Here is a 144,179-nt window from a genome sequence, read left to right as displayed (position 1 = left end):
GCTCCTGATGCACCTAGTCTTAACAATAAGACACTAATTGCCTCAAAGCAAGAGTACGCTAGACCGACGAATATCACGTAGGTGGACTATCACTCAACTGGTGCCAAGCTGAAAGGTCCGGACTTCATCAGCACCGTGTTCGTGTCCAGATATGCCTGGTTAAAGTATGGACATGTGTTGAGCTGTCCACCGCTGTCCTGCAAGCTACATCTCTGAACTGTGAAACTTCAGTTATTTTTAGTTGATTCTCATTCCTTCCCATAGGTTGGACTCTTGTTGGTTGTTTTTCTTTTTAATAAAATTTGGGAGGAATGTTGTGTCCTGCTGGACACAGTCTAGTGTTTCTGCCAGCCACTGCCCCGAGGGTTGGCCCCTACACACACCTCCTCACCCGTCCAACACAGGTGTCACCAGTCAGGTGACCCCGCAAATAAAAGAGCCCGAGTGCACGTGCTCATGGCTAGCTGTTAGTACCACATTACTGTGTCATCTTTTACACAGCATGTGGGCCTATGGCCCAGAACTTAACAGTGCTGACTGCAGGTTGGGGCGCAGTATATTATGGTTTTAAAAGCACCTGCTTCTGCGTTCTTTCCCACCAGAAATTTTCAACCAACAATAAAAATTTCAAAACAGCTCTGGTGATTAATGGTTTTTCCTGGAGAGACAGAAAGGGGTTGGCGTTTTGTCTCGTGGACATTTTTATACATCCTGGGATAGTGCAGAGGGGTAATCTCCCTACTGCAGAGAGCTTGTACCATGTGGATCACAAAGTGCATATAATGTAAATAGGTCAGTAGGTTACTGCTTTTGCACCGGGGGCCACCAGCGCTAAAGCCTGCCCTGCTTGAACCTCTTCAAGGTCAAGGCGCTATTATAGAGATAGCACTGCTCGAGTCACTAAAACAACTCAACATTTTTTGACTTTTTATAATGAGTGAGTCTCACTAGCTGAGTCTCTCTCATGGTAGATTCAGGGTAATTTGACTGAGCATATTAACTGCTAGTGTCTGCCTTTTAGAATAATGCTGCTGCACATCTAGGGTAAGGGGTACTCGGCTGGTTACACATGAACGAGTGGGTCAACTTGAGGAATTGGAAGCAATAACTAACGGCTCATGATGGGAGTTCTCCAACTTAAGTTTCCTTATTTATCTTTGTCTCATCACATTTGGTATTGTTTATGTTGCTGTTATCCTTTTCTTCCGGTCGATCTGCTTTTTTTTAGGGAACTTCTTCAAGGCGCATCTGGTGTAGTAACAGATCTTCTCTGCCTTTTCTCTTTGCTGTATACGTAGCCTTCCTGTCCAGAGCCATCGGAAAAGAAAAATGAGTCCTGTATTTTGTGAAGTAGAAGTAATCTATTCTCTCTTATCTAACTTCTCTGTCTAGCTCTTTTTTCTTTCTCTTGTTTCCTTCACCTTTTCTCTTCTTCTGGGATGGGGGCTCCACTGCGGAGTTCCTTATTGAGGAAGGAAAAATATAGTGATCCTTCTTCCCTCCCGTATACCATGCAAGACGATGAAGCTACAGCTTTGACTTTGCTAAAAGAAGACAGACTCATAGGTAGGTCAGACCCAAACAAATCAACTCCACTTAAAAAAGAAACACTTTACTAGCTGCTGCTAGTAACATAACCTATAACACACTGCCTCGGCTTGCACACGTTGGGTGCTGCTGCTAGTTACATAATCTGTAACACACTGCCTCAGCTCGCACAAGCTGGGTGTTACACACACTGCCTCTGCTCGCACACGCCGGGTGCTGATGCTAGCAACATAATCTGTAACACACTGCCTCAGCTCGCACACGCCAGGTGCTGCTGCTAGTAACATAATCTGTAACACACTGCCTCGGCTCGCTCACGGTGGGTGCTGCTGCTAGTAACAAAATCTGTAACACACTGCCTCGTCTCGCACACGACGGGTGCTGCTGCTAGTAACATAACCTATAACATACTGCCTCGTCTCGCAGATACTGGGTGCTTCTGCTAGTAGCATAATCTGTAACACACTTCCTCAGCTCACACAAGCTGGATGTTGCACACACTGCCTCAGCTCACACACGCTGGGTGCTGCTGCTAGTAACATAATCTGTAACACACTGCCTCAGCTCGCACATGCGGGGGTGCTGCTGCTTGTAACATAATCTGTAACACACTGCCTCAGCTTGCACAAGCTGGGTGTTGCACACACTGCCTCTGCTCACACACGCCGGGTGCTGATGCTAGTAACATAATCTGTAACACACTGCCTCAGCTCGCACACGCCAGGTGCTGCTGCTAGTAACATAATCTGTAACACACTGCCTCGGCTCGCACATGCCGGGTGCTGCTGCTAGTAACAAAATCTGTAACACACTGCCTCGTCTCGCACATGCCGGGTGCTGCTGCTAGTAATATAACCTATAACATACTGCCTCGTCTCGCAGACACTGGGTGCTTCTGCTAGTAACATAATCTGTAACACACTTCCTCAGCTCACACAAGCTGTATGTTGCACACACTGCCTCTGCTCGCACACACCGGGTGCTGCTGCTAGTAACATAATCTCTAACAAACTGCCTCAGCTCACACACGCTGGGTGCTGCTGCTTGTAACATAATCTGTAACACACTGCCTCAGCTCGCACATGCAGGGGTGCTGCTGCTTGTAACATAATCTGTAACACACTGCCTCAGTTTGCACAAGCTGGGTGTTGCACACACTGCCTCTGCTCACACACGCCGGGTGCTGCTCCTAGTAACATAATCTGTAACACACTGCCTCAGCTCACACAAGCTGGATGTTGCACACACTGCCTCGTCTCGCACATGCCGGGTGCTGCTGCTAGTAACATAACCTATAACATACTGCCTCGTCTCGCACACACCCGGTGCTGCTGCTAGTAACATAATCTGTAACACACTGCCTCAGTTCGCACATGCGGGGTGCTGCTACTAGTAACATAATCTGTAACACACTGCCTCAACTCACACAAGCAGGATGTTGCACACACTGCCTCTGCTCGCACACACCGGGTGCTGCTGCTAGTAATATAATCTGTAACAAACTGCCTCAGCTCACACACGCTGGGTGCTGCTGCTAGTAACATAATCTGTAGCACACTGCCTCAGCTCGCACATGCGGGGTGCTGCTGCTTGTAACATAATCTGTAACACACTGCCTCAGCTTGCACAAGCTGGGTGTTGCACACACTGCCTCTGCTCACACACGCCGGGTGATGCTCCTAGTAACATAATCTGTAACACACTGCCTCAGCTCACACAAGCTGGATGTTGCACACACTGCCTCGTCTCGCACATGCCGGGTGCTGCTGCTAGTAACATAACCTATAACATACTGCCTCATCTCGCACACACCGGGTGCTGCTGCTAGTAACATAATCTGTAACACACTGCCTCAGCTCGCACATGCGGGGTTCTGCTGCTAGTAACATAATCTGTAACACACTGCCTCAACTCCCACAAGCAGGATGTTGCACACACTGCCTCTGCTCGCACACACCGGGTGCTGCTGCTAGTAACATAACCTGTAACAAACTGCCTCGGCTCACACAAGCTGGGTGCTGCTGCTAGTAACATAATCTGTAACACACTGCCTCAGCTCGCACATGCGGGGTGCTGCTGCTAGTATCATAATCTGAAACACACTGCCTCAGCTCGCACACGCCGGGTGCTGCTGCTAGTAACATAATCTGTAACACACTTCCTCAGCTCACACAAGCTGGATGTTGCACACACTGCCTCAGCTCGCACATGCGGGGTGCTGCTGCTAATAACATAAACTGTAACACACTGCCTATGTCGCACATGCGGGGTGCTGCTGCTAGTAACATAATCTGTAACATACTTCCTTGTCTCGCACACACTGGGTGCTGCTGCTAGTAACATAATCTGTAACACACTTCCTCAGCTCACACAAGCTGGATGTTGCACACACTGCCTCAGCTCGCACATGCGGGGTGCTGCTGCTAATAACATAAACTGTAACACACTGCCTATGTCGCACATGCGGGGTGCTGCTGCTAGTAACATAATCTGTAACACACAGCCTCAGCTCGCACACGCTGGGTGCTGCTGCTAGTAACATAATCTATAACATACTGCCTCGTCTCGCACACACTGGGTGCTGCTGCTAGTAACATAATCTGTAACACACTGCCTCAGCTCACACAAGCTGGATGTTGCACACACTGCCTCAGCTCGCACATGCGGGGTGCTGCTCCTAGTAACATAATCTGTAACACACTGCCTCAACTCACACAAGCAGGATGTTGCACACACTGCCTCTGCTCGCACACACCGGGTGCTGCTGCTAGTAACATAATCTGTAACAAACTGCCTCAGCTCACACACGCTGGGTGCTGCTGCTAGTAACATTATCTATAACACACTGCCTCAGCTCGCACATGCGGGGTGCTGCTGCTAGTAACGTAATCTGTAACACACTGCCTCAGCTTGCACAAGCTGGGTGTTGCACACACTGCCTCAGCTCGCACATGCGGGGTGCTGCTGCTAGTAACATAATCTGTAACACACTGCGTCAGCTTGCACAAGCTGGGTGTTGCACACACTGCCTCTGCTCACACTCGCCGGGTGCTGCTCCTAGTATCATAATCTGTAACACACTGCCTCAGCTTGCACAAGCTGGGTGTTGCACACACTGCCTCTGCTCACACACACCGGGTGCTGCTCCTAGTAACATAATCTGTAACACACTGCCTCAGCTCGCACAAGCTGGGTGTTACACACACTGCCTCTGCTCGCACACGCCGGGTGCTGCTGCTAGTAACATAATCTGTAACACACTGCCTCGGCTCGCACACGCCAGGTGCTGCTGCTAGTAACATAATCTGTAACACACTGCCTCGGCTCGCACACACCGGGTGCTGCTGCTAGTAACAAAATCTGTAACACACTGCCTCATCTCGCACACGCCGGGTGCTGCTGCTAGTAACATAACCTATAACATACTGCCTCGTCTCGCACACACTTGGTGCTGCTGCTAGTAACATAATCTGTAACACACTTCCTCAGCTCACACAATCTGGATGTTGCACACACTGCCTCTGCTAACACACACTGGGTGCTGCTGCTAGTAACATAATCTGTAACAAACTGCCTCAGCTCACACACGCTGGGTGCTGCTGCTAGTAACATAATCTGTAAAACACTGCCTCAGCTCGCACATGCGGGGTGCTGCTGCTTGTAACATAATCTGTAACAAACTGCCTCAGCTCACACACGCTGGGTGCTGCTGCTAGTAACATAATCTGTAACACACTGCCTCAGCTCGCACATGCGGGGGTGCTGCTGCTTGTAACATAATCTGTAACACACTGCCTCAGCTTGCACAAGCTGGGTGTTGCACACACTGCCTCTGCTCACACACGCCGGGTGCTGCTCCTAGTAACATAATCTGTAACACACTGCCTCAGCTCACACAAGCTGGATGTTGCACACACTGCCTCGTCTCGCACATGCTGGGTGCTGCTGCTAGTAACATAACCTATAACATACTGCCTCGTCTCGCACACACCGGGTGCTGCTGCTAGTAACATAATCTGTGACACACTGCCTCAGCTCGCACATGCGGGGTGCTGCTGCTAGTAACATAATCTGTAACACACTGCCTCAACTCACACAAGCAGGATGTTGCACACACTGCCTCTGCTCGCACACACCGGGTGCTGCTGCTTGTAACATAATCTGTAACAAACTGCCTCTGCTCACACACGCTGGGTGCTGCTGCTAGTAACATAATCTAAAACACACTGCCTCAGCTCGCACATGCAGGGTGCTGCTGCTTGTAAAATAATCTGTAACACACTGCCTCAGCTTGCACAAGCTGGGTGTTGCACACACTGCCTCTGCTCACACACGCCGGGTGCTGCTCCTAGTAACATAATCTGTAACGCACTGCCTCAGTTCACACAAGCGGGATGTTGCACACACTGCCTCAGCCCGCACATGCGGAGTGCTGCTGCTAGTAACATAATCTGTAACACACTGCCTCAACTCACACAAGCTGGATGTTGTACACACTGCCTCTGCTCGCACACACCAGGTGCTGCTGCTAGTAACATAATCTGTAACAAACTGCCTCGGCTCACCCACGCTGGGTGCTGCTGCTAGTAACATAATCTGTAACACACTGCCTCAGCTCGCACATGCGGGGTGCTGCTGCTAGTAACATAATCTGTAACACACTGCCTCAGCTCGCACACGCCGGGTGCTGCTGCTAGTAACATAATCTATAACATACTTCCTCGTCTCGCACACACTGGGTGCTGCTGCTAGTAACATAATCTGTAACACACTTCCTCAGCTCACACAAGCTGGATGTTGCACACACTGCCTCAGCTCGCACATGCAGGGTGCTGCTGCTAGTAACATAAACTGTAACACACTGCCTATGTCGCACATGCGGGGTGCTGCTGCTAGTAACATAATCTGTAACACACTGCCTCAGCTCGCACAAGCCGGGTGCTGCTGCTAGTAAAATAATCTATAACATACTGCCTCGTCTTGCACACACTGGGTGCTGCTGCTAGTAACATAATCTGTAACACACTGCCTCAGCTCACACAAGCTGGATGTTGCACACACTGCCTCAGCTCGCACATGCGGGGTGCTGCTGCTAGTAACATAATCTGTAACACACTGCCTCAACTCACACAAGCAGGATGTTGCACACACTGCCTCTGCTCGCACACACCGGGTGCTGCTGCTAGTAACATAATCTGTAACAAACTGCCTCAGCTCACACATGCTGGGTGCTGCTGCTAGTAACATAATCTGTAACACACTGCCTCAGCTCGCACATGCGGGGTGCTGCTGCTAGTAACATAACCTGTAACACACTGCCTCAGCTTGCACAAGCTGGGTGTTGCACACACTGTCTCAGCTCGCACATGCGGGGTGCTGCTGCTAGTAACATAATCTGTAACAGACTGCCTCAGCTTGCACAAGCTGGGTGTTGCACACACTGCCTCTGCTCACACACGCCGGGTGCTGCTCCTAGTAACATAATCTGTAACACAGCGCCTCAGCTTGCACAAGCTGGGTGTTGCACACACTGCCTCTGCTCACACACGCCGGGTGCTGCTCCTAGTAACATAATCTGTAACACACTGCCTCGGCTCGCACACGCCAGGTGCTGCTGCTAGTAACATAATCTGAAACACACTGCCTCGGCTCTCACACGCCGGGTGCTGCTGCTAGTAACAAAATCTGTAACACACTGCCTCGTCTCGCACACGCCGGGTGCTGCTGCTAGTAACATAACCTATAACATACTGCCTCGTCTCGCACACACTGGGTGCTGCTGCTAGTAACATAATCTGTAACACACTTCCACAGCTCACACAAGCTGGATGTTGCACACACTGCCTCTGCTCGCACACACCGGGTGCTGCTGCTAGTAACATAATCTGTAACAAGCTGCCTCAGCTCACACCCACCGGGTGCTGCTGCTAGTAACATAACCTGTAACAAACTGCCTCAGCTCACACACGCTGGGTGCTGCTGCTAGTAACATAATCTGTAACACACTGCCTCAGCTCGCACATGCGGGGTGCTGCTGCTAGTATCATAATCTGAAACACACTGCCTCAGCTCGCACACGCCGGGTGCTGCTGCTAGTAACATAATCTATAACATACTTCCTTGTCTCGCACACACTGGGTGCTGCTGCTAGTAACATAATCTGTAACACACTGCCTCAGCTCGCACATGCGGGGGTGCTGCTGCTAGTAACATAATCTGTAACACACTGCCTCAACTCACACAAGCTGGATGTTGTACACACTGCCTCTGCTCGCACACACCGGGTGCTGCTGCTAGTAACATAATCTGTAACAAACTGCCTCGGCTCACCCACGCTGGGTGCTGCTGCTAGTAACATAATCTGTAACACACTGCCTCAGCTCGCACATGCGGGGTGCTGCTGCTAGTAACATAATCTGTAACACACTGCCTCAGCTCGCACATGCGGGGTGCTGCTACTAATAACATAAACTGTAACACACTGCCTATGTCGCACATGCGGGGTGCTGCTGCTAGTAACATAATCTGTAACACACTGCCTCAGCTCGCACACGCTGGGTGCTGCTGCTAGTAACATAATCTATAACATACTGCCTCGTCTCGCACACACTGGGTGCTGCTGCTAGTAACATAATCTGTAACACACTGCCTCAGCTCACACAAGCTGGATGTTGCACACACTGCCTCAGCTCGCACATGCGGGGTGCTGCTCCTAGTAACATAATCTGTAACACACTGCCTCAACTCACACAAGCAGGATGTTGCACACACTGCCTCTGCTCGCACACACCGGGTGCTGCTGCTAGTAACATAATCTGTAACAAACTGCCTCAGCTCACACACGCTGGGTGCTGCTGCTAGTAACATTATCTGTAACACACTGCCTCGGCTCGCACATGCGGGGTGCTGCTGCTAGTAACGTAATCTGTAACATACTGCCTCAGCTTGCACAAGCTGGGTGTTGCACACACTGCCTCAGCTCGCACATGCGGGTGCTGCTGCTAGTAACATAATCTGTAACACACTGAGTCAGCTTGCACAAGCTGGGTGTTGCACACACTGCCTCTGCTCACACTCGCCGGGTGCTGCTCCTAGTAACATAATCTGTAACACACTGCCTCAGCTTGCACAAGCTGGGTGTTGCACACACTGCCTCTGCTCACACACGCCGGGTGCTGCTCCTAGTAACATAATCTGTAACACACTGCCTCAGCTCGCACAAGCTGGGTGTTACACACACTGCCTCTGCTCGCACACGCCGGGTGCTGCTGCTAGTAACATAATCTGTAACACACTGCCTCGGCTCGCACACGCCAGGTGCTGCTGCTAGTAACATAATCTGTAACACACTGCCTCGGCTCGCACACACCGGGTGCTGCTGCTAGTAACAAAATCTGTAACACACTGCCTCGTCTCGCACATGCCGGTTGCTGCTGCTAGTAACATAACCTATAACATACTGCCTCGTCTCGCACACACTGGGTGCTGCTGCTAGTAACATAATCTGTAACACACTTCCTCAGCTCACACAAGCTGGATGTTGCACACACTGCCTCTGCTCACACACACCGGGTGCTGCTGCTAGTAACATAATCTGTAACAAACTGCCTCAGCTCACACACGCTGGGTGCTGCTGCTAGTAACATAATCTGTAAAACACTGCCTCAGCTCGCACATGTGGGGTGCTGCTGCTTGTAACATAATCTGTAACAAACTGCCTCAGCTCACACACGCTGGGTGCTGCTGCTAGTAACATAATCTGTAACACACTGCCTCAGCTCGCACATGCGGGGGTGCTGCTGCTTGTAACATAATCTGTAACACACTGCCTCAGCTTGCACAAACTGGGTGTTGCACACACTGCCTCTGCTCACACACGCCGGGTGCTGCTCCTAGTAACATCATCTGTAACACACTGCCTCAGCTCACACAAGCTGGATGTTGCACACACTGCCTCGTCTCGCACATGCTGGGTGCTGCTGCTAGTAACATAACCTATAACATACTGCCTCGTCTCGCACACACCGGGTGCTGCTGCTAGTAACATAATCTGTGACACACTGCCTCAGCTCGCACATGCGGGGTGCTGCTGCTAGTAACATAATCTGTAACACACTGCCTCAACTCACACAAGCAGGATGCTGCACACACTGCCTCTGCTCGCACACACCGGGTGCTGCTGCTAGTAACATAATCTGTAACAAACTGCCTCTGCTCACACACGCTGGGTGCTGCTGCTAGTAACATAATCTAAAACACACTGCCTCAGCTCGCACATGCAGGGTGCTGCTGCTTGTAACATAATCTGTAACACACTGCCTCAGCTTGCACAAGCTGGGTGTTGCACACACTGCCTCTGCTCACACACGCCGGGTGCTGCTGCTAGTAACATAATCTGTAACACACTGCCTCAGTTCACACAAGCGGGATGTTGCACACACTGCCTCAGCCCGCACATGCGGGGTGCTGCTGCTAGTAACATAATCTGTAACACACTGCCTCAACTCACACAAGCTGGATGTTGTACACACTGCCTCTGCTCGCACACACCGGGTGCTGCTGCTAGTAACATAATCTGTAACAAACTGCCTCGGCTCACCCACGCTGGGTGCTGCTGCTAGTAACATAATCTGTAACACACTGCCTCAGCTCACACATGCGGGGTGCTGCTGCTAGTAACATAATCTGTAACACACTGCCTCAGCTCGCACACGCCGGGTGCTGCTGCTAGTAACATAATCTATAACATACTTCCTCGTCTCGCACACACTGGGTGCTGCTGCTAGTAACATAATCTGTAACACATTTCCTCAGCTCACACAAGCTGGATGTTGCACACACTGCCTCAGCTCGCACATGCGGGGTGCTGCTGCTAGTAACATAAACTGTAACACACTGCCTATGTCGCACATGCGGGGTGCTGCTGCTAGTAACATAATCTGTAACACACTGCCTCAGCTCGCACACGCCGGGTGCTGCTGCTAGTACCATAATCTGTAACACACTGCCTCGGCTCGCACACGCCAGGTGCTGCTGCTAGTAACATAATCTGTAACTCACTGCCTCGGCTCTCACACGCCGGGTGCTGCTGCTAGTGACAAAATCTGTAACACACTGCCTCGTCTCGCACACGCCGGGTGCTGCTTCTAGTAACATAACCTATAACATACTGCCTCGTCTCGCACACACTGGGTGCTGCTGCTAGTAACATAATCTGTAACACACTTCCTCAGCTCACACAAGCGGGATGTTGCACACACTGCCTCTGCTCGCACACACCGGGTGCTGCTGCTAGTAACATAATCTGAAACAAGCTGCCTCAGCTCACACACGCTGGGTGCTGCTGCTAGTAACATAATCTGTAAAACACTGCCTCAGCTCGCACATGCGGGGTGCTGCTGCTTGTAACATAATCTGTAACACACTGCCTCAGCTTGCACAAACTGGGTGTTGCACACACTGCCTCTGCTCACACACGCCGAGTGCTGCTCCTAGTAACATAATTTGTAACACACTGCCTCAGCTCACACAAGCAGGATGTGGCACACACTGCCTCTGCTCGCACACACCGGGTGCTGCTGCTAGTAACATAATCTGTAACAAACTGCCTCGGCTCACACACGCTGGGTGCTGCTGCTAGTAACATAATCTGTAACACACTGCCTCAGCGCGCACATGCGGGGTGCTGCTGCTTGTAACATAATCTGTAACACACTGCCTCAGCTTGCACAAGCTGGGTGTTGCACACACTGCCTCTGCTCACACATGCCGGGTGCTGCTCCTAGTAACATAATCTGTAACACACTGACTCAGTTCACACAAGCTGGATGTTGCACACACTGCCTCAGCTCACACATGCGGGGTGCTGCTGCTAGTAACATAATCTGTAACACACTGCCTCAGCTTGCACAAGCTTGGTGTTGCACACACTGCCTCTGCTCACACACGCCGGGTGCGGCTCCTAGTAACATAATCTGTAACACATTGCCTCAGCTCGCACAAGCTGGGTGTTACACACACTGCCTCTGCTCGCACACGCCGGGTGCTGCTGCTAGTAACATAATCTGTAACACACTGCCTCGGCTCGCACACGCCAGGTGCTGCTGCTAGTAACATAATCTGTAACACACTGCCTCTGCTCGCACACGCCGGGTGCTGCTGCTAGTAACAAAATCTGTAACACACTGCCTCGTCTCGCACACGCCGGGTGCTGCTGCTAGTAACATAACCTATAACATACTGCCTCGTTTCGCACACACTGGGTACTGCTGCTAGTAACATAATCTGTAACACACTTCCTCAGCTCACACAAGCTGGATGTTGCACACACTGCCTCTGCTCGCACACACCGGGTGCTGCTGCTAGTAACATAATCTGTAACAAACTACCTCGGCTCACACACGCTGGGTGCTGCTGCTAGTAACATAATCTGTAACACACTGCCTCAGCTCGTACATGCGGGGTGCTGCTGCTAGTAACATAATCTGTAACACACTGCCTCAGCTCGCACACGCCGGGTGCTGCTGCTAGTAACATAATCTATAACATACTGCCTCGTCTCGCACACACTGGGTGCTGCTGCTAGTAACATAATCTGTAACACACTTCCCCAGCTCACACAAGCTGGATGTTGCACACACTGCCTCAGCTCGCACATGCGGGGTGCTGCTGCTAGTAACATAATCTGTAACACACTGCCTCAGCTTGCACATGCGGGGTGCTGCTGCTAGTAACATAATCTGTAACACACTGCCTCAGCTCGCACACGCCGGGTGCTGCTGCTAGTAACATAATCTATAACATACTGCCTCGTCTCGCACACACTGGGTGCTGCTGCTAGTAACATAATCTGTAACACACTGCCTTAGCTCACACAAGCTGGATGTTGCACACACTGCCTCAGCTCGCACATGCGGGGTGCTGCTGCTAGTAACATAATCTGTAACAAACTGCCTCAGCTCACACACGCTGGGTGCTGCTGCTAGTAAGATAATCTGTAACACACTGCCTCAGCTCGCACATGCGGGATGCTGCTGCTAGTAACATAATCTGTAACACTCTGCCTCAGCTTGCACAAGCTGGGTGTTGCACACACTGCCTCTGCTCACACACGCCGGGTGCTGCTCCTAGTAACATAATCTGTAACACACTGCCTCAGCTTGCACAAGCTGGGTGTTGCACACACTGCCTCAGCTCGCACACGCCTGGTGCTGCTGCTACCATCTAGGCATAGGGAGCATCCTCATCTCAGATGGCGGGAAACGCATCATGCACCAGTGAGCCCCAGCAGTTTGAGGATGCCCACCGTTTTTGTGCACCTTAATACGCAGCAAGCTCTCGGCCATTACTCAGGGACATTCCATAAAACAGCAATATATTAAAAACATTCATTTCGTATCAAAACCATGACTCCCCTTCATAAAAAACACAATGTGCACTGCAGGAGATGAATCGACACGCACAGGAAAGGTTTGAGCCATGAGGTGATATTAAGTCCACAGTGAAACATATGCGAAGATAAAGTGACGAGCGCCAGGGATAATGTGGACTTTACTACTCTGTTGCGATATGGTCTATTAGTTAACCAGGCTCCATGAAATCACAGCATGCAAACCTTTTGACATGGATAACATATTTATATTAATATTAAAGCACAATTCTTAATTAAATGGAGTTGAAGTGGGAGCTTGTTGTTGACCTTGTAATAATATATAATGCATTCTGTGGTTTTCAACACATTAAATAACCCACCACAGGAAAGTTCAGGCATGTCTTGCATGTCTCGTCCCCTCTCCTTCTGCTCACCCTCCCTTTCTTTCAGCCCATACGTTCGTGCCCCCAGCCCTCTACACCCAGCGCTTTAAATGGGCCGGTACTGTCTGGTACGGAGTACCAGCACTTCTATTTTTCCATTTCAAGCACTGTATGCACCCCTTTTTATCCCTCCTCCCCCTGCTCGCTTTGTGTTTATTGGGCAGCAGGAATGCCAGGTTTGCTCAGCTCTCGTGTCCCAAGGGGGCTTCACTTTTACAGTCGCATTCACAAACTGCACAGGACTCGTTTGGTTTGGCGTAGCACAGTGAAAGCATTCCAAAACCTGAAATGGGATCTCCAGGTTTAAGGTCGACAGTTCAAGACGGTATGTGACATCTTTCACCAAAAACAATCAGAAGAATTATATTTAAAATGCGAATAAATTAAATGCTATAAATTTCTGATCAATGGATTGATTCAATACCAGCCCTACTGGCACTGTACAACGTAAGAGTTATCCAAAATTCTAATCTAAGACACAGATGCCTTAAGGGCCAATTTAGGACTTTGTAAATATTATGCAAATTTTGTCCCTCGCTATGCCTTCCTAGTACAACCTTTGCACTCTCTGTTAAAAAAAGGATCTAAGTTTGAGTGGTCCCCACAAATCATTCAAGCCTTTTGTTTAATTGTTAGCCAGTAAGGTCTTATTTAAGTGGTGTTTTTAGGGGAGCTCTGTGAGTAAATTCAAATTATTTCCAGATGAAAGGTTGGATTTCTCATACACAAGCTTTGCAGACCACGATTTCCTTTCCTAGTGCTGGGCGTTGAGATGCTACAATAATATAGAGAGACTGCTATGTTCAAGCTCCTGGCAACTCTGATTTATAGGAGTTGTTTGACTAAACGGATCTGCCCTGGGTAGCTGCTTTTCGTGCTCACAAACATTTAAGGGTTTGTTTGGTGCATACAAGGGTGCCTTGTTCTTTTGCCAGGTAAACCTATTTATCCTGCTGTTTAGTGTTCTTGTTCAATGTGTATTCTCTTGAGCTAATTTTGTTTTTAAAATCCCAATGTCTATTATTTTACCTATGTATTTGACAATTGTTATCCTATTCATTTTCTATAGTAATTGACTTTAGAAATGCCTTTGTTTTAACTGTAGAAGATACCGGAGGAACTTGTATTTCTAGCCTTACCCCAAAAACCGTAGACGGATAAAAGAAATGCGTTCAACAATACAAGGACGGGATAACTTGGTAAAGTCCTCGAAAACCTGGGGGCAGTTCTTAGTGGCAACCGGAAGGAACATACAATCAATCAATCAGGACACTTGTAAAGCACACTACATACCCGTGAGGGTCTCAAGGCGTGGAGGGGGTGCTGCTACTGATCGAAGAGCCAGGTCTTGAGGAGTCTTCGGAAGGCCAGTAGGTCTTGGGTCTGCCGTAGGTGGGTGGGGAGGGTGTTCCAGGTCTTGGTGGTGAGGTGGGAGAAGGCTCTGCCGCTGGAATTGTTCTTCGAATGCGGGAGACTGTGTCGAGTGCGAAGCCGGTGGAGCAGAGCTTGCGGGTGGGGGTGTAGAAGCTGAGTCGTCTGTTGAGGTAAACTGGGCCGGTGTTGTGGAGAGCTTTGTGTGCATGGATGAGGAGCTTGAAGGTTATCCTCTTGTTGATGAAGAGCCAGTGCAGGTCTCTCAGGTGGGGTTTGATGGGCTGCGGCGGGGGATGTCAAGTATCAGACGTGACGAGGCGTCCTGAATGCGTTGCAGTCGTCTCAGGAGCTTGGCTGCAATTTCTGCGTAGAGGGCGTTTCCGTAGTCCAGCCTACTGCTGACGAAGGCCTGGGTGACTGTTCTTCTAGTTTCAGTGGGGATCCACTTGAAGATCCTGGGGAGCATTCGGTGGGTGTTGAAGCAGGATGAGGAGATGCGTTGACCTGCTTAGTCATCGAGACGGTGGAGTCAGGGATGACCACTAGGTGGCGTGCGTGGTCGGTGGGTGTTGGGGCTGTTCCTAGTGTTGGCGGCCACCAGAAGTCATCCCAAGTTGAAGGGGTGGAGGCTACGATGAGGTCCTCTGTCTTGCCCGAGTTCAGCTTCAGTCGACCTTTCCTCATCCATTCGGCGACGGCCTTCATTCCTTCATGGAGGTTGGTTTCGGCAGTGTGAGGGTCTTTGGTGAGGGAGAGAATAAGCAGGGTGTCATCGGCATAGGAGATGATTTTGAGGTTGTGCTGTCAGGTGACGTGGGCAAGGGGTACCGTGTAGATGTTGAACAGCGTTGGGCTGAGGGATGTGCCCTGGGGTACGCCCCAGATGATCTCGGTGGCATCAGAGCGGAAGGGGGGGAGGCGGACGCTCTGTGTTCTGCCTGAAAGGAAGGAGGTGGTCCAGTCCGGAGCCTTCTCTTGGATCCCGGCGTCGTGTAGGCGTGTTCGTAGTGTGCAGTGGCAGACCATTTCGAAGGCGGCTGACAGGTCCAGGAGGATGAGGGCCGCTGTTTCTCCGTTGTCTAGCAGGGTCCTGATGTCGTCACTAGCGGCATTGAGGACGGTTTTGGTGCTATGGTTGCTGCGGAACCCGGACTGGGACGGGTCCAGCAGGCTGTTCTCCTCAAGGTAGCGGGTCAGTTGTTTGTTGACGGTTATCTCGATGACCTTCGCCGGGAACGGGAGCAGGGAGATGGGCCGGAAGTTCTTGAGGTCCTTGGAGTCCACCTTGGGCTTCTTGAGTAAGGCGTTGATCTCAGCGTGCTTCCAGCTTTCCGGGAAGGTTGCTGTCTCGAAGGAGATGTTGATTACTTTCTGGAGATGGGGTGCGATGGCTGTGCTGGCTTTGTTGAAGATGTGGTGTGGGCATGGGTCTAACGGTGATCCGGAGTGGGTGGTGTTCATGATCTTGCTGGGGTCCTAGTCGTTGATTCAGGTCCAGGAGAGCAGGCGGTTGGTGTGGGTGGTGGTCATGTTGGCGGATGTCTCAGTGGTAGGCGGGGCGGTCGTAACGTTGAAGCTGTCGTGGATGTCGGTGATCTTTGGTGGAAGAAGGTGGCCAGCGAGTGGCACAGGTCTTGCGAAGGTGGGATGTTGTTGGTGTTGGAGCTAGGGTTGGAGAGTTCCTTCACAATATTGAAAAACACTTTGCTGTTGTGTGCGTTGTTGTCTAGGTGGTCTTTGAAGGAGGCTCTCTTGGCGGCTATGTTGAGGTGATGGTGTCTGCGGGTGGCGTTCTTGTGGGCTGCGTAGCTGTCTGGTGTTCGTCCGCAGAGCTAGTTCTTCTCCTGTTTTCGGCATGTTCGTTTGGAGGCCTGGAGGTCTTCGGTGAACCAGGTGGCTTTCTTGCTGGTGTGGCTGTTGGAGGTTTTTTTTGAGCAGGGCGCGGGTGTTGGCGCAGTCATCGATCTACTGTCTTAGGTTGCGGGTGGCGGTGGCAGGGTCGGTGGGGTCGGCGGGTGGCCTTTGGGCGAGGGTGGTGGTTAGCTGGTCTTCGGTGACTTTGCCTCAGCTGCGACGAGGCATCTGTTGATGAGGTGGTGCTGCGTGGTGGGCTTCCTGAAGTGTGAAATGGATGCAGTGATGGTCGGTCCAGTGTGATTCGGTGGTGTGGTTGAAGGAGATGTGAGGGTTTGTAGAGAAGATGGTGTCAGGCGTGTGGCCAGCGGCGTGGGTGGGTGTTGTCATGAGCTGTCTGAGTCCGAGGTTGTCGATCAGGGTGGTGGAGTTAGTGTTGTTGTTGTTCTCGAGGTGGAAGTTCAGGTCCCTGAGGAGGATGTAGTCCGTGGAGACGAGGGCGTGTGTGCTGATAAAGTCGGCGATGGAGTCGCTGAACTGTGGACGGGGTCCAGAGGGTCTGTAGATGAGGGTTCCTCTGAGGGTGGTGTTGGGGTCGGTGTGGATTTGGAAGTGCAGGTGTTCGACAATGCTGAGGGTGTCATCGGTGTTGATCGAGACTCTGGGAGTGTTCCTGTGGACGATGGCGATGCCTACTTCTACTCCGTTGGTGCGGTCCCTGCGGGTGATCTTGTAGCCTTTAGGGATGGCTATGGCGATGTCGGGTGTTGAGGAGGAGTTCAGCCAGGTCTCCATCAGGAAGGCGATGTCTGTGGAGGTTGAGTCGAGGAGGTCCCAGAGTTCAACGGCGTGTTTGCGGGCGGAGTGGGTGTTGAGGAGGATGCATCTGAAGTTGTTGGGCTCTTTCCTGGGCGGAGGTTAGGCGGGGCGGATGCTGGTGAAGCTGCAGTTCCGGCAGGTGAAGGGTCCTTGGGTGCGCTTTGGGGGGGCCTGGTAGCAGGTGTGTTCTTGTCCGGAGTTGAGTGTGTGGAGGGTGCTGGCATCATAGCGGAGTAGGGAATTTTTGCATTCGTGGGGGCCAGGGATTCTGGTGCTGGGGGTGGTCCATGCGCGATTGGTTTAGGTGCGCCTTCGATGCACCAACGTGTACCTGCTGCGCGTGGCCGCGCAGCGGCCGCCATATATGGGGAGGAGGGAGGGAGAAGCAGCTGGGAGGCGGGAGTCGGGAGGAAGGGGCAGCGAATGGGCGGTCAGGGGGGCGGGGCCGCTGTGGATGCAGCGGCGGGGACGGGAGCAGTGGACGGCACGGGGGCAATGGCAAAGAATCACGGGGCACAGAAAGAAAAGAAACAAAGCACAGATGAGGAGGAACACAAAAATTGGGCACAGATCAGGGGGCATGCAATGAAAACAACGGGGCACAGATCAGGGGTCACGCAATGAAAACAATGGGCCACAGATCAAGAGGCACACAAAAAACGGGGCACAGATCAGGGGGCATGCATTGAAAACAACAGCGCACAGATCAATATTTCAAACTCACTGTTTGCCCCTCAAACTCACTTTCTCTATCTCATGCCCAGTCCCTTTAAACCCCATGCACGTCCCTCCACCCAAAACTCTGCCTGTCTCTCTCTACTAACGTTTTTCATCTTCCTCAACCCCAAACTCTGCCTGTCTGTTTCTTAAACTCTCTCTCCCCTGCCTTTCCTTCCAGCCAAAGCTCTGTCCCTCTCTTTCTTCTAGTTTCTCCGCTCCCTCACTCCTAGCTCTGTTTATCTTTTTAAACTGACTCCTTGCCTCCAAACTTTCTGTTGTTCTCTATCTATGCCATGCCATTGCCCCTCCCCCCCCACGTTTGTCCTTCTCCACAACTCTCTCCTCTCCCTCTGTCTCACTGCCCCAAACACTATCCTTAAAGTCTACCCAAACTGTGCTAGCTTTTTGTTAAACACAGCTGGTCTCACCATTTCATGCCCCTACTCTAACTGTGCTGAATCGCTAAATACGTATAAGTTTCCAAAGGGTGGACCGATTTCATTGCAAAAGCTTGTTCTGGTTTCTTTTCCCGCCTCCACCAACTCCTCCCCCCTTTTCTTTCCTTTGTCCTTCCTCTCTGTTTTCTCCAGCCTCTGTCACCTGTAAACAGAAAAGTCCTTCCTTTGTTTCTCTCTTTTCCACTGTCAGGCAAATCTATGCCGGATTTCACTCAGAACTGCACCGAGTTCTTCTATTATGATCTGTGTGCTTTGCAGCTAAATTTACATTCTTTGCAATTGCCCATTAATTCTTTATATGAAACCTTGAATGACGAGAATACTTCAGCAGTTGCCATTGAATTTAATTTACTAGAAAGAGTGATAGCTCCAGTCAGAGAGCACCAAAGTCTGTATCAGACTACTCCGCTCGCGGTCCTAGCCGTTGGTGGGCTTTATGAGCTGTAATTTAGGAGAGGGTTGCACGCCGACAGATATGGTTGCAGTAGGGAGGGTTCCAATTGGAGCTGATCCATAATTTACACATTAATTGGCTGTTGAACAAAGTACTACACCTTCATGGTCCAGACGGTTTCCCGAGAGATCTAAATCGACCCCGTCCAATCTTGGTCCTGGAGAGATGAGGTGGCTGAAGGAGAACAACATGAGTATCAATAGGGATTGCAAGGGAAATGTGAAAATGAAGTTGTTGTGGAGCAGGGCGTGCAGGGAGATGTAGTTGGTGCATTGGGGCAGAACACGGTGGACACATTTTGAAAGAAATGTTTATGTGGCTTTGATTGCTGGATTTGTTGGAGCAATAATTATTGAATTTCTGATGATATTCTTGGACCTTTGAAAGACATGAATGTCTGGTTGTTACAGAAGTGTGCAGTTCCTTGGAAAGAAATGAACATCCAGTGAAGAGTCACTTAGAATAACGTCAGGTCAGTGGAATATGCTCCAACACCAGAAAGTGCCCTCACACAACCGAGAGGTGTCATGCTTCATGATCTGGGCATGCTTCTTATCAGGCCGCACTGCTATGCGAAGGGGCTCTTTGCCAGAGATCTTTTATATTATCCCGTTGGATGAAGTGAGGGTATGTGGGGTGTTAAGGCTGTGTACTGTGGTGTGGTAAAAGTGACTTAAAATAGGTGTAATGATTCTTGGTTTGAATAAACTTTATTAGTGGGGCTCACTACCCGAATTAAAACTCATAGTGGTGCTCGATTTGGATCCAATGTCCTCAGGAGCAGTCCTGATCAATTTTTGGAAAATGTGAGGTCAACATGTTTCTTGCCTGTCATAGCCCATAAAGAGTGTGTTGGCCATTCATCAGGACCAGAAGAAAGTAACCTACACTACTGTGTACCTGATTTGTTCAAGTATTTTGTAATCAGTCACAACATGTAAGCAAATTAAGATTCTACCTTGTTGTTCGAACTGTCCCGTTTTGTGTCAATGCGGGTCTAAAAGAACCTAAACAGATTGAACCGCTCATTTGCGACTCGTCGGCAGTGTTGTGTGCGCCTTTGCACCTACCCCGGCTCTGTGTTCCATGACAGTGTCTGGGTTTTTGCACATATGGTTTAGAGGTAAAGAGATGTACCTCGAGTTAGAACATTGAACGGTTGAAATTGTCTGCTAAGTGAGGTGGACTGTGAGGTGCTATCAGTTACACCAAGACAGAGGTATAATTTTCTTGAGCAAGTTTCCTAATTGATCTCAGTAGCATTTTGTTTCTTTTCCTTAGTGCACGGGGAGTGGACGTGCGGAGTATAGTGATTCTCGCGGGTCGAGTACTCACTGTTGTTTGAAAGCAGGTAGCATTCCTACTGTTAAATAAGCTTTTGTTTAGTCCAAGCAGGCAAATGGTGAAAAGTTTTTAAAGTGGTTCAGGAGTGGTCTGGTGGTATTGGATCGTAGAGTTTTCAAGGTGCCATGCAGTAATTTGCTGTCAGACACTGCCACAGTGCTGTGATAGGGTGACCTTTGAAAGAGAGGCACTGGTATTAGCGGACAGATAGGGAGTTTGACAGTGCGGAATAAGTGAAAGATTGAAACAGGGAGTTTCTGAGGCCCTGCAAAAATGGTGAATCCCTTGTCAAAGAAGGAGAAGGACTTAAATAAGGTGGAGAGGTTTCCTCCCAAAGGTAATCCACCTAGATAGATGGCAGCAAAGAAATGGTTACAAACGTGCATGTGGTCTAGCCAATGGCGCGAATATACGTTTAAAGATGGGAAACTTCGATTTGCATTGAATGAGATACTCCACATCCCTCGAATAGAGAATCTGAGGATAAGAATGTACACAGAAAGCGAGGAGGAAAACAGCTTCATAGACAAGCTACTTAGCACAAGACCACTGTCATTTAATGTGGCAGCTGTTGCACCGAGCACAACCTCCCCAGTAACGACCGAGACAGGAGAAGTTGCAGAGTCGCCTAGTGAAGTCTCCACACCCCCAAGTTAGGCAGAAGCCACCATCCCATCCTTTGTTCAGACCCCAAACCTATATTAGCAGGCACCCTGCCTTTGTCAATTGCTACAATCATTTCAGCAGCTGAGGCACATGTTGGTACCTTCCGGAATCAACGTATCGCAAGAACACCTCAGTACTCCACGCCGAGGCCTGGAAGGATGGCAAAAATACCCCTTCAAGAAGGATGTGTAGAGAGTGGTGGGACAGGAGGTCCGACAACTAGTAGAGGTGTGCACATTAACTCTTCAAGTGTAGAGCAAATACCACAACAAATCAACCTTGCACAGCTGAAAACAGAATATAGGCAAAATATTCAGCAAAATGAGGGGATGGATCACCTAGGACATTACAGGGAGAAAGATTTGCTCTACTTGAGCAAGGAGGCAGCAAGAGTGACAAAAGAGGTGCATGCCAGGATGGAAAAGGTGGTGGATGAATGTGGAATGATGTAACCCAGCATAAGAAGTTGTGAAAGAATGCTAGGATGGAAATGGGTGAGGAGATAAGAAAGCAAAAATTTACAGTATTGAGGACACACTTGAGGAAATTGATTGAAAAAATGTGGAAATGGAGAGGTACTGAAAAGTTTAGAGAGCTGTGGTCCAATAAATAGAAGGTCAAAGTGATGCAAAAGAGAGAGGGATCAAGGGAAGGTGAGGAAGAAGCAGTTTGAGGAGAGGTAAAGGAGTACCCATTGCAGTAAGTACAAGAGGAGCATACATACCTGTTCCATGGTCGCGATCAGACCTTTTCCATTTTACCATCACTCTTCCAAAGCTCTGAGTGAGAAGATCTTTATAAATGGTACACCCATTGGAACAGCCCATGACCATCCCCAAAGTCTTGGGGAAGCCTTGGATGTGTTAATCAAAGTTGTAGTCCCAAAGGACCTGCAGGTAGAGTGTAAAGGACCAGTCCATTGGCCAACACAAGAATCGCCCATCATTAAAACTAGGGGTGGAAAAAATTGCATTTTGATAGCGCGAACAAGCCAAAAATTCCGCAAAGTTGCCGATCGCGGAATTCTTGACAATTTTGCGTTCTCCGCAAAACATGAAATTACCCAGATTTCGCAAATTCCGCGAGCGGAAAGGAATTTCCTGCCCAGGCCTAATTAAAACCAAATACAATGAGGTCATAAAACATCTAAAGACAAAGGTTCCACAAAGGGAGATGGATTATCTCAAGATTTTCAGAACCTCCCACGAGTCAAGTGCATGTTTGCTTTGAGAGACTGATGCCATCGTATAGAGAGTACAGCAGGATGAACAATCTACCAGGAGATTAAACAGGAGGATTTCTTGCATCCTTTGTAAATGGACTGAGGACAGAGATTATCATTCAAATCATCCAAGGTGTCCTTTATTGGCTCATCAAACCAGTTAATGAGATCTTTCAGTATCTGAAATTTGCTGGAGGCAAACTGGAAGGGGCTGAAGGAGAAGCATTAGTCGTTTGGCACAGAATGGAGGGGCTAAGGGCCTTAATGACCCAAGTTAAACACCAGTTTTGGAATGGAGCCTCCATGAACTTCAGTGCGAATGATCCTGGGTAGGGGAGAGGTCAGGGTAATATGTTAGGAGCCAGTATAAAGAAAGTCACTCAATGTCACATTTGTAACAGGGTGGGGCATTGGAAGCTGGAGTGCAGTTACAATCCAGACCAAATCATGACTGGTTCCCAATGTGTGAGTCCAACAGGCTAGAGAGGGCTTCCAGCAATTTATATACACCCCCATGGCTTGCCTGAAGGTTCCTAAATTAAATATGTTGTCATGGAGAATATGTTGAGATATCTAGAATGGGCATCCTGTGAAAGGGAGCGTTAGAAGGGGGTCTCAGAGGTGGATGGGACTTTTCCTGTACTGAACTGAACTTGAAGGAAATAAACTATTTTTGCTTCATCACATGTGTGAAAACCATATGTGTAAGGACCGTATTGGCGGCAAACTGAAACAACCTGCATTGTTAGCAATAACTCATCTTTAAGGATATTATATACACTCAAGGGAACCGTCTAAACATCCAAGTACACTGCTTGCAAGATTCAAGAGAAGTGTGCTTCTATGAGCTATGTTGGCTGACTTTGCTGATTTTTATCGACACATCACTGAAGGTACTGCATGCAATTTAATTTAAAAGTACTCAAATCACAGGTGGTTACATTTCCTATTCAGGAACGCTTCAGGGAGTGCTTTGGAACCTTCACACATGTCTTTGCAAGCGCCCGCTGTGATCTCACTGGTCAGCGCACTCTCAAGGAGAGCTTCTGAGTGCCAACATCAAATGAGGAAGTGAAACTGCATGCGGGTTTCCATAGCAACATGTAATTGGCAACATTTAGCAGTGAAGCAAGGAGCAACAGAGTACAGTAGAGCAAGTCGTTTTAGCCACGTGTACCTGGCAAAGTTAAGAGACGCAGAGTGGAGGCATGAGCGAGCCATCTTGGAAACGTGTTCCTTGTGTACTGATGACTAGCAGCTCTTTTAGAGTGGGTCAACTGTGACACACTCACCAGAGATTTACGGTGATACACTCATCATATTGTTGTGGTTTTTCAAGTACTGAACAAAGGAGCGTACACAAGTGTTCCATTGAAGTCTTCAGAGTAAACTCCTTCATTTTGAGTGTGTCCACTGTGATACACTCACCAGCTCATATATTCATATTTATATATTTAACAGGTACTCAGGCTTTGCATCTAGCACTGGAGGGATTTTGGGCAGTTATCGGATATTATATTGAATATCGGTGTTACCAGTTATATTAATAATTTGAGTTATTATTTTAGTGTCTTCTGTTTGTAGTTGATGAGTTAAAAAAAAGCTGTTGGAATTTCTTTTTTAAGTGGATACTTAATAAAATATCAATATTTAATATAAAATATTCATATTAAGATATGAATCCTCCGTCATTCTTTCTTACTACCCCACGTGAACCAAGGATCCAATGTGTAAAGTGCCAAAAGGTGTTTTCACATTATGTCAGGGTGTGTGAGACCACACTGAGTACAGAGAGGAAAACTGCTGTACTGTCAAATTGTCTTGGTCCTGAAGGACAAGAAGTTTTTGAACATCTGCCTAACCTAACAAATATTAAAACAGAAGATCTAAAGGAGTTTGATGTGTGTCTGAAGAAATCGGATAAGCATTATCTACCTAAAGTTAGTACAATATTAGAACAGTACTATTTTGGCAGAAGGGAATCAGTTGAACATGTTATTACTGATCTATGTAAACTGGGATCATCATGTAAATTTGAAGGTCCTGTTGTTGAGCGCATCCGTGCAAGAATTTAACATTGAACCGGTCAGTACTGTACTATGGCAGAAGGACCCTAAATTAGATCAGGTTTTATTGATTGCAAACAATAATTAGTATTCGTTAGCATGTGTGGTGGGGATTGCGCCACATGAATGAAACTTTTTTTGACTTTTCGGTAGCGCAATGCCCTGCACAATATTTACAAAGTGGCATTAAGGCATTTTTTGTGGCTTAACGGCGCTCTGTAAATATGGTACCCTTTCACACAGATATCTGCATGAAAGGGCCGTGCTATGGGTGGTACTGTGGGCGTTCCACCACAACACCCATTGCTTTTTGATCCTGCTCCAGAAATACAAGGAGGTGTAAATCTTAAGCAGCCCCAAAAACTAATGCTGTGCAATAGCAGGCACTAGAATGGCGTAACAAGGAGAAATACTTTTTTTCTCCTTGTTTTTTCTTTTTTATGCATGCTGCATTCTGCAGAATACAAAGAAAGAGCAAAATGAAATATTTGATTGTTAATGTGCAGGACTGTGTCCCTTCCTGCACTTCAATTATTTCCTGCAATGCAGGCAACCTTGCACTATGGTGCAAGGATGTCTGCATTGGGATTGGCGTTGTAGCGGTAACACACCCTGCAGGATTGGTGTCAGTACAACGCGATGTATTACAACGCGTTCCGTTACAATGCGATTTTTACATCGCAAATACCATTACAATGCATGCCATTACAACGCATGGCATTACATAGCAGATACTTTTACAACGCATGGCATTACATCGTAAGTATAGGTAAGTATATCTTTTTTTAAAAAAATGTAATAAAGTTAATTAAATTAATTTAAAATAATAAAAATAATATAACATTTTTAAAACAGTAATTAATTTAATTATAGTAATTTAATTAATATTAAAATTGATATTAATTTAATATATTTAAAATAATATAATTAATGATATATAAAAAATTTATAAATAGAAAAAAATATAATGTAATTAATTACAATAAATATAATTATAATTTAATTAAGTTATAAATAATACATAATATAATTATATTAAATAAAATTAAAAGAATTAAATTAATTAAACATTTTTAAATAATATAATTTAATTATAATCGTTTAATAAAACAATTAAATTAATAATTGTAAATATAGTTATTATTTTAATTAAATTAAATAAAATTAATTTAATTAATTTAATTTATATAAAGTCGTAATACCCCTGTACCCCAAAAAACAAACCCAGCCCTAAAACCAAAAAACACCCCTGTACCCCAAAACCCAAACCCTGCCCTAAAACCTAAAAACACCCCTGTACCCCAAAACCCAAACCCTGCCCTAAAACCTAAAAACACCCCTGTACCCCAAAACCCAAACCCAGCCCTAAAACCAAAAAACACCCCTGTACCCCAAAACCCAAACCCTGCCCTAAAACCTAAAAACACCCCTGTACCCCAAAACCCAAACCCTGCCCTAAAACCTAAAAACACCCCTGTACCCCAAAACCCAAACCCTGCCCTAAAACCTAAAAACACCCCTGTACCCCAAAACCCAAACACTGTCCTAAAACCTAAAAACACCCCTGTACCCCAAAACCCAAACACTGCCCTAAAACCTAAAAACACCCCTGTACCCCAAAACCCAAACACTGCCCTAAAACCTAAAAACACCCCTGTACCCCAAAACCCAAACACTGCCCTAAAACCTAAAAACACCCCTGTACCCCAAAACCCAAACACTGCCCTAAAACCTAAAAACACCCCTGTACCCCAAAACCCAAACACTGCCCTAAAACCTAAAAACACCCCTGTACCCCAAAACCCAAACACTGCCCTAAAACCTAAAAACACCCCTGAACCCCAAAACCCAAACCCTGCCCTAAAACCTAAAAACACCCCTGTACCCCAAAACCCAAACACTGCCCTAAAACCTAAAAACACCCCTGTACCCCAAAACCCAAACCCTGCCCTAAAACCTAAAAACACCCCTGTACCCCAAAACCCAAACACTGCCCTAAAACCTAAAAATACCCAAACACCCCAAAACATATACATCAGTACCCCAAAACATATACTCCTATACTCATACTTATTTTAAAAAATACTTAAATTAATAAATTTAATTTATAATATTTAAAAACGAAATAAATATTTTTAAATAATTAATAATAATTAAATCAATTATAAAATATTAAATAAAATTTAAAAAAAATTAAATACTTACCAATACTTACGATGTAATGGTATGCGTTGTAATAGCATCTGCTATGTAATGCCATGCGTTGTAATGGCATGCATTGTAATGGTTTTTGCGATGTAATAGCTGCGTTGTAACAGCATTACGTTGTAAAAGATGCGTTGTAGCGGTAACACACCCTGCATTGGCGTGAGGCAGCAATTTTTAGCAGCAGGGATAGGGAAAACACAAAGGTGGGCCATATTGTAAATATTGTGCATCCCTGAGTTTTGCAAATGGCCTAGCATGGGGCTGCAAAATTTGACACAGCTCCACGCACCATCATTTTCTTGTAAATATACCTCAAAGTGCACGTAAAAACAAACTCATGCACTCAGGTACAAAAAAGTATAGTAAGAACAAAGGTGTTGATAAACAAAAGAAAAAACTCAAAGGGAATTGTTTTTATTGTTGTGCACAGGGACATTGGGTTAATGACCAAACCTGTCCACCATGGGCAGTCACCTGCAGGGTGTGTGGAAAGCTAGGACATTTTTGCAATAGTCTAGGTCTCAAGCTAATTTGAAGAACGTGAAAGAAGTGAATGTGGAGGATGAATCTAAACATAATGAATTGTTTTGTGGAGAAATAATTGTGCAAGTAGGACATCAGAACAAGAATAGACCCATTGATTTGAACAATATTAATGGTTCTGCAGTAGGATTGTGGTTCGACTCAGGAGCCAGGATCTCATTGATTCCAAAGACGTTCTATATAGAGAAGCTGGTAAATAAAGTGAAAGTGTTCAAGCCTGATGGTATTCAACTAGCATATGGAGGGCAATAAATCAAACTGATGGATACTTTATAGGGGAAATGGAATACAAAGGGAGGTTAGCAGAAGGAAAACTTTACATTTCAACTGTAGACAGCATCATCAGTTGGTTTCATCAGAAGGATTTAAGGTGATGTTGGATCCTAATACTGATCAGCCAATTGTTTTGAAGAAAATTGAGTTGCACAGCATAGATTCAGCAAGTTCTGCAAAGGACAGTGTGGATACAGATTTGGGAAAGTGTGTAAGTGATAATGATGTCCTGTGTTATGCATTTTGGATTTTATGAAGTATTTACAGAGAAATTGGGTTGTTTGACAAATTATTCACATTAAATTGTATTGAAAAATAATATCACTTATCGGGTGAGTAAAATAAGGGAAGTCCCACTAGCCATAAGATACCTAATGGCAAATCGAATTCACAATCTCAAAAAAGAGGGAATAATAGAGACAGTGGAATCAAATGAGAGGGTAGCTCCTATGGTTCTAGCATGGAACTCATCAGGAGAGGTGAGATTATGCATTGATTTATGGAGATTAACTAAGGTGGTAGTCATCAATAGACACCCACTTTCCAATATAACAGAAATGTTGATACAACTTAAAGGCGCAGTAATTATCTTCCCTGGATTTATGATCTGTCTATCACCAGATTAGGCTGGATGAAGACTTCGTGAATTTGACTTCATTTATCATGCCTTTTGTTCTGTATAGGTTTACAAGAATGCCCTTTGGCCTGCAAATATTAAAATGTATCACAATGATGTGCTTATTTTTGGATGGGCAAAAGAAGAACATGATTAGTGTTTGAGAAAAGTTTTAGAAAGATTTAGAGAGAGGGGTCTTACTTAAAAGGAAGAAAAACATTCAGAATGTACCAATTCCTGAAAACAAGGAGGAATTGATAACCATTTTGGGAATGGAAGAGTATTATAATAAATTCATTTCAGTTTTGCTAGTCATACAAACTATTTAGGTGGGTTCTTAAAAAAGGAGTAAAATATTTGTGGGCAACAGAGTGTACCAGTGAATTTGTAGACAAACAATGCATTATTAGTAGCTCAACCTTTGCAAAATGTTGACCCATCAGAGAGTTCAGTCTTGTTAACAGATGCCAGTTCAAAAGTATTAGGTGTGGCGATGAAATAAGGAAAAGATGACAAAGAAAGAACTGTCATGTTTATCACAAGGCGGTTAGTAGGACCAAAAAATGGGTACTCTGTAATAGAAAAAAAGGATAGATGCAATATCCATCAAAGTTTGTAGGTGAATCACCGCACTACAAGATTTCGATTTCAAATTTGAGTATATTCCTGAAGTTACAAAAACAGAGTGGCAGACTGTCTGTATTGTTTGGACATGGAAGCTCAGGAGGAAGAGAAAGAAAAGGAAGAATGGGCTCTTGATAATTTCAATGTATGTGAGGTCCAAGAGGGAACTATTAGTGAAGAAGAGTGGAAGGTATTTGTTAAAGATGAGGTGGTTCTACAAGAAGTTATGGATATAATTGAGAATGGGCAAAAGTAAAATATAAGGTAAAAATGCAAGATGTGTGAATTAATGGAATATGAGATATGAATTGTCTGTTCAGCAGGATCTGTTGAGGAGAGGTACAAGGCTCATTCCTTTGATGTGTGTTGGAGAATGTTTGGGAGAACTGGTTCATAAGGGTCATCAAGGCATAAGCAAGACCAAACATTTTTGGTGGCCTGGTCTTGATATTCAGAGAGAAAGATTTGTGAATGCCCAGAAGATATGTCAGGTGACAAAATATATAAAACAAGAGTACAACATATGGTGGTGAGGAATTATCCAGAGGAAGCCTGATAGGAAGTTTTGGTAGAAATATTGGGGCCAGTGTAAAGGGGAACTGGTCAGACTTATGTGATGATATTAATTGATAGATATTCAAGATGGTCAGAAATGTGTTTTTCACATGAAATATAAACAAGTAATGTGTTGAATTTCTTAATAGCAAGGTAAGGATTTTTGGGATGTATTCTTACAAACAATGGGGTGCACCTGGTCTCCAATTGAATAGAAGAATTTCTAAACAATAAAGGGAATACAATATAGGAAATGATCACTTCCCCATCCTGAATCAAATAGTATTGTAGAAATATTTAACAGGATGTTAAAGGAATCTATTCAAATGGCTATGATTCATACGAAGGATTGGAAGAAAGGGATTCAGGAAAGGGTGGAGGTGCATTGTTTGACATGACATTCAGTCACAGGGAAGGTACCTTTTGAGTTATTCAGAGGTAGAAAGCTGAATACCCTGATGTGTCCATCATGGATGAATAAAAAAGAAGTAGGTGTTAGAGTGGAACATGATGAGGGGATAAAGAAACAAAAAGAGAGAATGGAAAGAAGGAAAGAGATTTTTTATTTTATAACATCTGGGGGGTTCAACTTCAGTAACAGTGAGTGGTCCTGGGAGAGTAAAGAAACCTAATGCTAGTAGTAAAGTCTAGTATTCAAATCCCCTTAGAGTGGTCAAATTGTTCTGAAATGTAGTAAAATTGGAGGAAACCAACTATGGAATGTAAGTTGAATAAGGGTATTTCAATGTGGTGTGGTAGATGAGAGGAATATCCGAAAGGATATGGAAAAGAGAGAAATGAACTAGGAGAAGAAGTGTAGGAAAAGTGGAAGGATGACACTGAAACCTCGTTTCATGAGAGATTATGTATAATGTGCAATTATAACATTTACAATGCTTTTTGTTTTTTTATGAAGTGAAGATGTGTGGTATAGCTGTAAGTATAACTTTAAGATGGCAGAATATTATAGGATTCTATATGTTGGCTTGGAGACCTTATTAAGGGATCTAGAATGTGCATCCTGTGAAAGGGAGAGCTAGAAGGTGGTCTCAGAGGTGGATGAGACTTTTTCCTGTACTCGATTGAACCTGAAGGAAATAAACTATTTTTACTTCCTCACATATGTGTGAAGATTAGGCTTGGGAAGAAATCACAGTTGGGCGGAATTCCCTTCTGAGTACGGCATAGACTTCCATCAGTATACCTAAAAGTACCCATGCTTTCTTTCACCCAAATCCCACATGCTATTTGTCCCCTCAGTCTATCTTAAACAGACTATTTTTCTCTCTGTATGCCACTGGAGAACTTCTTTTCCATGGCCCCAGAAAGAATCCTACTGGAGTCTATAGCAGTATGGGTGGATGCTACTCACGGAGTGATGGTCCTGTTAGGCAGCGACTCCAGGACATGGCTGAGTTCCTTCCAAACTACTGTAGATCCCCTTTCCTCCGGCCACATTGGGATCTCCAGGGGTCTTGCCAGTGCCCTTCCAGCACTCCTGTCTGCAGCCCTGGGGCCGGAGTGAGCCCACCCCATGACGGAGAAATAACAACAGACAGCCCAGGCTGCGGGGGGACAGGGGCAATCCCATGGCACAATGGACAATTCAGGTCTCCACCTATCCAGAATTTCAATGCTCAGTCGGTTATGTGAGACTGCGATCCCTTGGTACTCCTCTGCCGACGTCCCTTCTCCTGTAATTAATGGAAATTAAAACCAAAACTTTGGCACCAAAATGCTTCCTTCTTAAAAGTTTAGAATGTGTGAGTAACTTGCACATTGATTCCTGTTCAATCTGTAATGAACTGCGGTGGGACAATAGATAAAAAAACACTACAAATACTTCCTTCCAGAGGGTTTACAATGTTGCATTTTAGATCCGAAAGGAGCCCAGGCAGAAACCACACCACTAGTGTGTTAAATGTGGGGGTGGAATGTATGGGATCTGGGAGTTGTAGTCAGACAGGGTCATGGGAGTTGTAGTCCTTCGGGGTCATGGGAGTTGTAGTCCTTCAGGGTCATGGGAGTTGTAGTCATTCAGGGTCATGGGAGTTGTAGTCCTTCAGGGTCATGGGAGTTGTAGTCATTCAGGGTCATGGGAGTTGTAGTCATTCAGGGTCATGGGAGTTGTAGTCATTCAGGGTCATGGGAGTTGTAGTCCTTCAGGGTCATGGGAGTTGTAGTCATTCAGGGTCATGGGAGTTGTAGTCCTTCAGGGTCATGGGAGTTGTAGTCATTCAGGGTCATGGGAGTTGTAGTCATTCAGGGTCATGGGAGTTGTAGTCATTCAGGGTCATGGGAGTTGTAGTCCTTCAGGTTCATGGGAGTTGTAGTCCTTCAGGGTCATGGGAGTTGTAGTCCTTCAGGGTCATGGGAGTTGTAGTCATGAATCCTTGGTTGACCAGCTCTGTATAATGGCTGCCTATCCTAAGGTAATGTTCTCTATCCCAGTTTCTAACAAACATGAATTAATACTTATGTCAAGAGGGAGTCAGAAGGCTTGTATTAGGAGGACTGTTGTCTGCCAACAGATTTTGTTTGTGTTGCCCTGCTAGCCGGAAGTAGTTTGGGAAACTTTCTTTCAGTTTTGTTGTTGCGACTTGTTGCTGCTCTTGCTCGCAGCATCTTTTTGTATTCCTGACTCATGTTGTCTGTTGTCAATGCTTAGCTGGTGATTTCCTGCTCAGATACCGCAGGAGCCAAAACTATTCTGGTTTTGAGAACATAGGCTTGTTTCAAATGTTTTTAACATATTATTGCATTTGTCACAAAAACGAAAAACCTACAAAGAGACGGTGTTTTGCACTCAATTGATGATCAGAGTTGAGCAGGGTGGAGTGATATCCTGGGGTATCAGCTGAGTGTTGTAATCTGACAGTGGGTTTGCCGAGTGAGTTATCGTCATAGTTTGCTCTTAAAGTGTGCATTAGAAATAGGGGTGGGCATCAGGTGCCGGTAAACTTTGCGAAGGCAGCGGCGGATTCGTAGTTTTTTGCCAACCACCTTTTCCACACACCGCAGATGCTTTAGCAGTGATAAATAAAGAATTTTTAGCAATGAGAGCCATAATAATGCAAAATTGCCTTGTGTTGGATTTACTCCTAACAAAGGAACAGCGGAGTTTGAAGAGCCAGTCACGCTCGGGAACGCTGCTCTTACATACTGTGCGTAGAGAAACAGCTTAAAGGCTATACTACTAAAATTATGAACATCAAACATGAACTAACTGAGCTGGAAAAGGCAGGTGCCTGGACAGGGTTAGGATCTTTATTCGGATACACTGGGAAGGGTTTTGCTAAGATAAGGTAATGGCTTGGTAATCTTAATGGAGACATTCTGAAATTGCTTTTAAGCCTTCTTTATGTTATATTTATTGGCAATGCATGTGTAATTATTTCCATAAAGTCTTCCAAAGGAATTTCATCACAGGATGGTAAGGATTGTAGGTATAAGAAGATGTCAACAATAAGAGGAAAAAAAGAAAGAGGCTGGAAGTAAAGGTTGAAGAAATGCAGAGTGAACTCTAGCACACCACAAAGGATCTGAGAGAATCCAAAAAGAAGAACTCAAACTGAATGAATGACGTCTTATCATAAAAGAATTTAGTGATGATTTAGAAATCATCAGAGGGGGTATGGTAGGAGGTTTTTTTTCTTCTTTCATATTAAAAGCATGATAAATTGAATGTACCCTAACTTACAGTGTCCCTCTTCTTGCACCGACGTCACAATATATCATGTGATGTATACTGCTTTTTCGTGTTCTAAATAAAGTATTGTCCACGCTATTAAAGACAGAGTATTCCCAGAGTCACTGAACCAAACCAAAGACATTTGAACTGTCCCAGGATATTGCTATACAATGTATCAATTGAGTTGCTCCAGTAAACTGCGAGAAAAACTAAAATCCAATGTATTACTACAGTGAGAGAATCTTCAAATGTATTCTGTAGTAAAATGTTTCTTCTTGCTCCTTTTCTATAGGCGCTTATCCTGAGAACCATGTATTTGTGTTGATTGTATCAATGTCTTTCTATGAAGTCCTGTAAAAGCGCATGTAGATCTCTGAATTCAGGGGATCCTGTGTCGCTACCTGTAGAAGGTGAACCTATGCCGGATTTCACTTAGAACTGTACTGAGTTCTATTGTACCTTTGACTTGTGTGCTTTGCTGATAAATTTACTGATAGCATGTTTTATGTAATTGGCTATTAATTTTTTATATAAAGATTTGAACGGCAATCCTTGTCCTTCATTCTTATCAAGAATACTTCAGCATTCACCATTGAATTTCATCCAATAAAAACAGCGCCAGCTCCAGTCAGTGAGCATCAAAGTCCAGCCATTGGTGTGCCTCATGAACTGGCATATAGGATAGGTTTGCGAGCCAACATGGTTAAGAGATCATAACCAGGTCCATGAGTATGAAGGGATCACCTGCAAGCATCTGAATAAAAACAGCGACCTTACCCGCATCTGCTTCATGAAGTCGCTGTGGACAGTGTGTTGGGTCACAGTCTTGAGTCCTTGTCATGATATATTCATTTTATGATGTCAGCTAGCCCAGAAGCCAGACAATCATTTCACCTGATCAGGAGCCTAATACGTCATGGGATTTTCAGAAAATCTATTGGTGAGCAATGAGTTACGTGATCCCATTTCCAGTGATGTCATCATTATGCTAATTAGTGACTTTGAAAACTGAAAAATCCAATCTCTTTTATCACATAAAACTAAATATTATGCGCTAGCTCTCTGTTCCCTGTAAACAGGCAGGATTCCTGCAGGCTGCTGTCAGCACTGTGTGGCTCAAGCCGCTTGCCCATTAAGGACCCCAGATGATTGATAACAGCCCCTCAACATTGTCCAATGTACAGTCTAAGAAAACTTAGTGTGTGTTCAGCTGGATTCTTATTTTCTTGTTCACTTATTGTAAGACCTCTGGCTTGCAAATGAGGGCGAAGATCAACAGCGGACTCCAGTGGCTGACCTCTTAGCTACGTCCCATTGTTGACAATGCTGAAGTCACAATTTGGTGTGCACAAACTGCTCCTGCACCTGCTGTTGAATGATGCCAACTGCCAAGCAGATATATAGAGATTGTGAACAAATGGAGTGGTGCACAACCCCAATTAACGGTTCCAGCAACAACTAACGGTCTTTTTTCTTTTTTTGGAAAATGTTCTTTATTGGGTAATCCAACAATGAGGTGCAATAGGCCTCGGCCAACGTGTTTCGTTCAAAAAGATTGAACTTCGTCAGGGCTGAAAAGAGGTGTAACATAGTATAGATATACATATATAAACACACAGGCACAAGACCAAACTCCATGACAATATTAAAACCACACAGTTCTTAAAAGAGGTGCATTAAAAACCACATGAAACAGAAACCAAAAAGGAAGTGCGCACCACATGTGGGGTCAGCGCTTATACAAAAAAATGACACACAACCACTTAATCACTAACATAAAGCACACACAAAATGACAAAGACCAGTATATGTAAATGCTACACACATGATAATACAACTGCGTGTGAAAGCAAGCAAGTTTTGAGTACGGTCACCCAAGCTAACAGTTCCAGCATGCCAAACAATGAGTGAGTGACAGCTAATGTGTGAGGTAATTATAGGAAATATTGGGACACCGCGTGTGTAGCGCAGCTAGAGTCCATGAGGAATATAGTAGGGCAGGAGTTTGGTGAGTATCTGCAAATGGGGTCTCCTGTGTGTATTGAGGTTAACGGACTTGAGTAGATGCCAGGGGTAGCAGGGAAGGGGCAACCAGTAAAGTCCGTGTGCATGCAGCCTCTAGATGCAATCGAAATCCAGAGTTGTAGCAAACGAGGTCTCGAAAGGCAAGCGGTGTTGCTAGGCGTGACACGGGTGGGCGGAGCAAGCGGTTATAGTAAGCCTTGGTGTAGGGCGTCTACACGTAGAGGACGCATCCAGCGCCCAAAAACTACATGGGGCAGAAGGGAGGGGTGGAATCATGTGCGTGTGGTGCAGTTAATGAGCTAAAAGAAGCCAGGGGTGGCGGAGATGCGACACAATTGTGATGGCCGTGTGCATGGGGCGTCTGTCTGCAAAACTTGTGGCCTGGGTTGGTTAAAACTAAGTTTAAACAAGTATTTGCAATGCGATAGGTCTTGCATTGTTAAAGTTCGAGCTATTAGCATTGCTAAATAATGCAACATCAATAGCTCAAACTTTAATAATGTTTTGAAGCTATGATGATTCTTAATGACCTGGCACTGCTCCATATTAATAAAAAAAACAGTCTGCAGAAGCTTAACCAAGGATGTTTAATCTCTTGATAAGATTTCAGAACTTTTAGTTACAGATACTGTACCGAGGTCAAACCTCCTGCCGCTTTGGAAGCACCTTTTTCGGATGGTTAAAAACTTACAAACTGTAGTCTCAACTTTGCTTCATTCGGCTCCAAAATAGCAACTCTATATTAAACTGTTGGGATTTCAGCTTTGACTGCGTATTGTTACTCAGGGTTTATAAATATATGAAGCCCCTACCTTCACTGTTACAAAGGTACTCTGCTGCATCCTAGGGGGAATTCCTGTCATATTCTGGTTCAACTAAATGCCTGTGAAACAAGAATTGTGGCACTCTTATAATAGGCGGCTGGTACAAATCCCAATTGCAAACTTGTTCCTCTGGTGAAATGCAGCGGGCCTATTGCCCACAATAATATTGATTTCAGTGAACCTGAGAGTTTGAATTTTATTTAAGTTACGCTTCTTCGCAGACCATGATTTCTCAAGAGAACTAAATAGGCGTACACCAGCATTGGCCCCTTCTTGAGGTTATCTCATTTCATAATGTACCGCACAAGCAAGAGACGGGACCCATAATACACCCCTGAGCAACTTCTTTCTTGTTTTAAGTTTTTGAATAGCCCTTTTTTAGATTTCTATACTCTCAACTAATTCAATACACAAAAGTAAATCATTTGAGAGAACCTGTCCCACAACCACCAACTCCACTCTTCCTCAATCAAGTCATCTGATCAACTTGTAAGGTGCCAACACATTTTATGAAAGAAAAACTAACATTTTCCAAACCACATTTCAAAAAATTCAAATTCTGTGTGAAGGATTGGGATAACATTTCCTATCGCCCAAGCGTCAAGGTGCAACTGGACTCTTGCAGAATAGATCATAACATGGACATTTGTGTCATGCAAGAGACACACCTGTTTACAAAAGACAGGGGGCAAAGGAGCGATGGGTCTTTCTAAGTGTTTTCCCCAGCAGTAGTGGCATTACACAAGAGCAACAAGCATTGGCAAAGCCAAAAGGTTGCGCAATCCGAGTGCTATATATGTCTTTTAGAGACAGTGCATGCGTTGTCTACAGTCGAGACCTAATAATAAGGTATAGTTCATTGCTTACTGATACTTACTAATATATTGGTGTCAACTCCCCATTTAAATGCTCAGAGGGTCTGTGAAAAGAGACGGGTTACAGCCCTGCATTGAAATGAATGAAGCCGGATAGGTATGAGTAACATGTCTGTTAGAAGGAGGAAGGCAGCTCCCAATTGAAAGTAACTAAGCAGGACTGGTCTGTAAGGGGGTGGTGGGACAGAGGAGGACAGCTTACCTTTGAAATGTAAGGAAGGACTGGTCTGTAAATGGGGGTCTGTAGAAGGGGCAGATTCATTTTGAAATACACTGGGTAGGACTGGTCTGTAAGAAAAAGGGGTCTGTAAGAGAGGTGTGGGCAGGACAGGTTCTAATGAGAAACAATGCAACAATGCACTGAAACTGCACCTCCGAGGCTGTGAGCACCCCCAGTCCCTGCCGCTGCATGAGCCCTGCCCCATTCTTGCACACACATGTGTTTGCCTGCTCCTCACGTATACACACTTTGACCCTCTTTCACCAGGTCTCCATAAGCACAGATGGGCAGAGACACCGGTTTGATTTATTTTCATAACAATAGGCAGCTATGGAACAGATTCTTTGTGTTATTTCACGCGAGGCAGAAGGTGCAGCCCCTCAGCTTGCGCTCCTTCACTCCTTTGGGAGGGTGAGTGCCCTTTCGGACGGGGGGAGGGGAGAGACATTGGTTAAATATACTTTATCAAAGGCTTCATGAGCGGCAATGATGCCCAAATGCTAATGCACTACCCTCTATCCTGGTTCCAAAAACGGATTCTCTAAGCTAAGGTGCACCCCAGACACTAGATCTGCACAAGGGAATATAAAACGATATCACAACTCTGAAATCACAAACACACACATCAAAGTGAGGAAATTGTAGTGGGGGGGCGGAGACAGGTGGTCAGTAAAGGGATGTCACACTCTGCGGGTCCTTGCGCCTTTCTATGGTCCCCATGACCAGACTGCGGGAGGCACCTGCTGTGCCCTACCGCTATCCTATGCTGGAAAGCAGCTTGGGCAGGAGGGTGCGGACACAGAGAGCATCCCAAGCCTTGCGAGGCGGGACAGCCCGACCTGCAGGGAGAGAAGACGGGAGAACCGACCCACACCGGAGAGGGGAGCAGCAGTGCTGCATGGGCTGCAGGGGAGGGAAGAGCCTGACAAGCCTAAGGAAATGGAGCGAGTGGCAGTACCAGGGAAGTCTGCGAGAGGAGAGGGAGGAGAGCGAGCAGCAGCAGCCAGAGAGGCAAGGGGGAGGAAGATCAGAGCAGCAGCAGGACACAGGAGTACCGAGGGAGCCGAGAGCAAGAGGGAGGGGATGAGCAGCAGCACCAGCTGGGCCGGGCCGAGGCTGGCCGAGGCAGCCGCACTGTGGAAGAGGTTTGCAAAGAAACTAAAGTAAGAACAGTAGGGGAGGCGGCTTCGGAAGCCTGCAATACGGAGGAAGGAGATACAGGAGAACGGGATATGACAGAAGAAAAAATGAGAATAAGGTGCCGCAGGCCCTGTAAAATGCAGCAGTATGGTGTGTTTCTACCTGTAGGTACAGTGGAATTCTTAGAACCAGCCTCGCGCCTGATGGAAAGCCCTAGACAGCTGCGCAGTGAAAGCGATCGCTATTGTAAAGAAAAAATTCACGCCGCCAGTGGTGCACGCGCGCCACAGCAAAACATGTGCTTTCAAATATCGCGCCCGTGTCTGGGCACGATAATTGAAACCACATGGCCTTTGGTGCGCGTAATAGACACCAATAGGCCATGGGCGGAGCAATGTGTCCGCCTTTGGCCTATTGCGTGCTGTCTTGGTACAAAACATGCACACAAAGGCCAATAGCAGGACACAAAAGGAAAAGCACATGCACAAGCGTGTGAGATTCCTATGGCAGTCTCTGAAACCCCATTTTTACCCTACTAAATGTCTCGCGCTGCACGGGCAGTGCTGCGCACTGCAACGCTAGGCGTGAGACCTAAAAAGACAAGTGGGACTGTTGGGAGTGTGGAAGATAGGCAGCGCAGGAGGATAATCAAGCAATGGATTACGGCATCTAAAAATGAAGAACGCCTCCTATGCCCGAAAAATACCTGGGCGCAAGAAAGAGGTCGCAGGTCAGCTATGGATGTGGCAGGTCGGCGTGGGTCTAGCTACAGTAAGCATAGAGTATCAAGCGTATGTCTCCATCTCAGGTTAGACATCGGGTAAAAGAGAGCCTGAATAAACGTTGTAAGTAAAAGCAGAAGGGATCCAGCAGGGTAAAGTCATGAAACCCTGTGGTACATACTGTGTGTGTATATCAAAAGCTTTCGTTGAATTCCGAAGTAGAAGTGGTCTCTTTGTAGGGCTGGACCATGTCCGGATAGCGGGGAGGTCACATATATGATGGTGACTCCAAGGAAAGTAAGAGCCTTCTTGATAAGGACCCAAATGATGTGTGTGCCAATAGGAAAGAACAAGATGCATATGGGTAATGCTTTAACAGGCATTCTCCAGACAGCAACCTGAAAGTGTTCTTGCAAGCGGAAAGGTAATTCAAGAAAAGGGTGCGATCCTGGATGGATAAAGTGGAAGTTGCCGGAAACATACAGGGAGTAATTTAAAACACACGCGTCCACACTTTGTGGAGCACTTCACTAGGGGTTTTCGTACACAGGCCGTGGGCTTAAGCTTCATACTTTCCACTGGTCGGACTGTTTGCACATTACGTATTTACTGTCATGCTGTACTATTGTGGTTCTTATTACTTTATCCCATACCCTTGCACGGAGGCACACGCCCCTCAGGGTCTGTGACAGCCAGCCGTGGACCTCCTTTCCACACCCACCACCACCCATTATATTCAGTATTTCAATATTTTGTATCAAGTGGCTTCCAAATTATATTATGTTATGGACAGTCATGTTAAATGTCCCTTTCCATATAGGTGACCAGAGGATAACACAATGGAGATAGGAAATCAAAGCCTGGTGACTGAATTTATTCTTTCTGGATTTTCTATTTCACCTCAGCTGAGAGTTATGCTATTTCCAGTTTTTCTCATAATTTACCTCATCACATTACTTGCAAACAGTCTCATCATTGCAGTTGTTCAAACAAATCCCCAGCTTCACTCTGCCATGTACTTTTTCCTTTGCAACTTATCATTTTTGGATCTTTGCTTTTTGACAACAGATATCCCAATATGCCTGAAGGGCTTCCTCTTGGAAAAGAACACCATCACATACTCTGGATGTGTCGCCCAAATGTACCTCGGATTCTCTCTTGGAGTGACCCAGTGCTTCCTTCTGGCAGTCATGGCTTTGGATCGCTATTTTGCCATCTGCAACCCCCTGAATTATCAACGCCTGATGAGTAGAGTCACCTGCATCAAAATATGCATCACTACTTGGACCAGTGGGTTCCTCATCTCTGTGGTGCATGTGTCCTTCACGATAACTGTACCCTTCTGTGGACACAATGAGGTCAACCATGTGGTCTGCGAAGTGGCTGCTGTCTTACGTTTGGCATGCATCGATACCCGCCTAATCGAGGCTGTGATCTCAGGGGTTGGGGTAGTGGTTCTCTTGGTTCCTCTGTCCTTAATCATCTTCACGTATCTTCACATCATTGCCACCATCCTGCGAATGCCGACAGCATCTGGCAGACAGGCCTTCTCCACCTGCGGCTCCCACCTGATGGTGGTTACCCTCTTCTACGGCACAACCATTGTCATGTACATGAGCCCCCGGTCAATGATCTCAGCGGACAGTGAAAAGGTCATCTCTGTCTTCTACGGCTTAGTGACTCCGGCGCTCAACCCACTCATATACACTCTACGCAACAGGGAAGTGAAAGAGGCTGTGAAGAAACTTTGCAGCAGAAACAAGGACTGGCAAAGATGCAAGGATGGAGTACTAAAAGAGAACCATAAAGTGTGAACTGTTAGAGAAGACCTCACAGGTGGCGGGATGTCCATGTGACCATATCCTTTATCGGTTAATGCTTCAAAAATATTTTGAAACTTATAATTTCCAACTTCCTGTTCCTGCGAATACCATTTTTACTGATGCCCGCACTGAGGGCCCTTGAGATGTTGTTGTCTACAACGGACATGTGGCTATACATATAATAATTCACAACTGAAAGAGATGGTCTTCCTAGGCATGTTCCGTCACTGAATGTGCTACGTTTTGTTAAATAAACCTGTTTTCCTTCTAAAGATGTCTCCTTTGGGAGGGTTTGTGATGTCATTTAAACATACATAACTTTGGAGACAATCCTACAAGTATTTGATGATCTTCAAACAAATTTAGACATTGACATCATAATGCACGGAAATCCTCATCCTTCTCCAGCCTTCCTGGAGGTAAACCAGCCCTCGCTCCATTAGGACTATCTTCATAGGCTGAAACAATAATTAGGGGGGGCTTAGAGACAACCAGACAATTCGCATATTACTAGACCAAATTATATTCCCAAAACAAAAGCTCTCATTGCAGAGGGTGATGGAGGCAGAGAAAGACCGCTTGGAGGATGATCTGACTTACAAAGAGTTACTGAAGGCTCTGACAAGCCATAGTCTGGCAAAACGCCGGTACCCAATGGACGTTTGTCAGAAGTTTTTAATATCTATGTCTCCAAGACCATAACCTTACTTGGGGACGTGATAAGCGCTTAGAGACCTTCCGGTATTAAGCGCTCTACAAATCAAAATTAACAATAACAATAAAGAAATCATTGGAGATCAGCCAATCCCACTGGATCTGTGCGTGACCAAGATAGTGGTCATTCACAAGAAGGTTTACCCCAGACCTCTGCTCTTTCTGCGGCTCAATCTCCATCCTAAATGTTGAAGTCTTGAAGGCCCTAGAAAACCTACTTGCGAAAATAGTCATTTTTTCATTAAACCAACCAACCCAGTCCGGGATTCTGCCGGGGAGAGCTGCTTGACACAATATAGGAAGCCTCCTCAATGCACTAGCATTGGCAGATAGGTCGGGCGGAGCAGCTCTGACCCTGCTCACCGGTTTCAGGAAAGCTTTTGACTCAGTGGGATAGAACTACTTGTTCACCTTACTACAGAGGATTATATTTGGTCCTATATTAATTGATTATATAAGGATTCTAAATGCAGATATATTGGTTAGAGTGAGGGTGGGGCGAAAACATTTCCAAAACAAACAGGCACCTGGCAAGGGTGCCCATTGACACCATTGGTCTTTGCTGTCGCATTCATACCATTGGAGGAATGGTTGAGAGTAGATACTCAAGTGCAGGGGTTTTAATGCCTTTAGGGGGTGTCGAATAGAGCAATTCTGTACGCTGACAATGTTCTAGTGCTCTTATCTAACCTGTAGTGGTTCTACCAATGAGCCCAATAGCTTGTCTGGGTATTTGGAGTACCTCTGGACTAAATTCAAATAATGCAAAGTCATCAATTTATGCAGTGAGTACTCTCCCTCAGGGTTTGGAGCGAAAGCAGGGGGTGCGGATAAGCACAGCTGTATTCAGTTAACAAGGTGTCTATAGTACAAGATATTAACCCGGCTTTGGATAAGAGAATTCAGCCAGTATTCAACAAATCAATTGGGAATATAAAGTTAGGAACAGCACTTCTTCTGTCGTTCTTTGGCAGGTTAGCGAATTTTAAAACAAAGGCTCTTCCGCACCTACGTTAGCAAATTACGAATTTCCTTTTCCAAATACTGTGGTCCTTCTCTGGTTGAATCAATTCCATTTACTTATTCTAAGAGTAGGCAATTCAATTCAATTCATAGGCTTTATTCGGTACATATGAAAACAAAGACCATAAAAGCACATAATATTATACACACTTGGGAAAAAGGGAGAACAATATACATGAGATAGGTATAAACTGTACTCATAATATTAAAATATTAAACTTTGTCTTGGATGAATTGATTTGTATAAAAAAGTAGCAGTAAAAAAGCAGACGTCCAAATTATCCATGCTAAAAAGCAGTTTCATAGAATCATTAATAGTACAAACTCCGTATTTTATCAAGATAGGTTTTAAGTAGACAATCCGCGAATCCATATAAAAGTTACATATCAAAAGAAAGTGCATGGTGCTCTGAACAGATTTTCCATCACAAGGGCAAGGGCCTGTTGGATGCATTTTAAGAGATGGAAAAGCCACTAACTTATGTACAAGCCCAAACCTCAGCCTGGTAAGAACATATCTGTGCGAGGGTCTAGTCACACAACTTAAATATGATTGGAACCCCTCGCTTCCACCAAATTTATTGTAAAACGTAGAAGTTGCTAATTTACCAGTGCTGATCGCCCTTCTATCGGCCATATAAGACATAAACACACTTTTCATTTCCTGTTTAGATATGTTTGCACGGGAATAAATGTCAGCCACAACATTAATTTTATATACTTCTTGGGAACGGTCGAAAATATATTTTAGCCAGGGGATCTTTAGGTGATTATCCATAGAGATACAATCATTGATAACATCTCTATTCAGGGCTGTTTCGTCTTTCAGCCAGATTGAACGCCAAAGCATCAATGGTCTCGGAGCTATCAGATCTGACACATAATTGATGCCTAATTCTCTATGTGTTAAATCATTAGAGGCGGAGGTCGGTAGACACAGAAGTATTTTCAGGAAAATATTTTCCTCTATCTGTAAACAATTGTGAAAACAGTATCCCCAAACCCCGGCCCCATATAGGGCGATAGACACACAGCGTGATTGATATATCTCTAATGCGTCTATCCCCCATCTTGCCTGCAAACCTAAAGATCCCATGGGCACTTTTTGCCATTTTGGCCTTCACGTTAGTGGTTTCATTTACCCAGGAGCTGTTTTTAGCGAAGGTAATCCCTAAATAGCAAAAATTGTCGATATGGGATACCTTATGTCCATCGATATAAAAGGAGTTAGATCTTCTGCTACCAGCCCCACATGTCATGGTGTAAGTTTTAGTTTTATTTATAAGAAGTTTCCTATCTTTGATAAAAGTTGTAAACCTATCTATTAGCCGCTGAAGGCCGATGGGTGTCCTTGACATTAACACAGCATCATCCGCATATAACAATACCGGTATGTTGAGGCCTTTTACCTTTGGGACATTAGCACTAATTGTTTTTAAAATTGCGTCTACTTCATTTATAAAAAGTGTAAAAAGGAGTGGGGCCAATACACAGCCTTGTCTTATCCCACTCCTAACTTTAAATTTACGGGTACACTCTCCTTTTTTACCATATCTGACATTTGTTTGAAGATTTTCGTACAGCCTAGCTAGGAAGAAGGTAATACCCTCAGTAGCCCCCATTTCTAGCAGCTTCGCCCAGAGGATAGAGTGATCCACCAGGTCGAAGGCGCTACCTAAATCTGCAAAACAGATATACGTAGACCCCTCTTTGGCCTGGGTGTATTTCCCAATAAGCAAATTTAAATTTAGGCATTGGTCCACGGTTCAGAGGCCTTTCCTAAAGCCATACTGGGTACTGGCCATAATACCTTTCTCCGCTGCCCAACCTTTAAGCCTTAATAATAAAACCCTGCTCATAATTTTTACAGATGAATCTAAAAGGGAAATCGGGCAGTAGTTTTTAACATCCCCCCTGTCCCCTTTCTTGTAAATTGGGATAATAATGCATTCCCCCCATGTTGACGGGGCTCCATTACATACCGCAGCATTGAAGACATTAGTTAGCACGGGGCCCCACATCGCAGGGACTGTTTTATAAACGTCCATGGGGACCCCGTCTGGCCCCTGGGCCTTCCCCCCTTCCACCTCAGCAATAGTGAAATCTAATGGCACTTTCGTCCAAGGACTGTAGTTAACACGTTGCGGTTTATCTGATTTAAATATGGTTGAAAAATGGACAACCCATGCCTCACTGGTAACATTAGAGGTAAGTACTGGGGCCATATCATCTCTAAGAAAAGGGGAATTCACTGTTGCCCAAAATAAGGAACTATTTGAGGTTTCAGCCGCTAAAGACAATTTTTCCCGGCCTCCTGCTGAAGTTCTGTCTTTCTACGTTTTAAGGCCACCTTGTAGCCCTGTCTAAGTTTAGACACCAGAATCTTATCTCTCGGCCTGGCTGCCAGGGCCAATTTTAGTTCTTTAAGCAGTAGGGTGCATGCATGGTCAAACCATCCCCTTTTGTGGGCAGAATTCCCTGTGCTGGTTTTAGTAAATATAATGTCGATAGCCTTGTTAATTAGCAAAAAGTCCCTTAGAGTCTCCGCTGGATTGTTAACAACATTTAAAATAGCGTTAATTTCATCTGAGCATCCTTTTACAATGGATTTTAATACCTCCTCCGATCTTTCCCCATTCCATCTTATTCGCACTCCATTGGGTCTATGAGGTTCAGCGGGTGAGGTTCAGCGGGTGCGGCAGCGGGTGAGGTTCAGCGGGTGTGGCAGCGGGTGAGGTTCAGCGGGTGTGGCAGCGGGTGAAGTTCAGCGGGTGTAGCAGCGGGTGAGGTTCAGCGGGTGCGGCAGCAGCGGGTGAGGTTCAGCGGGTGTAGCAGCGGGTGAGGTTCAGCGGGTGTAGCAGCGGGTGAGGTTCAGCTGGTGTGGCAGCGGGTGAGGTTCAGCGGGTGTAGCAGCGGGTGAGGTTCAGCGGGTGCGGCAGCAGCGGGTGAGGTTCAGCGGGTGTAGCAGCGGGTGAGGTTCAGCGGGTGCGGCAGGAGCGGGTGAGGTTCAGCGGGTGCGGCAGCGGGTGAGGTTCAGCGGGTGCGGCAGCGGGTGAGGTTCAGCGGGTGCGGCAGCGGGTGAGGTTCAGCGGGTGTGGCAGCGGGTGAGGTTCAGCGGGTGTGGCAGCGGGTGAGGTTCAGCGGGTGTGGCAGCGGGTGAGGTTCAGCGGGTGTGGCAGCGGGTGAGGTTCAGCGGGTGCGGCAGCGGGTGAGGTTCAGCGGGTGTGGCAGCGGGTGAGGTTCAGCGGGTGCGGCAGCGGGTGAGGTTCAGCGGGTGCGGCAGCGGGTGAGGTTCAGCGGGTGCGGCAGCGGGTGAGGTTCAGCGGGTGCGGCAAGATGTTAAGTAGCTGCGAGGCTAACGAGCCTCAGGTGAGCCTCAGGTGATCCGGGCGCTGTGTCACACACCCCCAGTGTGATGGGACTTGTAGTCCTAGAATCCCTGCAATCGGGAGGTGCGCGGAGCAAGGTGGCGTTCTCCCCCAGCAAGGTCTCCTCTCCGGGAGACAGGCAGCCTCAACTGGATGGTACAGCAGCACACTCCGCAGTTAGCCCCCACAGCGCAGCGGCATTTCACTCACTTTGCAGGTGAACACATGAACTAACAGTGAAGGTCAGTCCTGACAATGAATGGTAAACCTCATAAAAAGAATATAGAAAGCTGACAAGTCCGCATACCAGCCAGTGAATCTTGTTTCATCAGAGTAATACCCTTCAGCAGTCTGGAGCATGCCAGAGGTAAATGTGAATCCTTTCAATCTGCCCTCATTCAGGTAAGTGAGGAAAACTAAGCACCTCAAACTACAACCTGCTGCTGATACAGTCTTCTATCTCAACTTTCTTTCAAAACATACCGACATTGGAACTCATCCTCGCTCATTGTGCCGATCAGGTCCATACTAATCTCTGCCCCTTCTTTTTTTGAAAGATCTTTTTTCCCTTTTCTCTTATATGTACAGTAACAAACTGTACCTTACATGATACATTATATGGATAAGGACAATAAGGAGAGCGTTGAATACAAAATACATCATAACATAAGGTGTAGTTTGGGAACGTCGAACAAACAGATGGCGGAGCCTATGTAGACATTGGCAAGACATCGGAAAGTTCTGCGTTGACACTAGGATGCATGTGTGGCCAGGGCCATCACCGGAAATGCAATGGTGACATTGAGAAAAACATAAAGATACCGAAGGATAGAACATCAATCAGAGAGCACATATGCATGCTATTCATAACCAATATCAAATCAGCCGACCCCCTCGGGACCATCCCATTCTCTGGTTGTGACTGGTGGTCGGCGTTTTCCCTGGTAATGTAGGCCCTGTATGGACCCCAAATGTCTACCGGTCTGGACGCACTAGGGATCTGAGCAGAGTATTCTTCACAATTAATGCTGCAAAAAGCCATACTACTGAGCTATGACTTCAACGTTGGGGGTCACCTACCGCCCCACAGCAAAGCCACTTCTCTCTTGGCTAACAGGAAGCCCAAGGCAGTTAGTTTTCTAACAGCATGAGGGAAGTTGGCGGCATAGCCCAGCAAAGCAATTTCGGGAGTAGAAACAAGGTGCATGCCTAAAATGTCTCCTAGGGCCCTTTGTTTCCGAGACCAGTAATCATGGAGATTGAGGCAAGTCCAAGAGAGGTGAGCAAAGTCGGCAAAGGGAGCTTTACATTTTGGACAGTGGTGGGGACGACTAGGGTCAATTCTGTGTGAGCGTGCTGGAGTATGGTATAGCCTGCGGAGGAACTTAAAATGAAGGCGTTTATGCCTACTATTTAGGGAAACCTCTTTGGTAGCTCTTCAGCATTGCTCCCATTGGTCGTCTGTGATAGGTTTGCCCAGATCCTCTTCCCATGCAGTAAGCACTCTGGAGTCAGAAACGGGAATTGAGTCACTGCACAATTTGTATAATTCAGAGACTATATGTGCCCCAGTGGGGTGTTGGATAAGGAGCGTCAGTGGGGGAGCTTGGTCCGGAGCCAGTGGGAAGGTAGCAAACAAGGCACGGAGCATGGATCGTAATCGAGTCAAGATAAAGAGCGCTCTGAAAATCAGGGATCTTCTGAAAGGGAAAAGGCGTGGCCCTCAGGGAAGAGGTCGCCGAATGTGAAATTTCTCCAGTGTGTGCTTGACCACCAGTTCCCCTGTGATCGGGAACCGAGAGGGATTGGGCAATGGCCGGGCCGGGGAATACAGCTGGGTGAGATCCAGTAGTCTGCGCAATCTGTCCCAGACCCAACAGGTGGTCACAAGGGTCGTGTGGGAAACAGTAGGGAGGAGAGTGGAAAGGAGTCTAGGAGACCCCAATTCAGCCTCTGGTTTCAAATACAGGATGCGCGCGTCCGGATGGAACCAGGAGTGTGCCTTAGAACATTGTGCGAGTAGGAAATATAGGCAAAAATCAGGGACCCCGAAGCCTCCTCTTTCATAGGGAAGAGTCGGCACCCACCTGTTTTCCCGCGGAGTCTTAGCTCCCCACACCAGGCGCAATAATAAAGAACGCAACTGTGAGAAAAAGGTTTTGGTGAGCGGGACCGGAATATTGTTAAAAAGGTATAAAAACCGTGGGAGGACAATCATTTTAATTATGGCAATACGCCCTACCATGGATAATGGAAGACGTATCCATCTCTTTATCTGGGTCTCCAATAAACTGATTGCACTGCCATAGTTCAGTCTGATCATGGTGGCGGTATCGAGATGAATATGAACACCCAAGTACTTAACCGCATCCTGGCACCACTCTAGGGGGAGGGAGCAATACCAAGCAGACGTGCTAGAGGTGAGCGGAAAAATATCTGACTTATGCCAGCTGATGTTGAGACCAGAAAATTTGCCAAAACTAGTTATTTCTGAGATAAGAGGCTCAAGATTGAGTTGGGGCATCCTGATATATAAAATCGTATCATTAGCATACAGTGAAATTAGGAGAGGGCCATTGCGGAATTGCAACCCATGGTGTAGGTGTTTTTCTTGAAAATGACGGACCAGAAGATCCATTGCCAGAATAAAAAGCAATGAGGACAGAGGGCATCCCTGGCGTGTTCCCCGAGACAAGTTAAAAGGATAGGTGATGGTGCCATTCAGGCGCTGTCTAGCGGTAGGCTCAGTATACAATAGAGCCACTGTAGAGACGAAACATTCCGGCATACCCATGCATCTCATGATGGACAATAGAGGGCCACCCAAGGGAATCAAATGCCTTCTCCGCATCGAGAAGGATAGCGGTGGCCGCGGTGGAAGGGTCAATTCTATGTAAAATCGTTAACAGAGTCCTCAAATTTAAAGAAGTTGACTGATGCAGCGCAACGCCTGACTGTGCTGGGGAGATGATAGCCTCCATCAATAATGACAGGTGGATAGCGATGACCTTAGCCAGAATCTTATAATCAAGGTCTAACAAAGATAAAGGTCTGTAAGGGCTGCATAATTTGGAGTCTCTGCCCGGCTTAGGAAGCAGAATAATGACTGCTTCTCGAAATGTAGGAGGCAAGCGGCCCACCTCCAGCGCCTCGGCATAAACCTCCACTAATCATGGGACTAAGACCTTCTTGTAGGCTTTATAGAACTCGGCGGAAAAGCCGTCTAGTCCGGGTGCCGACGACCCCCTCAACGCATCCATAGCCTCGACTATGCTATCGTGAGTAATGGAGAAAGCCAGAAAATCCTGCATGTGCTTTTCTAGATAGACCATAGCAATCTTGGCAAGGTAAACACCTTGATCCTGCAAATCTCCCAACAATTTGGACGTGTATAAAGTTTTGTAATAGGAAAAGAAGGTATCGCAAATTTCCGGAGTGGTATGGAGCAAATCGCCCAGTGGGCCGATGATTTTGGTAATGTACAATGCGCTACAAGGGGGGGCGGACCATTTGAGCCAATAACCTACCGGGTCTTTCACCCTCGCTGTATCGACGCCCAACGGATTGCCTATTGAGGAATCGCAACTCTCTGTCCACCGCATCTCTAAAGTCCATCATTAGTGACGGACGCCTAGCTTCATTCGCACTGGAGGGCGAGAGCAACAGTTCCTTATCTAAATCAGCGATGTCTTTCTCAACACGGGACTATGTGGACCGTATATCCTTCAACTCACCTGCGTGCTTGGCAATACAGATACCGCGGATATAGGCCTTGAACCCTTCCCACAGAACCCCCCCCCCCCCCAAGTATCCATCGACCCAGTGTTAAGTTTGAAATAGTCATCAATCGCCTGCCGGATTTCCTTCTTAAAAACTGGATCCAGTAACGTCTTCCCGGGAAACCGCCACTGCCTCTAATAGCCACCTGGTCTGGGGACATTGAGTTTAAGAACAATGGGAGAGTGGTCTGAAATTGTACGTGGAAGTGTGAGTAGCCCGTCCACCCACCGGGCGACCCCAGGAGAAAGGAGCCAGTAATCTATTCTGGTCCGGGTGTCGTGAAACCCTGAATAGTGGGTAAAGTCAGGGAGGTGTGGATGTACTTTATTCTCAATGTCGATTAAGGAGAAGTGAGTACATAGATCAAGAAGAACCGTGCGTGATCGGGGTTTAACATCAGGAGAAGAGGATGTACTGTCTCTAGTAGGGTTTAATAGCAAATTAAAGTCGTCCCCAATTATCAACAGCCCCGGGTCGAATGTGAGGAGACGCACCTGTAAGTCATGGAAGAAAGCCGGGGATTCCACATTACAGCTGTAGACCCCGACAAGTGTGGTTTTATGTCCAATAAGGGTTCCTGTGACAACCAGAGTTCGACCCTCCACGTCAGTCATGGACTTGGACAGTGCGAATGGGACGTGTTTATGTATAAATATGTAAGGAAGGAGGGACTTCATAGCCCCTAAACCAAATGCACAGCTTTGTGCCGCTGTTTAGCGTGCACATTTAATTCAAAATCTTTTGTCCTTTTAGTTATCCAACTTTCAACCATATTTTTACTCATATTTTCCAAATATAGTTTCAATCCAATTTATCAAAAGGTTCAACAATCGGGATGTGGTGCCAATTTTCAGCTTTCTTGCATTCAGACAGTGCCAATCCAGGCCTCTTTGAAAGAACACGAGTAGTGCAAGGAGTCCATCACAAGCAGTCTTTTATTATTCAAGTTAAAAACCCAATGCATTTCGGGCCATTTCGAGCCCTTCTTCGGGGGTCACTACAAATCAATAAATAACAACATAAACAAATTATTAGCACTTCTCATCGTGGATAAATAATGATGCAACCTACTTTCATCGATTAACTCACTACGTTATTTCCAAAACCAAAACATTTCCCCATGGTGCATAGTCCCACTTCATCTTTCTCTCTCTCAGTTAAAGCGTCGTGCATTTTAATCCTTCGTTCTCAGGGTGTGAACTAACGTTCCAATCTAGCCAATACTAATTTATACTCTCCCAGTTATCCTCCTTCTCCTTCTGTTATAAACCACACTCAGCCTCTAATCACATCACGCTACCTTCAAATCGTCAACGGTGTTTTAATTCGGTCTAAGAGCTTTTAAACATGTGCAGTACTGTATTAATCACTCCGTTTCATTATTACGTTTCGAAAATCCCTCTTCCCCTCCCACGCTTCTTCCGAACTGCATACAAGCCAAGTCTTCCCACCATTCCTCGTACCTGCTTTGTTAATTAACAACCGTCTACCATTCTCGCCATGATTACTCCAAACAGTTGGTAGCTATCGCTTCCCGCCCGTTGCCTTTTAAACACTCCACCCCTACATTGTCCCTCCCGATTGGCCCAAAGCCCAAATCACGCCTTAATCTATAAGAGAACTACATTGCCCATGGTGCATGTCATCAGTACATTGTACTGTCCGCAGAGTCCATAAATGAAAAAGTGTCACATTCCACTGCGTGTGCGTTTATATATCCATGCATGTGGTTTGTATCAGTGCATATAATTCGGTTGGGCCCCCTGTGATGAACTTCGATCTTTGCTCCGATTGTATGAATCCTGAGACTTGCTTCCTTTTCTTGTTAGTGTCCAATTTTTAGGCGGGTGCAAACCCTGGGTAGGGCTATAGTTACAAACATTTTCAGATATGGAGGGATGCACACCTCTTTTAAACCATTTAGTTATATTCTTCATTATCATCATTTCTTTAGCGCGGTTGCGTGCAGGTTGGCTGTTTAGGCATGCCCTACTACTGAAACTGTGCTGTTTAGCGTGCACATTTAATTCCTTGCACTACTCGTGTTCTTTCAAAGAGGCCTGGATTGGCACTGTCTGAATGCAAGAAAGCTGAAAATTGGCACCACATCCCGATTGTTGAACCTTTTGATAAATTGGATTGAAACTATATTTGGAAAATATGAGTAAAATTATGGTTGAAAGTTGGATAACTAAAAGGACAAAAGATTTTGAATTAAATGTGCACGCTAAACAGCGGCACAAAGCTGTGCATTTGGTTTAGGGGCTATGAAGTCCCTCCTTCCTTACAAGTTTCTTAACAAGTGGCAGTAGGGCATGCCTAAACAGCCAACCTGCACGCAACTGCGCTAAAGAAATGATGAAAATGAAGAATATAACTAAATGGTTTAAAAGAGGTGTGCATCCCTCCATATCTGAAAATGTATGTATAAATATGGCCACCCCTCTGGAATACCTGCTGTAATTAGAAAAAGAGCGATGGGAGGCCCAACTTCTAGCAATGTGCGAGGGATCAGGAGATGACAAGTGAGTCTCCTGCAGAAATACTATATCAATGTTGTGTCTAACGATATAATTTATCACCTGTCTACGTTTTTGGGTATTATTCAGCCCCCTAACGTTCCAAGACATCAGAGACAGCCGGGCAGGACCGGGCTGTTATCCTAGCTTAATCATCGGAGGGTCAAGAGCAAAACTAAACCGCAATGCACGGTTCTCCAACGCATCCAAACAGCATAATAAACAGTGAAACAATCACAAGCAATAAAAATGAACCAAAGTCCCGCCCCCCACCCACCACCCAACCTCTTGCAGATCCCCAAGAGGCAAACCCAAATGATCATGATAAGGCACAAGTGCAGTATACATGGTACTAACACAGTGGGAGAAAAACAAGTATTCCCAAAACGAACCATTGGGCGCAACGCAACAACGCCACGACGGTCAGGCATACCAATCAAACATGTTATAGATGAATAGGAGAAAAGCATGATGATTTGCAACACAGCAGAACTAAGAGACATGCAGCGAGGAACAATCAACCAGTCACTTGATCCGAGAAGAGGTCGACACTGCTCTGCAATCCACCTTGGATGGAGAGTTCGATCTCGGACCGGCAGCCACACCAGAACCACTCTTTTTATACTCCTGGCAGAATTCCTGTGCCTCCGTGGGGGAATCAAAGATACGAAACCGTCCCGCAACATCCACTTTCAACCTTTCAGGATAGAGCATTCCATATTGGAGGCCAAGATTTCTCAAGATTGCCTTGAAACCATTGAATTTGTGACGCGCCCCCCTGGACCATGATGGTGAAGTCAGGAAAAAAAGACAACTTGCTGCCTTGCCATTGAATATCGCCCAGCTCACGGGCCGCACAAAGAGCAGCGTCTCTATCCCGAAGGTTCATGAGTCTAGCAATGATAGGATGTGAAGGCAGGCCAGGATGAGGACGGGGCCCCAGGGATCTATGGGCCCGCTCCACCACAAAGCCCTGAGTGAACGCGTCTTTGCCAAACAACTCACTGACCAACTTTTCCACAAAAGTGTCCGTACGCCAGTGGAAGTCGTCTCCGGCATCCCAAGGATGCAAATATTATTAAGTTGGCTGCGGGCCTCTAAGTCCTCGTTCTTGTTGGCCACGTCCTTGAGGATTTTCTTTACGCGCTCCAGCCGTTTCAGCAAGGTTGAAGCGCCGTCCTCTATATCCGAGACCCTGGCCTCCACCACATCCAGACGCCGGTCGTGGACCTGCACCCTAGACCTCATCTCCACCAATTTTTGGTCGAGGCTGTCTGGTTGGGTTGCGTTGATTAGGGTCCCTTTTCCCCATGTTGAAGTACAAGAGAGGGGAAGTGATGGCTGAATGGTAAGGTCGCGGCCAAGAATCACTCTCAGGTGTCAGGGAACTAGGCCACACGGAGGAGCTCACAAGGACACCAATGGAGAGCAGGCAGCGTGACCCCAGCCAACACAAGCACTAGGGCAGGCGCAATGAGAGCGCTCGTATTACAGCAGGCAGGCACCAAAATCAAAGCCAGCACAGAGGAGACAGTGCTGAGAAAAATGGCGGGGACTCAGAAGAGCGATGTCAAGAGCAGCGGTGTCATGGTGGATTGATCCTTCAACCTGCAGGGCAAATGCTGTAGACCCCTTGTTGGTGGCAGGGTAGGTGGTTGTGGTGTGCCTCGAACCCCAAACCAGACAGCTAATGGAGCCCACCAGCGTGTGTGGCATTCACCAAGCTTGTGTGGCAAAGCAGGGGAGAACGCAGGCAATTTGGGTGGCAGTTCAGGGTGGCAACAGTCGACCCGGGATCAGGGCGGAGGCTGCAGAAATCTTCCTCCCAGGCGCATCCCACCAGGAGGCAGTGTTGGCAGAAAGGGGAGAAGAATACCCAAGGGAGCTGCCAGGTGACAGGAGTGCGTGTTGCACGGCAGGGCCCACTGCCGCCGACACGCCCAATCAGGCAGCCCAGGGTCCCCGCCCCAGCCCGCCCCGCCAAACGTCGCAGCCCAGAAATGTAGGCACCTGCGCGGGAGTGCACAGAAGGCCGAGAGGCCGCAAGCAGCCGCGAGGAGGGCATGGCGGGGGGAGAAGCCCAGCGAGCCGCGAGACAGCCCACCAGGCAGCACAGGCCCCACAAAGGCAGCACCCACCACGGAGCCAAGTGCAACAGGGATCTTCCCGGGAGAGGGCAGGCAGGCCGCACCTCCAAGGACCTCGCCGCGCTCAACCCTCTAGTCCCTGCGAATGTCCTGCGGGGCTCCGTCCGTTGCGCTGAGTGTCCGTGAAGAATGGAGGGAGTCTGCTGTGGGCAGGATGATCTTAATTCATGGCAAGATGTAGTTTATGAAGCCCAACCGGCAGAGCTTCAAGAGGAGGCAGCCATCTTGGTTGCCTCCGTGGCCACACCCCATCTCTGCCCCTTCTTCATCTTCACTCTCATGAGTGCACCATACTGGTAAAACTGGCAACAACCGTTGAATAGTATTCAGTTGCAGCATTAAAACCGGAACATTCCTTTTTGTTTGAACCATCTGGTTTGCCATCTATTCACCGTTCCATCCACCCATCCATCCTCCTATCCAAACCAATCAACCTTTCACTCTCTCAGTGACCCAAGCATGTTTATCTCCATGAATCAGTCCATCCTTTCACCCTTCTGTAGTATCCTGTACATATGTATAGCAGACCCTTTTTGTCCCCGATGCACACCATAGAAATACATATTTGTTTGGGTGTGTCTGAGTGTGGTTAATAGAGTTGATGATGCAATGCATACAGTTAGTTAATGGTTGCAATCTGAAGAAAAGATAGTCTCATTCTCTTTCATTTAGGGGGGTTGTTTAGGAAAGTGCCCCTTTTTGTATGGTTGCTCCCACTTTTTTCCAAACTGTTAATGTACTTTAACTGATGGTATAATAATTGGCAGAAGCCAGAACTAGCCCTGCCCTGTAGCTGCGACCAGTTTTCTGTACAATTTTGTACATTTTGTCATGTTTTGCGGGTTGTACTCAGAGCCAAGAAAAAAATATCTGTTGCCTATTCTTAAAGAGGCCGGCTTCACTCAAGTGAGACCGGCTCTGCTCTTTCTACAATTACTGCCCAATCCCCACATTACTTTTTGCATAGCTAATTTTCTGGTAGCCGCTTCAAGGGTGAAAGCTGTCTGTCAAGATCCGCCTTAGAGCAAATGTTTTATCACTTATGCCTATGTTTGAACATGATACTTTTTAATTGTTTGTAACATTTTTTAAACTCGTTGTTTATATCTAATGTTTTTTGTGTAAAAAGGAAAAACCTTGTATGAAATGTTTTTATCTTTTTCTCCTCTTTGTATGGCTTTTAAATAAGCTGAATAAAGATATTCTGACTAACTGATGGTACCCTGGGTTCCTGCCAACCAGGTACCCCGGAACAATGCTCTTTCCCTAAATTGTACTGTGGCAAAACCCAATTGGCAACTCTCTAGCCACATATAAGTCCTTTGTAACAGGTACCAAGGGAACTGTGACCAGGGCGCCCTATGCCAGTGGTAAGGGTACAGGTGTATGAGCCCTGTGCCCATACAGTGTCTAAGTCCATTCTTAGGCATTGTAAGTGAAGTGCTGCCATTAAGAGTATAAGGTGATGGGAGTTTGTCATTACGAACTCCACAACACCATAATGGCTTTACTGAAAACTGGGAGGTTTGGTATCAAACTTCTGAGCACATTAAACCCACACTGATGCCAGTGTGGGCTTTAATGAAACATGCACACAGAGGGCACCTTTGAGATGCCCCCTGAAAAACGACCAGCCTCCGGTGGGTTCCCTGGCTGGTACACACCAGCCTGCCACCACATGACATGTTTCTGCACCCCTAGGGTAGGAGCCTACGCTCCCTGAACCCAGAAACAAAGCCTTTCCTGGGTGGAGGTGCTCACACGTCACCTAGGCCAGGAAGAGCAATCTGTGGCACGGGAGTGTCAAAGGTTTGGCAGCCTTTGTAATGCGACCCCCAGCCTCGCCTGTTATCAGGAGCAGGCCCCCTTCCTGTCTCCCCTCCCTTTTTGCGGGAAGACAGGCGGGAAAAAATAGCGAGCCCAGGAGGTGTCCCACCTTTGCCACCCCCATCCCTCAGGTGGGAGGGGCGAGGTAAAGCCCACTCTCCAGTGCTCGCCATCTTGCAGGTGGCAGGCACTCCTCAATCAGGACTAGGGATTGTGCTCACACCCCCAAGTGGGGTCAGCACACCAAGGGTGTAGTCATCCTAAGGTCAGTAGCCCATTGGCTACTAACTTCAAGACCCCTAAAACGCCCCCTAAATACAGTATTTAGGGGGAAGCCCTGAACCAAGAAGGCAGTTCCAGCCTACCTACAAGAAGAAAAGAAGAAGGACAAAGAGCTGTGCAGAGCTAACAAGAGGACAACGCCCACTGACTTAGCCCCAGTCCTACAGGAATGTCTCCCCTCGAACCTGCTCCTGCGAAATCCTGGCGTGTCCAGCAGCCAGCAACCTCACAAACCCCAGAGAAACTGCCTGCCTTCACTTCCCACACTGTTTCTCCCATCAACATTGGACTGTTTAAACTGCAGCTTCAGGTGCCAGCCAGAAACCGCAAATCCAGCCCACTCTGCACGTGCTGAACCCGGCCCGAGCTCGAGTGGAAAAACACCACGAGGAGGTCCCCCCGGGGATCCTGGTCCAAGATCCGGCAACCCCTGACCTGCCTCAAACCTCCACAAGATGCCTGCCCCCAAAATCCAGAGGACCGCCCCTACCGCGACCAGTGCGGGTAAGAAAATCCGACGTCACAAGGCACACCAATGGTGCCTAACCAACCCATGACATCCCAACTTACATCTCGAAGTGGTGGTCGCACCCAGAAGATCCTCGTCCCGAGCCTGCGGTGTTTCTTTGTTCCGGAGGTTCTCCATTGCAAACAACAGGGCACCCAACCTCAGAACAACACCCAGCACCCGGCCACCCTAGTGCCACTGAGGTGCACCTTTGGTGCTACTTTGGTTCCCAACTTGCCCAGAGCTTAACCCTAGGAGCTTTTCTCCCACAACCCAGTAGCCTGCTTGCCAACAGCCACCAACCGGAGGCCCCTTATCCCCCTTTGGATAACATTGGGCCTCAACACTCTGCACCCAGCCGCCCTAGTGCCAATAAGGGGGTGCAACAACAGTGCATCACTGACCCTGGGAGACCCCTGAGGCTAATCCCAGAACCTTAACTCCCACAGTCGATTATTTACCTGTGAACTATTAACCTGTTTTACTTCCATAGGATAACATTGACACTTTTTCTCCAAAAAGTTTCTAAGTGTGGAGTTTTGAAACCTAAACATATTCTTTAAAAATCGCATAAATAACCAAAACGTGTTTACTCACTTGTTTGCAGGAAATGTCCCAGTGCGGAATCCAGGTATCCAGCATGGAGATAGAAAAGTAACGTGAAAAGTAACTTACCTCCAATTTACTGTGAAAGCTCATTCATTTAAATGTACTTCTCCAAAAAGTGTGGAGTTTTGAAAACTGAAAATATTCTTTAACTCCTTAACCACAGCGGAAATAATGCTGCGGAGCGGGAGTTTTATTGAGTGGGCGGGGCCGCGTCGGACAACGGACGTGTGCAGCACAAACGAGGTAGTGCTCACAATGGCCGTTGGCCGACGCGCCCATGCAACGGGTTAAAAATCATGCGAATAACCAAAACGTAATTACTTACCTGTTTCTAGGAAATGTCCCTGTGCTGAATGTAGGTATCCACCACTGAGTTAGAAAAGCAACCTAAAAAGTAACTTACTTGCAATTTACTGAAAAAGCCTATGAATTTCAATGTACTGTATTTGCTAATTGTTGCAGGCTACTGCTCCCCTGTAAATCAAACAAAGTACAGTTTCTATTGCATTTTCAAACTGTTCTATATCCAGTAACTTATTACTGAAAAGTTGTTCATGCTTACCTGTATCAGGCCTGCTTGGTTCTAAAACAACAGTATATTTTTTATACAAAACAATTGGCCTGGAGTTCAGATCTTGAGTGTGTGAATTAATTTGGTGACTGAGTGGGTACATCAAATGCTTAACACTGTCCTGTGATACTGCCTTACCCCTCCACCAAGCTACCACTATTAGAGAGTAAGGTTCTATTTAACTTTAACCTCTGCCTACCTCTTGGGACACTTGGACTTATACACACTATACCCCATTTTAGTGTAGTTTATATAGAGCCAGTTTCTTACATCACTCTCTAAAAACTTGGTTTGATAGAGAGCGGGCCTTCATGTTGAGACTGGGAGGCACTTCTAAGGCTAAGTGGGGGCCCGTGAGAGTGAGTGAAGTTTTTAAAAACCAGTGTAATTGCTGAATTAAATTTATTCAGAAATGTTTCTGTACAAGTACGGTCAAAAAAGGGGGTATTATTGCCCCGTCACTGTAGTGGCTAAATTTGTCGACATGTTTCTGCCTTTTTGGCTTAAGTGGTCCGTGGCTTTACTCCATAAAACTGTCTACTCCTTCAACACAGGATACTAACTCACTTTCTCTCCATCTCCCTCCCCCTCATATTTCCACTGCTACCCATGTGCTAACACTCTCTTGTACCCCCTCCAACGCTGTCCTACCCTGTCCTTCCTTACTGCATCCTATCCCTCCTCTATATGCCTACACCCTCCCCTCCCTACCTCTCCCCCTCACTTTCCATGGACTCTTATCCCTTCTTGTCCCCTCACCCCTTCTCCGTCCCATCCCCTGATCCTTGCCCCCTCTCCTCCCCTACATCCTTTCATGCAACCCTGTCGATGAGACCGCCAACACCAGCAACCCCGTTGCTACCTAACCTAAAAGTTAACTCTTATCCAAGATGCTCATACCCCCCACACCCACCCACTATCATACGATGCTGCAGACCCCACAGACGGTACCCACCAGGGAGCCGGCTCCGCATTAGCGACTTTGGTACGTACTACCCCACCACATGTAGGTCACCATCCAACTTCCTTGACCCTCTGAACGATCTAGAATGGTATGTGAGCACTCATCTGAGGCCCTAGCCCTTATCTCCTACCCTGCACCTGCCCTGGCTACCCACCCATCCTTCCCTTCCCTCTCTATTCTCACCGTTACGTGTTATGTACCATGTACCATGTCATCCTAATTAACATTGTATGAAGGGGCCGTACCTGATGATTACCCATGCTATGTACCCCTATGCCTTCCTTTATTTGCAACACAAAAAAGAGCGCCCACTGGCTGCAACTGTCCCTAGCTTTTTGACCACAGCTATGGGGGCAATTAATAGTGACATTGAGTGTATGGAGGAGAGGTGGGGGCAACAAAGAAAACTTTGCAACTGAGCCCCACAGGCGGAGGTCCCAGTATTCCACAACCACCTTCTTTGGGTAATGTCTTTGTGGCAGTCACAAATCCACGCGTGTACAAAGGCGATTTAGAGATTGTTTCAGGTAATGTACAGAGAGCCCAGATTGGCACCTCTTGTTCACCACCCCCAAAAATGCAATGAACAACCTCCTCAATGAAAGCAGCCTCCAGCTGCTAAAAAAGCAACCCTTAGCAGGGAGAACATTGCGATACCTCCTCAGATCGATCCAGCAAAAGAAGTCCGGATTGAAGCTCTGATGCCTATTGAGTTCGCAGACATCTTTGATAAACCTTTAGAAACATATTTTGACCCAATGTTGGCCATTCCTAACAGCATCGATGCTTCATAGAAGATTATAATTGAGTCAAGTTTAACTAGTCCATCCAGCAGATCCCAAAAACTTGTGGAATTAAATCAAAGATCACAATTACAAGCTGTGCCCGGAGCAAGGCAGGCTATATCCACTGCAAGAGAATGGCCATCAAGAAGATAACAAGGTAACGACACCGCCGTAAATTCTTCTGATCTTACTCCCCAAATCGGAACAGCTGGGAAACTGTGCATGGCACAAATAAGCGTTCAACTTGGTTCTGGCTATGGGACCAGTTTATTGAAAATGATGGGATCAATAGTAAAGAGCATCATGTTGCAAGGTCCAGCTTGCAAAAGAATTCTTCAGCTCCCGCCAGAAGCAAACCCGTTGGTATTAGTTTTAAAGAATGTTCCTTCTCGACCATACGATGAAGACAGACCGCAATTAAAAAATATTTAAGAGTATAAACAATGTACAGAGAGTATTGAGGCTTGGCTCTCAAACAAAGGAGGACCCTGGAGACTGTATTGTTGTTAATTTTAGAAACAAATAAATGGCCGGATCTCGCCTGGAAAGACTTTCTAGATTACGTCCGACAAGGGGGAGGGTCATGGCAGTTCCTCTAGATTAGTTTTATAAACCAAGGGGCATATTTACAATTACTGGCGCATCCCTGCAAATTAGCTGGGATGCGCCAATAATTGTGTGCCATGCCTCCACCACTCATGTGCGTGTTACAGCCCGAGATACCCAGAGTGATTGAATCCGCCTGACAACGTCCCGGCTCACGTATTTACCAGCCCTGCAGTTATTTGAGACGTTAGACGCTACACGTTGCCCAAGCTACTTATTCAGCTTGCACATCAAAACGTAGCCATTATGTAAGCAGTTCCTTTCGCGTGTGTGTACCGCGTGGCGGACAACCAAACCTTACAGAACCCAAACCGGCTAACCACAGAATCAACCCCTTTCCCGGCGATTTACCGACACCAAGGCAGATTCTTTGCCACGTGCAGAACCAGTGCTCCCAGTCCCCGTCCTGAAGAGAACCGTCAATAACCCGGTTCGAAACGCGTCGACATACCCACCCTGTGGTCATTCAAAAGGGTGCACCTAGGAAAAGAAAGCAAATACCACCTGGGTCCCTAGTGGTGCAACCCAATATAAATCTTAACCACAGTGGTGTCAGGCAGGCAGGCGTACTACTCCATCTGTCCCCGCCTGTCCTTTGGTTTTACATCCCCATGGACTGGTTGTACCCTTGCTCCCTGTAGGAATGTTCTCACTGTATATAAATGCAATTAATGTTTGAATACTGATTTATGTTATTGCCTCTTTTTGGTGTGTCTTTTACAACCATCTTTATTCAATTGTGTTTCTTTCACCTTGTAAATAATGTATATTGGTATGTGTGTATAAATGTAAATATTGTACTTATGTATTCACTGTCGTGACAGTCTTTGGTTTGCCCATGTGCTTGCGGGGAATGAGATTTTGATATCAATTTATGATCAATTTAATAACTTATCTCATTCATATATTTTGGACCGCTAGTATCTGTCATTGAGTAAAAGACAACCCCCGCATAGGTTAGACAAACCCCATTAACTGACGCCATTGAGTAAAAGACAACCCCCGCATAGGTTAGACAAACCCCATTAACTGACGCCACTTACAACTGATAAAGTTTAAAAGTTTTATATAAAGTTAATTTGAATGCAAATACAATCCTCGCAGGATAAACCTCAAAGTATACAAAAGAATACAAAATCAATTCCAATATCAGCAATTTAAAGCTTCGATGTGAAGTGGTTCCTTGGCGTCATCTACAGAAAGAGAAAAGTATCACGTTAAATCTGTCCCTACTCTATGCTATGTGACATCCCTACTTCGCAAGTTCCTAACCTAAAAAGGTGTCAGCAGTTTGACTCCCAAAGAAGTTCAAACTCTCTTAGCCTCTAAAGGTAACTTAAGTTTAAGAAGCAGTACCCTCTCTGCCTACCCATCCGCTCTCCTAAGGGTCCTCGGCCTACTGCTCTCTTGCGCTCTGATCTCTCTCAGCGCATCTGCTCAAGTCATCTACCCTTCGCCCTTCTCTCTCTGAGCTGTTCTGAGCCAATCGCCTTGGCTAATCGCTATCTTATCCCCGGGGTGCTGTCCCTAAAATACACAATCACAGTGTGGGTGGAACGCCCCTTGACGCCCACCACGGACTTTCCCCGATGATGTCAGCTTCTAGCTTCGTCCATTGCTTCATCTCTTTCGCCGTCCGTTAAGTTGACCTTTCTTCTTTAGATGTCATCTTCATCTTCTTGTTGGCGATTTCAACTGACACTTTCAGATCAAAAGTCATATGAACTTAAACAAGACTTTAACTTACAACTGCTATTCTTGACCCTTCTAGGTCCTGTGAATGGTCATTCAAAAACAAGTCTCAAATTCTAAGAGCTTCTTAACACGTTCAGGCCATAAACCTTGTCCAGCGTTGTCACCTTAAATCTAACAAGTGCTAGACTTCTTGGCTCTCACGTCCACATCAAGCTATTCACGACTCCTGTGAGTCCCCTAAATTACACACATTGGACTGTGCTCCTGCTAACCCTTGGTCAGTCAGGTTAGAATCACAAATGACCTAAACCTTTCTAACATTCTTCCAAAAGCCTTCTACACAGTATAACCTTTAACATACATTTTCGTATTTAGCAAAAGTCTGTTCCATATATGTAAATACATTGTTCATAGAATGTAAACTACGTAAAGCATAACTTTATATTCTCATTCGCTATATCGTTTTATACATGTTCTACACATCTCTTCACGTTTCATTTCTCGCCGCTTCTTCGTTTAAAGGTTACACACGTACATGAATTCTATTTTGCACGTTCTATATTTCGTAAGCATTTCTACACCATCTCTACATTAGCCCACTACGTATACGGCCTTCTAAATCTAATACATGTCCTAAAGTGAATACATTTCCTATATTACTTTGGATTATATCGGTTATCTATATGCTATAAGTGTCAACTTCACACTACGATATACACTTCATTCCTACGTTATACGATGTGCTTGTAAATATGGCCTATACATAATTTTTATTCAAATTTGCGCTCTCTCCTGGCCTGTTGCTTTTCCAGAGGGTAAGCTGAATATTGCATCCCTTATCTCCTGCGTTGTTAGCTGCACATCCAATTTGTCCCTTTCTTCTATGCTCAATCCCTCTTGTAAGCTTTCCCTTAGATATTCCAGGCTTTTCGCCTCTATCTCTCCATCATTTTTGTCCTGCTCATACAGCCTCTCATAAAATCTTCTGAACACCTCCTGGACCTCTTCAACTTTATTAACGATTACCCCACTATCGTCCTTAATTTCTTTAATCTCGCCTGCAGCTAACGTTTGTCGAGTTCTTATTGCAAGCAAGTGTCCCACCCTCTCATTATATTCATAGCATTTTTCTTTATTTGCTAAATATCTAGTTGCTGTTTTTTGTGCCAAGGTAGTTCCTGTCTCCGCCTTCTGCGCCTCTATAGCCACTAAGATCTGGTCGATGGGCTCTTGTCTTTCTATTGCATCTAATAGCCTTTTTTCTAGCTCTGTCAAAGTTCTAATTTCATCTTCCACCTTTTCCCTTTCTCAGATCCCGGTAGAATTTTATAAGACTTTTTGGGAGGTATTAGCTAAAGACATTTGGTCAATTTGCTGCTTGGCACAGGGAGGCAGAATAGTTCCTCAATCTTGGGCGGGCGCTGATATAATTGTCATTTTAAAAAAAGATAAATCCCCCACTGAGCCGGGCTCTTACAGACCTATCACTCTGCTCAATGCCGACGCAAAAATATTTTCTAAAGCATTGGCTAATAGACTGAGTAGGGTGATAGAGAGGGTGGTGTCCCCTACACAGCATGGGTTTATACCTGGCAAAGGAACTACCGAACATATTAGACAGCTAATCACTATTCTGGATGCTGAAGCAGCCTTGGGGGACCCTGTCGCAGCTATCTTTTTGGATGCCGAGAAGGCCTTTGACAGGGTCTCTTGGGCGTACCTATGGAAGGCTATGGAGTGGGCTGGTATTGGTCGAGGGTATATAACCGCAATCCAGGCGCTATATAAACATCCTAGTGCTAGGATACGCATTAACAGAGCATACTCCAACGCAGTACAGATTAGACGGGGAACTAGGCAGGGATGTCCAGCTTCACCTCTACTATTCGCAATCTATTTAGATCCCTATCTGAGAAGGCTTACAAAAAATAGGTGGATTAAGCCAGTTTTATTGCATGGAAAGGAGTACAAAATATTTGCGTACGCAGACGACGTGGCTGTCATAACACCTACACCAGAGGAGTCATTGGCCATGATAGAGCAGGAGGCAAGAAAATTTGGAGAGGTATCGGGTTATTCAATAAATAAGGGAAAAACACAAATAGTACAGAATAGACATACTACATTTGTAGATCCAAGAGTTGTCTCAGATACAAAATACTTGGGTATTAAGGTGACAGCGGATTTGGAAAAGTTAGTTGAGATAAATATGGAACCACTACTAGACAAAGTTAAAACCAACTTGGAGAGGGTCAACAACTTACACTTGACTCTCATGGGTAGAATTAATTTTGTTAAAATGGTTACCTTTCCAAAATTCTTATATTTGTTTAGGACAATTCCACTCTTTATTGAAGGGATATGGTTTAATAAAATAGAATCAGTAATAAACAAACTAATTTGGGCTCAGGGGAAGACACGTAGGGCATACCGTTTTTTAACTTTGTCACGAGAAAGGGGAGGTTGGGGAGCACCGGATTTTAGATTCTATTACTGGGCAACAGCTCTACAATACTCCAAAGGGCTATTAGGTGGAAGTGCGCAGGAAGAGGAGGAGGGAAGAAAGAGACCGGCTAATGTATATGTAGCCCTTTTAGGTAATGCGGCAGGAAACGCCCTAGTAACAACAGTGGACTTCGCATACTTTAAGCGCACAAAATTCAAGACTCTGAGTGCGATCTATAAAGTTTGGAAAGCAATAAGGAAAAGACTAGGACTAGGAAGGTACAACAGGTATTTAAGGCTTTATATGAACAATGATCTCCCAATGGAAATCTTCCGTGACACAGTTATGAGGGAATGGGACTCAAAAGGGATTAGGAAATTGGGGGATCTAATGGACACAGAGGGGGAAATTTTAACATTCCAAGATATACAGAAGAGATATAACATAGCTGGGAATAATTTCTTCAAATACCTTCAAGTGAGGAGTTATTTTCACACAAAAACAGGGGGTGTAGGAGGGATGAAGAGCTGTAGAATAATGGAATACCTGGGAAGCAGCCTTCCATGCTCAATAAGACAGCTGTATGCAGAGCTCCAAGCTTATAAGATAGACGACAGAGAAAAATACAGCAATAAATGGAGAGAACAGGTAAAGGCCCGACCGGAAGACTTGCAAACCTCTTTAGATTATGGTCGAACTATTTTATGCTCAGCGACACTTCAAACACAACATTATAAAACAGTTTACTCTTTATATTTTACACCAGCCAGAATAGCCAGCTGGGGCGGCTCCTCTGGGATAACGTGTCCAAGGTGTAACTCTACAGAGGCCAATATAACACATATGTTTGCAAACTGCCCACAATTGTATACTCTAAAACTAGCGATAGAGGAGTTTCTGGATAAATCACTGGGAATACAATCAAAACTAACTGAAGAGCTGATAATCTTGGGGGTAAGCCTAGATGTAAATACAAGATATCCAGAATTTTTATTCATGGTAACTGCAGTATTTAGGATAATCGTAGCTAAGGCATGGAAGGAAAAATCAGCTCCGTCGTTTCAGATGTGGGTAGCAAGACTACTATCTACATATAATTTGGAGAAGGCCATATACGATAGAAGAGGAAGGAAGGCAAAAGCTCTGGGGAGTAAGATATGGCTACCTATTGAGAAATGGAAATCTAGGAAACCTGTTTTGGATAGCAGCTGAGAAATTTGGTAACTGTACAAATTTCACGGAGAGAAAGTAGGGCACAATATTTGGAAGTTTAGTGGTTGTCGTAGCCTTTCTGCATGATTGGTTTAAATATGTATTCTGGTTCTCTTCTCTTTTGTTTCCTTATTTGTTTTTTGTTTCCGTTTTGATCACTTGTTTATTAATACAAATCTGTATTTGATGCAAATGACTGTGCAATGGTGAAAACATACCGGATGTAAAAGAAAAATGTGGGGGGGGGGAAAAAATTTGTCTGAATAAAGATATTTAAAAAAAAAAAAAAAACAAATTTGCGCTCTCTCAGTCCCCCCTTTGATGACTTCTAGGAGTCATCACTAAATGCAATTTGAATAACATCTCTAAACAGGACTAGTTACAATATTCCCTCTTTTCATCGTTTCGAGAGCTCTTAAGCTTTTGTACTGTTGATCTTGTAAAGCAGCTAATCTCCTTTCTTGCTCTCTCAATGTTCGTTGTAACCGGTTCGACCTATACCATTTATACAATTTCACTAACCCTAATATTGTGATTATACAGATTAATACTATCAATACAGGCTTTATTATGTACCATACTATGCTTTTCCCAAAATTGGCAAACCAACTCCCAACCTTTCCTACTCCATGACCAACTTTTTCCCAAACATTTATTTTTGATAAATCTTCGATCTCTTGATGAATCTGTGTAATGTTCCGTATGACTTTCTCAAGTGGTTTTGAATTATCAGGAATATAAGTACAACATTCCTGGACCTTCAAAGCCTTACAAACTCCGCCTTCTTTTGCTAGCAATACATCTAAAGCAAGTCGGTTCTGAAGAACCATTGCTCTAATCGACTGCATCTCGCCTTCTACCAACATTAATGACCTTGCAGTACTTGCAGATAATCTATCCACAACTGTAGCCAGTCTCCTGATCTTAACATCGTTAAGTATTAAACCTAACATAGGAAACATCGCTCCAAATACATCTCCTACTACTTCTGCATCTCCTACTTCCCTTTTCGCTCTCCTCGAAGCCTTTCCTTCTATTATCGCTACATCCTTTGCATGATATATTTTGGGGAAGACAATTGCCAAGTAACACGAACCGTACCAATTGTCAGGTAGTTTTACATAGGCATTTCTTCCACATACAAAATACACATTCGGAATAACTTGCATCTCCTTCATAAAGTCTTTCGTATAGTACTCCAATCTAAAAGCATGTTCGCAATTTACTTCACCTACAAATACATTCTCGTAATACGTTTTGCTTCGAGTTAAACATAACTTTCCTTTCTGCGTTCTATCCAATGCTATTGGACCATTGCTACCCTTCTTTTTATGTGCTTTCTCTTCTTCGGTCCAATCTGTTTTCCACTGTCCTGACATTTTTAGAATCTTCTGTCTTCTGTATCTGTCATCTACTTGTCCTATAAACTTCTTCTCAACCTCTGACACTTTGCAAGTTAGATTATTTCTGCGTGCATATGATGTATCTAGTGTATCCCAAGGAAGAAAGAACTTAGCTAGTCTATCCTCCTTTTTGTAATAGTCCCACTTATTCATTTGCTTATAATTCGGAACTTCAGGCAGTACCGAATCATAATTTGAAAAGTAGTACTCAAATCCTTCCCTACCATAAAATATACTGAGCAGTAAACTACATGTTATCCCATAAGTCAGTGGGAGATGATGATATCTAATGCCCTCGTCTACAGAAGCCGGCAATTGCATACAAACATAGCAATCTTTGGCCTCCATGGCATCGATATATTCATATAACAGTTTAGCATATGCGTTTGACCTAAAGTTTCCCTGTGACTCGTCTACATGTAATCTACGAACTTCATCTGCCAATAACGCCTTTTCACGTATAACATTACTCTCCTCCTTTTTCCCCATAAGAGCAGGTCTCAAAGTCGTTACAGGCTGTACATTTGCTGTTTCTTTATCGCTTTCATGTCCTATTATGTATGATATTGTCACTACTGTAATTATGAGAAAAATTACTACTGCTATTAGTGTACCTACTATACATCTAGCTTTTCGGTTTGGGTTGCCGTTCTCCATGTTATCAAAACAGCGTAGCTCCTTCTTTTGCGAAAAAGTTTGTCCTTCTGCAGTCTTTGTTTGCTTTATTTGCTTTCTCAGTCTGTAAAGTGCTTTTTATCAACAAAGTCTCTTTTTCGCAACAATGTCTTTTCTCTTTTAGCAACAGACAACCCTAACCCTTCTCCGTCCTCTAAATGTAATCCCTAATTTTATTCTTCTTTCCACTCGGCGCTAGGTTATCTTCTTCTTTATAGCTTATATACTAAAGTCTCTTATGCATCAACGATTATTCTCGCACCTGCAGCTTTCACAACAATTTCTAATAATTCAAAACGAATAACTTTTTCTTCTTCTTCTGGCATTTGCTGTCCAAAAGTTGGAAATTGTAATCTTTTTAACACTAGATCTTGAATTTGACTCAAATATGGGGGTATGGGAAGTGTGAAAGTCAGTAATCCCTCAGTCTCGAGTCCAGGCGTCAACATCCATATCTCCACTGCCACAAATGGATCGTGATCGATTACTTTCACTTTCTTCACTCTCCCAGATTTCTGTCCCCAAGACATCTGCTAGATAAGTCCACTCTGGGGTGGCGTACCTTCTGCAGGGCACACGTACCCTTCTCGATCTCCTTGGACTTTCAGTTCCTGAGTCTGTAGTTTCCTCCTCCTGGTCTGATTCTTCTACAATCGGAACAAGAGTTCTTTCTTGCTTTTCTTCCGAGCTTGGCCTTTTCCTTCTCTCCGGCCAACTGGCTTCGTCTCTCTTTGTCCTTCTGCTCCTTGTTCTTGGACCAGTCTCTTGGTCACTCTCAGTTTGTTCGATATCTGTGTCGGACTCCCAACTATTTTCTTCCCCTGAGGCGACTTCGGTCTCACTGATGTCCTGACCTTCGTCGACCTGTTCCGTCTCAATCTCAGCCTCTTCGATCACCTCCACAGCTTGGCTTTCCCCCTCTATGGCTTCTCCGCTTTCCGCTGGATTCTCATCCGAGAGAGGAGCTGTTTCTTCTAGAGGTGTTGGCACTCTTCGGGTGTGTGAGGCATGTATCCAGTTTGGCAGACCTCCACACTTTACTGCAGTATTTGTCACTAATATAACTTGAAACGGTCCTCTCCAGCGCACGTCTAAGCAGTTATTCCTGACATGCTTCTTCACCAGGACCCAGTCCCCCGGACTCAGGTCATGGCACAAATCTTGTGCTGATGGAACCTCTGCAGCCTGGACCTGGAGGGACACAGAATTAACGGCATCAGATAGTCCCTTACAGTAGTCCAAGATTAAATCGTCTGTGATGTTCACTAGAGCTGCAGTCGGAACCGATGGCAATCTCATAGCTCTCCCCATTAGCACTTCATGAGGAGAGAGACCTGTTTTCCTATCTGGTGTGCTACGTATGCTCATAAGAACCACTGGAAGTGCGTCTGGCCAACTCAGGGATGTTGCTGAACAAACTTTGGCAAGTCTGGACTTTATCGTGCTGTTGATTTGCTCTACAATCCCTGAAGCTTCTGGTCGATAGCTGCAATGAAGTTTCTGATCGATATTTAAAGCTGAACATAGCATCTTCACTATTTCGCTGTTAAAATGAGTTCCTCTGTCCGATTCCAAAGAGGATGGCACCCCAAACCTCGGTATTAACTCTCTAAGCAACAATTTTGCTACTGTAAGTGTATCGCACCTACGTGTAGGGTAAGCCTCAACCCATCTAGAAAATATGCAAACAATCACTAAAACGTATCTGAGTCTATTGCATTTAGGCATTTCTATAAAATCAAGCTGCATTCTATTGAAAGGCCCCCCCAGACCTCCCAATGTGACTCAATGTGACTGGCGTTCTCTTTCCCACGTTTAGTTGCTGACAGATCGTACATCGCTGACACACTGCTTCTGCCGCTACTCTAAATTTGGGATTAAACCACGTTTGTCTGAATACTCTCACCATAGCATCTCTACCTATGTGTGCTGATCCATGCAATTTCCTTGCCATTGGACTAACAAGTTCATTTGGTAAAACTGCTCTCCCATCGGCGGAGATCCAGAAATTCATCTCGCTTCTGGAACAACCCGCTGTTTCCCAACTCTTTTTCTCATCATCTGGTGCATTTTCCTGAACACTTCTTAATTCATCCCACGTATCTACAGTATCCAACAACATTGTCAATTCAGTTCTTTCCTGGATTCCCCCCACTTTTACATCAGTGTGAGAATATCCCTGCTCTGCGCAATAGCGCGCTACTTCATCCGCATAGCGGTTACCTAGTGATACAAAGTCTACGTTTTTTGTATGCGCAGCACATTTGACCACTGCTATAGCTGTCGGGCCTTGCAATGCCTCTAACAAAAGTCTCACGAATTCTCCATTCCTAATGGGAGAACCCGAGGAGGTCATGTAACCTCTTTGAGACCACAACTGCCCGTAATCGTGAACTACCCCGAAACCATACTGGCTATCGGTGTATATTGTGACTCGAAGTTTGTCGCCTGCTAGACAAGCACGCGTTAAAGCAACAATTTCAGCTACCTGAGCGGATGTACTCCTTCCAGGCAAGCGGCTTCTATTACTCTCGTAATTGTGCAAACTGCATAAGCTGCTCTCAGCTGACCGATATTATCTCTTACACATGAACCATCAACAAAGAAAATTTCATCGGGGTCAGTCAATGGCTCATCCACAATATCGGGTCTCGGTTTGGTGCATAGTTCAGTCACATCAAGGCAGTCATGATCTGTACAAATTTCGTCATCAATCTCGTTTGGAAGTGGCATCAAAGTTGCAGGATTCAAGACGGAGCATCTTTTTAGGGTCACATTCTCGGCAGCCAGTATGACTTGCTCGTAGCGTGTGAGCCTGCTATTTGTCAGATGCTGAGTCTTAGTCCTGGTCATTAACAATTCTACAGAATGCGGTACATACACCACTAACTGATGTCCCATGACTACGCTTTCAGAACGTTCAATGCTGACACCCGTTGCAGCTACGGATTTGAGACATCCGGGCAACGCTGCGGCTACTGGATCTAATGTAGCCGAAAAATACGCTACTGGCCTGCGCGCATCTCCATGTATCTGGGCCAAAACTGCTAACGCGCATCCCTCTCTTTCGCAGCAGTAAAGCAAAAACGGTTTTGTGTAATCAGGCATTCCTAAAGCCGGGGCACGACATAAGTCCTCCCTCAGCTGCAAAAACGCCATCAAACAATCTTTGTCCCATGGTACCGGATCACTTACTCCTTTGTGCGTCAGTTGTAATAACGGTTTTGCCTTCAGTGAGAAGTTGGCTATCCGCTGCCGACAATAACCGACCATACCTAGAAACCTCCTGACTTCTCTTTGTGTTGTAGGCGCGTTCATTTTCATGATCGCCTCTATTCTGTCTGGAGACACCTTCCGCTTTCCCTTTTCAATCCTATGGCCCAAGTATTGCACCTCAGTCATACAATATTGCAATTTACTTGGAGACACCTTGTGTCCGTTCTCGGCCAAGTGATTTAACAAGGTTATGGTGTCTTCTCTGCAAGCTTCCTCAGTTTCTGACGCAACTAGGAGGTCGTCTATGTACTGGGCTAGAACCGAATTCTTGGGCAGTACTAGACTTTCTAGATTTCTTTTCAATAACTGGTTAAAGATCGATGGGCTTTCTGTATACCCCTGAGGGATACGACACCATGTTAAGACGCGATCTTCCAGCTTGAAAGCAAAAAGATACTGGCTCTCTTCATCTAAAGGTATCGAAAAGAAAGCCTGGCACAAATCTATCACTGTAAACCATTCAGCTTGGAACGGTATCTGAAATAATATCACTGATGGATTCGGTACCACTGGACAACATGAGACAACAATATTATTAATCTTCCGAAGATCCTGCACTATTCTGTATTTTCCACTAGGCTTCTGCAAACCCATAATCGGGGAGTTACATGGACTTCCCACGATCTCCTTCAGTATTCCCTGTTTAATCATGTATTCGATCACAGGCTTTATTCCTGCAATCGTCTCTGGAGTCAACTTGTATTGCGGGGTTCTTGGATACTCAGCATTGGGTCTTACCAAGATTTTTACTGGTTCTACTCCTTTGATCAGTCCTATTTCTTCTCCAGTAAAATCCCACACCTCAGCTGACACTTTCTCCCTCAAATCCTGTGGAAGTTCTTCCATTGTTAAAGTAGGATATAGTTCCACGCACTCTTGCGAGTTTACAACTTTAAAATCGGCATCCTCATCATTGGTCTGCACTTCTACTCCTTCAGGTGTACAATGTATTGTGCAATTCAGTTTACACAATAGATCTCTTCCTAGCAAACACACAGGGCTAGAATCACAGATCACAAACTGATGTTCGTCACTGTAATTCCCTATCTTTACTGACACTGGTTCGGTCAGAGGATTAGTCATCCTCTTGTTTGCGACTCCTACCACCTGAATCGTCTCTCCCGATATTGGCAAACCTGGGACTACCGCTGATCTCAACGTGGATCGAGTAGCACCCGTATCTACCAAAAAGGTTGTAGGACATCCAGCTACTTCAGCCTCTACGTATGGTCCTCTCTGATCTACTTCCAGGGCTGCTCCTAGAGTACAGTCTTCCTCCCTATTTACTCGTTGCCCTGTAAGAGGATCAACGTAATAGCATTCCTCTCCTCCTACAAACAATGGCATTTGTCTATAGGTTTTCCCTCCGTTTGTGATGCGAGGCGGTTGAGGAAACGGGGCTCGAGGAGTCTGAGTCCCCCCTTTGATAAACTTTCCCTTCGGGGCTGCGGCTCCCTTAACCACGTTATTCTGTACCTCTTCCTCCTCTTGTTCTAATTCCCCTGTCTCAACATTGTAAGGACACTCGCGTCTCCAATGTCCCACTTCGTTACACTGATGACACCTCGTTGTCTTTTTCAGTGTCGCGATATCCATTCTCGGTCTCGGTCTTTCTTCCTCATCTCTGCTCTGATTATTCTGTTTCTTTACTTGCGTTCCTGTTCCCTGTTGCCGCTGTCCACCCTTTCCAGCTGCTTGCATTTGTACCAGCATTAATTTTTCCTTGAGTTTCTTCGCTTTCGAGTCTATCTCATCGCTACAGTACCTTGCATACCTCAGAATTTCGTCTAGAGGTTTGTTCTGCCAACAAATCAGATGCTGTTGTATCATCAGGCTTATGTCTGGTCTCAATCCTAAAACAAACTTCGACACAAACTGTCCTATGTCCTTAGGATCCATTACGTCTAACCCACTGTATTGTTTAAATGCTTTCAGTAGCCTCTCATAGAACTCGTGAACTGTCTCTTTAGGCTCCTGAGTGGTTCGATCTATCTTAACCCAGTCTATGTCTTGTACTGGCACTTTCTCCTTTAGCCATGTTATTACTCTTTCGTATTTCTCCATGACTCTGTCTGATGGACCATTTGTCCGAATATCTCTCGGAGGCTCGCAAGTAGGCCATTCAACATTAAGTTTGCATGCCGTCCACAAATCTCCGGGTACTACGATATCGAACAATGTGTTCAAATCGATCCACAGCACCTTAGAGATCTTCACGAACCTCTCTACCTGCTTGTACCACTCAACGGGATTTTCTCTAAGCTTTGGGAAGGAATTAGTAAATGTCGACAAATCCCCCCTACTCCAGGGTACGTGAACGTAGTTTCCGTTCGCGATTTCTCGCAATGGGAAAGCTTCCATTCGCATTAGGTCTGTATCCGGGGACCTTGTAAGTGAACTCCTTCTAACGGATCCCTTCTTAGACCATCTTTCCTCCCATTTATCCAAATTCCTCCACAATCTAATACTCTGAATCAGTTCCCTTATGTGTACCTTCAGCGCGATCGTTCTACGCTCATCCAGATCCTGATCCGAGCAAGTTAGCCTATGGTTACCCTGTAAAGCTTTAGTTCGTGACAGGTCTATCATATATCTATTTGCCAAATTCGATAAATTTTCATGAGCTGACCTCGCTCCCCGAGTAATGTCCTTGGATAAGAACAATATTTCATCTGGTGCGTACAATTCTAATCTCTCTATTGTTACGGTGCCATCAATTATTTCATCTAAGTCTGACTTCAAACTCATTACATCGAGCCGTTTTGCTTTTATTTCAGCTCTCAGTATGTCAGTCCTAGGTGGTTCGCTCATACCTCTCTCACCTCCGCTATGCGCCCTACGCCTAAGCACAGGTGAGTTATGGGGAGTTTTCCTTCCATCTCTTTGTTCCCACCTCTCTAGATCCCAAACCTTTCCATCTTCCCGTGGGGTGTGGTGGAACATTGCTCCATCCCCCATCCCTGCATTACGCCTTTTCGGCTCGGTTTCTCCAGATTCGAGATAGGATCCACCGTTCTGTTCTAAATCACTATAGCTCGCTTGCTGTCTGGTGTCGCTCAATAAAATGAAAGGTCCTCGCCGGTCTTCCATGTTCCCGTGATCTCGCTCTTGATCACCAGAAGTATGGCGGGACGTTTCGCGACTCCCTATATTCTCATGACTTCGCCCATGATCACCGGATGCATGGCGAGACCCTTCACGACTCTCCATGTTCCCGTGATTCCAATGTTGCACCGTTCCACTCGGGGTATGGTGAGTGCATCTGAAAGTATTCCGGTACTCCTGCGTCCTTCGTTCTCCTTCACTAAAGGTGACGCGAGGCACTTCGCCACACCCAGTACTCCTGTCGTCGCACATTTGCCTATTGCCGCTGATAGTAGGACAATTAATTCCTCTGCTTTCCTGACTCCCTCTCTCCCACTCCGGGCTGCTCTCGCCAGCTCCACAATGAGAGAGAATCCTGTTATCCTGATCTCTCCACTCTGCTCCTGTTTCTAAACTTTTATTCCGAGCCTCTTCGGCAGTATCCCATTCTTTCAGGTATTCCCTTAATTCTTTATGGGTTTTCGGTTTTGGTCCCCTTAAGTCCATTGGCCCTCTTTGACGCCCTTGTTCTACCCAGGGACCTGTTGCGGCATCTAATGGAGTACTCTGACTCATCGGTGCTAATATCTGTCTCTGAGGATTCATCATGGTATCCCTATTCTCCATCTCTGCCCTTTCCCTATCCCATCGTGCCTGTTCCTCCTGCTGGACCCCTTCTGGGTTGTAGATTGACACAATAGGGCCTATGGTAACCGGTACTTGTAGAGCATCCGGCATTTGATAAGACCTTGCATGTTGCGTTTCTGGCATTTTCTGGACCACGAATCTTCCCACTACTCTCTGTTCGGAACTAGATTGAGGTACTTCCTCCTCTTTTTTGGCATCCCAATCTGTTACTGGGATCGATTTATATTCCCCCCATCTAGCTCCGTCCTCTTGTGGTAATATGGGACTTGCGGCCCCTCCGCTGTACGGAGGTGGTCTATCTGTCAATAGCCTCTCTATCAGTTCCTCTTCTGTCTCGCTTTCCTCTTCTTCTTCTAGAGGTTTCCTTTCTCCCGTGGCTTCTATCATTGTGAACAGTTTGTCCGCTTCTATCTTTTGCACTCTCCATTTCTTAGCTTCCTCATCCCATTTGGCATCCTGTACTGCCTTTACTGATCGTCTCACTCTTTCTTGGCGCCTCTTTACGCTCTTTTCGTGTGCTGTTCTAAACCATACACTAAGTGCTTCGAACTGTGTTGGCCTCAGTAGAGGTCTTGTTTTAAGCATTACTGCTTTTAGTTCGTTCAACACATCTAGCTTAAACGTTCCGAATCTTGGAAACGTCAGTTCCTTACTCCCTTCAGTCAGCTTATTCCACTCGGAAATCCATAATATCGAGTGCAAGCCTACATTCACTGCCATATAATAAGCTGGTGTGCCTTCTGGTGGAGCTTCCTCTCCGGCATATAAGTTTCTTCTATTTCTCCTAAAGAGTGCTCTTAAACTCTTAAAACACTTCATTTTCGATAATTTACAATTTTCCTCTTACTCTTCCTTGTTTACGTCCCAAATGACAACCAACCAACCAATCCCTACGCGGCTCTCGCTAATCGGCCTATCTCAGCGCGACTCTACGCTGACGTCTGACAAACTAACCAATCTCAGCGTGGTTCTATGCTGACGTCACTCGTTCCCTCTTGCAGCAATTCTCCTTCTTTCTCAATTTGTCTCACGATTTCGCATGCGTTTTCATTCATACACCGAAAAATGACTACTTCCGTCCAAGCGATCACTTTTCTCTGACTGTACGGCCACAGTCTAACTGTAATTGTCACCTTAACTGACGAAACGTCTTCCCTCTTACGGTCAGACGATCGCCTCAACTGATAGGTTACTTACACACAGTAAACGTACGACCAGCGTCCGTTACTCATTCACTCACTCTTACGCTCCCCCTATCATCGGTCTGTCGGGAAATCAATGGTACCTCATGACCCCCTTTCAATGGTAGACAAATTACTCTGGGTGTTCGATACACCCGAACCACTTAAGTCCTTCCCTGGAGCTTAAGATTTCATCCGGTTGCGCGCGCTCACAACCTTCCCCCAATCACACTACAGGCATTCAACTCCGCTTGACATTACAACACAGGAACAACATAAAACACCGCAATCTTACAACGCATGACCCTTATACTCACTCTCGACCGACTCTGCTGCTTTTCTCTCGTCGCACCGTCAGCACCGTCTTCGGCTGCAATTCTTCTTCTGGTCGTCGATGACTAGGGACCTTGGGGTAAACTAAACCTGGCCTAGGTCGTCTTCCTCAAGAAGATAACCATCCTCTGCTACCAACTGCGGGGAATGAGATTTTGATATCAATTTATGATCAATTTAATAACTTATCTCATTCATCTATTTTGGACCGCTAGTATCTGTCATTGAGTAAAAGACAACCCCCGCATAGGTTAGACAAACCCCATTAACTGACGCCACTCTGAAGAACCACTTACAACTGATAAAGTTTTATATAAAGTTAATTTGAATGCAAATACAATCCTCGCAGGATAAACCTCAAAGTATAAAAAAGAATACAAAATCAATTCCAATATCAGCAATTTAAAGCTTCGATGTGAAGTGGTTCCTTGGCGTCATCTACAGAAAGAGAAAAGTATCACGTTAAATCTGTCCCTACTCTATGCTATGTGACATCCCTACTTCGCAAGTTCCTAACCTAAAAAGGTGTCAGCAGTTTGACTCCCAAAGAAGTTCAAACTCTCTTAGCCTCTAAAGGTAACTTAAGTTTAAGAAGCAGTACCCTCTCTGCCTACCCATCCGCTCTCCTAAGGGTCCTCGGCCTACTGCTCTCTTGCGCTCTGATCTCTCTCAGCGCATCTGCTCAAGTCATCTACCCTTCGCCCTTCTCTCTCTGAGCTGTTCTGAGCCAATCTCCTTGGCTAATCGCTATCTTATCCCCGGGGTGCTGTCCCTAAAATACACAATCACAGTGTGGGTGGAACGCCCCTTGACGCCCACCACGGACTTTCCCCGATGATGTCAGCTTCTAGCTTCGTCCATTGCTTCATCTCTTTCGCCGTCCGTTAAGTTGACCTTTCTTCTTTAGATGTCATCTTCATCTTCTTGTTGGTGATTTCAACTGACACTTTCAGATCAAAAGTCATATGAACTTAAACAAGACTTTAACTTACAACTGCTATTCTTGACCCTTCTAGGTCCTGTGAATGGTCATTCAAAAACAAGTCTCAAATTCTAAGAGCTTCTTAACACGTTCAGGCCATAAACCTTGTCCAGCGTTGTCACCTTAAATCTAACAAGTGCTAGACTTCTTGGCTCTCACGTCCACATCAAGCTATTCACGACTCCTGTGAGTCCCCTAAATTACACACATTGGACTGTGCTCCTGCTAACCCTTGGTCAGTCAGGTTAGAATCACAAATGACCTAAACCTTTCTAACATTCTTCCAAAAGCCTTCTACACAGTATAACCTTTAACATACATTTTCGTATTTAGCAAAAGTCTGTTACATATATGTAAATACATTGTTCATAGAATGTAAACTACGTAAAGCATAACTTTATATTCTCATTCGCTATATCGTTTTATACATGTTCTACACATCTCTTCACGTTTCATTTCTCGCCGCTTCTCCGTTTAAAGGTTACACACGTACATGAATTCTATTTTGCACGTTCTATATTTCGTAAGCATTTCTACACCATCTCTACATTAGCCCACTACGTATACGGCCTTCTAAATCTAATACATGTCCTAAAGTGAATACATTTCCTATATTACTTTGGATTATATCGGTTATCTATATGCTATAAGTGTCAACTTCACACTACGATATACACTTCATTCCTACGTTATACGATGTGCTTGTAAATATGGCCTATACATAATTTTTATTCAAATTTGCGCTCTCTCATGCTTCTGAATAATTTAAAAAAACAGATAAAAATTAAATAAATTTGTTTTGGTATACAATACCTTGGTTACGTAGTACATTTCGACTGCGTGACTGATATTAATGATACAAACTTGTCCTATCCAGCCATTCTGTTCTGTTTATTTCCTTGTTTAGATCCGGGCTGGGTAGACGTAGGATCCAAAACCTTTGTTGCTCTACAGCATTTACAATGCGGCGCACCATGGGGCAAAAACGGCACAGATGCGTCACGCATCTGTGCCGTAAAGGCGTTGCATTGCTGGAGTTATGTCGCATGCGCGACGCAGCTCGAGCAATGCTCCTGGGGGGCCCATTATACTAATGCTGCGTCAAGCCTTACGCCTGCTTCAAGCAGGCACAGGGTTTTGAAGTAGCATTGGCCTAAAAGTGACTGAGTGAAATCTTGTTGATTTTAGGAGGCGTTCCTGCGCAGGAACGCCCCCCGTGCACCGGAACGCCTCTTTAAGGTGCAGGGCTTTACAACATGACGCATCTCCCAGATGCGTCACGTTGTAAATAGCCCACACCATGGCACATCTTTTGCGCCACCGCTGTATCACAAAAGTGACGCAACGGCGGCGCAAAAGAGGCGCAAGAGGCTTGTAAATCTGCCCCAAGTGTTCAGGTTTCTTTCATGCTACGTCCCACAAATGGAGGTGCTCCTGCGTTATTTTCCATTTCAACCCACAATTGCTTTCATCCTTTGGAACAAATTGACTAACTGCAATCCCGGAGGCTATTTGTTGCTCAGGAATTGTCAAGAGAGGACATGACGGTAGTCACACAGGAAGATGTGATTTCTTCTTCTGTACGTGCTAAAATGGAATTAGATACTATGGGCCAGATGTAGGTAACCAAATACCGGTCGGTAAAGTCCGAAAATACCGATTTTCGGCCTTTACCGACCTGTATTTGGCTTGTGAAATGTAGGGGACACAAAAACTTCCAAATCAGTAAATTTGCCGAATCGGTAAATTTACCGATTTGGTAAATTTACCGAATCGGAAATTAAGAAATGGTAAAAACGACATATTGAGATGTAGGTAACCTCTTAAGTACCGAATTTGCATGAAATTCGGTATTTAAGAGTCGGAATTTACCATGGATTGAAATCAGGTGGTAACCAGGTGCAGGCTATAAAAAAGGGCCCAAAATGCAACAGTTTCACCGAAATGGCGGCATTTTATGTGATTGTGAGGCGGCTATGGCTACAGTCAGAAGGAGAGAGGGTCTGGAGAAGGGATGAGCAGGTGTACAGGCAGAGGATCACCATATTCCAACTAACTGAGTCAGAGATCCTACAGAGGTACAGGCTACACCCCCAAACCATCCTGGACTTGATCAGGGACCTGCACCCACTGTTGGACCACCCAACCCCAAGGGCGCATGCCATCCCACCCCATGTGCAGGTGCTGTGCAGCCTACACCTGCTTGCATCTGGGAGTTACCAGAGTGTGGTTGCTGTGGCAGGTGGGGTGTTCCAGAGCTCCCTGTCCCGTTTCTTTCAGAAATTCCTAGACGGTATGTCGGAGAGAATGCATTACTACATGAGCTTCCCTGCAACACATGCAGAACTCCTCAGGACCAAGACTGACTTTTATCAGATGGCGCATTTCCCCAACATCATTGGCTATATTGATGGCACCCACATACCGATATGTCCACCTGCTGCCACAGAGTACATTTATAGGAACAGGAAGTCCACCCACACCATAAATGTACAGGTGATCTGTGATGCCAAGTACATCATCACGGACATAGTAGCCAAATTTCCCGGGAGTACCCACGACTCTTACATCTACCAAAAGAGTGGGATCTACGCACGCCTGACAGTGGGGGAATTTGGCGAAGGATACTTGCTAGGTAACACACTGTGTGAAACTCCCTTGATACATATTGCAGATGGATGTGTTTCTGTGCATGTGAGTAATGTTTTAACTTGTTACTAATAGGGGACAGTGCATATGCCCTCCGGTCCTTCATCCTCACACCCTACCTCAACCCTTCAACACCCAGCCAGAGGAGATACAACAGGGCACACAAATCTACCCGAAACATCGTGGAGCGCACCTTTGGTCTGTGGAAGAGCAGGTTTTGCTGCCTACGTAAAAGTGGAGGGGCCCGCCAGTACACACCAATCACCTGCTGCAAGATGATTGCAGCCTGTGCAATGTTGCACAACCTTGCGGTTAAGAAGGGCACCGAAGTGGATATCTCAGATTATGAGCACCATGATGATGACCAAGCAGTGCCTGAACCACACACATCTGGAGTTGCAAAACCAACTGATGGCAGACACAGACGGGAAGAGATCACACGCAACTTTTTTTAAGTAAGTAAAGAGACACAGACAGGTGGAGTATGCACCCAACGTACTTTAATTGTGTCACTATGTAGGTTTCTAAAGCACAAATGTGCAACACAAATGATTTACATTCGATGATGTGAGTCCTGGGTCACTTCCCCATGAACTGTAAGACTCATTTGCGTCCACGCTTCCTAGTGTCAGTTGTATGGTGCTCACTGTGCTCACTTTGCGTTTGGCCTGTAGCCTCAGTGTGGCGCCTGCTGCTCCTCCTTGTCTCTCCGGCAAGGGAGCTTGCCATGCTGCTCCTGCTTGTGCTCTCTTCACTAACTGAATCAGAAAAGAGGGTGGTGATGAACAGAGTGTCTGAATTAGGCAGACACTGGGATGGTGCAGTGAGCTAAAAAACGTTGATGGATCAAGCCCTGATCTTTGGACTGGGTAAGAGTGGTCTGCTTAATTCAGACACTCTGTTCATCACCACCCCCTTTTCTGAATCCTCTTCACTCACAGGCACATCCAGAGCAGCTGTCTGTGCAGTTTGGGCATTTACCAGCGCCTCAAGAGCACTGGTCATCCTGCCCATGCCCCTAGTGACCTCATTGCTGTTTTGGGTTAGAGCCTCCTGCATGTTAATGCTTCTCCTGCATAGCAGGGATGTGGCTGTGGCCGGGCGGTTGATTGCTTTGTTTTGTTCATGCACACGCTGCCTTTCCTTGCGCCTTGATGCAAATTCGGTGTCCAGTTTGGTGCATAGCAGCTGCACCGATTGGGTCATTTCACGCATCCCTGCAGCCATGTCTTTGTTCACACCTACCAGTTGCCTGATGCCCTTTCCTATGTCTCCCATGTTGTTATTCAGGGACCTCATTTGGCGTTGGCAAGACATGATGGCTTTTCCCTGCATCCGCAGGATTCTTACCATGCTCCCCTCCAGGCCACGGAACACACTTGGACCCTCCAGATGTGCAGATGCACTGCTATCTTGGACTCTGCGGCGTCTTGCACCAGTATGGCCTACCTCTGCACTGGTCTGCAGTGTGGCAGAGCTACCATCCACAGGAAAGGTGTGTGTTTCCTCCACCTCCATGCCACCTGCTGATGACTCCTTTTCTAAAAGTGGTGCCACGGCATGCCTCCTGCTTGGTTGTGATGCAGGTGTTGTCTCATGCACTGAGGCTGGTATTTCTGGGGATGACAGCAAAAGAGGGGATTGTGATCTTTCAGGGGACGCCTGCGACTCTGGAGCCATTTCTGTGTCTTGTGCAGGAGGATGGCTACTTGGTGCACCTGTGTCCTGTGAGACGTTCTGTGTACTTGGACCTGACTCTCCTCACTCTCTGGTGCCATTCCTTCAGTCTCCTGGGAATGCCTGCGAGATGTGTCACCTATGGACATATGAGCGTACATTAGCTAAGCGCTACTGTCTCACAGTCACTACAATTAAATATTTCTCGCTTTAGCTTTATTCTCTCTATCATTTCCCTAACTTGCTGGTTGCTGTGCTGTATGACATGGTCTTACATTTCCTGACTACATGTACCATTACATTACATTTCTCGACTACATGTACCATATATATTTACCGAATCGGTATTTTCCATTCATTCCTATGGGCCAAAAGGCCCATAGGAATGATTGGGGAATACCGATTCGATAAATACTGATTCGGAAAATACCGATTCGGAAAATACCGAATGTCCGATTCCAAACTTTACCGAATCGGTATTATTTACCGATTTTTTATCTACATACCATTTACCTATTCTAAAATACCGAATCGGTATAATTCGGTATTTTAGAATCGGTAAATTAGGATTACCTACATCTGGCCCTAAATTAATAGCTGGGAAAGAAAGGGAGGCAAATGTTATGTTTGCAAGTATTGTCCTCGACATTGATGTTGCTCATGAAAGTGTTTGCTGTGCAGGGGGCACAGGTTGGGCAGATCAAAAGATCAATACATTTAAGTGCTTATTTTGGAATATGGCAGGTCTTGCAAGCAAGGTGAGAAATTATGACTTTAGTGCTTATAAAGGGCCTTGATATTGTTTGCCTCCCCCCTTTCCCTGCATTGGATTCCCCTGATCGGTCCCACACCCCGCTAGCTTAAAAAGCTACCAGCCAGGCTAAGATCACGTCGGAATACCGAGCTTACCGCCTCCCTACTTGGTCCCTATACGGATCTTCCCCCCACCGGCACAAACAACCACCAGACAGACAAGAAGCGATCAGCAAGGGACAGTTTACCCCCAACGATTTTCCCACAAAATCTATCATGTTAAACTCATCGGTCGACAGGATGTGCTGCCTCTGCTATTAATGAAGGATCTGTGATGGGATAGGGCGATTAGCATATCCACTATCTGTGCTTCTCTTGTGCCCGCAAGGAGGGGCACTAGCAAATGGCCATCCCAAATTGATGACCGTCATCCATTTTAACGACCCTACTCCGCAATTCCCAACACTAGTCTTCTTTCACGTTCCCCTCCCCCTACTCTCTCACTGCCCTTTCCCCCCAGACCACTTGTAATTGAAAGAGGACTAAGAGCAACTTCCTGCTATGGTGGCCATCTTTGACTGGTATCCCGCAGACATCTAACCCCTATACCCCCTCCTACAATACCGCCCCATTCTCAACTCTAACCTCGCTTGCCCCTCCCACAGGTGAACATAAGCCCTTCCAACACCCAAGCTTAGGTGTCCACCCCCACGAGAGAAGCTAACTAAAGACCAGGCTACTATTCCCACCAAAACGATACTAAGACCCAACCTTCTCTAAAGCCCTTTATGGGACAGCCATCCTGAAATGGTCTATGTGACTACACTCCTATACTTTCAACCCCCCAATGAGCTCAGACCCAGACCTGAAAATGCCCTCTGTCGCTCACCCTGCCTAAACCCAGGAGCCACCTGGACCCCTCTCCTCTCCTCCCTTCCAAATGACCCTATGCCCTCCGTTTGTCTCATACCCAACCTCCCTGTGGCCCCCATCCCTACAGTTATCCATCAACCTAGAAACCCAACTTGTGTTTCCCCTTTCTCTCTACTCCTTAATCAGGAAGATGTCAACCAACATAAGACCCCACCAGAAGACCCTATTAACCCTTCCCCTACTTCTCACCAACCTTAAACCCCACGGCACCCACTCCTTCTCCATCACCTACCCACCCAACCTCTCAGCTAACACAGTCAAAATCTTTAAACAAAGACAACTTAAGCAACACCCTGAAAAACACTCATAGTTGACCTCTACCATAAGTCCTCCAAAGGTAAGACAAAAACAGACCTCATCTGCTACACCACCCACCAGGCCAAATGGATAAATAACCTAGTTAACCACCTGCAAGTTACCAAAACCATCAACATCCGCCACGGCCAAATACTGATTATCTCTGTGAGAAGTTGGCCTGATATATGATTTTCACTAGTTCTAGTGACCACCTTGTATAAGTCCAAACAACCCTTATGGTGATTGGTTGTAAGTCAACCTTATAGACCAGCTATCCTAGTGGTAGCGTGGACAAAGCAGTCTTAGGCTATACTCTTTTGGCATGTGAAGCCAGCTGTATTACCATATGTAACCCCTTGAACACCAAGTGAAAGGACACCACACAGGATATATATTCAAAATATATATGTATTTCAAATAGTCCCCTGAACTCTTTATGAGCACAGAAGCAAACACGTTAAAACAATTCAATTAATAAGTATACAAAAGTTGCACAAATATGGATAGGCCCAGGTGGCCGCTAAAACCATATACTAAAAAAGTGTTATAAGTACCACGAGTCGAAAGGAAGTAAGGCCTAGGGCCTTGGGAATCGCTGGGGCTATGAGGAGCCAACTAAGGTCAGGAACTAGGAGGCCCACAGGATCTGGTTTGCAGTGCGCAGTTAGAAGCAGTTCACATTGAAATCAATGGATGCCTAAAAGTCTTAAAGTTAAAGGTAGGAAGTCTTCCGGTCCTTCTAGAACTTTACCCTTTGGAATCTGGACACTAAGAGAGTTAAACTACTCGGGGGCACCGGAGTGCCAGCGTTACCTAGCCCACAGGAAGCGGGTGCAGTGGTGCCAAAGTGTGTCGGGATTCTGCAGGAGTTCAGATGGAGCCTTGGAGTGTTGAAGCTGCAGGCGACCTGATGTGAAGAGTTCCGGTGGATCCAAGGGAGGACCTGAAGAGTTGAAGACCTGAAAGCAGAGGGGACAATGTTCAAAGTCACTAGCCAGTGACCGGCTTGGAACAAGGAAGGAACCAGGCGTTGTCGGGAGCAAACAGGCGATGTCGTGAAGCTTGTCTCTTCAGCTGCGTGGACCAGGCGATGATGACGACAACCTGGATTCACTCACGAGCTGTCCCACAAAGGCTCAAGTTGATGGCAGTGTCGGCTTCTTGATCGGCGCAAACACGCCTTGGCTAATGCAAGCCACGCAGGAAACAAAGAAGGCTTCTCACTCTAACCATCAATGTCAGAGGGGTTGCTGATTTTAGGAGCAGCAAGGGCCAGTCTGGAGCAACCAGACCAGCAGTGGAAAGTTGTCGTTTGGTCGCCAAAATGGCCACTAGCCAGCGGGCTAGCAACCGGGAAGGTGTGTTGAGTGGAACAAAGCAAAAGGGCCCCACGCAGATCTCGTGAGAGTTGGAGGGCTGGTCCTTGGTGCAAATGTAGCTCAGTGGTGGGGCTTCTCAAGACCCCAAGGACAGCGGTGAGGGTACCTCAGGTGTTGTGCAGTCAGCTTCTCGTGGACTTTCCAAGAGGCCCGGTCCCACGTCTCAGGTCGCCTCCACTCGTCTCAGCTTTGCAGGGACTGTGGATCGGGCTGTTAGATGTCTGGGAGTCTGGTTCTTGTCAGGCTCTGGGCTCGGGCTTTGGCGGGAGGCGGAGGCAAAGCAGTTGTTGATCGCTGGATGGTTCCTGTATTCATAGGATGGTCACTCCTTGGCCACAAGGGAGATTCTTCAGTCTTCTGAGCAGCAGAACGTAGAAGGTCCAGAGTTTCTTCTTCTTCTTCAGTCGAATTTCAGGGTAATCTGCAGTTTTGGGACTCAGATCCTACTTTTAAACCAATTCTAGGGGCTGGACTACCTACTAGGTCCCTCCTATGGGTGGGACCAAGAAGGGGGGTGGTTACACACCCTTTCCTTTGTCCAGTTTCACGCCAGAGCTGGGGCTGGAGTGCCCCAGCACCAGTTTGAACTGGTGCATGCACGGGGACACCTTGTGTGCCCCCGACATGTCTGATTCCATTCAGCCCTACCTAACCAGATACACACAATCCTATCTGGGGTGGTGCTAGCACCTCCCAAGGCAGGAAACCCTTTGTCCAAGCCTCCCTCGCTGGAAGGACTCCCAGCAGCAGGAGGTCAGATTTGTGTCTGTGGTGGCAGCATCCATTTTGTGATGCTGAGGCTCGGTTTAACTTTAACCGGGGTTCAGGTTCTGTACATGTTGTGTCCCTCTAGAAGGGTGGAATGCTACCCCCGTCACCAGAATTGGCAAGGGGGTAGTATTCCAATTCGTATGACACCTTACTCGACATGTTTTGATAATGTCAAACCAGGGTTAGCATTTAACCACGAGGTTCATAATGTACTTAAGAGTATATGGTAAGACGTTATCAGGAAACAGCTAAAGGACATGGTTCCGAAAGCTGCAGACAGGCTCAGCTCATGCTAGAGCACCATCTCACACATAACCAAGCACTCTGCCTACAGGAATGATAAGGCCTGCCATAGGAGTGACTTATAGGTTACCGTGTGTCTTTGTATGTGTTAGATATAGAGATACTATACCTAAAGCAAAGGGTGATTACACCACCTTGCCCCAGCTGAGTGATCAGCCAGTTGTGTCAAATTGTAAGGCCAGGCCTGGGGTGGCATAATACATGCTGCAGCCCCTGGTAGGCCTTGGGTACCTAGGGTACACTGTACAGGGGCTCACAAGGTGATCCATGTTCCAATTGGTACTGCACCTAGAGAGAGAACAGCAGGCTGTGGGTCTGATTAGCAGGCCCACAGCCACATTAAGTCAAAAACCAGTGAAGCAAAAAGCAAAAATTGGGGTGACCATAGGATAGCAGACCCTACTCTCCTAAAATCTCCAAGTCTTCTCCCTTCAGAATCAACACCACCATAACAGTTTACAGAAATGGCAAAGTCATGGTCAAAGCCAAAGGCTTCAACCTGCACCAATTTGAACTCACCTTCCCCAATCTGCTTAACTCCATCTCTAACTTGCCAACTACCCCACCCCTTCCCGACACACCCCCCAGAACCCGACCCAAGAAAGAATGGCCATGAAATATGCCGCAAGCCCTCAACTACTGAACTCCTCAGACCTATATCCCACCCCATGCCTGATCGCTCTTTAACCTCCACTCCCATCTCCCAAGCACACCTCCCACCTCGAGACATCGCACCCTGTCCCACCCCCTCACCCCACCCAATGTACCTCCCCAATCTCCCTACCCGCGTTAACAAGTACACCCGTCAAACCAACACCCAACCCTCAGACAAAACAACACCAATATACTCGAGAAGCACCCTCCACAACCCCCCCACCACTGCACAACGAAAGAAGCATGTCTCTCCATTCCCTAATCCTCCCAACCCTTGAACTTCCTGCCCCAACCTCCACCCTCAGCCGAATCTGCCCCATGACTCCTCTCCCCCTAACCCTACCAACCCTCAAACCTCCTGTCCCAACCTACACCCTCAGTCGGATCTGCCCCATGCCTCCCCTCCCCCTAACCCTACCAACCCTCAAGCCTCCTGTTCCAACCTACACCCTCAGTCGGACCTGCGCCCCACCCCCACCGTTCCCCCTACCCCTAACCTAGAGTCAGTGGCAGAACTAACTGAACACCTCACACGTATGGAAAAACAACTCAACACCCTCTTACCCATGACTCCCACGCACCTCATAACCATACCTAAAAACCTATCCCGTCTCCATAGCCAAATCAACACAATCACGCAGGGCATAAACAAAATCCTTCTCAACACCAAAGCCCCCCCCCCCCCACCCAACACTCAAAACTCCCCTCCCTAATAAACATCAACGAGTCACCTCCTAAACATCAACAAGTCACCTTAACTGCCCAATCACCAGATGACCAGCTGACGCTCCATCCCTCCCAGCACCCAATCTCTCAGACCTAGAAGAGCGAATCCTGAGATGTCTCTGGAGAGGCAATGACTCTTGCTAAAACCTATGACCCAATACAAACCAAATCCCCCCCTCCAACATACAGGTAATCACCGGAATAAGTAGAGCCAACAACCAACTTAGGTCTACAAGACTTCCCTCCCAATGCACAACCTTCACCGAAGCTCCCACCTCCTCCCAAATCCATTCCAAAAGAGCAAGGTGAACTGCATGCTTATAAACTGCAGATCCGCAGTCAAGCACGCAATAGAGCTAGCTGATGTCATACTGAATCACGACATTGACATCGCGTTCCTCACTGAAACCTGGCTCAATCAAACATCCGATCCGCTCCTTGACATTCTAGTCCCCCCTAGTTTCTCCCTCATTAAAAAAGACAGAATGGACCAACGCGGTGTTGGCATTGCCATCATCCATTAGAACAACATCATTATAGTTGAAATCAAAACCCACTCCTTCTCTACCTTCGAATACCTCAACACCAAGATAACATGGCAAAACAACAAAGTAACAAAACACCATCTCATCTACCACCCCCCAGGGCATTGACCTGCATTTGGAGAACAAATATAGGACCTACTTACACACTGCTCCCTATCCCACACCGACAACATCCTCCTGGATGACTTCAACCTATCCTGGAATAACAAAAAGGAGACTGTTATACAATCATTAAATGAACTCCGTCTCACAAATGAGCTCACCCAACGTTGCAAGGGTCAAACCCAAAACAAAGGCTCTACCCTAGATGCAATCATAGCCAAAAACGAAACATCACTTCTCCTACCCTCCACAGACAACCGTAACATGGTCGAGCTCACTACACTGTACAACAGGACAATGAAAACTGCTCTTGACCAACTAGCCCCCTTGAAACTGAAAAGAGTCAGAGGCATCCCCTCCAGAGCCTGGTTCAACAAAGACCTCAACTCCGAAAGAAGAAAAGTAAGAGCTCCTGAGAGACTCTGGAGAGGAAAACCATCCACAACCTACCTCTTCCAGCTCAGAAAAGAATGCAGTAATTACAAAAAATACATAATCAAGGAAAAAGCCTCCTCATTCCGGAGGGAACAAGACAAAGCCAAGAGCCAACCCAAAGAACTTTTCAACATCATCCAAAAACAGACCTTCAAGCCCATCAAAGTAAACCCCCCCCCACCTCCAAACTTCAATGCAACAACCTGGCCAAATTTTTCAATGACAAAATCACCAATATTGAGCTCTCCCTAGACCATCACCATCATTCCCATCACAGCAAATCTTCACCCATAACGAGACCTAACCCAACCCTAGTTCACAACATGTTCCCCGAAGCTGAGACCCCTCTTCTGTCAACCACCAAATTAAGCCTACACCCAAGACCACCATCTTCCCTCAATTGTTGGGAGGACTTCAAACCTCTCTCCAAAGAGGACATTTCCAACATGATTGCCAACTCCAAACCCTCAAAACACTATGCAGACCCCCTACCTGCCTCCCTGGCTAAGGACTTCAAAGTCACCCTAACCCCACTGTGGACAAAGATCATCAACAGCTCCCTAAACAATGGACTGATGCCCGACTGCCCCAAACAAGGCCAAGTCACCCCCTTCTAAAAAAAACAGACTCGAATGACCTCAAAAACTTTAGGCCAATCACCAACCTTTCTTTCCAAGCTAAAATCCCAGAGAAATATGTTCTTGCCCAACTGAACCAACACCAAGAATCTAACAACCTACTTGACTCCAATCCGGGTTCAGGAAGGGATGCAGCACGGAAACCGCCATACTGAGCATAACCAATGGCATTCACAACTCCCTTGACTCTAACAGATGATGCCTCCTCGGCCTATTGGCTGCATTTGACACTGTAGATCACAAGCTACTCTTAGATGCCCTACCAAAGCCTATCAGAGCAGATGGCAATGTCTTAAAACGGTTCTCCTCATTTCTACATCAAAGCTCCCAATTCATAAAAATAAAAAACTCGATGTCTGACACCTCCCCCTCAACTCAAGATGTCCCTCAAGGCTCTGCCCTCTCCTCCACACTTACTTGAAACCGCTTACTACCATTCTAAAACAAGCAAACCTCGCCTAGCACCTCTATGCTGACGACACCCAGCTGTACCTCGAGATATCCTCCCTCAATGACATCCTCCGACTCAACTCCACACTCTCAAAAGTAGAAAATTGGTTAACACTCAACCACCTCAAACTCAACCAAGAAAAAAATGAAATCCTTGTCTTCTCCAGTCATGAACAACCCCCTCAGGTCCAGGAATGGATAAACAACCTTGACTCTCATAAATGCAAACTTACTCCAGCAACCTCAGCTAAATCACTAGGGATCTCTCTAGCCCCATCCATGCGGGGCTAATTCCCCCGTGATGCGGGGGGCAGGGGGCTCGTCATGCTGCACAGTGGAGCTGTGCTCATGACAAGCTGGGCTTGTCACGACTCCACCCACTCCAATAGAACGCCCGTACAGGCGGGGAATTGGCCCCGCTTGGGCGTTCCGCAGCAGACATGACGAGCTCAACTCGTCATGAGCACAGCTCCACTGTGCCTCATGACAAGCTGAGCTCATCATAAGCATCGAAGGTGCTAGACACCATTCTCAACATGAGCTCCCACATAAACTCCACAGCAAAAAGCACCCTCTACAACCTAAAACTCCTCAACAAAATCAATCTTTTCATACCCCCCAATGACCTAAATATGACTATCCAATCTCTAGTTCTGACCAGACTTGACTAGGGAAACGCCACACTAACTGTGACAGCTAAACACACATAGCCCCCATGAGAACCACCCTAAACGCAGCAGCAATAATGGTCACAAGTACCAAGAAATACGACCACATCACCCTTGCATTACAGGACCGAAAATGGCTACCCATGGAAGCACGCTGCGCTTTCAAAACTGCCTGTCTCAACTACAAATCCTTACACACAGGCAAACCGGACTACCTGCAGCCAAACTCACAAAGTGTTACAGTAAACAAATGATGGACTGAATGCTGACAATGCAGTCAAAAGATCTGGGTTAAATCCATCGTTCTTTTGCTCACCCGAGTGGGACGGGTAAGCTCAGACGTGAGTCCCGTGCTCTCCATACCACTGGAGTCAAGCTATCCTGGCTGATGAGGGCTGAAAGCCCAAAACCGGTCCTAGGATGCTTGTTTACAGTCCGGGGAGCACCATGCCTGGAAGTTGGGGCTGGACTGTTCCCATTGGGCGCAGGGTCAAGACTGATTTGCATATGGCTGGGTCCAAACTGTAATGGCATGGTGAGTAAAAAAAAATATGGATTTAGGTCCAGATCTCTGTACTGGGGTGAATGTATGACATTGTTCTGCGTTCTGTCCATCAATTGTTCTTTTTGCTTTGGTCACCCCGAGTGGGATGGGTATGCTCAGACATGGGTCCCGTGCTCTCCATGCCACTGGAATCAAGCTATCCTGGTTGATGAGGGCTGAAAGCCCGAAACCGGTCCTAGGATGCTTGTTTCCAGTCCAGGGAGGACCTGGCCTGGCAGTTCGGGCTGGACTGTTCCTATTGGGCGCAGGGTCAAGACTGATTTGCATATGGCTGGGTCCAAACTGGAATGGCATGGTGAGCAGAAAAACGATGGATTTAGGCCCATATCTCTGTACTGGGGTGAATGTATGGCATTGTTCTGCATTTTATCCATCGATTGTTCTTTTTGCTTTTGCCAAACTCACAAAAGCTGGACAATCAAGAAACCTAAGAAGCTCCAATTTGCTCATCTTAATCCCCCAAAAAGACATAAACAAAAAGCCCTCTCCCGCTCTTTCTCAGGGAATGCCCCTAAAATCTGGAACTCTCTCCCGACCCACATCAGGACTAATCCCTCAATTATGAACTTCAAGAGACAACTAAAATAATTTCTCCTCAAGCGTCTTCTCTATACATCTGGTCAATGACCTTGATCTATGTGACCTCAGTACTCTAGATGCTACTCACTGTTTCTATGCTGCTGTAAAGCGCTCTGATACCCCTCGGGTCATGCAAGCACTATATAAAACTCAAAAAGAAAACGTGGGCCCAATAAATAGTATATTTTGATGGGTTTGTATCTATCCACACCCCAGCTGCTCACTCGTAAGGGGTCATAACCGAGGTGGTTTGCTTACTTTAATGGCAATCACTCTGGATAAAAAGATCTGTAATTCCAATTTATTAACATTATGTGCAAACCAAATGTAATAATTGTATTTCTGCCAACACTAAAATAGCCTTTAGGCTTAAAAACTCTCCATGTAAATATCTTAGGGATCTTAATACTGATTATATTATCTTATGGGGGGATTTTAACTGCAGGTCATGTCCATTATCAAAAAAGTGAGTTTGGAGACAGATGGGAGAGATTTCTGCCATTTTGAACACAGCCACTGTGGGGATGTTTTTATTTCTATATTATGCAAATTCTCTCTTTTCTGACAATAGATTTCATCATACAGTCAGGACAAGAGGAGGCCAAGGCAGTCCTATGATTATATTGTTCTCTCTGAGCTCTATAAACCAAAGTCAGTATGCTTCTCTATTCTAAAAAAATTGTTCTGTGATCATTTCCCCCTGTTGGTTCATTTTGAAACACAGACTAAGAAATTAACATTAGACGTACAGCCGCTAATCTATAACAAAAGTAAGAACCTCATGCCTAAATTGGCCTTTGTAAGCCCACACATTGTTCTTGAAAGATTAATGAATTAAAACAGGTCCCAAACCTTGTATTAAACCAGATTGATTCCCAGTTGGTTCCTCTGATCTGTTGTTCCATTTGTTTGTCTACTCGCAGCAGGGCTGTTTTGGTGTGCTTAATGATGGAGTCATGTCTGGCGGGGTGTTTGTTCGCTGTGAGTATACCTATTGGGTTCACCCCCGCTAGGATGTTCCTTTCAAGTGTTAGCCACTCTGGTTTGTAGTCCTGCGCGTTGGTGATCTAGAACATTCCTTGTTTAGCTAGGCAGGCTGACTGGAAGTTTTTAAAGTTCATAATGTTCATCCCCCGAGTTCTTTGTTGAGCCTCAGTTTTTGTAGGCTGATTCTGGGTTTCTTGTCCTTCCATATGAACCTGTTTATCAGTTTGTCAAGCTTTTTGTGGAAGTCTTCTGTCATTGTCAGGGGCAGCATGCTGAGCGTGTAATTGATAGCTGGTGTCACCATCATCTTGATTGTCTCCACCCTGCCCCACCAGCTGATGTATTTGGGGACCATAGGTCTAGTCTTTCCTTTATTTTCTTTCGGATAGCTTCTTCGTTATGCTCCAGGGTTGTTTTGAGGTCCCTACCGAAGACTAGGCCCAGGTATTTAAGGGGTTTTGTTTGCCATGTTAGCCTGAGTTGCCTAGTACCGCTCTTGTTGTGTGCACGTTCATGGGTTTGCACTCTGATTTGTCCCTGTTTAGTTTGTAACCTGATGCTCTTGCGTATTTTTCTATGGAATTCATCAATGCCGCGATGGATGTGGTTGGTTCTTTGTTGTGATTAGCACATCATCTGCATACGCTGCCAGTTTCACTGTCTTGCTCTTAATTTGGACTCCCGCTATATCCGGGTTCTCCCTTATCATTGTTAGTAGCGGCTCTAGGGCTAGTAGGAAGAGGCCCGGAGATAGAGGGCAGCCCTGTCTTGTACCTCTTTCCAGAGTTAGTGGCTCTGATGTGCCGCCGTTCACAACAACCCTTGCTTTCGGTCTGTTACGCAGTGCCATAACCATGCCTCGGTACTTGGTGCCTAGTCCAAATTTCTCCATGCACAGGTTGAGGAATGGCCAGGAGACCCTGTCGAAGGCTTTCTCCGCATCTAGCGCTATCATTACTGCCGGATCTGCACTGTGCATTGTTTGGTTGATGAGGTGGCAGAGTAGTCTCGTGTTGTCTTGGGACAGTCTGTTTTTGAGGTATCCAACTTGTGAGTTGTGAATGAGGTGGGGCAGGACTGTGTTTAGTCTGTTTGCTAGTATTTTTGCGTAGATTTTACAGTCTACATTTATGAGTGATATTGGCCGGTAGTTCTGCGGGTGTTGGGGTCCTTCCCTTCTTTTGGGATCACAATGATGTTGGCCTCCGCCATGGATTCCGTCATGCGACCTTCGCGGATGCAGTGGGTGAACACCTCTGCCAGGGTGGGTTTCAGTTGTTCGAGGAATTTCTTGTCGAACGCCGCTGTGTACCTGTCGGGCCCTGGTGCCTTGTTCGCTTTGAGCGTTGTTATTGCTGTGTTTATCTCTGCGTCTGTGATGTCTCCTTCTAGTGCTTCTTTCTGGGTCGCTGTCAGTGTTGGTAGAGTCATTCTGCTCAGTAGCTCCGCTCCCCCGTCCGCAGCTAGGTTCCTGTCGGCTCTGTATAGCTCCTGGTAGAATTGTTTGAAGACTTCTCGGATGCCTTTGTTGGTTGTTTGCGGTTTGTTTTTCTTGTCCGTTATTGCTGCAATTGAATGTTGCCTCTGTTTCGCCTTCAGTTATGACGCTAGCTGTTTCCCTGCTTTGTTAGCAACCTACCGGACATAGAATTGTACACGTTCCTCAAAATAAGAACAGCCATCACCACGGCGAACCTAAACAAAGGAACGCCCACCATCATACAGTACATGAGCAACCTCAACAAGGCTGGACACCAGACAGCGCAGATCTACAAACTCCTGAGCCCCAAAACATCTACACTGAATGCAAAAACAACAAACTCCTGGGAGACACTATGCACAAGACATCTCAGTGAGGAAGAAAAGGGTAGGCTATGGAAGTCAACCACAACAAATAAAATCACGCCACAACTCGCACAGACAAAATACTGGCTCTTACATAGAGCCTTCTGGACCCCTGCCAAACTTGAAAAAACCAGCATAAGAGAATAAGAGACAGTGACACATGCTGGAACTGCCAAAGGGAAAGGGGCAGCCTAGAACACCTCATTTTCGAATGCCCCAAGGTCAGAACATACTGGAGAAGAGTGAGCAACCTGATCAACACTGTTGTAGGGAGGAACATACAACCAGGCTTTGTAGGGCTAGCCACCGCATTCATGGCACCAAACTTAGAAAGCAAGGAGGAGAGTGACCTAGTAGACATCCTACTTACAGCAGCAGTTAAAACCATACTAGCGAATTGGAAAGACACAGCCAAAGCAACATTCAAGAGCTGGATAAACTGGGTCACCTTCCTCAGAGGAGCAGATAATATCACGGGGAATTTCTCTCCCAGCCACAACGCTAAGAATGTGATGTGGGCGGCCCTAGATGCACACCTGGAGTCACACAAACCCGCGTAAAACTGCTACGCACAACCCACCAACTCAGCCAAGACTAAAAGAGCCCCCCCGCTCTTTTTCTTTCACATTCTCCAGGGGGAAATCAGCCGTTTAACTATGTATACTCGGGGCAAACATGTAACCAGTGAAATACCAAGACTCCCCGCTGTAAACTCCCCCCCCCCACCCCCACCCCCTTCATTACTACTGTACTGTATTGGAAAATCTTCTAAATAAAAACTTTTTGAAATAAAATAAAAACAGGCCCAAACCTTGACTTGTTTAGAAAGGGACATAAACCCAAACAGTATGCTGGAATCTTTTGCCGATATATCCCAAACAATGAATGACATTTTAAAAATTGACAGAAAGCCAAAAAACTCTAAAGCCCATAAATGGTTCAATAGTGAGTGCTCTCAGAGTGATAATAATCGCATTATGGCCTTCAAACAGAAGCCCAGGGATAAAGGGACTGTGAGATCATTAGACATCACTATAAACAGGCACCTATGGCTCACAGGGTGACCATCAGGAAAGAGGCGTGGGAGAGATGACATGAAGCAAGTGTCAGCTAAGATTCAAGCCTCCTTTGGAAGACTGTAATGCTCCCTTTCTTCAGGCCAGTCATAATAGCTGTCTTGATGTTATAATCCCACCTGATAAATAGGATGATCATTTTACTGAAATATACAAGAGTGACAGGCAACGTATTTGCCAAGTAGAGTTTGATAGTCACACTGATGAGAGCGACTGTAAGTTGCCCCTCCCAGGTATCAGGAAGTAGCAAAGGCATTAACCCAGACCGTGAAGTTCAACACTCCTGGTCCAGATGGAGCGCCGGCTGATCTCTTTATGGCAAGCCCTGACGTATGGCTCCCAGTGTTGACTAACATCCTAAGCTGTGTCACAATTTCAGGCCCTTTAAAATCTTAGTCCAGTGTGATAAATGCTCCCATTTCTTTTTTTTTAAAAGTTTAGAAAGCTTTATTGGAAAACAATAGGCACAGTAAAACATTAGCGCATAAACATACAACAGTGGTAGTTAGAAATGATACAAAAAATAACCAGGTATAATGCAATCCTAAAAGGGATATAAATACTGTACCAAGGAAAAAAGCTGTTTAAAAGTATTTGTGATGAGGGGAGGGGATTGGAGACAGATGAGAGAGAGAGAGAGAGAGAGAGAAGGGGAGGGGGTAGGGGGGGGGGGAAACAAGAAATATGAAAACTATAAGGGAAATCAAGGGTTATGTCTAGAAAGGAACTCAGTTAGAGGCAACCATAACAAATCTCTTTTGATCAATAAAGGTACAGTAGTAGCAAAGGCACGATCAAGTCTATGATGCCATAGCAGGTTGCTCCACTTTTAGGTCTCGCCTTGGCAGTGCAAGCAGCGCATGCGCTGTCTCAGCGAGACCTAAAGGAATCTGTATGTTGGCTCAAACTGCATTTAATCTGGTTTTCCCCTTGCTATTGGCTTACTTGTGCTATTGCTGATGTAATCTCCCTTTCTGTTGGCTCTTGGTCATTTGCTAACTTCCTTGTAGTCCGGATACAGCGGGGCCTAACTACAGTGTTAGTCCGCTCTGCTTGCACTCCTTTCAATTGCCTGCAGTGTGCCATCTGTTTCTCACGCTGTGTCTGGAACTGGAGACTTTCATGTATGCTGGCTCAGTTTCTCTTATCTTTACTTTGTCGCCTTTATGAAGACGTGCATCTGTTAAAAATCTATTGCACCCCCTCCCGCGCCCCCTTGATTCTTCTGGAGCCAGACTCAGGCAAGTCACGTGGTTTGAGCTGTGGTAACAGTTCAAGGAAGGGGATGCAGCACTGCGCTTTAGCCTTTGGAGAGGTTGATTGAGCTGACAGGCTATTTATCTTTTATTTATTTGGCATTTCTCGCTGTGTCCTGTTCTTGATTAGTCATCACTGCCAGTCTACGTCATATCCTGTTTCCATCCCTCCAGCGTGGGCAGGCCCCCCTTCTCCCCGCCCCCGCCCCCACCCCCCTCACCCCTGTTATGCCTCTCTCAGCACCCATTCTTAGCAATGCGTTGTTTCCGTGCACCGCAGCACAGACACACACGCTGTGCTGTAGAGTGAGTGCTGTGTAGATTGTGTGTGAAGTGATGTGTGAATGAATTGCTCAAGTGTTGAGGGGGGCGATGCTCAGCCTCCTTACAGAGAGAGGTGCCTGCAAGACCCTTACTGGACTTTTGGCAGTTGATGTGAGCGCTCCTTAGACACTGACATCCCATTGTCCTTACGTACGACGCGTGGATTCATCAGCAGTCTGACTCCCCTCATATGCAATTGTTTTATGTCCATTGGTGCAAGTACAGATGCCACCCTCGTCTCAGAGCGCCTCGGACAGCAGCAGCACTTCTCGTGTCTTTAGCCCGCCAATATAGTGCCCAGAAACACAACATGTTTATTTGTGACACCAAAGCACAATTAGGTACCGAAGGCAAGCAGGTTAGAAACACAAGCTGGCTTTACAAGGCATTTTGTTAATAAGAAAACAACGTGGTGCTTTGAGGTTATAGCTTTTTCAGATAAGAATGTGCCCATGAAGTTACTATCTCAGAAATCACGTCAGACAGAAGGCCGGGCGGAGATTCACATGGCTAGATCTGTCCTTTTATGGCCGTCAAGGTCAGTGCACCCCTATATTGTTGTCTTACATGACTCTCGCTTTTATTTTCTGAAGTTTGTGAAGCTGTTGTAAAAGCATTCTTTTTATGCTTATTTTAAGTTTTACTTCATTTTGTAATCCTGTATAATATAGATATGTCCAGGTCTTTAAGTGGGACGGGTTTCACTGGTGCTGAGCACCGGCAGTTTTTAAAGAGGGTCTTGAAACATGTCTCTTTCCGGCTCTGTTTTGTGCCCTAGCACAAGCAGTCATGTCAGCTGAGTGTTGTTGGGGAAGGGTAATCTTTTTTAAAAAGTCATTTTCTCTCTGGATTTCCCTTCTCTTTTTTGAAAGGTAGGAGTAGCAACATTGTCATGGTGTCACCAGGGCTTTAGGTGCAAGCTTTTTCAATATTCTGTACAACAAGCCATAGTTGCTGCTTATTTATCGTTGACAAAATCAATATTCATGACTTGTTGTAGGTCTGATGTTACTTGTATGATATATGCATCCCCCCACCACCGGCGCCTTGAGACCCTTACGGGTGAGTAGTCACGCTTAACAAACGCTTGATCGACTGATATACCTGGATGGAATGACGGAAACAGCAAATATAGGTTGGGTGGCACAGTATGCGAAGCACAGACTTTTTAAGTTGTGTTTTAAGCCATGCCCTTAATTACATTAGCCATGCCCCTTTGATAGACCCCCCCCCCAGTTTTTTCATTACACCTCAAGCCCTGAAGATGTCTTACTTAAAATTACCAGGTGGTGGTGTTACTCGGTGTGTGTGTTGCCTTATCGTGTTATTGGAGGCATGCTTTTATTTACATTCTACGGCTATTAATTTGAGGCGATTTCATTTTATGCTTTACTCCTTATGTTTGTATTGTAGTAACATTTATATAGCGCTTTCTATAACTGACAAGGCGCTGAACCACTTGATATGTGCTGTGGATATATTTTCTATTTTTCTGTCATCCTTATCTTACTGTTATCTTGTGGTCGCCTAGGATTTTGTTGCACCCTTTATATGAATTACATTAAGCACCATCAATACTGAGAGCAGTGCTTGTTTTACCAAAGCCTGATTCTAACTGCAACTGCACTTTTTCATCTTTAAAATGTAAATGGCAGCTTTTACACAATTCTCTGTTCTTCAACTAAGCTCTTTTTAATGCTAAAGCAAAATGTAGAAACGTGTTCTTGCAGCAGAACAGAAACAAAGGCTGACTTTACAAGGCATTACTTAGAATGTAAGGAATGGGTTTTAAAAGCTTAATCAGATACAAATCTATGGTATTTGTGAAGCAATATTGCCACCAGATTTGACACCTTTTTAAAATGGGAATTATGTGAACTAACTACAAAGAGCATCAACATGTTGTTCAATTCATAGAATCATCAAAGCAACAATAAATACAGGAACATTGTTAATAAAAAGAAAAACATATACAATTCATTAGTCCTCATTTCAGTTGCAATACAGTACATAGGATGTAATTTTTACAGTTAGCAGCATATACATGAAAAATGCATAGTGCAGAATGCCTTATAACCTCGTATTGGTTTCAATACGGTACATACAGTAGGATTTTCAAGACTAGCAGCTATTCAAATAATTCCATAAAGTGCAAAGTGCAAGGTGCCGAGTAATTATCCATAAATGGTACATTAGCATATGCAATCCTGCTATAAAACATAAAAGCTAGTTTTACAGTCAGCAACAATAGGATTAATTCCATAAAGTGCAAAGTGCAATATGCAATTTCATCAAGACGACTGTAACATCACATAAATAGAAGAAGGAATTTCCACACTATAAGTTTTATGATGTCATTAACTGTTAGACCTTGCTCCATTGGCGTGGATCTCCCTTCTGTTTTTGCTGTTGCCTCATGTATTTTTGCTGGTGCTTTGGGCACTGTTGGAGAACCGCAGCCTTAAGGCCCGGCGGCGCAGGGTATGCCTAAATCCCCGGGATTCACCTGCCTTGTCAGAAACAGAGACACAGGCTCTTCGTCTGGTTAGAAGATGGTATTTATTAGCTGCAGCTAGTACAGTGGTCTTAGAAGTCGTTGGTATAACGAGGTTCAAAAGAGACTGCCACTTAACTCAATGGCGCACAGGTTTATATACGGTACAATACAATGCAAAATACAATCACACAAGAGCATGAGCTATAGGCAAACTTTACAGACAATGTTTTAAGTCCAAAGCAACACAAGTTCCTGGTTATGTTTGTCACTCGACCCCTTAAGAAAATTACAAATGAATCCACACAATTCGATTTACAAGTAGAGAAAACACAGCTGCATGTTATAGAAGGACAGTCGTGAAACAGGAGAATGCATGAGACATGTAGCGAAGGACAGCAGATAAGATAACTTAGAGGAAACAATGGTGTGAATCAACAAATAGTCCGGACGGGGATTAATCAGCTCAGACAGGAATTAGTGTACTCGGCCAGACACTGACACTCGTCAGTAAACATAGGCAAGGAAGCCACCTGACACGTAAATGCAGAAACGACAAAAACATCGCGTTTGCCGCGCTGCCTGAGTGAGGGCAACATAAAATGGCGGCCACTAAAAAATGGAGGCTGAGCACGAACGAATTCGTAATTTACAGAACTTCAGTCCCTCCTTTTGCCATTACTCAGGCAAGAACAAAATCAACTCATGCTAATCTGATTCGGAATCAGCATCGATGTTCATAAAATCCTCAAGCTGTTGCTGCACCATCATCCTAATAATCTCTGTCCTCTGTGTTACAGGTTGCGACACACATAAAGTAGCCAGTAGGCCACAAACTGCAGGACCGTATTGAACACACAGACAACAGGAGAATATGATGGCCAAAATTGCCCCCAAGGAATGTTAAGATCTTCCATCCCCAAGTTGACAGTATTCCCCGAAACCATCCCATAAGAGACCAATCTCCTTCGTCCTGATGAATCGACTCGGAGACGGTATGCAATTTGGAAATGGCTTGGTATACTGACGGAGCATCATCTGGAATATAAATGCAGCAGCTATATCCGATCAATCTACAGACGCCTCCTCGGTCTGCTAAGATTACATCTAGCGCAATATGATTTTGCAACGTCATAAGACGGTCAGCCTGAAGCTCTGCTGTTGACCATCGGGCCCCAAAAGGGAAAGAATCCTTTAAGGAAGTCTCCTCCCTCTTGTTCTACCGTGTCCTTGGCATCGAATATACCTCGGCTATGTCTAACTCTGTGGTGGTCTGACAGAGCCGTATATGTAGGGGGGAAGAAGAAAGGCTATGAAACAGGTTTCTGAAAAGTTGGAAGGGAGCCATGTATAAGCTCGGTCATTACACACAAAATATGTTCCTTGAGACGGAACGAACGGAGGAAAATCAGGGGACGAGAAAATGTAGGTGTACAAACAACTCTGCTTCATGTCAGCTTTCTTACTGTTGACTTGGAGAAAAAAATTACCTTGATGGGGTACAGTCCATACTGGAGAAGACTCACCCTTTCTAGTTTTGTCACCAAGGCTAGAAACATAGTGGGTAACGTTCCATCTATCATAAGCTCTTTTCTCGTCTAACGGAATCTTGTTCTTATCTATAATCTTGGCCATTACCACTATGCCTTTAATCAAAGAGCTATGGCTGAAATCCAATCCATTCCCAGAAGTCCTTACAGGGCTTCTAAGTCTGTTGTGGTAGGCAGCTGAAAACATAGTCAAATAGGCCCAAGCTGAACCTTCATATGAGAAAGGAAGAACCAAATACGGCATTCCCTTTCGTGTATTGTGTGACATAAGTCCGCACACCCAACAGTCAGTCATATTAATAGCCAACTGATGTTGGTGTTACAACTGAATGAACGTATTATTCATATATTCGGCTCTACTTAACTGTTCATGCATTTTGTGAGAGAAGACAGAAAGACGAGAAGGCAAAGAAGTTGTAGAATTATCTACATTTCTCTGTTGCAGAACATGTACAATCCAACCTGTGAAGGCTAATAAAATACATAACAGCATAAAAACACACAAAGTTACGCCAAATCGACTACGCAATAATTTACAATACTTCGATCTCATTTCCTGCTTCCTATTTTCCCTACCTATGGTTGTTGTATGATCCATCTTTATCTAAAAAAAATGTCGCTCACGGCAATCTTCCTCAATCACTCAGCTACTAAGCATGGGCGGAAAATCCGTTCCGCTCGCGGATTTTGCGGATTTTCGGGAAATTCGCAATCCGCGAGATTCGCGAATCTCCCGCAAAATCCGCAAATCCGCGAGCAGCGGATTTTGCTCGCACTGCTCGCACTGTTTGCGTGAGTTCGCGCCCCGCGAATAAGTGCAAAATTGCAGAAATACGATCTTAGCAAAACTGAAAGTAACTACTTACCAGGTTCAAAAGTTCAGGCTCATCATTAGTAGCCATTTCCTGTAGTGCTTCCTGAGGGGCCCCTCCAGAGTTCAGTTGCCAGTTGAAACTATTATGTGACCCTGCTCTGAACCTCAGAATAGTTACACATATGCCACAAAGGTCCTGAATTACAGCTAAGGGAGACAAGCAGGAGCCAGGCTGGAAGTTAAAATCCATTAATCAGCCCCTAATTCATTATTGTCAGTTGGGGCAGGGCAGGTGTTGTAACTAATTTTGCAACAATGAAAGCACTTAGCAAGTGCAAAAGATCACTAATCAGGGCGCACTAAGGAAGCAGGTGCCAGCTAAAAAAATATTCTGTGACACATTAATCAGCCCCAAATTAATTCAGGTCACTTGAGGCAGGGAAGGTGTGCTTTGCTTTGCCGAAAATTATGTACACTGGACAACCAGAGGGTGTGGTGATGAAACAGAGGGTGGCATGGGTGGGCCAGAGGGTGGCATGAGTAGTCAGAGAGTGGCAGTGGTGACAGAGAGTGGCAGTGATGAAGAAGAGTGTCCCAAACAGGCTGGACACGTAGAAACAACAAGTTCGCAAAACTTGCGACCCGACAGGTAAGTTCGCAAATTGCGAAATTGTAAAAACCCTCGCGAACTGGCAGAAACACGGGCGAACACAAAAAAAAAAAATCCGCAAATTCGCGGGAATTCGCGGATTTTGCGGATTGCGAATCCGCAAATCCGCAAAATTCGCGAACGCGAGATCCGCAAAATTCGCCCATGCTTATCAGCTACTTACTTCTGTATATCCTGAGGCACTAGCCACTTACTAAAAGAACAAAAACCAGGTTACAGTCCGAGTCTCCTACCGTGACCCTGCGACGGAGACAGATGGCACATCTAATGCTAAATATTACACAAAAACAAAGGGGCAAAAAGGTCCAAGAAAAATGTCTTTAAGTAATAAGGAAAAAAAAAGTGTTCAAAGTGTTCAGTTACTTTGGTCAGCTCTCGACCTCAAATTGTAGAGTGTTTTGCTCGGCACGGTCAGGTCCTTGAACAGAGTTAATGGATTGGTAGTGTCTATTCGAAGATGCTCAGACACAGCAGCTTGAAGAATGTCGTCATCTACTTTCTCGGACTGAGTTCCATAAATTTGAGCATCACTGAAGGGCACAAAACAAGGAACCGCTGCGGACTCAGATTCCCTTACACCACTGCGGATCCACTGGTCGAAGGGTAATGGCAGTGGCACCTTCTTGCAGTGCACGCCATGCACCCAGTTATGCTTACCGACCACCTTTACAGCTGTGCGGGTGACGAGCAAAACTTGCGTAGGCGCAGACCAACGAGGCTCCAAGTTCTTAGTCTGTTGAAAATTTTTGACGCAGACCCAGTCACCGGGCAAAATGGTGTGGCCTGGGTCTGTGGAGGCCTCCGGCAGAGCACTTTGTACCTGTTGACGAATAACACTTCATTTAGTAGTCAAGTAATGCAAATAGTCAGTCAACAAAGGATATGGTATATCTGAGTATCTTTTGGGACGAGGGACACCCCAAACATTCGCTGGGCGTCCAAAAACCACTTCATATGAGCTAAGTCCCATACGAGAGTGCACAGTAGTTCTGGTTGACAAAAGAGCTAGGGGCAAGGCATCTGGCCAGGCAAGGCCCGTACTGGCTTGAATCTTGGCTAGTTTAAGCTTGAGTGTACCATTATAACACTCAACTAAACCTGCTGACTGTGGATGGTTTGCCGCATGGAACTTTTGTCTAATACCAAGGCCAGAACACACTTTCTGCATAATTTGGCACACAAATTCACTCCCATTGTCACTCCAGACAATGCGCGGCAAACTAAATCTGGGGAAGAATTCTTTAAGCAACACTTTAGCAGTTGACAGTGTTATCTTTCAAGGGGTAAGCCTCTATCCAGCGGGAAAAGGCACATACCACCACCAGAACATACTTAAGGTTGTTGCAGCGATCCATATGAATGTAATCGATCTACAACACTTCAAAAGGATATGTCGGGGGAGCAAAATGACCTGCCGGAGTTGGGGTACCCTTTCCTGGGTTATGCATTAAACAAACAATACAATGCTTAACCACATTCTCTGCACATTTTGGGATTCCTACATTCTGCCACACAGGAGCCAAGAGCTTACATATGCCTTTCGCACTAATGTGGGCTGGGCCATGAGCCATAGTCACAACCGGCAATACATAAGCGTCCGGTAATACCATCGCTGATGTTCCAACAACTCTGTCCAACAACCCATTGTGTCTAACATTCCCATACTTTCTTTCCACGTACTCAATTCCTTCTCAGTAGCCTCTCCCTGAATCGTTTTCACACTCTCAATCGTGTCTTCACACATTCCAATTTCCCTAACCCAATTTGCAGGACCTGCCACATACATTCGGCTAGCGATGTTTCTCGCTGTAGTTTTAGCTACCTCATCTGCAAACGCATTTCCACGACCCACATCATCTGTGACTTTCTTATGTGTGCTGCACTTTATGATCGCTATCTGTGCAGGTAAGGTAAGTGACTCAAGAAGATCAGTCACTAACTGACCATGCTGGATCTTAGTTCCGTGAGAGGTAAAGAATCCTCTCTCCTTCCATAACTTACCGAACCTATGTGCAACTCCAAAAGCATACTGGCCATCTGTGTACACATTCACTCTCTTTCCCTTTGACAACACACACGCTCTAGTCAAAGCTATTAATTCAGCTGCTTGGGCTGAATTATGTCCAATACGTGCCGTCTCAACAATTGTCTATAAGGTAGTGACAGCATAGGCAAAAGTAGTCTCCCCATTTGGAAGCTTGAAACAAGAACCGTCCACCCATAGGATCCCATCCGGGTCCTTGAGCGGAGTGTCCTTTAGATCAATCCTACCCTTCATTTCTTCTCCGTTCGGAGAAAACAATCATGTTTTTCTTGAGCATCTTTCTCATCTGGGAGTAGCAACAATGTAGCTGGATTTAACGTGTTACATCATTTAATATGCACATGACTCGCTAAAAGTGTCAACTCATATCCAGACAAACGAGCACTCGTGAGGTGCTGTGTTTTTGTTCTATTTAGCAAGGTATCTACTGCATGTGGAACCATAACAATGAGTGTATTATCCAACACTAATCTGGCAGACTGTCTGATAGAAATCGCCGCAGCTGCGATAGCTCTAAGACAACTGGGCAGAGCTTTAGCTACTGGGTCTAACGTAGCTGAGAAATAAGCACATGGCCTCTGCTTATCTCCGAATTGCTGTGTCAAAACTGACAATGCGCAACCTTCCCTCTCGTGAACTTACAGTGTAAAGGATTTGCTATAATCCGGGGTACCCAACACTGGAGCAGAACACAGAGCAGTACTTAGGTCAATAAAACTTTTCTGACATTCATGCGTCCAAGGGAGCCGATGGGGCGTATCTTTCAATGTTAGTGCCACCAATGGTTTAGCCAAAAGTGAAAAATTGGGAATCCATTGTCTACAGTAGAAAGTGATACCCAAAAAGGCAAGCACTTCTCTCTGTGTGGTAGGTACAGACATCTGTGAAATAGCGTGAATACGTCTGGGGTCAATCGCCTTCCCTCCTTCGACAAGAGATGACCTAAATAGGTAACCTCTTTGCGAGCATATTGCAACTTGTAGGGTGACACCTTATGATGTAAAGCGGACAAATGATGCAACAATGCAACAGTCACACTCTTACACACATCTTCCGTATCAGCAGCCACCAGCAAATCGTCCACATACTGAACAAGCATAGCACCTGGAGGCAAAGAGAAAGCATCAAGTTGTGACTTAAGAGCCTTGCTATAGATGGAGGGACTTTCACAATAGCCTTGAGGAGCTCTTTTAAATCGGAAACTTCGGCCACCTGGGGAGAAACCAAAGATATCCCTACTTTCTTCAGCAATAGGAATACTAAAGAAAGCATTCTTAAGATCAATGACTGAAAGTCAAGCTGCCGAAGCAGGAATCATCGTTAACAAAGCTGTAATGTCCGGAACAACAGGAAACTGTGGCACAACGATTTTATTGGCCTCTCTAAGGTCAATAACAAATCGATAAACAGGAGGCTGTGAAGGATCAGTTCTCTTAAGAATCGGAAGAACAGGACTGTTACAAACATTGCCTCTAGTATCTTCAACCACACCTTTCTGAATAAAATCATCGACAATAGCCAAAAGTGCTCTCTCTCCATCACTAGAGATACGGTATTAGGGAATGCGTGGCATTCTAACATTCTCTTTCACTGTGACAACATACGGTGGGATGGCAAGACGACCCACGTAATTTGGGCCTGTAGCCCAAAGACTTTCAGGAAGAGAAAGCAACTCAGGTGGGAGCTGGTCTTGGGACAAACATACGGAAGACGTCAATTTCTTCCCCAACGTAAGATGCACGCCAGAAGGGGAACAATACAAAGTTGCATGTAGTCTTTTCAGTAAATCCAGACCCAACAATTTCTCGCCACAACCAGTTGTCAGAATAAGTGAAGCATTCAAATCATAAGGACCAATCGAAATGGGCAAGGGACAAGAAACCGGATTACGGACTGGGGCGCCAGAAAATCCTACAGAGGTATTCATTAAGCCAGACAAAGGTGCCCCAGGGAGTTTAGAATGCATAATAGAACTTCTCATCGCACCAGTATCCAAAAGAAACGGTTCTAAAACACCCCTAGTATTGACAGTGACATACGGCCCACTTTGATCTACTGGAATCGACACAACTCCCTCACTTCGTCCATGGCTGTCCTATTCAACATGAAAATCGTCAGCCCCATCTTCAGGACAATAATCATCATTATAATACTGCGTAGACTGAACTCTCTGTTGATCAAAGTAATTCGTAGTAGATGGAGGAAAAGAACGCTGCTCCTGAGAGGACACACCTCGTCCTCTACCTCTAGATCCCGTCTGAAAATTACCACGACCTCGTGGAGCAGACGTCCCATTATTACGTTGTAATAAAACCGGACAACTATTTTTGTAATGTTCCTCTTCCCTACAACACGCACATTGATTAGGACCTAATGAAGGTCGAGGTACGAAAACCTCAGGCTTCTGGTATAGTTTCTGAAACTGTGGGGGTTGAGAATACTGAAGCTGTGAGGTACGCGAAGGATAAGCCTGCTGTAAAAGTACCTTCGTTTTCATATCTCTATTTTTCTTCTCTTGTTTCTCCTTATCCTCCTTATCCCTATTCTCATAATACTGTGCAGTAGCCAATATTTTAGCGGGGGAAGAGACAGCCCATGCACTTTCAGAACTCTTTAATTTATTCGACAATTCAGGAAGCAAGTTATATACAAACGTATCCACAAACAACCGCTGGCCACCCTCTACACTCAGATCCTGACCACTATGATCAATAAAAGTCTCTTCAAAACGAGTGAAGAAGTCTGAGACGCTTTCATCTTTCTTTTGCTTGCATGCAGCCAGCTTATCCCAATTTACTCGCACCGCAGGCATCATTGTCTTCATCAATTCAATTATTCTGCCTGGTAGAGTCGTAATCAGATCCTTCCTCGGGTTTCGCACCACCCACTTGATTGGCATCCGCGGCACTAATAGCAGCCCAGTCACCACCTAATTCACCAACATGATTCTCCCTACGAATCCGTGCCCATATTGCTTGCGGAACAACATTTCCAAATAACATATCAATATCAGCTAGATTCATAATACAGGTGTCAACTGTTTGAGACAATTCCTTGTAATATCCAGCAGGATTTTTACGGGGGTCTGGAAGAGTTTGTTTAAGCTCCAATACTTCAGACCTTTTCCAGGGACCCATATACGCTGGAAATGAGCAGGGACTTGAGGTGGACCAATCACCTCTTCTCTCCATACGGGAGGAACTTCACGCATCGGATAATTCTTCATGCCTCGTTTATTAGTAGGATCCATCTCGGAAAAAGACAAGGACAGAAACATGGTTCGAAACGCAACAAGTCTATTCACTGCCTCTTCAACTCGCAGTCCTACAATAAAACCTCTATCAAAATCAGCTTGTAACTTCAGTAGCTCCGAAAGGACCGTATCTAACTCCATATCTTCCCAACCTTTAATAAGAGTTTGACACATAACTTTAAAAACGTATCTTTACGTGGGCTCTACCCATTGATGGAAACAGCTCATAATATCTTCTGTACTATATTCCATTCCATGCTCAATCCATTTACGAGTGAGGGAACCCGAAACGACTTTCTCGTCTGTAAGAGGAAGTTGAAAACGAGATTGTCGTCTAGAGAAAGCTGGAGACAAATTCAAAGACCCAAGAAGAGGAGAAAAGAAATTCGAAACGGCATCTGCTATTCTCCTATGTGAGGTAGGAGAATCCCTTAAGAGAATAGGCGGCATTACAGATGCAGAAGGCAACGGAGACTGAAATGTAGCCGACTGAGGAGCAAGAGCCGGGGATGGTAGAGGAGGTGGGGTCTGAATTACAGGCTGCAAAGACGGAGCAGAGGCAGGTAATGAAGCATTAGTAGGCTGAGCCGGTTGCTGAACAATCGGCAATTGAGCAACCACTGGTTGAGCGATAGGAGGAGTTAATGGAGATGCATTAGGATTTTGGGCATAGGGCGGAGGTGAATTCAATAAACAAGACATTAGGGAATCTTCTTCTAGTTCCTTACTTTTATCTGGAGAGGAAGCAGGCAACATCGGATAGCATCTATCTATCGCCATACGATGTTGTCTCTCCAGTATCTCATTCGCATTGTTTACTTCGTTATTTTTAAACTGCTGAGCAGCCTGTATAATTGACATGTCTTGTGCTTTCTTATCCTTTTTTGCTTGTTTAATTTCTTTCTGTTTGGCTTCCTTACGCCAAAGGCGAAAAGAGTCAAACATGGCCGGCCAGGCTTTTTTTCTAAACAGAATCATTTCCAAATTATCTAGTATGGCGGGGTCAAAACTACCATTCTGGGGCCATCTCAAAACTCCACTATTCTTCGTGTATCAGACCCATGTCTCGTTAAAGGTAATGGGACCAATACCATGTTTCGAATAAAGCACATAAGTGGGAGTTCCAACTGGAGGGATCAGACATGATTCCTCCAACTGGGAATCCCTCGTACAACCTAAGTAACAAATTATTTTAAACTTACTCAGTCCAGGCATCGTTACTTCTCTAGACTGCTCACAAACAACAAGGGGTGTAAATCAATGGAACAGTACAAACGTACTTACCCCTTGGCTTCAGCTATTGCAATACCTGAATAAAAACCCAAAAACAAAACAAAAGAAAGTTTTGTGGGAGCGACCCACCAAATACTTAACTAAGGATCGTCCTACACCAGCGAAGGTCCGTCTATCGTCTCGCTTTACCAAACATCATCAGAAGGGTCCAAGGCAGGGCGACAGTCAGGGCAGCAGTCGTCAGCAGCCGTCGGAAAGGAGAAGCCGCACTGTAAAAGACCTTCGGTCCACTTCCGACATACAGGGGTCGATCATGTGGTGTGCCTCCTCCGGAATTTTCTTGCGGGGCTCCTCACGACCCTCGGGCTCAACCGCTACCACTGAAGTCGCCCCACGTTGGGTGCCAGGTAGGGAACCACAGCCTTAAGGCCCTGCGGCGCAAGGTACGCCTAAATCCCCGGGATTCACCTGCCTTGTCAGAAACAGAGACACGGACTCTTCGTCTGGCGTAGAAGATGGTATTTATTAGCTGCAGCTAGTACATTGGTTTTAGAAGTCGTTGGTATAACGAGGTTCAAAAGAGACTGCCACTTAACTCCGTGACGCACAGGTTTATATACGGTACAATACAATGCAAAATACAATCACACAAGAGCAGGAGCTATAGGCAAACTTTACAGACAATGTTTTAAGTCCAAAGCAACTCAAGTTCCCGGTTATGTTTGTCACTCGACAAACATAAGCAAATTACAAATGAATCCACACAATTCGATTTACAAGTAGAGAAAACACAGCTGCATGTTATAGAAGGACAGTCGTGAAACAGGAGAATGCATGAGACATGTTGCGAAGGACAGCAGATAAGATAACTTAGAGGAAACAATGGTGTGAACCGGACGGGGATTAATCAGCTCAGACAGGAATTAGTGTACTCGGCCAGACCCTGACACTTGTCAGTAAACATAGGCAAGGAAGCCACCTGACACGTAAATGCAGAAACGACAAAAACATCGCGTTCGCCGCGCTGCCTGAGTGAGGTGACTCAAAAATGGAGGCTGATCACAAACAAATTCGTAGTTTACAGAACCTCACTGTGCCACTGCTGTCCAGTGCCACAGTGCAAGTGCTCCCTATTATAACTTGATGTATTATTCAGTGGTTCCATGATTGGCTATTTGGTTTACTTGTCAGTCCCTAGTCTAGTGCGCTGAGTGTGCCCAGGGCGTGTAAATCCAAATGCTGCTGGTGGGCCTGCAGCACTGGTTGTGTCACCCACAGAAGCATCCTCTTAAAATGTGTCTAAGGTCTGCCATTGCAGAGCCTGTGTGCAGTCTGGTACTGTCATGCTGACTGGGCAAGTGAACCTACGTGCCAGTCCCCAAACCTTCCCTTTTCTTCATATCAGTCACCCTATAGGAGGAGACGTGGAGCTCCGTGAGGCTTTGTACGATTGATAAAACAATTAAAGGGTCAATCAAAAAGAGGACTCGCATGAGGAGTTCACTACGCCATTATTGTACCTCTCAAGCTGGTATGAGAAATATGAGCTGATTGAGGTCTACAAGAATGAAGGGTCCAACACTGGTGCTGTGACAAAGTGTCTAGCCCTGAAGAACTTGCCGAAAATATCTTGGCAGAGAAACATGTTGGCATTGGGTATTGGTATGCAAGGATAGCTACCAGCCTTTTTAATTAGACAGATCACACATAAAAATTAATAATAAAATTGTGATTAAAGTGTGTCTGCCAATTTTAATCACTTTTCGTCACTAAGTGGAGTGTGATTGCTTATCACTCCACTGCACTTCACGATTTTCTTTGTTAGGACACTTTTCTTTTCTTTTCTGGGACAAAAATGACTGCCTATGATGAGAAAAGGGGCCCTATCTGGTGAGTACCTGCCAGTTACCCCATTGGTGGTGAGCCCGTGAGGGGTCATTTTGTCCTCTGCACTTTTTTCACTGATGTAGGTGTACTGAACAAATTGTATTTCAATCACTGTGTATATTTCTTGAAGACTGTCCTTCGAAAATGCTTTCATATTTTAATAAAGGGCAAGAAGTAGTGCACATTACCACAAAGGAAAAAGTAACAAATGGGTTTTGTTGCAGCTGAAGAAATAGATGTGAGGTACTTCTTCCAGAAATAGTGTTTGCCTTAGAGACCGGGTTCTTTTGTGTTGATGACCCCTATAGTAGGCCCAAAGGCATGGTGCATTGTAAGTATAAGGGGGGACAAGCCCTGATGTGTGTGGCATGTCCTGATAGTGATTTACAGCCATTTTCGTTTTTCACTATTGCAAGGCCACCTGTTCTCCAAAGGCCAGAATGGGCTGTTAGAATTGTTACACTTTATAATCCTAACAGACTAAGAGAACATGGTAGAAATTCGAGTTTAGTATGCCTGAACTCAGAATAATAAAATACATATTTTAGTAAAGTTGGTTTTAATATTCTGTGTTTGCAAATACCACTTTTAGAAAGTAGGTATTTGCTTGCCTAACCTTTCAAGTCTGCCTCTACTAGGATGTATATCATTTGTCTGGTTGTGTGAGTGACAGGGCTGGGGGATTCCAAGAGATAGGATAAGTCAGCCCAGTTGTGAATAGAGAGATCTGCATCTAGATGGGAGGGAGGAGTTGCACCTGAACCTTGAATAGGGCTGTGCCTGCCTTCCACAATGTTGGCTCCACCTTCTGGGGAGCGGCTGATGTCTCTGCCCTGCACACTGAAAGAAGATAAGGAGTCCTGTCAACAAAGTGCTCCATGACTGTACTTTGCCTTCCACAATGCTGGCTCCACCTCCTGTGGAGCGCCTGATGTTTCTGCCCTGCACTGTGAAAGGAAAGGAGAAGTCTGGTAAACAGAGTGCTTCAGAACTGGTTTGAACTGGGCACAGGCCCTTCTCGCCTCAGAGAACATAGGATTTTGGGGTATAAGTATTGGGATCCCATGAAATTAGATCACTTTGGACTACCAGAAGAAACCTTGACTGAGGAGAGGAACCTGAAGAAACTGAGGAGAGACTATTCCCAAGCTGAAGTGCTGCTTGGGGGAATGGCCTGCAGTGGTTGCCTTACTGCCAAAGGATGGAGAAAGGAACTTTGTGTACTTTGTTTTCAACTTGTGAAGGATCTCCAAGGGCTTGTCTCCTGCTGAAGTCTCAGGGACAACAGACTTTAACCTCCAGCTCCCCAGAGTTCTTGTGGAAGTGCCTGCTGCTATTTTGGGCATTCTGAGGGACTGCGTGTCGCAAGGAGCTGGAAGCGTGACTCATCGAAGAAGAACCATGTCGCCGTCGCTGTGCCTGCCGTGCCAACTCCGAAGGAGGGTGTCGCCGCTGGAACTGTCACACTGCACTGCATCGAGAGAAGCATGCCGCAACGAAGAGGAAGCGTGTCGCCATCGCTGCTGCTGCCATCGCAACTCCAAAGGAGAATGTCGACGTTGTAGCTGTCCCATTGCATCACATCGAGAGAAGAGTCCTGCAACGAGGTCGGAGCGTGTCGCCGTCGCTGTCCGAAGGAAGGGGGTGCCGCTGGAACTGTCGCACTGCACCGCATCGAAGAAAAGTACCTCACATCCCGAGAAGCGTGCCGCCGTCGGAGCTGCTGCTGTTGCATTGTGGATGTCCCCGCTGTAGTTGCCGCCTTGTGCGGAAGCTTCACGCATCGTGGAGAAGAGTGTCGCAGTTGGAGCTGTTGCCATCACATCGCTGATAAGGGTGTCGCTGCTGCAGCCCACGCATCGAACCGAGAACTTTTCGCATCCCCGGAGAAGCATCTGGAAGATCTTCACGTCTTTATTTCTTTGCACCTGAACTTTGTCGCATTTCCCTTGCTGCGACATTGCTTGTCGTGGAAGCGCAACGCAACCTAAGGTACATTGCGCAAAGTGTTGCATCTTAAGAACTGAACTGAACTAAGCTAAATCTACCATCTTAAAGTAATAATATTGTGTATTTCTGTTGTTTATGGTCTTGTGGTAACTCTATATAAACTATACTTATTTTTGATATAAAAACCTTGTGTGGTGTCCATCTGTAGTGTTGTCACTGGGTTACTGTATGTGGTCACAAATGCTTTACACTCTGCCCTGAGATAAGCTCATGCCAAGCTACCAATGGGGTGAGCAGGGGTTTTTTAGGAGTGTAATCCTGTTATCCTGACTAGAGGCAAGGGTTCCTATTTGTCACAAGTACCTACCTGTGCCAACTAGAGACCCCCAAATCTAACATTAGTGGTCAGCAGTGAGGATTCTGGACTTGCATTTGGGACTCATGTACAGTGATTGGTGAACACTACTTAGTGAGTGCAGACCATAACGATACCGCATACTTTTTGGTAGATTCCTTTTATTTTTGGATTGCCTATTTTTGAAAGATGCCTAATTCAGTGTAGAGAGCAGAATCCATAGCCTCTATTGATTGTGAATGGGAAGAAGAGAGGCTAGAAAGCTACAAAGTAACACAGCTGAAGCACTTCTGAAAGAAATTTAATGTTTCCACTGCTGGATTAAAAGTGAAGGAAGAGTTCTACAAGGCGCCAAGGGCCTGGATAGAAGCAAGGAGAACCTCTGTAACTGAGGAAGGGGATAACAATGCAGAGGTACTACAGGAAGAGCCATTGGGCTCAGGTGGAAGGAAGGTTCCTTCACCCGGGTGTAGCATTGGTTCTGGCAAAAGTCTGTCTCCAGAAGAGTTGGAGGACAGAGAGAGAAATAGAAGGCATGACATGGAGCTGACAAAACTGAAGTTAAGTGGGCAGTTAGAATTTGAAATGCAAACCAGGAGGTTAGCCCTGGAAGAGAAGAAAATGCAGTTTGACCATGAGAAGGTGTTGAGGGAGTTGGATTTAAAAGCCAAAAGTTTGGAAAGTACTCCCTCTGGTGGCAGCAGACCGTCAGTACATGTAGAAAGTCGAGTGTATATTCCCAAAGATGTGGTGAAAGAGTTTTACAAAAATGATGATATTGGAATGTGGTTCAGAGCCTATGAGGTAGCCATGTCTTCCCACCGGGTCCCTGAGAGAGATTGGGGAGTGGGTTTGTGGGGAAAGTTCCTTACTGATAGGCGGGACACACTGTTAGACTTGCCTACTGAAGTCCACAATTCATACAGCCACAAGAAAGATGCATTGATGTCTAGATATGGTTTAACACCTGAACTCTATAGACAGAGGTTCAGGAAAGGCAAGAAGTTAGAAAACAGTAACTGGGTTGAATATGTCACTTTCTTTTGCAGAGCATTGGATAGTTGGGTGAAGAGTAGCAAGGTAATGATTTTAAGGTCTCTTTGATTTGATTGCATGGGAGCACTTGTCTGATAATTGTTTTCCAGAGCTGCACCAGCATCTGATAGATAGCAAGCAGACAAAGTCTAGGAAGCTTGCTGAGGAGGCGGACCGCTGGATGAGCACCCGGGTCCACAAGGGTCACATGGGAGACTCCGCCAAAGGTGGGCAGGGTCCCCAGCAGAAGAGTGGGGGGACAAGGGTAAACAGAAGGAGTTCCGTAAAGGGCCAAAAAGTAGTCTCCAAAGGAACCAAGGTAAAGGTTCCCAGCCTCCCCCTGAGAGAAAGCAAGGGGCCCGACAGGTAGTCCTGTTCCACAGGGACCCATGAAATGTTGCAAATGTGGGGATCTGGGTCACAAGGCGAGAGATTCCAGGTGCCGCCTGTTTGGTAAACCAGCACCCACTGGTGCTCCGTCCCAGCAGATGGCTAGTGTAGCCTTAGGGGAGGAGATTGATGTCCAAGGTGGGTGGGATCCCGCACAGATGCCCCTTGTCTCATTAGGAGACAGTGAGATGGTCTCAAAAACTCAGCTGCCCAGAAACACTAAGAAATTTGGGCAGTGGGTGAAAGTCAATGGCCAAAAGGTGGAGGCCCTTAGAGATACAGGAGCCAGTGTGACAGCTTTCAGGTGTCACCTGGTGTCTCAAGAGCAGATTGTCCCTCATGATTTTTGCAGAGTTGTTTCCACCGACAACACAGAGAGTCTTTGTCCAATTGCTCAGGTTCCCTTTGAGCGGGAGGGGGTCTCTGGTAATCTTCAGGTAGCTGTGAGGCCCGCCATGCCTATTAACTGTTTGTTGGGGAACTATTTGGAGAGCTCCCTTAGGGAAAAGGTGGAGAAGAGTACTCACTCGAAGATGGTGGATTTGCCTGACTGGGCGTGCGTGACCACCCGATCAATGGGAGCCAATAAGGTGCTCAAGAGGACCTGGAGCCTGAGAGGGAGGCCCAGAAACCTGCCTTAGAGAGAAGAGGCAGGGGCGTGGGAAACCGGCCCCTGTAGTTCCCACGGCCCAGGAGGAGGTAGACCCTGAGGGGGATGCCCTGGAGCCTACCGGGGAACAGGTAGCTGAACTGGGGGACCTGCCTGAGCTGACCCATTGGCAGCAGGAAGGAGGCCCCTCCAGGCAAGAATTCTGCAGGGACCAGAAAGAATGCCCTTCTCTTGAGGGCTTGCGGCAACAGGCTGTAAGCCAGGCAGCAGGTGATCAGTCAGGATCACACTGGATCTACTGGGAGAATGGTCTCCTAAATAGTGAGCCTAATGTTGCTGAACCTGGGTCAGCTTGTGTGCTCGTGGTACCCCAGAAGTTCGGAGCCTTCCTACTGGGGCTGGCTCATGACTTGCCCTTGGCAGGGCATTTGGGACAGAACAAGACCTTTGAGAGGCTTGTCGCACACTTTCATTGGCCCCAAATGCGCAAGAGTTCAGACACTCATTGCAGGAGATGTCAGACTTGCCAGGCAAGTGGAAAGAGTGGGAGGAAGCACAAGGCTCCTCCCCAGCCATTCCTTGTGCCAGTACGCCCTTTGAGAGGGTGGGAATTGACATTGTGGGGCCACTGGACTCCATGACAGCCATGGGCAACAGATTCATCCTGGTCTTGGTGGACCATGCCACCCGGTACCCGGAAGCCATACCTCTGAGGACAGTGACGGCCCCCGTGGTGGGACGAGCACTGATTGGAATTTTCTCACGAGTAGGATTCCCTCGCGAGGTAGTGTCTGACCGGGAGACCAACTTAATTTCTAAAAATATGAAGTCCCTGTGGCAGGAGTGTGGCGTAACTTACAAGTTCACCACTCCTTACCACCCCCAAGGAAACAGGTTGGTTGAAAGGTTCAACCGGCTCTGAAGGGCATGATTATGGGTCTTGAGGAACCCATGAGGCGCAAGTGGGAAGTCCTCTTACAATGCCCAATGTTTGCACACCGGGAGGTGCCACAGAAATCTCTAGGGTTCAGCCCCTTTGAGCTTCTCTATGGACACCCGGTCAGAGGACCTCTGAGTCTGGTTAAGGAAGGCTGGGAGCAATCTCCCAGGAAACCTCCCCAGGATGTATATATCTACATGCTGGCCTTCAGGAACCAGACCAGGCGCTTCAGTCAACTCGCTCAGGTGAATCTGGAATGAAGCGCTGGTATGACCAGAATGCCACTCTGGTAGAGCTTCAACCTGGACAGAAGGTGTGGGTCATGGCCCCAGTGGTTCCTGCGTGCTGCAAGATAAGTTGACAGGACCATTTGAGGTTGTGGAGCGCAAGAGTCCAGTTACTTACTTGGTGGACTTGTGGTCTCCCAGGAAGCCTTTGAGGGTCCTGCATGTCAACCGCCTTAAGCCCCACTTAGAGAGGTATGAAGTGGGCTTGCTCTTGGCAACAGATGCTGGAATGGAGGAGGAGACTGAGCCTCTTCCTGACCTCCTGTCTGTCACAGAGCAAGATGGGTCAGTGGATGGTGTTAACCTCTCTTCCACCCTGACCCATGAGCAACAGAATGACTGCCGCCAGTTGCTGGGACAGTTTTCTGATCTGTTCTCCCTGGATCCTGGTGTCACAGATTTGTTTGTCCATGATGTGGACAAAGGAGACAGCTTACCTGTAAAGCACAAGTCTTACAGGGTAACTGACAGGGTGAGGACTTGCATCAAGGAGGAGGTCTCAAAGATGCTTGCTCTTGGGGTGATTGAGTCCTCCAGCAGTCCTTGGGCCAGCCCAGTGGTCGTGGTCCCGAAGGCTGCAGCGCCGGGTGCCACACCCGAGCTCCAATTCTGTGTGGACTACCGGGGGCTCAATTCAGTAACGAAGACTGACGCGTACCCCATCCCTAGAGCTGATGAGCTCATTGATCGGCTAGGGGCTGCACGGTACCTCAGCACATTTGACTTGATGTCTGGGTACTGGCAGATCACCTTGACTGATGGGGCAAAGGAGAGGTCAGCATTCTCCACACCAGATGGGCATTTCCAGTTCCGTGTTATGCCCTTTGGGATAAAGAATGCCCCTGCCACCTTTCAGAGGTTGGTCAACCAGGTGTTGGTTGGACTGGATGAGTTCAGTGCCTCCTACCTGGATGACATTGCAGTGTTCAGTGCCAGTTGGGAGGAACATCTGCGCCACCGCTGGGAAGTGTTGTTGGCGCTGTGGAAAGCAGGCCTCATAAACAAGGCTAGTAAGTGCCAGATCGGGCAGGGTTCTGTGGTGTACTTGGGACACTAAGTTGGGAGCGGCCAGGTGGTGCCCCTACAACCCAAGATTGAAACCATCCTGGCTTGGGAGCCCCCCAAAACCCAGACAGAGGTGAGAGCCTTTTTTGGACTCAGAGGGTATTACAGGAGGTTTGTCAAGGGGTATGGCAACATTGTTGCACCCTTGACAGAGCTGACTTCCAGGAAACAGCCCAGGAAAGTGATTTGGACTGACACCTGTCAGAAAGCTTTTGAGGCCCTGAAAGCTGCTATGTGCACGACGCCCGTGCTCCTGGCACCCAACTTCTCAAGAAAGTTCATCGTTCAAACAAACACTTCAGAGCATGGTGTGGAGGCTGTTTTGTCAAAGTTGAATGAGGAGGGCTTAGATAAACCTGTAGCCTTTATCAGTAGAAGGTTACTTCCACATGAACAGAGGTGGAGTGGTATTGAGCGTGAGTCATTTGCTGTGGTCTGGGCACTGAAGAAGCCGACACAATATGTGTTTGGGACTCACTTCCGGGTTCAGACAGACCACAGGCCCTTCAGATGGTTTTGACTAGTACTGATTCCCAATCCAAGATGGCCGAATTAATTCCAGATGACCTGACATCCTGTAAGGCAGTATGTGAGGGGCAGTTGTTTCTGACAGATTGCGCACTCAGTGAACTCAGTGAATTCTCCTCTTTCTCCACTTTTTGCTTAACTTCCTGCTTGGCCTGGACAGCTGGAAGGTTTTTCTGGGCCCCATTTGTTTCCTTCCTGTTGGATATTATTTCTGCAGCATTTTAAGACTCCAGTTCCAATGTGGCATCTGCCACTGCCTCTAGAGATAGTAGGCCGTGCCTATGATTGAAGAACCAGATGCATGGGGGCTAGCTTCCAAAGAGCTTGTCTTCAACCCTGCAATGTATTATCTAACCAGACTGATCAATAGATACTTGATGCATGGGGGTGTAACCACCAAAGAGTCCGTCTTCAACGCTTGGATTTATTACCTAACCAGACTGATCGATGGGTACCAACTGTATGGGGCTAATGACCGAGTCCATCCTTCAGCACTAGACAAGATGTTTGGAGGCTAACGACCAGGGTCGATTTTCAATGCTAGAAAATCAAGCTGATTGATGGATGTGTGATGCAGGAGGAAACTAACTCCCAAAGAGTTCATCTTCAGTGCTGGAATTTATTATGTGACCAGATGGATCAATGGATACCTGATGGGGACACGAAGCTCTGTTTCCTTGCAACCTCATACTGAGGGCCTACGTTCCGTCTGAGGGTTTCATATTAAACCAGTCTCCCCACTTTCGGGCCAGGATGCTCCTTGGAGTGGTCGCCGTGCTGTATAAGGGCTCCTTTACATTACATTACATTACTTTTGGGGAAGCAGCTCAAATGCTTCTGCTCTGGATTGAACACTCAAAAGGTGATGGGAGGATGCCTGCAATGAGCCTAACCACTGACAATCGCTCAGGTGGCATTCTAAACCACCGTTCCTTTGCCAAGCCAGGTCCTCTATGAACCAGGGCACAAGCAGTCCAAGACCAGTTTCGTCATCCTGATTAGGGCCCTTCAGTTGGGTGAGCCTTAGTACCAGTGGCACAGAGAGCACAGGACCCAGGTCGGAGGATAACCTTGGGCACTTGGTGTGTTACATAAAACAGACAAAAGGTGATGGGAGGATGCCTGCAATAAGTCTAACCACTGGTAAACACTTGGGTATCCTTCCAAACCGCCATTCATTTGGCCACTGTGCCACCTCAGATTAGACCCAGCTACATACAAATCAGTCTTGACCCTGCTACAATAGAAACAGTCCCCTCATCACCTTTTGTGTGTTTCATGCTCTGTCGTAAGTGGCATGGGTAAGCACAGATGTGGGTCCCCTGCTCACTGTGCCACTGGAACCAAGGTATACCTGGTTGGTGAACCCTTATCAGGGTGAAACGGGTCCTAGGTTGCTTGTGTTCCAGTTTGGGGAGGACCTGACCTGGTAGTTCGGGCTGGACGGTTCCCATGAAGAGCAGGGTCAAGGCTGATTTGCATATGGCTGGATCCAAACTGGGGTGGGATGGTGAGCAGACGTTTGGATGCTACCCCGAGCGATTGCCAGTGGTTAGACAAATTGCAATCATTATCCCCATCACCAATTGCGTGTTGCTGCTCTTGATTGACCATGCCCTGGACTCTCGTCACCTCCACAATTACACGATGAATAGCTGCAGACAGTAAGGACCGTGATTTACTTAATGATCTTTCACTAAAAAACCTCACTGAGAGATTTCCAGTAACAGAAGTCTCCTGCTTAGAATTAAGGTTCAGAAAAAAATATGTTTGTTATTCAACTTAAACAAAATCCTCCTTACCCCCGGACTAGACAGGGCTTGAGAAAGGGAGTTTGTGGTCTAAAGTTGAGGGTTTGCTGTTACCATCTCATGTCCTTTGGCCATTATCACCGTGTAAATGTCTACTTTATATCTCCCTCAGAATAATATATTGTGAAACAAAGACCGCATCTGCACCGCAGCTGCCATTAGGGGGTCTTCCAAATTTTGGAGATTGCCCCGGTGGTTTTGGAAGGGTGAGTAGCACTTGAGTATTGTACCAATGTGACCTATTTTACAACAGACTTCCCCAGTCGTGGCACTGAGTGTACATATTATATATATTTATTGTCTACTTTTATGGTTTGTGCTAAAATAAAGCTATTTATGATGACAGGACAACGTCATCCCTGCAGGCCAGGCTCTGGTGGATGCATCAGTCGTTGGTGACCAGTCTAAGGGGGCCGGGCCCTTAGGCTGTTGGTGAGGGTGAACATCCTTTACAACGCAACTTTTTCAACGCAGTACCTTTACCACGCAGGTATTACAACGCAAATCGTTACAACGACTTGCGCTGGGGGGCGCTGTAGGATAGGGAATAGTTTAATTTACTATCCAAAACCATCCCTACTATCCATGGGGGCTGGAGTTGGAATAGTAAATTAAACTGTTCCCCTATCCACCGCCCCCAACGCAAGTCGTTGTAACGACTTGCGTTGTAAAACCTGCGTGGTAAAGGCATGCGTTGTAAAAGCATGCGTTGTAACAAGATACATCCGTTGGTGAGCAGTCTATGGCGGCCGGGCCCTTAGGCTCTTGATGACCAGTCTATGGTGGCCGGGCCCTTAGGCTCTTGATGACCAGTCTATGGCGGCCGGGCCCTTAGGCTCTTGACCAGTGTATGGTGGCCTGGCTCTTAGGCTGTTAATGACCAGTCTATGGCGGCCGGGCCCTTAGGCTCTTGATGACCAGTCTATGGTGGCCGGGCCCTTATGCTCTTGATGACCAGTCTATGGTGGCCGGGCCCTTAGGCTCTTGATGACCAGTCTATGGTGGCCGGGCCCTTAGGCAGTTGATGACCAGTCTATGGTGGCTGGGCCCTTAGGCTGTTGGTGACAAGTCTATGGTGTCCGGGCCCTTAGGCTCTTGATGACCAGTCTATGGTGGCCGGGCCCTTAGGCTCTTGATGACCAGTCTATGGTGGCCGGGCCCTTAGGCTGTTGACCAGTCCATGGTGTCCGGGCCCTTATTTTGTTGGTGAGCAGTCTATGGTGGCCGGGTGCTTAGGCTGTTGGTGAGCAGTCTATGGTGGCCGGGCCCTTAGGCTGTTGGTGACGAGTCTATGGGGGCTGGGCCCTTAGGCTCTTGATGACCAGTCTATGGTGGCCGGGCCCTTAGGCTGTTGGTGAGCAGTCTATGGTGGCCGGGCCCTTAGGCTCTTGATGACCAGTCTATGGGGGCGGGGCCCTTAGGCTCTTGATGACCAGTCTATGGTGGCCGGGCCCTTAGGCTGTTGGTGACGAGTCTATGGGGGCTGGGCCCTTAGGCTCTTGATGACCAGTCTATGGGGGCCGGGCCCTTAGGCTCTTGATGACCAGTCTATGGTGGCCGGGCCCTTAGGCTGTTGGTGACGAGTCTATGGGGGCTGGGCCCTTAGGCTCTTGATGACCAGTCTATGGTGGCCGGGCCGTTAGGCTGTTGGTGAGCAGTCTATGGTGGCCGGGCCCTTAGGCTCTTGATGACCAGTCTATGGCGGCCGGGCCCTTAGGCTCTTGATGACCACTCTATGGCGGCCGGGCCCTTAGGCTGTTGGTGACCAGTCTATGGTGGCCGGGCCCTTGGGCTGTTGACCAGTCTATGGTGGCCGGGCCCTTAGGCTCTTGATGACCACTCTATGGCGGCCGGGCCCTTAGGCTGTTGGTGAGCAGTCTATGGGGGCCGGGCCCTTAGGCTCTTGGCGACCAGTCTATGGTGGCCGGGCCCTTAGGCTGTTGACCAGTTTATGGTGGCCGGGCCCTTAGGCTGTTGACCAGTCTATGGTGGCCGGGCCCTTAGGCTGTTGACCAGTCTATGGTGGCTGGGCCCTTAGGCTGTTGGTGACCAGTCTATGGTGGCCGGGCCCTTAGGCTGTTGACCAGTCTATGGTGGCCGGGCCCTTAGGCTCTTAATGACCAGTCTATGGTGGCCGGGCCCTTAGGCTCTTAATGACCAGTCTATGGTGGCCGGGCCCTTAGGCTCTTGATGACCAGTCTATGGTGGCCGGGCCCTTAGGCTCTTGATGACCAGTCTATGGTGGCCGGGCCCTTAGGCTCTTGATGACAAGTCTATGGGGGCCGGGCCCTTAGGCTCTTGGTGACCAGTCTATGGCGGCCGGGCCCTTAGGCTCTTAATTACCAGTCTATGGTGGCCGGGCCCTTAGGCTCTTAATGACCAGTCTATGGTGGCCGGGCCCTTAGGCTCTTGATGACCAGTCTATGGTGGCCGGGCCCTTAGGCTCTTAATGACCAGTCTATGGTGGCCGGGCCCTTAGGCTCTTAATGACCAGTCTATGGTGGCCGGGCCCTTAGGCTCTTGATGACCAGTCTATGGTGGCCGGGCCCTTAGGCTGTTGGTGACCAGTCTATGGTGTCCGGGCCCTTAGGCTCTTGATGACCAGTCTATGGTGGCCGGGCCCTTAGGCTCTTGATGACCAGTCTATGGTGGGCGGGCCCTTACGCTGTTGACCAGTCTATGGTGTCCGGGCCCTTATTTTGTTGGTGAGCAGTCTATGGTGGCCGGGTGCTTAGGCTGTTGGTGAGCAGTCTATGGTGGCCGGGCCATCAGGATCATCATTGGTGGAGGTCAAGGGAGGAAACGTTCCGATCTGAAGTGGTAGCAGGGCTTTATAAACTGTCATCTTTCCTTGGGAACATGTTTGCTAACTTTTCCGTGTTGTAGTTGCTCTTTTACTGTCATTTATTTCATTCACCGTTGTTGTGTTGCTCATGCTTCTTGTTTTGTTCTTTTCTTGGTTCCATGACCTTCTTGCCTGAACTCCTACCTGCTCTCTGGATTATGGATGGGTTCTGTTAGCTGCCTTATTGCCTGAACTCTGACGTTTCCCTTGGTTTATGATTTGGTTGTGTTTGTTGAACGGTTGTGTGAACTTTGTCTTGCCTCTGGATTCCATATAGGTTTCCAGAAGTTCGCCATTATGAAGCTGGTTAGTATATCCACCTACTGGGCTGATAGTGCAACCTAAAGATGACTGATAAATCTCTTAATTTGTGGATTCACCACTGCTGCTCCCTAAGAAACTGATGCCCAGGGCTTGAAGATCTCAATGCAAGCCTCAGGTTTTTTGGCAGAACTACTCAAATGGACCAGTGCTAATGATAACATGAACACATTACCAACAGCAGGACGGCGGTCGAGGGATGCCACACTGCTTCACCTGCCTCTAAAATAGGGATAACATTAGTTTCATTGGAGTCTGCTACTAAGCCTGCCGCTAAAGTAGGACAGGGGAAGTAGCATCATAGGATGGCCATTCAGCTAAACTGTGTGCTAAAATAGGGAAGGTGGTAAGGATGCAACGCTGCCAAGACTAGTTTAAAAATCAAGAAGATGGTAGTTGCATCAGAGGATTCTGGTAAAGGTGGCTCAAAAATCGAAAGGCAGTGGTTGCTAAAGGATGCTACTAAACCTGCATCTAAAATAGTAAAGGAAGTAGGTGCACCAAAGGATGCTGTGTTGTTAAACCTGACCCTAAAAGGAAGAAGGTAGTAGTAGCATGGAAGGATGCTGTAAATCTGATGAAGGCGATGCCCACATCCCCTTCACATTGATCCAGTGATCACAGGTGTGGCCCGGAGACCCTGGGGATGAGGCTCACGGGTGAGTAGCGCGCTTTATAAACCCCTGATTGATTGATTGATTGATTGATTGATTGATTGCCGCAACTAGCCCCGCCATCACTCCACGAGCCCACAAGCAAGCTCTCCTCTAGCTCTCCGCTGCTCCTAGACATCGCGGTTCACCGCGGTGGCAAGCTTAAAGGACTTAAAGGACTGGCATGCGGTGACCCCGCCCCGACTCACTCCGCTCTGCCCGGACCCGGGTGTGCGGGTCTACGGGGACCTACGGGACCTACGGGAGCAAGGGTGCAAGTCTCGAGGTAAGAGGCGTGAGGTGTGAGGCGTGACCGTGGCGGCGCGGCCGTGGAGATCACCCGTCAGTCCGCCAGTCCCACTGTGTGTTTACAATACACTCTTCGCAACACTGCTAAACAACACTGCAACTTCACCTTGCACACCCTGACGACTGGAGTTGGGTTGGACGTGCGCAAGCACATGCAAGCGCAGCTGCCGTTAGAGGCAACTGCCAAGTAAGAGCCGGGGGGCAGTGAGCCTGGCAGTGCTGACTAGGCTCAACACTGCCCGAGGCTGCCCCGTGTGCCCCGCTCGCTATCTATCTACTTTGCTCTCTCCACTCTGCTATTTGCTGCCCACTAGCGGGCCCCTTACCAAAGGGCACTCCACAAAAACTCCGGAAAAGTCTCCTCTGAAGTATCTAAAGCATTAAAAGCGCCTTCCAAGCCTCTTCAAGCAGAGAGCATCAGTGCAACAGTTCTTCAGAAATTCCCATCAATCCCCAAAAATTGCGGGCGACTATTACATCTAATCAACATTCAACATTCCCATTTAAAAAAAAAAATCTTCCAACTGCTCCCATAACTCGGAGCGACATTGGCTGCCCAGATATCTCGCTACTTTGTTATTCTACTATAATGTGCACTAGGAGCAGCTCTCAACTTTCAAATACTCACCGCCCTCATAAGTCCGCCAAGCGCCAAAAGACGAAACTGCTATACACACAAGAATCTGGCAGGGGCCCTCAAACCCCCCCTGCCAACTGTACCCGAAGCGAGCAGAAGAGGCGGACGTGAGCCCTCCAAAGCCCTCGCAGGGGCGCTTCAAGGGCGATAAAATGGTCATTAACCATCCACAACCCGCTCGCCTACAACACCCATCAAAAACCAAAAGCAGCAGCACCGCTGACATTAGAGAGCATTTTCTCCGGATCAGTAAATTAAATCAAACTGTCCCACATCTTCAACATGGCATGCATGGGAAATCCCCTCAACAACCGTCAGCATCATAAGCTCCCCCCATTTCGATGTCGCTTTACCCTGAAATTATCATCCAATGCAAGACTACAGCCTCTGCCATTGCACCAGAAAAATCACTATCAAAGCATCCCTCTTCCGAGGTGATACCATCTCTGCTACCTCTAGAGCACCAATCACCTCGGCTAAGCACCAATAAACGGCTTGAAAATCAATGTTCCTTGGTAGTGCCAGCTCCGCTCGCCCTGCCACCCTCCGAGAGCCAAATCTCTGCCTTTCCATCAGAGAAAGAACCCTTAACTCTCGAGCTGGACAATAGAAATTGCAAACATAAGGTCGAAAACATGGCAGACAGCAATGATGACTCTATAATCTGGGTCTCAACAACCCATCGACTCAAAGCATTAAAACCCTCGCCATTGAAATCTGACCTAGCGCATGAAGAGGCGATAAATTCATCGCGGGGCCCGCTGTACGATCCCCCCCACATATACAGTTTCGATCTTCTGTCACAAACATCCACTCCTTTTCTTAGAGGGGCACCAGACTACGTCTGCTCCGGAAACAATGGTTCGCCTGAGGGGGCGATCAAAGCAAGCCCACTAAAAGGGATGTCAGTAACCTGCAGCAGTCATAATGCCGGCACCAAAGATCTCAGTCTTATTTTAAGTCAAAGCAATCACTTCCCAAAAGAACATATCAATGCATCGACCAACCTATCTTTGGCACATAATTATTCCACTGTAAAAAATTCACTCGTAAAGGATCCCGTGGCAAGGAGCTACTCAACCCGACCCTGGAATGCTTAAAATTGAAGCTCTTTTGGCCATCACTAACAGAGCCCTGACCTCTATGACCTGTGCTGCCCACATGCACGCCGATAAACTTGACACTCAGATATCCATCCTACAACTGGTTGCCAACTCCATAATGAGAATTGACTTAAAACTTGATCAACTAAATTCGCTAATACGAAGAGTTCAAAATAATGTGGCCCAAAATCTCGCCCCCGAAGCGAATCTAAATCTGGAACCAACTGTAAACGCAACTGCGCACCTAAACCATGCCCAAAGTGGATGTGTTCGTGAGCCTTTCTTGAACAAACTTGAAGCACTACCTGATATAATGTCAACATTAATAGAAGACCTGAGGCTGAAGGCCGAGGCTAGAATAAAGAATCCTAGTATCCCACCTATCCACCTCCGAGCTTCGGAAACTCACAGACCATTAGAACCACGATCTAACAGCTTATCCCGTTTCAACACGACCCACACCAGCTCAAAATTGGACCACTCTTCGCTTAAACTGACACCTAATATTCCTCCTTTTCCCCGCGTCCCCGGACTCAGTCGGCAACTCCTCTTTACAAACACCGAATGCTGCAAAAGCAACCATGCAACCCAATACCGTAGTGTCTTCCCTTACCTCACTAAGTCCTCATATGCCTGCTACTAAGACCGATAACTATTCAAAAGCAGGCACCTACCTGTCCAGAAAGAACAAGAAGAAGCTGAAGAAATTAAATAAAGCAAATAGAAAGGGGAATGTACTTACACAATGGCTTGGCAAAAATGTAAGCAAACAGCCCACCGATCTGACCAACAAGATCGAAAAACTAGCAGCTTCCAAAAAAGAAAACACTGAATCCCTGGAAACTTTACCGAATTACATGCAGCCATCAGTGGACCACAAGTCTTCCGGCAACTGCCCAAAGCAAAACTACAATCTCGCTAAACCTTCTGATAACAGCTCCTTGTTTCCAGCTGTCAAAATACACAAACCCATTACCAAGGATCAGAGCCCAAAAGCAAGAACAGCGGTGGGAGGTATTCTATCGACACGAACAGAAGAGGAAGAAAATCAGTCCAAAGCAAACACAAACGCAGATAGCACTGTCAGTAAGGCGCCCTCCCACCAAAAACTTCCAACGCGCGGCGATCCTTCAAAAATGGTCTGCCCACTAATGATTAAACCAAGTACACACGCCCACTCTGATTACTTGGGTAATGACCCTGTTGGACCCAGCACCAACCCGGCTCTATAGGATCAAGACCCCTGCCCTGGACAACAACAGCATAGAAAAATACTGCTCTATCCCGAGTACGAGTCTCAGGGACAATGTTACATTTTAAATAGAATAATTAAACAACAGGGGGTGGTGATGGACAGAGTTTCTGAATTAAGTAGAATACTCTCAACCAGTCAAGAGATCAGGGCTTAATCCAACACCGTTTTTTAGCTCACTGCACCATCCCAGCTACAGAACCTGGCTATATGCAAATTAGTCTGTCCCTGGCCCAGTGCATCATGGGAACAGGGCAAACCAAACTACCAAGCCAATTCTTTCACTGGGAAGGAAACAAGCTACCGGAGACCGGTTTCTGGCATTTCAGCCGTCTTCTGCCCGGCTTGCTTGAATCCTGATGGTGCAATGAGCAAGGGACTCACGTCTGAGTATACCCTTCCACGTTTATGGTGGACAAAATAATTAAACAACAGGGGGTGGTGATGGACAGAGTTTCTGAATTAAGCAGAATACTCTCACCCAGTCAAGAGATCAGGGCTTAATCCAACACCGTTTTTTAGCTCACTGCACCATCCCAGCTACAGAACCTGGCTATATGCAAATTAGTCTGTCCCTGGCCCAGTGCATCATGGGAACAGGGCAAACCAAACTACCAAGCCAATTCTTTCACTGGGAAGGAAACAAGCTACCGGAGACCGGTTTCTGGCATTTCAGCCGTCTTCGGCCCGGCTTGCTTGAATCCTGATGGTGCAATGAGCAAGGGACTCACGTCTGAGTATACCCTTCCACGCTTATGGTGGACAAAATAATTAAACAACAGGGGGTGGTGATGGACAGAGTTTCTGAATTAAGCAGAATACTCTCACCCAGTCAAGAGATCAGGGTTTAATCCAACACCGTTTTTTAGCTCACTGCACCATCCCAGCTCAGAACCTGGCTATATGCAAATTAGTCTGTCCCTGGCCCAGTGTATCATGGGAACAGGGCAAACCAAACTACCAAGCCAATTCTTTCACTGGGAAGGAAACAAGCTACTGGGGACCGGTTTCTGGCATTTCAGCCGTCTTCGGCCCGGCTTGCTCGAATCCTGATGGTGCAATGAGCTAGGGACTCACGTCTGAGTATACCCTTCCACGGTTATGGTGGACAAAATAATTAAACAACAGGGGTGGTGATGGACAGAGTTTCTGAATTAAGCAGAATACTCTCACCCAGTCAAGAGATCAGGGTTTAATCCAACACCCTAAACTAGCCCTTACACTCCCACCAATTACCCGAGTTTCCTCAAAAACTCCTCCGTCGTAGCAACAACTGCTACTACCAGACCAGACCTAAAACAGGATAAACACTTAACCGAGCCATCGTCGATGCTTCGGGGATTCCTACAGGAGCCAAAAACAGCTTTATGAATCGAGAACCCACTGCAAGTATTTCCCTCCACAGCAGGCGGCCCACGCAAATGCATACTAAAACCGCATAAATCGGAAGACTGATCCTGGTTCTCCCAGGTGTTAGGGTAATTCGCCAGTACCTGCGCATAGTCACAAACCAACCCACGAGACGGCCCATCATTTAAACATCTGCTCTTGGAACATCCGGGGCCTAACAAAGGAAAAATCGGAGCGATTAACCTTCGGCCTGCTGAAAACCCATGAAATCTTTGTCCTACAAGAGACCTGGGCCCTGGAAAATACCATCTGGGAAGACTTTACGGTAATAGAATCTATTGCCACCTCGTCCAAGGTGGGCGGCCACGCGTCTGGGGGAGTGCTGATCGCCGTGAAGAACTCACTGACTACGAAGATAGAAACCCTCCACAGGGGAGATGGCGACCACGTCTTCATTAGTATTGAGATTAAGAGTCAGGCAAAGGGGAAATCAAAGCAAAAAATTATCCTTGGCTGTGTCTATTTACATCCAACAAAAGCAAGGCGAGAGCTCACTCTGAGTATTATACTCCCAATAATGCATAACCTCGAAATTCTATACCCTACCGACCTGGGGCTGATAACGGGCGACTTTAATGCAAACACTAAGGAAACCGACCCAGCCCGATCCTCCCAAATAACATCTTTTAATGCAATGTGGGCAATTTCGGAGACAAAATCCCAGTATCATCGAGAGAATGTGAATGGAATACAACTGGCAACAAAACTGAACCATCTTGGTCTGCGCACTCTCAATGGAAGGATCGTTACTGATCAACCGGCGGCATACTCACATACATCCTTTTTTCGAATGGCCACCCTAGACTATATATGGATATCGCTAACAGCCTTCCATCTGGTACGCCATTTCCTGGTAACTCCTTCTCCAGATAGTGACCATCTGGAGAAGCCACAGACCGTCCACAAACACGCCACCGAACTCTGGAACCTCCTAGACACCGCAGACCCGGACGTCGCCTTCCTCACGGAGACCTGGATGAACGCCTCCTCAGCGCCCGACATCGCCATCGCCATCCCAGAGGGCTACAAAATCACCCGGAGGGACCGCACCGCCAACCAGACGGGAGGAGGCATCGCCATCATCCACAAGAGCACCATCCGCATCACGACTAGCACCGAAGACACCCTAACCACCGCCGAACACCTGCATTTCCAGATCCACATCAGCCCCAAGACCACCCTCAGAGGCACCCTGATCTACCGACCCCCGGGACCACGCACTCAATTCAGCGAGGACATCGCCAACGTCATCAGCCCGCACGCCCTCCGCTCCGCTGACTACATCCTCCTGGGAGACCTCACCTTCCACCTGGAGAACAACAACGACCGCAACACCAGCACCCTGCTCGACAACCTCGCCAACCTTGGACTCAAGCAACTGGTGTCCACCCCCACCCACCTCGCCGGACACACACTCGACGCCATCTTCTCATCCAGCACAGACATCGCTTTCAGCCACGCCACAGGACTCCAATGGACGGATCACAGCTGCGTCCACTTCACCTTCAAAAGAACGACGATCCACCACCACCAGCAACAGGTTGCTCGAAGAAGCTGGAACAAGATCACAGCCGACCAACTCGCCGCCTGCCTGAGCCAGCACCCACCTGCCAGCTCAGCGAACACCAGCCAGGCCGCCGACAACCTCACGAAGTGGATCAGCAGCTGCGCGGACGAACTCGCCCCTCTGAGGATCCCGCCCAGCAGACACGGCAGCAAGAAAGCACCATGGTTCACAGACGAACTCAAGAGCTCCAAGAAAAACTGCAGAGCCCTCGAGAAAGCCTGGAGAAGGGAACCTACACCGGACAACATGACCACCCTCAAGCTTGCCACCCGGAAGCACCACCAACTGATCCGCGCCACCAAGAAAACTGCATTCAAGGACCGGCTGGACAACAACGCACACAACTGGCTCTGATCCTACTCGACTTAAGTGCAGCATTCGACACTGTAGCACATACCATCTTGCTACAGTGTCTGAGTGAAGGAGGGGTCACAGGTGCTGCGCTTGGTTGGATTAAGTCCTTCCTGTCTGATAGATGCTTCCAAGTCAGGATGGGAGAATGCTATTCGAGGGAGATCGAGTTGGGCCAGGGCGTACCACAGGGTTCGTCCCTGAGCCCGACTTTATTCAATATCTACGTCTCCCCGTTAGCAGCCATCGCGGAGGGCCACGGTCTCCACCTGGTGTCCTACGCCGACGACACGCAGTTGGTCGTCTCCCTATCTCGTTCCCCCGGCCTTGCGGCGGACATCTTCAGGAACTGCATGCAAGATCTTGCAGCCTGGATGTCCGCACACTGTTTAAAACTGAACGGCAGCAAGACCGAGGTGATCGTGGTGGGGGGCGGGCCTTCTGCGTGGTCGCCTGCGTGGTGGCCACCCTGCCTAGGTGAGGCCCCCACTCCCAGCCTGGAGGCCAAGAATCTTGGCATGTGGCTTGATAAGGACCTTGCCTTTGGCCCGCAGGTTGGCCGGGTGACAGGGGTGTGTTTCGGTGTCTTGAGAACTTTGAGGAAGGTTTTAGATCTGCTTCCCATCTCGGCTCGTAGGACGCTGGTGCACGCCCTGGTCACCTCGCACCTAGACTATGGTAACCTGCTTTATTTGGGGGCTTCAGGCAAGGTCATGGGGCGCCTTCAGGTGCTCCAAAATGCCGCAGCACGGCTCGTGCTAAGACTCCCGAGAAGGTCTCCCTCTAAACCCGCTCTCCAAGCTCTCCATTGGCTTCCGATGGAGAAGAGAGTTGAGTTTAAGGCCCTCTCAACGTGCCATCGCATTCTGAGCGGCAAAGCCCCTGTGCCACTTCAGAGTTTGGTGTCCCACTATGAGCCTACCCGCAATTTACGGTCCTCTCAGACGGGACTACTTGTGGTGCCCAGAGTTAGGAAGGCGCGGATGGGGGGGAGATCTTTCAGATACCTTGCTCCCAAGTGCTGGAATGTCTTGCCCCCAGACTTGCGTCTTGAGCCATCAGAGGCCCTGTTTAGGAAAAAATTAAAAACTTACCTTTTTAGCAGGTAGCTCCTGGGGGAGGGGGGGATGGCAACTGCTCACTTATCATAGCGCGGGGACACGCCTTCTGGCGTCACCAGGCGCTTTAAAAATGTCCAAATAAATAAATAACTCTTTAACATCGTGAAAGAGCTCTCCAACCCCAGCGCAGAAAACAACGACATCACCCCATCGCAAGACCTCTGCAACTCCCTCGCCTCCTACTTCCACAACAAGATCGGGGACATACACAACAGCTTCAGCAGTCAACCGACGCACGCCACGACCGCAGCTACCCCACCCACCACCACCCTCCGCCCCTGGACCCCGGTCAGCACCGAAGACACGGTCCGCATGATGAACTCCGTCCACTCCGGATCTCCGACCGACCCCTGCCCTCACCACGTCTTCAACAAAGCCGACGCTATCATCGCACCCCACCTACGGGACATCATCAACACCTCCTTCGACTCCGCCACCTTCCCTGAGAGCTGGAAGCACGCCGAACTCAGCGCTCTACTCAAGAAACCCACAGCGGACCCCACCGAACTCAAAAACTACCGCCCCATCTCGCTCCTCCCGTTTCCTGCAAAAGTCATCGAGAAGACCGTCAACAAACAGCTGGCCGCCTTCCTCGAGACGAATGGATCCCTCGACCCCTCACAGTCTGGCTTCCGAGCCAACCACAGCACCGAGACCGCCCTCATCGCTGCCACCGACGACATCCGAGCCCTGATGGACAACGGAGACACAGCGGCCCTCATCCTCCTAGACCTCTCCGCGGCATTCGACACGGTCTGTCACCGCACCCTAGTGCATCGCCTCAGCAACGTCGGAATCCAGGAGAAGGCACTGGATTGGATCATCTCTTCCTCAACGGAAGAACGCAGAGAGTCCGCCTACCACCGTACAAGTCAGAGGCCACCGAAGTCATCTGCGGCGTCCCCCAAGGATCCTCTCTGAGCCCCACCCTCTTCAACGTCTACATGAGCCCCCTCGCGGCCATCGCACGCCAACACAACCTCAACATAATCTCCTACGCCTACGACACCTAGCTGATCCTGTCCCTGACCAACGACCCCGCCGCCGCCAGAGCCAACCTGCACGAAGGGATGAAAGAGGTAGCCGAGTGGATGACGACCAGCCGCCTGAAACTGAACTCAGACAAGACGGAGGTCCTCATCCTGGGCTCCTCGCCCTCCGCCTGGGACGACTCCTGGTGGCCCCCCGCCCTGGGCACCGCACCCAAACCGACAGACCACGCACGCAACCTGGGCTTCATCCTGGACTCCTCGCTCTCCATGACCAGAAAAGTCAACGACGTCTCCTCGTCGTGCTTCAACATCCTGCGCATGCTACGGAAGATCTTCTGGTGGATCCCCACCGAGACCAGGAAGACCGTCACCCAGGCCCTCGTCACCAGCCGACTGGACTACGGCAACTCCCTCTACGCCGGAACCACTGCCAAGCTCCAGAAGAGACTCCAGCGGATCCAGAACGCCTCAGCCAGACTCATCCTCGACATCCCACGCAACAGCCACATCTCCGGACATCTGAGAGACCTGCACTGGCTCCCCGTCAACAAAAGAATCACCTTCCGTCTCCTCACCCACGCACACAAAGCCTTACACGATCAAGGCCCGAGCTACCTCAACAACCGAATCAACTTCTACGCTCCGAAACGCCATCTCCGATCAGCCAGCCACGCCCTCGCCGCCGTCCCCCGCATCCGAAGAGCGACAACAGGAGGAAGGTCCTTCTCCTACCTGGCCGCCAAGACCTGGAACTCCCTCCCGTCTGACCTGCGCCTGACCCAAGACCACCTCTCCTTCAGGAAGAAGCTGAAGACCTGGCTATTCGAGCAGTAACGGCACCCCCCCCTCCCCCCAAGCGCCTTGAGACCCTACGGGTAAGTAGTGCGCTCTATAAATGTCTTGATTGATTGATTGACCATGCCATTCTAACATGCAGCATTGCCCTGGGCCCTCTTCAACGCCCGACCACAAATCCGATAGGGGTGGCTTCTAGCCTACAGAGTGTGAAGAAACTCCGATGGTCAGAAAGTAACCAGGACGTAATCAAAACAGAGGTGGACAAGCTTATGACCAGAGGGCTCCTGGCTGGTATTACCCATGTGACAGCCCCCACTTGGGAAACTATACTGACCAACTTTAGAGACCACTTCACCTCAAAACCATCAAACATCTGCTGAAAGGATATTCCGACCCCGATAACTCTGTCAGTGCAACAACAACACACAATCACTGCCAAGAGTAAACTAAATAAGCTACAACGAATTATTGTTCACAATGAAAGCGATCATAAACTTCTGAAGGAGGACATTATCGCTGCACGAAAAGCCTACAGGAAGGCTTGCTTTACTCAAAAGGAATTGGAAGAAGAACAGCATTGGGCAACAGCATTTGAGATTATAAAATCTAAAGATCAAAGGAAATTCTGGAATTGGGTTAACAAGGCTAGTCAAAAAACTAAACCTCCTACCGCAACTAACATCTCCTCCGCGGAGTGGGAGTCCTATGTTAAAGCGCTCTATTCTGCACCAGACGGCCAGAGTACTAATAGCCCGGCCATTTTTGATCAACTAGTTAATCAGGACAGAACCACAGCCCTCATCAATACACTAACGGACGATATAACTGGAATAATTAAAGAAAATGCACTCGGGCAGCGCCCCTGGTCCCAATGGAATCCCGACCCAAGTATTTAAAGCCTCCACCGGAAAATGGGCCCAGATGTTGACACCCTTTACTAGGCCGCAATATTGGGTGGCCCTATCCCAGAGTCTTGGCAAGGATCGCTTCTCGTTCCCTTCCACAAAAAAGGCTCGCGTTCCAACCCCGATAACTATCGGATGATAGCCCTCCTAGACGTGGACGGGAAGGCATATGCTAGCATCCTTTTAACTGCACTCTCTGAATGGGTGGAAAATAACAACTTGGTCCCCTTCACCCAAACTGGTTTCCAAAGAGGGTGCCACATTGAGGACAACCTGATATACATTGCCCATCTGAAGGAATCCACCCTAGCCACAAACGGTAAAGCTCTACACCTTGGGTTCATTGACTTTCGTAAAGCTGTTGACAGCGTAAGTCGGCCAGAACTATGGGAAAAACTTGCAAGACGGGGCATTCCACAGTCACTATTGAAAGCATTAATCGCCTTACACACTGACACATGGGTAAAATTGCCAGTTACATCAGGCTGGTCGACCTCTAATAAAATCTACACCACCAGAGGTTTAAAACAAGGGTGTACCCTTGCACCAATGCTCTTCAACCTGTACCTCGCGGATCTACCTGAATGGTTGTCACACATTCGTGCTCTCCCTCCAGGAATAGAGTCAAGAAAGATCCAAACTCTCCAATATGCTGATGACACCATTCTGCTAGACCAAACCCAGGTGGGTCTTCAAAGACTGTTTGATTCCCTTGCTCAGTACTGCAGCACGAACATGCTCAAGATAAATGTGTCGAAAACCAAAGCAATGACAATATCTTCTGGGAAAACTAAAAAAATCACATGGCTCGTCGAAGGGAAGAGATTGGAAACCGTTACTGCTTATAAGTATCTGGGGGTGTGGATCGACCACAAAGGGAGATCCTCTGTGCACACAACTGAAATGCAAGTTGTTGCTCGCTCCCTGGAAGGGGCCTTTATAAGAACGAGAAGCGCTCTGCACTCCCAGGATCCAGTGCCATTAATAAAACTGTTCTCAGCAAAACTTCTCCCACAATCTCCTTTGGTGCAATAATATTTAAGGACAAAATGAACAATTGGTTGGACAGAGCTCAATCGTCGTGCTACCGCAGGGTTTTTCGACTGCCAACTTCAACCGCCCATGCCCAAATCCGGAAAGAGTTTTCATTGTCTTCCCAGAGATGGATAATGAGCGCACGCTACATCAGTTATTGTTTAAAAACTAAGCATGCTAGCCCTTACACCCGAAAGAGCTGTTTATGGTCAGTCTTCAGTAACCACAAAACTTCCTGGAATAAATATTTGACATCGTGCCTTGAATCCCTCAAAGCAAAGGACATATGGTCATCCTCTCTGCCCATCGACGTGAAAACAAAACTCCTAACCAAACAAGCAAAAATTCTAACAACCGAACTCGACGAGCAACGTGTCGCCCAGCTCTTTCATGGTCCTTGGGTCTCCAAATTATATGCCCAGAAAACTCTTCCGTCCTATCTCGCATCTTCTACGAAAGTCCACACAAAACTCCAATTAATGCGACTTCATTTCGGTCTAATCCCGCTGATGGCCTATAAGTTTGGCCAAGGATACAAGAAAGAAGTATCATCGCAATGTTGCTTCTGTAAGCTGGACGACGAAAACCTTATTCATATCCTGTGCATATGTCAAAAACTCCGAGCTCAAAGAAACTTCTGGCTGTGTCCAATTTGGCTGCTTCTTAACATCAGGACTTGCCAAGAAGCATTAGACGCTTGCATGAGGGGTGATTCCCCGCAGTTGGCAGCGCGTTTTGTTAAGTTTATCTCAGAAATTAATTCCCCTAATTTTGTCTTCTGACCCAGCTAGAGTTCGTTTCTCCCCTAGTGACATTATTATACGTCCTTTTAATTTATAATTCTTCTGTTTTTGTAATTGATCTGTGTAGCTCCTCCATTTTTTACTATGTAATGGTCATTTCTGTGAGTGCACTTTGCAATGATTTTAATTAATTGTGCAAATAAAACTTTTACTTACTTTACTGATTGATTGATTGATGCAGACCTCTAGGTCTTGGGTAAACAGTGTAACTTGCAGGAGTGTCTTTTCTTGGATTCTGCGGGAATCACAGAGTCTGAATTCCCTCCATGTGCAACTTCTAACAAGCAGATCCAGAAGCATGCTTAAACCAAAATATGACTTATTGTGCATCGATAAACTTGAACATTCCCATGGTCAAGACTCGTTGTTTTGTTTTTATTCTTTTTGTGGTTTGAATGACATCAAATGAGCACAGCAGGTTTGATGCAAGGGCATATGAGTGCAGACACCAACACACTGCTTCTTTGATACCTAATCAATCTGTACAACACAAAATAAAACATATTATAAATGCCGCCCTGGTGTATCCCCCGCTCCCCGCTTCCCGCCCACGTGAGATCGAGGCCCGCCCCCTTTTCTTCAGTGTCCTTCCCGCTCCCGCCTCCCAGCTGCTCCTCCCTCCCACTTGGACTTATATGGAGACCGCACGGACGCGCAGCGGTCGCGCGCAGCGGGCATGCCGATTGTGCGCTGAAGGCGCGCCAAAGGCAAGCCCGTCTGCGCCCATCCGCGCCTGGACCACGCGCAGCGCCAGGACCCCTGGCCCCCGACGATGCCTGCCCACACGACGACCTACGGCGCCGCCACACTCATCGCACTCAAACCCAACCGAACCAGAGCCTGCCACGGAGCCACCCCGAGACGCACCCACGGACCCTTCACCTGTCAAGCCTGCAAGTTCACCTGCCTCCGGACCTGCAACGCAGCCACCAAGCCGAGCACCAACAACAGCCACCTCAAGTGCATCCTGCTCAACACCCGCTCCATCCACAGACACGCCATCGAACTTTGGAACCTGCTCGACACAACTTCACCAGACGTCGCCTTCCTCACAGAAACCTGGATGAACGCCTCCTCTGCACCCGACATCGCCATCGCTATCCCAGACGGATACAAGATCACCCGGAGGGACCGCGTCAACCAGACTGAAGGAGGCATCGCCATCGTACACAAGAACACCATCCGCATCACGACTGACTCCAACGACACCTTCTCCGCCGCCGAGCACCTTCACTTCCAGATACACACCGACCCTAAGACGACCCACAGAGGCACCCTCGTCTATAGACCCCCGGGACCACGCACACAATTCAGCAAAGACATTGCAGACTTCATCAGCCTGCACGCCCTCCCCTCCGCTGACTACATCCTCCTAGGGGACCTCAACTTCCACCTGGACAACAACAAAGACTGCAACACCGCCTCCCTGCTGGACAACCTCGCCAACCTCGGACTCAAGCAACTGGTCAACACCCCCACCCACTACGCCGGCCACACACGCTTGATCCCGTCTTCTCATCCAGCAAGCACATCACCTTCAGCCACTCCACCGGACTTCACTGGACCGACCACAGCTGCGTCCACTTCAGCTTCAGAAGAACCACGACCCACCACCACCCGCAACAGGTTCCTCACAGGAGCTGGAGCAAGATCACCGCCGAGCAGCTCACCACCTCCCTCAGCCAGAACCCACCCGCCAGCACAACGGACCCCAACGAAGCAGCTCGCAACTTCACACAGTGGCTGACCACCTGCGCCGACGACCTCTCGCCACTGAAGAACCCTCCCAGCAGGCCCAGAAGCAAGAAAGCCTCCTGGTTCACGACGAACTCAAGGACTCCAAGAAGAACTGCTGCACCCTCGAGAAAGCCTGGCTCCTCGACCAGACCACAGACAACATGACCGCCCTCAAACACGCCACCCGCAAGTACCACCAGCTTATCCACACCACCAAGAAGAAATCACTGAAGGAACGACTGGACAACAACGCCCACGACAGCAAGGAACTCTTCAGCATCGTCAAGGAGTTCTCCAACCCCAGCACCGGCAACAACGACATCACTCCTTCACAAGATCTCTGCGACTCTCTCGCCTCGTTCTTCCACCGCAAGATCGCCGACATCCACAACAGCTTCGGCGCACCATCCACGCACCCAACCGTCGAACCAACGCCCCCCACCGCCAACCTCCACACCTGGACCACGGTGACCACCGAAGACACAGCCCGCACGATGAACAGCATCCACTCCAGTTCTCCAACCGACCCCTGCCCCCACCACGTCTTCAATAAGGCCGACTCCACCATCGCACCCCAACTCCGGAACATCATCAACACCTCCTTCAACACCGCCACCTTCCCGGAGAGCTGGAAGCATGCCGAGCTCAGTGCCCTACTGAAGAAACCAACAGCAGACCTCAAGAACTTCCGCCCCATCTCGTTCCTCCCTTTTCCTGCCAAAGTCATCGAGAAGACCCTCAACAGACAGCTTGCCGCCTTTCTCGAGACGAACAGATCCCTCGACCCCTCGCAGTCCGGTTTCCGAGCCAACCACAGCACCGAGACCGCCCTCATCGCAGCCACCGACGACATCAGAACCCTGCTCGACAATGGGGAAACAGCGGCCCTCATCCTCCTAGACCTCTCCGCAGCATTTGACACTGCCTGCTACCGCACCCTAGTTCAACGCCTCAGCAACATCGGTATCCAAGAGAAGGCACTGGAGTGGATCATCTCGTTCCTCGCCGGAAGAACACAGAGAGTCTGCCTCCCCCCGTTTCGATCCGAAGCCACCGAAGTCATCTGCGGCGTACTGCAAGTATCATCACTCAGCCCCACCCTCTTCAACGTCTACATGAGACCTCTTGCAGCCATCGCACGCCAACACAGCCTCAACATCATCTCCTACGCCGACGACACCCAACTGATGCTCTCCCTCACCAGAGACCCCGCCACCGCCAGAACTAGCCTACACGAAGGGATGAAAGACGTCGCCGAGTGGATGAAGAACAGCCGCCTGAAACTGAACTCAGACAAGACGGAAGTCCTCATCCTGTGACCATCACCCTCAGCCTGGGACGACTCCTGGTGGCCCCCCGCCCTGGTCATCACTCCCAAGCCAACAGATCATGCACGCAACCTAGGCTTCATCCTGGACTCCTCCCTCTCAATGACCAGACAAGTCAACGCCGTCTCCTCATCATGTTTCAACACCCTACGCTTGCTCCGCAAGATCTTCCGATGGATCCCGACCGAAACCAGGAAGACGGTCACCCAGGCACTCGTCACCAGCCGACTGGACTACGGAAATACCCTCTATGCCGGAACCACAGCCAAGCTACAGAAAAGACTCCAACGCATCCAGAACGCCTCCGCCTGACTCACCCTGGACATCCCCCGACGCAGCCACATCTCCGGCCACCTGAGGGGCCTGCACTGGCTTCCCGTCAGCAAGAGGATCACGTTTAGGCTCCTCACCCACGCACACAAGTCTCTCCACGACCTGGGTCCCAAGTACCTCAACGACCGCCTGACCTTCTACACGCCCACCCGCCAGCTATGCTCTACAAGCCTCGCCCTCGCCGCCGTACCACGCATCTGAAGAGCCACCGCCGGAGGTAGATCCTTCTCCTACCTGGCGGCCAAGACATGGAACTCCCTCCCCATCCACCTTCGGCGTACCCGGGACCATCTCGCCTTCAGGAGACAACTCAAGACCTGGCTGTTTGAGCAATAGCGGACCCCTTCCCCCAAGCGCCTTGAGACCCTGCAGGGTGAGTAGTGCGCTATACAAATGTTATGATTGATTGATTGATAAATTAACAAAACAAAATTAATGCATAGTATCTAAAATCTCAACAAATTAATTATTATGACTCAAATCGCACCCATTTCTAACTGACAAGTATCCTCTACCTGACCTGGGGCCAGATGTGCATAGACTTCCGTTTGCGATTTCCTAATAGAAAAAATGTGCGATTTGCTTTTAGGAAATCGCAAACACCTATGTACAACAGTGTGTTTTACACTGTTGACAATTTCCAATGGGTACCAAGGGACCTACCTTTGTAGTATTCATGAGTCAGGCCGCAATTTGATCCCTATTTGGAATGGCTAGCACTCACAAGAATGGTGGCCTGCTGGGGTCAGCAGACCACCATGTATGGGACTGCTTTTTAAATAAAGTAGTTTTTATTTTTTAAATGAAGTCAGTTTTCCTTAAAAGAAAATGGGCTGCATTAAAAAAAAAAAAATGAGAGTTTCCTTTTCATTTTTTAAGAGAAGGCATTGGTCCGTGGGACCACTGCCTGCTCTTAAAAAAATGTGCCGCCCACATTCACAAAGGGAAAGGGGTGCTAATGGTTTACCATCCACTTGAAGTTGGTGGTAACGGTGAACGTTTTGCAACTGCATTCCTGGTCGCAAAACCTTCCTACATATTAGGGCAACTTGCTATTAAGAAGGGACGCCCTTCGCTCGCCCCTTCCAAATAGCAACTCGCTAACCCAATTTGCGATTTGGTAATTTTACCGAAACGCAATAGGGCTTTGTAAATTAAAAAAAAAAAATCAGGTCGCGACTTGGGCCATTTGCAAGCTGAAAAAAAGATTCATATATCCGGCCCAAAATAATTAATTCCATTTAGTGCTGTACAAATTCACTTAAACCTTTGAGCCTGCACAAGCATGTGTCCCTTGTACACAGTGTCAACATAAGTAGGGTCTGGGGGGCGGAGTTAGCCACGCCTGGAGATGGCCACTCTGTAAGCGGGCTCCTTCGGTTGTGTCCAAATCCTGCAACTAACCTCAGTACATAACCAGACAATCGTCCCAAAATTACAGATACCTGCACCGGAAGACGGCGGCGACCTGTGGACCTGTTTTTTTGCTGCCGAAATCCATGTTGTAAGGGGTAAAAGCCTCAGCGCTCTCTGGGTTGAGTCGCGGCCTGTGCCGTGTGGGTCTGCGCGCCCTGGCAAGTCCGCTACGCAAACCCCGCAGGTGGGGACGAGGAGGCACTGCGGGCGTGGTTACAACATTGTGCAGCTATGTCTGGCCGGGACTGCCACTGAAATCACTGATTTGCCTCGCCCTTCGCTGCTCCCCGCCCTCTTGTGTGTTATAAAGGAGCAGAGAAGGAGACCGTGAAGTCCAGACGCCATTGCTGCTGTGAGTGACCGGCGGTCATGAGCGCCCCCCCACCGAAGAAGTGTGTCCGCTGCTGAGGCCACCGCTCCATCCTGCGGTGCTCCTGGCAGTCCCGCGCACTGTGAAGTGCGGAAAAGAAGATTGCAAAACCCTGCTAGTGCGAGCACCGCTGGTGAGAAAGACACAGAGTGAGGCCTTTTGAAGCTGAATGCGCCATTATGGTAAGATGACAGTGGTGATATAGGGAAAGAAATGCCTGTACACACAACATTCTGCCTGCTGTATGTTGACTCTAAGTGTGGCGATACCGCACCTAACGAACACGAAGGAGAGCAAGAGAATGTAATCCCTGCACTTGATCCGCCTATGCTAGGTGTTTGTGTCTGCGATTGTGGTTGCTGCTGTCAAGGTACGAGATTAGTGCACAGACACACGAGGCTTAGATTGTGACCATATGCTCCACTGACCTTGGAGCGAGAAGTGCGTTGCCAGCCTGAGCAGGAGCAGGGGCTCCTCCATGGCGATACGTGCCCTGCATACGCAGTCTCCCTGTTAACGGGCCTCCAGAGTGTAGGAGCCGGGGGACTAGTTGGGTGGGCCGCGGCGCCACTTTGGCCTCACCTGCACATTGAATATATCTTGCACGGACATACTGCATTACATATATATACCAACCCCCACGGCTAGCAGTTGTTGCAGGGTGGCGTGTCGCGCCCATGAGGTGACCTGTTGTGTAATCCTACATCAGCGCAGCCCTGAAGTGCTGAGACCCCAGCTCCAGAGACTAAGCTCTTACCGCGCCATAACTTGTGATCTCTGCTGCTCCTAAAAACCTCAGACTCTATGCTCGAGATTCCCTAATGCAGCTATAGGTGCGCTCTGTATAAGTGGGAGAGGATTATCTGGGCTGAGACAGCGCACACTCATTGGCCATAACTGTTTATTCCCCATCAACCCACTTGCTGCAAGTGTGGATAATTGATCCCCGCAAGGCGGACTTTAGGCGCCAACTCCAGGACAACCTGTTGCTAAGAATATGGGGAAACCAGAGAGAAACTGGCCCAAACTGCATTTTGAGCAGTTGAAGAAGACAGTTGAGAATAGCACAGATGACCTAGCTGGCAACCAGGTAAATACATCAGCAGTGGGCCCTGATGCGACCGTAGATTTCCATTCTATGTTCACGATGATCCAATTAACACTATCAAATATTGATGAGAAAATAGACTCCTTAACCTACCGAGTCGACCGCATGTCTGAACCTCTATATAGACATTCAGAGCGGATAGACATGGCAGAGCGTCATATTTCAGGTACGGAAGATGCACAGCACCAAATGGAGACGAAACAGGTGAAAATTGATAAGACCTTGACAGCAATAATGGCGAAGATGGAGGATTTGGAAGCAAGGTCACGCCGTAATAATCTGCGCTCCATGGGTGTAGCAGAATTGACAAATACAGGCAACATGGAATACTATATTGAGACCCTTCTGATCACGCTTCTTGGCAGGGACACCTTTTCAAATGTGTTCATTGTAGAGAAAGCGCACAGATCTCTTGCATCACCACCTCCACCAGGGATGAGTCAGCACCCTATAATTGCAAAACTTTTGAATTATAGAGACCGCGATGCGGCACTCCGCAAGGTCCGAGAACTGGGTGGTCTAAACCACAATGGGATGGATATTTCCATCTATCCGGATTTTACCTCGTAAGTTCAGGAGGCACGAAAGAAATTCCTGGAAGTAAAAAAGAAACTGCTTGAGAACAACATCCCCTACGCAATGAGCTACCTGGCTTGTTTAAGAGTAACAGACGGCGGCAAGAGTAAGGTCTTCAATGAGCCCAAAGAGATGCTTAAATGTTTGCAAATAAAAAACTCACAACCTACACGTCAGAAATCTCCCAGGGGTGCACAAGAAGAACAAGGGAGTGCCTCTGATGTTGAATAAAATTCTGTCTCCTCTGAGCTACTTGTGATAATGAGGCGGACATCAAGGGCTGTTCCAAGAAACGCTTTATGTGGACTCAGATAAGAACTGGACATGGAAGTTTGGGTTTAAAAGCTACTATACAGAAAAGAAGGCAATAATGTACATTTGCATAGCGCAGATCGAGTGAGAAAATTGTAAATTGTATCCTACAATTCATGGTGATAGCCCCTTGATGTAACTATGTTATGTTAAATGTATTATCATTTTTCTTAAACTTATAGGATTGGACGGACGACCCCCGTGTGACATTGTCACTGGGGCTCTCAACTGGTAGCTCCCCCACCTTGGGTGCACCACAACCTCTAATTTTTTTAATTATGGGAATGTTTGGGGGTGGGGACATTATCAGCTTATTGGGTTTGTATTCGCTGTAATTGGGATAGCGAAGTGGGAGGGGGGAGGTAGGGGCAGTTAAGAAACATGGTCAGAGCAAAGAAGTCAGTTGCCTCCTACACTGTGATATACGCATCCACACGACGTTACCTTGCAAAGGAGGCCACTTTCACAGGGGATGGATAGCAGGTCCCGGGCCACGAGAAAGCTGGCGTTCATGACATGGAATATACAAGGTCTAAAAAACCCACAGAAAATTAGGAGTCTTTGCATACTTAAACCGTCATAACATAGATGTTGCCTGTCTTCAGGACACCCACCTCACTAGCGCCACAGAGTGCAGAATTGGAGCCAGGTGGGCCACATATAGACTAGCAACTTCCTACTCTACTTATGCCAGAGGCGTATTGCTCCTCATTAAACAGGCGTACCTTTCACGCTGCTCCATTCGCTTAAAGATGACATGGGGAGGTATGTCATTGCACAGGGCGATGTTTGAGTCACAATCATAACCGTAGTCACTGCATATGGACCGGACATAGATGACCCCTTCTTTTTTGCAGAAATATGGCCAAGCTGCGCACACTTCCACCACCAGCAACACTATGGGGGGAGATTTTAAAACTTGTATTAATCCCCTTCTGGATAGGTCCACCTGTAATGATAGGTATGGGAGACAATCTACAAAGATACTCAAGGAAGGTATGGATGACTATGCTATGATAGGTATATGGCGATTACATCATCCTCACCGCAGGGAGAGCACCTGCATCACTACCACTCACAACACGTGGTCAAGAATCGACTTCTTGATAGCCACTGCAGATGCAAGCTCATGGACCACTGCAATAACACACATGCCAAAAACCGTTTCAGATCATGCACCAGTCCGGTTAGAACTTGTCATCCCCTCGGACACCCCGCGAATGTATACATGGAGCCTGCAACACATCACGATG

At 47.0% G+C, this 144,179-nt stretch overlaps 1 protein-coding gene across 1 annotated transcript; it reads left to right on the top strand.

Annotated features, from left to right (window-relative positions):
• Positions 1-39,494: 39,494 nt before the first annotated feature.
• LOC147709905 (olfactory receptor 2D2-like) lies at positions 39,495-40,469 on the top strand. The gene has a single exon (XM_086926117.1). The coding sequence runs from the start codon at positions 39,495-39,497 to the stop codon at positions 40,467-40,469; it is 975 nt and encodes a 324-aa protein (XP_086782243.1).
• The last annotated feature ends 103,710 nt before the right edge of the window (positions 40,470-144,179 follow it).

The sequence above is a fragment of the Lissotriton vulgaris genome, chromosome 6 (genome assembly GCF_964263255.1).
Source record: "Lissotriton vulgaris chromosome 6, aLisVul1.2, whole genome shotgun sequence".
Taxonomy (NCBI): Eukaryota; Metazoa; Chordata; class Amphibia; order Caudata; family Salamandridae; genus Lissotriton; species Lissotriton vulgaris.
Note: the sequence above shows the minus strand (reverse complement) of the source record. Positions and strands in the feature narration are given on the sequence as shown.

What these genes read in the sequence shown, in the direction of transcription:
- LOC147709905 (XM_086926117.1), top strand. Translation starts at nt 39,495, where the DNA reads ATGGAGATAGGAAATCAAAGCCTGGTGACTGAATTTATTCTTTCTGGA.